A 107,430-nucleotide genomic window follows, 5' to 3' on the forward strand; every position below is an offset into this window, starting at 1 on the left:
TCTATAATCCAGACAAATATTTTACGGATATTAGTTTGGATGCGTTATCAACATTTGAGAATAATAGTCCATGGGCTAAATAATCGGGTCTTTTACATTATCATAAACAAGGTCTAAGGGAGGTAACTAGCCCTAAAAGAAGAAATTAGCCCATGAAATTATATTAACAATGCCATTTCAGAAAATCCATTTGATTGGATTACCAGTTCAATATCCAACACTCTTAATTATTATTACTGTAAAATTTCTCTCTTCATGGGCCATATCATTTTTTAAAAAAGTAATCCTAATTCGTCGTCACAATTCACATTTGTTTATATTAATGCAAGAATTATGAGATTTATTGCGGGAAGGGGCGCAACTCTTACTTGACTTGGCCAAAGATACTGGTTAATCAACCGCACAAAAAATCTAAACGACCGGTTACGCATGGGCATTGGAACTTTTCGTCAATATATGAACAAGGTCTCAGACCCTCCATACGTTGAAGACTAGGAGGCTCTGGGTGACCGAGACCAGGGGTCCAAATTCCAATTTCCAACGAAATCATCATATATAATCTAGTTTGGTGTCAAAATATACGTTTTCGGGGTAACTGAATCCATTTTCCAAACAGATTTATGTGATTAGTGATACCGCTCTTTATATATGGGCTCTCTATATGCTGAGTTAACAGTTGATGTGTTGACATCGTGTACGGGGGTTTCTCTTCTCAGTACGAAGCTTGAACCAGGAGTTTGAAATGACAAACCAAGGGCACATGAAACTTAAGCTTCGCGGGCCTGTGGGCAAGCGGCGTTATACTCGTCAATACGACTTTATTCCGTGTTAAGCTGTTTTTTAAACTCGGCTATTTGGCGTTGACGTTTCAACTGATCGAATTCTAAATCTCACGCTCTTCAGATGCTGTGTAATCGCAGGTTGGATTATTTGTGCTCTCTTTGCTTGAGCCTTCGTAGAGTTGGTGCCTAATACTGTTAATTTTAAACGTACAATCCGTATATGTTGGCAAATTGTCTCCCTCTACCACCTCAATTTCTACTACTTTTCTTGTGAATACAGTTTCGTGAAGGCCGCTACATATTTCACATAAATACACTGATTAAACCAGTCCACTTTACATAAAGGGGGGTGGCCAAATGGTAAGCGCGTGCGCGTTGTATCATAAGGTCTGTCATTGTGTCAGCTGGTGTGGTTTCGATTCCCTAGTTGTACGTGGTGGCCTTCCAACCTCGTGGAATTTCTCCAGATCGTCCGGTTTTTTCCCACTGCTAAAGACCCCTACGCACAAGCGAAATATTGAAATAACATTGAACCATGTGTTAGTCCCGAAATGACCTACTCTCTCTCTGTGTCATTGTTCCATTTATTAAGCAGCCCATGGAATGTATAGAGAGTTGTCTTTATTGTCAGTCTTAGTCTGTTTGTATGGTGTGGAATAGAGAAAATGATACGAAGCGTTGTCGGGTTATATGAAATATCTAACACGTGAAAGGGTTCGTTTCTATAACTTATATATAAAAAATGTACAACTAATTCTATATTACATTGTCACCTACATTATGTTTTATTATAAAATGGAGTGAAAGGGAGATCTTTTCTTGTAATATCTCTCATGCCCTCACAATTTAAAGGGCGCGTGGTTCTATTCATCGGAACCTTAAAATATACGAAATCGGTCTCAAAGCACATATTAACGTAATATGAACATATATCAAAGTGATTTACATTTAGATTTTTTAAAAAAATACATTGCAATTTCTAATTAGTTATGTTCGGTAAAATACATGAACAGTCCAAATTCGCTTTCTTGAGTCTCCACGTTATTATTTTGTCATTTGCGAATCAGTCCTTATTTTGTCGTTTGTGAATCAGTCATTACTAATGACTTTTGCATTGTCTTGTCGGATATGTACTTCTTTGTGCATTACACATGGCGTTCAAACCATAGAATACACGACTCGTGTGTATCAAGTTATTGATGCTGAAGAATCTCAAAGTCTGGACCCAGATCATCATGTAGTAACAACTTGGTAACAAGAGATTAAAAATGTTTTATTAATGTATATATATCAGGGTGAAAAAACAGGAATTGAAATCTAGATATCTTACCCCATTTGAAATAAGAAATACACTCAATGTGCAAATTAAAATTGATTTGAATATCTAAAGAGTATCATTATTTACAATATAAATCAATATAATTAATAAAATTAGGTATAGCAATTTACAATGTATATAAAATTAGGCGTAATTAATATAATTTTACACTTTTTTTAATTAGGTATAATTATTTACAATGTATATAGAATTTGGTGCAATTGATATAAGTATTACAATTAGGTATAATTATTTACCATGTATATAAAATTAGGAGTAATTAATATAATTTTTATTCGTTTTAATTAGGTATAATTATTTACAATGCATATAAAATGCAATTGATATAATTATTACAATTAGGTATAATTATTTACCATATATATAAAATTAGATTTAATTAATATAATTGTTATATATTTTGATTAGGTGTAATTAATATAATTATTACACTTTTTAATTAGGTATAATTATTTACAATGTATTTGAAATTAGCTGTAATTAATATAATTATTATTCGTTTTAATTAGGTGTAATTAATATATTTATTACACGTTTTAATTAGGTATAATTATTTACAATGTATATAAATTAGGTGAAATTAATATATTTATTATTCGTTTTAATTAGGTGTAATTGATATAATTATTATTCGTTTTAATTAGGTGTAATTAATATAATTATTATACGTTTTAATTAGGTATAATTATTTACAATGTATATAAATTAGGTGAAATTAATATATTTATTATTCGTTTTAATTAGGTATAATTGATATAATTATTATTCGTTTTAATTAGGTGTAATTAATATAATTATTATACGTTTTAATTAGGTATAATTATTTACAATGTATATAAATTAGGTGAAATTAATATAATTATTATTCGTTTTGATTAGGTGTAATTAATATAATTATTATACGTTTTAATTAGGTATAATTATTTACAATGTATATAAATTAGGTGAAATTAATATAATTATTATTCGTTTTAATTAGGTGTAATTGATATAATTATTATTCGTTTTAATTAGGTGTAATTAATATAATTATTATACGTTTTAATTAAGTGTAATTAATATAATTATTATACGTTTTAATTAGGTGTAATTGATATAATTATTATACGTTTTAATTAGGTGTAAGTAATATAATTATTATACGTTTTAATTAGGTGTAATTGATATAATTATTATACAAATTAAACAGTTCTATTTAATAATCCATATATACATATATTGTAGGGCGAACATTGACGCCATGGATGTCACATTCAAGTATACAAAATATATTTTTAAAGAAAAATAATAACCTGATATCAGCCATAACAGAATATTTTCTTAATATCGATTTCGAGACAAAGCAACATTTTATGCATCTAGTTATGGGTGGTATAACTGTAAATGATAGATTTCTGTACATTTCTAAGATAAATATACCGATATACGACAAAATTTTGAAGGCAATTACCGGAAGTTTGAAAATAAATAAGCGTTTTTTATTTGTATCCGCTAAGCTCGAGTCTAAAGATTATTTGACCTACTTGTTTGTTCTAATCTTCTAAGAAAAACAGATCAGCTGCTCAATTTTGTTTAATTTAAATAATGGACATTAGATTTCATCGTCTGTCATATTGACTCATTCAACACCTTCATTAAATTTAATTATCTCTAATATCGCCATCATGTACTAGGATCCGTTGTCCGGTGGTAACATTATATCATAAAAACTAGTTTAGTATATAATCAACCTAACGAGCCTCTGTAAGCAATTAATGCACTTATATGTGGAGTTAGTGTTTTGCCTAATTGACTTTGTTTGAATCTAAAGTGGTGTATATGCATGCTGTGTGGTATCTGGTATGGGATCTAATGTATCATACATGTTTCTTGTATTGTCTTCTGTATTAAACGACTGGTTTTCATAGTCTACATTACGTGTATTAGTAGGAATATTCTGATATCCAGTGGTTAATGTATCATCTGTTGTGGAACTAATTGGGTTTAAATAGTCCCCATTACGTGTATTAGTTGGAATATTCTGATATCCAGTGGTTAATGTATCATCTGTTGTAGAACTAATTGGGTATAAATAGTCCCCATTACGTGTATTAGTTGGAATATTCTGATATCCAGTGGTTAATGTATCATCTGATGTAGAACTAGTAGGGTTTAAATCTGTATTACTGTAAACATAATCAGGATCATTTTCTGTCTTCCGTTGACTTGATTGGCGTCTGAAATATATGTTAATGACACATTAGAATGTAATAAAAGGAACCCGGAATTACACAGTTATGGTTATAATTGTTCTTCCTGTACAATAAAAATATTATTTATGGGTCAATATAAATGATTATTAATGTCTTTATCTTACCGTCAAAAGTAGGGCTTCTGATATCCAATATTTAAGACAAAATTACAATTTCAAAATTGGCACACGAATGCTTTCGAGAGTCAGGTGTATGAAGCGACTCGATGAACGAGACAAACATAGCCCATGTAGGAGAATTCTACCGGCATAAACTGAAATAAAAACTAGACGCCAAAGATTGCCATTCAATTTAGACTCTTCGCGTATTTTGCCGAATAATACTCAAAATAGACGAAAATTTGGCTAAAAGCATGTTAATGTAACGTGAGTGTATGTAAAGTTATTTACACCATATTTTAAACATTGTTATTGCAATTTATAATCAATTACGTGAACAGACTTAATTCAACGACAGTCGCACCTGATTAATCCATTCTACATGAATTTCCTTTATCTATTATTTTATCGTCTGTGTTCCAGCCATGTGTAATTACTTCTGCGTTGTCTTATGCATTACAAATTGCGCTCGAAACAATTATATCCGCAGAATACACGATTTTGTCCGCAAGATTAGGTACACCGGTCAGCTAGCTCCCAGACTATTGATGTCCATTTTAATTCCAGTGTTAAGATTAAATTAAGTGTATGTTATGTTGTTTTATTGGTGTTACATCTTAATGCTGGTTAACGTCAAGGTAATATTAGCACCAAGGTCAAATGTCTCGCTTCAGATGTTATATGTTGTATTATACTAGTAAATATTGTAGTTGATGTTATATGTTGTATTATACCAGTAAATATTGTTGATGATGTTATATGTTGTATTGTAGATGATGTTATATGTTGTATTGTAGCTGATGTTATATGTTGTATTATACTAGTAAATATTGTTGATGATGTTATATGTTGTATTTTATACCAGTAGATGATGTTATATGTCGTATTTTACCAGTAAATATTGTAGATGATGTTATATGTTGTATTTGATACGAGTAAGTATAGTAGATGGCGTTATATGTTGTATTATACCAGTAAATATTGTAGATGATGTTATATGTCATATTGTACCAGTGATGTTATATATCATATCTTACCAGTAAATATTTAAACTTCACACAGCGTAGCCACCTCATTATTAACACTGACAAAAACAGTTCTAGCTGATAAAGATTGTTGTTGATTACAGCTTTCTATATTATATATAGACTGGTTTGTTGGTGGTGTATTTCTATAACATGATGTAGATGAATTAAATCCCGACTCATCACACTGATCACCAGAACTTATCTTTATCTCAAACCCACTTAGTCTTTCTTCATCTGTCAAATATAAAATATTCTTTATAACATCTTTTTCCAACTTCCAAACCAAAACCATTGTCAGAGATGTTATGTAGTACGTTGTGTAACAATTTATATAGTTAGACAACATAACGAATTGATCGTATATTTGGGCGTCAATGGAACAAGAAGTTTGAAAATTTTTAGAATCACTTTTATGACGATAGAGGACTGGTTTCAATTATCTTTTGAGTACGGGAGCCATAGAATTGGACACTTATTCTTCCCCGTGTTATTCCAGCATGAACTTTAATATATTATGTAACTGGGAATGGTAAAAACTAGGTAGATTAAATCAAAACTGAGATTTTCACTAATCCATCTTTACTAACGGGGCCTTTATATATAAATTGTATCATAATTTATCCAATAATTCTTTGTCTGCGATATCACCTCGGTGGAAGCGGACGTAAAATACAACTAACAAACAAACAACAACATCCAATAATTCATAATAAAACTGACTGGATACAAGGACAAAGTAATGTGTTACAGAGAAAGGGGCTCGCAAGCCAAATCCCCACTCTCTACCGACACGGGTCGCAACGCACGGCAAACTCTTTGCCCCATTACAGGGTTCATTTTAGTCGCCTTTTAAGACACGTAGGAAATGCGAAGGATATATTCGTATCACCCATTACATCCCAGAGGGGTAATATTGTTCCACGGAAACAAGATCTGAAACATGCCTTTTGTTAAAAGTAAATATTGTATAACAATCATTGGCTGTAGTTAGGTTCTTTAAGAATGTTTCTAAGTGATATTTGACATTAGATATGTAATCTTTGACTTGACTTGATGTATACTTACATCCTTCTCTATTAAATAGTTTGATGCTGTCAATATTATAAATCTGTTGTAGATCAACACACCACCAGCTCGGAGAACCTGTCTTTGTATGGGTACATGACATGGTGCCACCCCATACCTGGCTGACGTTACCATCTACAGCATGAGATGGTAAAGATCTAGGGTCCCCAACATATTCAGTATAGGTTGAACTTTGGTTGGTTGGTTTATTATAAGCCACGTTAGTAACTTGTAAATATATCATATTTATTATAATGAATGTCTACGTGTCTTATTTTAAAGTGACCATCCCGCTTTTAACAGGGTCTCAGAAATAAAAGTCAGTGTACGTATGAAATTTAAACGCCAAAATATGGCGGAATGGTATATTTACTTTGTCGTTCCCTTATAGGTCTATACAGTGATAACAAAAGGTAAATTTCACATACAGTTTATTTTTATAAAATAAAAGTCTGTTTTTTTTTCTAGACGCCGTATAATACAACTTGGAACACCGGTCTCCAAAAGTTGTTTGAAAATGTATCCCGTATATTGAGTTAGATGTTCGGCCCTGAGGTAGAGAATTTTAACACAAAATTAAGCAGTTTTATGATCCAAAAAAGTAATCGAGATTGGCCCTTTAGATAGTAATGTATATTTACCAGTAAAATCAAAACTGCACCCAGTATTTTTCTAACGGTTGTATTAGATCATTTGATCAAACTTTCGGCGTCCAGTCACACTGAGTAAAATGCACAAGTTCTTGGGTATTTATTATCTTTAACTAGTTTAGGCTATTCATAGACCAGCTCGTTATCTAAATCTTACAAAATGTATCTTTAACGAAAAAACAACAACAAATAATACCTGTACAAACATCACATGACCTCATACAATTCTGTCTATTTACGTCATCTATAGGATATTTGGTGGTATCACATGGCTGACAGTCGCTGCTGATATCTTTACAGACATCTAATGCTGTTAACAAAAGTGTGAATAAATTCTGTCATTGTTTAGGTATTACTGTAGATTTATTATCAATGATAAATAAATGCTTGTTATTAACTTGGACTTTGATAAGACTTATATCAAACTATTATAAATGCTTGTTATTAACTTGGGCTTTGATAAGATTTATATCAAACTATTATAAAGTCTATCTTAATGAATAAGTTCAATATGATGCTATTCATATACTTACTTAATATAGTGATGCTATATATATACTTACCTAATATAGTTTTGCTATACATATACTTACCTAATATAGTGTTGCTATACATATACTTACCTAATATAGTGATGCTATACATATACTTACCAAATATAGTGTTGCTATACATATACTTACCTAATATAGTGGTACTATACATATACTTACCTAATATAGTGGTGCTATTCATATACTTACCTAATATAGTGTTTCTAACATATACTTACCTAATATAGTGATGCTATACATATACTTACCTAATATAGTGATGCTATACATATACTTACCTAATATAGTGATGCTATACATATACTTATCTAATATAGTGTTGCTATACATATACTTACCTAATATAGTGATGATATACATATACTTACCTAATATAGTGTTGCTATACATATACTTACCTAATATAGTGATGCTATACATATACTTACCTAATATAGTGTGTATTACAGTTGTTAAAATTATAACTTTGGACAAATGAGGGAAAATCATATTGTATCTTCACCCTGACAAAAATTATAAATGCGTATAATGATAAAAAAAAGCACCAGTGCCCCCCCCCCCCCCCATTTGTAAGCATTTTTAAAATGATTTTCATCATAAGGGGACTGGTGTGGTTGCTACGCTGATTTGAAGAATGCCAACATTTGAAGTAGTGGTTATGGCATCGACAAACATCTGGGTCTCCCTTTCTCCTCGGTCATATTATACATGTTCGGTCTGTAATATTATAAAATTATACAATCGTGTTCGCACACATAACGCCATAGCTAGCTTTATATTTATAAGTTGACTGAATGGAATTTTTTAGTAATTATATTTTTAGTGTAATTACGACTTGGAATAGCCGGACTCTATACAGGACCTATTTTTGTTGCATTTCATTTTATTGTTGAAAACCTTTAAACTGATATTTATTTTCAAATTTGGTATGAAGCTTTGAGATAATGAAAGGACGAAACCAACCGATCTACATAGTTCTGTAACCCTCTGTTATGGAGTTATCCTTTCCTCTTTCTAGAATACGATATATTTTTTGAGAAGCATTTTGAGGTAATAATAGGACGAAATATATCGATATTCAGAATTCCACAACCGTACATCATCTTTTACCAAATGACTACAGTCTATAATGGTTTTTACCAAAAGGCTACAGTCTATAATGGTTTTTACCAAAAGGCTACGGTCTATAATGGTTTTTACCAAAAGGCTACGGTCTATAATGGTTTTAATGGTTTTTACCAAAAGGCTACGGTCTATAATGGTTTTAATGGTTTTACCAAAAGGCTACGGTCTAGAATGGTTTTTACCAAATGGCGATGTTTAGCATTATAAATATTCACTGTTCTGCTACCTTCCATTCCAGAATTACCGTCCTTTTCGGAAACAATATGAACACGATAGAGGTCCAACTTCTAGAAGGCATATCAAATTTGGTCAAAATACCACTCTCCTGTGTGGCTATCGTTATTTGTGGGTGAGATTAAAATGTTAGGATTACGCCTACCATAAGCTTACAATTCAGAAATTTGGTAACGCAAGTGAATTAATTGGAAGAATCCTGACATGTTTAAAATCTAATTGAAGATTAAGCTCAGATTATAACTAACGATCAAAAACTAACAGTAATTGAATTGTTAGTATCCTAACATTAAACTGACTTTCTATTTACGCTAGAAAACAGTCGTTAGATTTACATTAGATAACTAACGTCTTTTTACGTTAGAAAACTAACTGTAAATCTAACGTTAGATTTACGTTTCAAAACTAAACATAAACTAACGGTTACGTTCCATTAACGTTCAGTTTATAACTAATAACATTTATCACATTTTTATGTTTGAATACCAACTATTTATCAATTGTTAGAATGTACACACACTGGTATGGTTATTTAATCCACAAGTATTCAAATCGATAAAAAAGTTACAAAATCGTAAAAAAATAAACGTTATTATCGGACGCTAACCAAAATGACGTAAACTTTACGTAAGAGTAATGATAAATGTTAACTAGGTTATTATACAATAGCCATGTCCTGGGATCATTGTGACCCAGGACGCAACATAGCACGGGATAGGGGGGGGGGGCTTTAGTTTGTAAATCTGACCATCATCTCTTTCCAGGGAAACATGATTTGAAACCAAGTCTGATGTATGCATGGCGGAATAATTATTGTTGAATCTTGAAGCGAGTCCTTATTTCGATTTGGTTGTTATTCTACGCCTAAATAGAAACAACGAATAAAGTCGGTGTATTTACGATGTACTCTCCATTTGCTAATTTCTATATAACCCTTTAGGAAATACTATAATATAATTTTACGACTTACCTGCGGTAATACTAATACAGAGAAACCCGTGGATTTTATACAAATATGATCTTAAAGAAGGAAGTATATTACAATATAATTATATAGGACATTGGATCTTCTTTAACATTATAATGTTTATAATAACGATATGCAGTTGGTTTTACGCTGCAGTGAACACAACACTCATAAAATATAATTATTTCTGTAATAAAATAGTGTAAACGAATTCTGCCTAGCTACAGGACAAAAAAGGTTATTACTCTCACACTTCAACGTAAAATAGACCAGCGTCTTGAAAGCTGGATAAACAGCAAAAAACGGATGTTCTATTTCCTAAGTTCAGTATGGACAACCACCACCATGCACATCTGTCACACAAATATAGGGTTTGTTTAGAAGTGGCTAATATTGAAAATTATAGGTGGATAAACATCGAAACATACGCTCCTACCAATACCTCGTCGTCCCCTCTACCCCCTTGGGGTGTAGGGGGTGATAAGAGTAAATCCTTCGTATGGCCTGTGTGTCGTAAAAGGCGACAGAAGGAATCTCTGTAAGGTAGCAAAGTGTTTGCCGTGAGTTGCGATCTGTGTTGGTGGAGAGTGTAATCCTGGTAATTGGGTGGAGATTTGGCTTGTGTGCCTTTTCTCTTCAACACATTAATTAGGCACATACTTGGCTCTGAATGAAGTAATTTGAATTAAATTTTCAATATTTTCATTTTACATTATCTATTTTTGATGAGCTATTATAACAAGAATGGTCAGCTCTTTATCTAAATCTTACATAATGCATCTTTAATCCTATGTAGGTTATATTTCAACGTATGACACGCCTGTTTCTATATCTTCAATTAAAAACACTTATATGGATATACTACTTCTGAATTTTATTAACAGGCTACGTCTCGATACACATACAGATATCGTTATCAAGCAAATAATGATATTTAACAAACATGTGGTGCAATATTTAGATAACAATCGGAAACCATATAACAGATTAATCATTAATAAGGAATTAACAAGATGAGAGAAGTAATTAACTGACAACTTAAAGGACAATATTAGTGCCAGTCATTATCACATATGTGATAGAACTGGTTAAACACGTTCCAAATATTATTTTATCACAGAGATCACTGCTACGATAGATGAGTAATCAATGTTTCAACAATAGGAAGTGACGAACGCAAAAGGAAAACACGAGTTATCCCTCTATTATAACTGACTGAAGTGATGGGTGATAACAGATACATGGGCGAATTTGTGCTCACTAAAAATTCCTTCGAAGACCAAAAGTTGTTATATGAGACTGTAAGAGTATATCTGACAATTCAAAAAAGTAATTGAATGTCATTAGATAAGAGAACACGAGAAAAATAGAAACAGTCGTACATTCACGGGTGTTTATTCATTCTTTACTTATAAAAACATGGTAATGCACGGACTTTTTCTATTTTTCTTTCATGTTCTCTTATCTAGTGACAGTCAATTTTGTTTATGAATTGTCAGATATCCTTTCACAGTCCCATACAACAACTTTTGGTCTTCGAAGGAATTATTAGTGAGCAGAAATTCGCCCATGTATCTGTTATCACCCGTCAATTCAGTCAGTTATAATATAGGGATAACTCGTGTTTTCCCTTTCCGTTCGTCACTTCCTATTGTTGAAACATTGATTACTCATCTATCGTAGCAGTGATCTCTGTGATAAAATAATATTTGGAACGTGTTTAACCAGTTCTATCACATATGTGATAATGACTGGCACCAATATTGTCCTTTAATGGATAACATTCACTAGGTTTACAACTGCAACGTTTCAATGAGGATACTCTCACTGTTATCAAGCAATGATACAATGTAACAGTTTACAGAAGGTTATATACAAATAGTTAACAATCAACTAATTAACAGACGGAAGACATTCAAAGTTAAACAGCATACCATTAAAATCAATAAGAAACCCTTATATACAATATACAAGTGGATAACAATTACAAAGGATTAACCAGATGTAATGTATTGATAACAATTAGATAACAATGTATTGATATCTTTATTGATACAGTTATACCTTAGAATATACCCATAACATTGTTTTAAACGGAACTTGGATATATTCCTTATCATGGTGAGTGTCTATCAGATATTGTCGCACTCTTTCACTCTTCTTTTCTTGTTCATCCTTTGGCATCGAAGCTACTACACTCACCGATTGTGCATTCTTGATCAAATCATCTACAGATCCCTGAAAATACAAATTCAAAAAACAAGGTTCCGCTATTGGCTTTTGTATATTTACCGTAACACATACCCAAATAAATATTGGGAAATGTAAAATCTGACCATTTTAGCAGAATTGTGTAAAACAAGAGAAAGAAAATGGGGTTTAACGTCCACTCGATACAAACTAGCTGATTTGGTTCAATATTATTTCATTTATTTGCTTGCGCGTAGTCGTCTTTGCTAGTGTGAGGAAACATGAAAACCCGGCGAAAGTCAACGAGGTTGGGCAGACGACCCTACTCCTTGTCACGTACAAGCGGCGAATCGAAACCACGCCACTTGACTCAATGACAGACGTTATAATGCAACACGCATGCGTTAACCATTCCGCCATCCAACCCCCGTAATACAAGAGAACACTAAGCATGACTTGTTCATTGTCCGTATAAGCGATGATAACTAAAAGTTTAATGTATATACACTTACACCAAACTCGACACCAGGCAGTTCTAGAAGTTGTTGAAGTTTGAAACCAGAATAATTATCAATATCTTCCTTCCAGTTCAGTGTATAATGATTAGGCGATGGTGGTTGATCCTGTCTTATTATTTTAATGAAAGTATCCACCCATTCTACAGACGTGTCCTTCACATTCCATAGTAAAACTGGAATAACATACCAAATCACAAAACTTAATACACAAGAAGTAAATCTGTCTATTACAGGTCTATCTTTAGGCCTAAAATGTTATATAAACTATTAATTAGACATGTATTAACAAAACAAGACCATAATCAACTCTTAATGCCATCGCTAGCTTGCAACATTTACTGGATTTGAATACATTTTGTGCTGGATGATTTACGTCAAAATGGATGATAGAGATTTTGTTCTTTATCGTACCGACTTTAGTAATGATGATCGAGGCTTTTCCTAAAATTGAATCGCTTATATCTGGGTTCTGAGTGGAGCAATTTGACTGAAATTTTCAGCATATTCTCCTCACGTGCTCTATTTTTTAACTACTACAGTGAGAACTGTTAGCTCTTTATGTACGTTCCCATAATTCCCCATCTTCAATAGAAGGCTTGATCTCGCCTGAACTACGTACATCTTATCAAGCCCTTCACGTAATACCCCGCATATTTTAGCACTAATTTTGATTGGGTATAAGCCCAGCTTGTGATCCTATCAGATTCCTTCGTTAAAAATATGGTTACGATTATCAAGTATCGCGCTTCTAGCTAAAATGTCTACATGTGACAATCGAGTTGCAAAGTTCAAGGTTCGATCAATGTCAAGGTTGCTGGAAATCATGGTTGATCAACAAAGGCTGTAAACTTGTTTATTTCTTTTTCTATGGAGGCCGCCATTGTTTACAGTGTGTTATGTGCCACGACCCCTGATTGGACAATGCTAATTAGTCACGTATAAACACAACGAGCGCAAAAATTTGGGAATTGTTGAGTATTGAAGCAACGACTAGGTGTTGTAAAACTCGCGGTCGTTGCTTCAGGAACATGATAATTCCCCTTTAACGCAGTGGTTCTTAACTATTTCTGGTTCAAGCGGAAATATTTGAAAAACTGATGAAACCTATCTTTCAAAATTCAATAATAGCCCGAGAGCTGGGCTGGGGTGTGTAAACATCGACAATTGACCTTTGGTCACGTTTTGTTAGCAGTTAGGATCCATGCATTAATTAAAAAGTCAATCTGATTAAAACACAGATCTATATTTCGTTTCGTTTTTTATGCTTTCGATGGCCTCTACTACATGAAGATCTGGCCAATTGTAGTCGGAGGTCGCGTCAAAGGTCACACGAGCGGCTTTAGACCCTATGACGTCAGACCTTGATTAATCAATCAGCGTTGACGTTTCTAGTGGTTTACCCACGGTTCCGTGCATCGGACGCCAAGAACTCACTGCCAAAGACCGTTTCATTGGCTAATCCACCAGAACACGGGTTATATAACAACTCCTCCAGACCCTAGTGTAGTAAAGACAAGTAAAACGAATTTTGAACTATAAAGAACGAAACGAAATAGGATCCGTGTTTTAATCAGATTGTTAAAAAGTTAATATAAAGCACCACAGTCGCAGTCACTTACACAATTTTCCTTCTTGACACATAACTCGTTTAATTTCGTCCATACTTTCAGGTGTAGAAAACCAATGAAAGCATTGAGCACAGATAACTGCCTAAAATGTTAAAACATCATTATTAATATCATATGAGCACCGATAACTGCCCAAAATACTTATAAAAATTGATATTAGTATGTAGAAGTACTATAATAGTAGTTTTCTGTCATCAGCCAAGTGTTTATTTATACACAATAGCTGACAGTCTCTCTTCTAACATCCTAGCCAGCGTGTTGGCATTTGGCGCACGGCACGTGAGTACCATCTGGGCACCTTTATCTAGATGTTAATGAACAAACAAGGCCCCGTTACTAAATGTTATAAAATTTATGTGCTGTACGAAACAGTAAAGCAAACGAGAGTGAAATAAGAAAGGAGAGAGGGAGAGAAATGGGGTTTAACGTCCACTCGACACAAACTAGGTCATTTCGTGACTAACATATGGTTTAATTTTATTTCAATAATTCGCTTGCGCGTAGGGGTCTTTAGCAGTTGGAGGAAACCGGAGGACCCGGAGAAAACCCACGAGGCTGGACAGGCGAAAATAAGAAAGGACGTGAACCGAATACAGAAAAACTGATAAGGCACCCTATCATAAACCTGTCGGATCTGAATACTAAGGTCACCTGCAGATTTCACCATAGTCACGAGATGTAAGCAGGGTTAGGGCACGTGATTGTTGACAAGGATTGTGGGTTTGGGCTAGGGTTATCGGGAGGTGAGGGTTCTTTACAGAATCCCCCCCGCCCCAGAAAGCACGGGCAGTGGGTCTAACGTTTCTCAACCCTTACGAGAATCAAACACATGACGGCACCTATTCGCCCAGAAGTTGCCGGTCTAGAGCTCTACCACTGAGCTATCGCACAAACTTGACGAAATCTGCAGGAGGACTTAATAATTAGATCTATCCATCCTACTTTAAACATATTGAGGATTAGAACTTATTGATGTACTTTAACTGAATTATCTGGTAAAGGAATATCACTGGCTGTACATTGTATCTTTTTAATCGCAGGGCATTGTTGTTGGAGTGTTGCCAGAAATCCTTCCGATGGTTCTGTAGCCAAATAGGATTTATTCTGAAAATAAAATACAACTGGATTTAATTTTACTAATTCACACAGAGTTACTTGTTTGGAAAACCAGAAGTACAGAACTACACTATGGACCAGGTCCCTGTTTCTCGAAATCTTAACTAAAGATACAATCCAAATTTTAGTGAATACTTCAATTTTGATTGGCTAAGCACTTAAATCAACCTAATATTATCCAATCAAATTACAAAAATTTGGATTTTATCTTACTTAAAATTTCGTGAAACAGGCCCCAGGAAGAGAGCATGTCGTCATCTTGGAAGTGTAACTTCAGAGGTACAGGCATGTCAACCTTCATAAGAATCAAGGGGTTTAACGTCCTACTGTTCTACTCCAACTGGGCTAATGCAGACGGGTATACGCAATACAGTATGCTATGAAGGAAACTTTTCCCGGACAACGGCGCTTCGACCTACTCTTATATCGAATTCCAACTGTCAGGGGTATATTTTACGTGTACACGGGACCTCGGTTTTCGTCCCATCCGTACGACTAGAGTATACATTGTCCACTGCCAGGCCCTCGGTCCTGCACCACTGACAAGGAGGAACCACGCAGGAAAATCCCGATGAACTTTCACCGCGAACACACTGATCAAACACGGGACCTCGAGGGTAGCGAGCCAACGTCTTACTCACTGAGCCACCGTGGCTCCTCATGTCGATCACACTAGAATTGGCGGAGCCTTAGGCTTTTTTGGTAGAAGAGCGTCGCCCCCTAATCAGTAGCGCCTGGGGTCTATTTCCTTGTCCGAAAAGTTCCAAGCCAACAGCGAGGCTAATGTTCCCCGCCAAATTAGATGACACACATCTTTTAAGGCGCAAGCAGCAAATGCTCATTATTGAAGCAGAAATATGTTCAAATGAGTGACAGGCGCTTAACCTGAGTCGAAAATGCTCATTATCGAAAGTAGTCCAGGTATTGATGTAATGAATCAATACACCAAGTTTCATCACTCTGACTTAATTAGAAAAAAAGTTATCGTGTCCCAAAGCATCTACCAATCATCGAACCCAGCCAGGACAGTCATCTAATAAACACATGCACCGAGTTTGAACATTCTAGCTCAACTAGAAGCAGAGTTATTGTGTGACGGACGTACAGACAGGCAGGCAGACAGATGAACGACAAAACAGATGAACGAACAGGCACATTTTAATAGTCCCTGCTTTCTTAGAAAGGCGGGGGATAATAAACAGACAATTAAAGGATATCGACTTCGGATATTATATTATATTAATTATTTGTTATATAGTTTCATCTTTAAGTAAAATTCACCTTTAATTTTGGCCAAATCAGTTTTGTAAATTTTCCGGTTCCGGCACCCAGTTCCACCACATCATATTCTAAAAAAAAAACATCAGTTTATAAACAACAGCTGCACAACGCGTTCTCCCATTAGAGAATGGACCCTCCTTGACGGGTAATTACTTTAACTTAAAAGTTGTTTCACATATATACAGCCAAAAAAGTCATAATTAATCGTTAATGTGGCTGCTGCCAGGAATGCATGAGCACTTGGCACAGCGGACATAGCGGGGTACTCGATTGAACGTTCCGGAATTGAATTCTCTCAATCCCAAAAATAGTGACAATCGAGTGAAAAGGGTTATTTCAGGCTACAACGCATGCGTCGACTGAATTAGAAAATATCTTAACCAACCATGCAGCCGAAACATATTTGTTGTGTTTAATTACGTCACGATTCTACCCACGCCACCTCCGTGGCCGGGACTGGCAGAACTGTGACAGGACTGAATTCCGCGTCACTCGATTGCAATTCCGTCAATTCAGAGCGTTCTGTTAGTTTCTAAGAAATACAACCATTTTCGGTCTTGTATCTTATTCTAACAGGGGGTTTGGATGGCTGAATGGTTAGCACGTGCACGCTGTATCATAAAGTCTGTCATTGAGTCAACTGGCGTGGTTTCGATTCCCCGGTTGTACGTGACAAGGAGTAGAGTAGGGTCGCCTGTCCATCCTCGTGGGTTTTCTCCGGGTCCTCCGGTTTCCTCCCACTGCTAAAGACCCCTACGCGCAAGCGAATTATGAAATAAAATTGAACCATGTTAGTCCCGAAATGACCTAGCTTGTGTCGAGTGGACGTTAAACCTCTCTCTCTCTCTCTCTCTCTCTTCTCTCTCTCTCTCTCTCTCTCCTATTCTAACAACATCCAGTCTATCTTGTGTTTTTACCTTATGTACATTAAAGGCGGTAAGTCTCTAACTCAATATCACCCAGTCTTCGACATTGAAAATCAACAATGATGTTGTTATCTTACCGTGAAAAGATGGACTTCTGATTTCATTATTTAAGACAAAATGAAAGTTTTAAAATTGGCACAGAAATCGCGTGCAGGAATGCTTTCGAGCGCCATTTGTAAAGAAGCGACTCGATGAACGAGGTTAAACATACCCCACAGGAGAATACTAACGATGTAGACTGGAATAACCAGACGCCAAAGGCTGCCATTGAATTGAGACTCTTCGCGTATTTAATCGAACATAACTGGATAGAAATTAGAGTAAAAACAGAAACGATTGAATTTAAATCGGTTTAAATACATATGGGTTGTGATTTGTGTCCAATTCTTGGTGCCAAAGAGTAGCGATATAGCTCCTTAGAATGAAATCAAATAGAGTTTATATTATTGTTACCTATGTTACTTTGACTGTGTATATCTTCTATTTGTTGTGCGATAGTGTCTACAACTTTATCGGTATAAGATGGTCTGTTTTCATCATACAGCTTACCCTAGGATACAAAACAACACAAATTAATGGTGATTATATTTGTATATTATTGTTTAACAATCTGATTAAAATACAGATCTATATTTCGGTTTTTTATATTTTCGATAGCTTACACTACATAAAGATCTGACCAGTTGTAATGGAATGTCGCGTCAGGGGTCATACCAGCGGCCTTTGACCCTATGACGTCAGAATTGATTAATAAATCAGCGTTCAGCGTTGACGTTTCTAGGGGTTTATCCACAGTTCCGTGCAGAGCACGCCAAGAACTCGCCGTAACAGACCTTTCATTGGCTAATCCCTCACATCAACTAGAATTCCTGTTATATAACAACTCTTCCAGATCCTAGTGTTGTGAAGACACGTAAAACGAAATTTTGAACTATAAAAAAACCAAACGAAATAGGATCCGTGTTTTACTAGATTGATTGTTGAATTATTTTTAAGTGCTAAATTGCCATTTTAAATAATTGAGAAACGAATAAAGCACCTTAAATCACCTTAGATTAAGATTGTATTTTTACATACACATTTAGTATCGCCTCCAAGATGGCTATGCAAGTAAAGATGGCTATGCAAGGCTATGCCCACCGCCGCTAGCCAAGGGTAACGATTCGCTTCGCTTCACGATCGTAACCTTGGCTAGCTAGCGCAGATGGACCATGCCATAGATAGCACCTTATCCAAAAGGGAAACGTGGATGCTGACCAAATTTGATAAGGTCCTTTATGCCTTTCAGAATCTGACCTATATCACGTTGATAAGCTTTTCTGGATACGTAATATCTTTGGAACAGAAAGTACTAGAATGTTTAAAATCAAAAGAGTTTATCATCACAGCGATTCCAATGCTTCACAACTAATTTAAGAGATCAATGGGATTCATTCTTTGAGTCCTAATGCTTCACACAGAATTTTTAAAAAAATCTGTTACGGGCCGTTTGTATTGAGCGACCATGGCCACGATCACTTGATTGCTTAACTACAGTCGTGGTCGTTATCGCGGTCGCGTTCGCACTCCGTATAAATGGCCTTTTAGAAACTGAAGTCTGTATCCCATTCACAGTGGTTTCGGAAAAGGCGGGGGAGAGGGAGGGGAGAGAGATGGGGTGGATTGGTGTGTGGGTGTGACTCCGGAACGATAGAGTGTTTCTTCTCATTTGCTTCATACCACATGTGATCGTGCTCTGAGGGAGATCAAGCTCTGAGCCTGCACAGGGAAACCATGCTCTGAGCCCGACGGAGACCATGCTGAACAATCTCAAGGAACGTTCTCAGTCAACATCAATATTTATAGCTTAATGTAATCTGCCCCGACTGGGCAACTGGGCTAATACAGACGGGTATACACGATACAGTGTAGTATGCGAGAAATTTTGACCGGACAGCAGCGGAGGAATGATAGACTTCGTGATTTCACGGGTTAGGGTTTGGTTGAGTGCTAGACCTGTTTACATCTCGTGACATTTGACCAAATATGCAGCTGGCCTTAATATTTAGACCTAACCTACCCACCCCCAATAACAAAGGACACGGCTTTAAAATGTAGGACACAAAGAGATTAAATGGACACCTTGACACAGAACTCATCTCGACATTTTACACGCCTTAAGATAACTACTGAATATAGTATATAATCCAATCGTAACATCAGCATTACTTTATAGCTCGATAATTGTCATGACTCATGAGTATATCAACTTACCTGTGTAAATCCGGTTATAGCTGTTTCGTGTAAGGCCATTGTGGTATATGTTGAGATTATTACTTACACAAACCTTGCAGTAACTGTTCACTGTTTATTGACAAATCTACTCGTGACAAATTGAGCACAGTGTACCGTAGCATAAGGCCACAGATCACCAATGGTTTCCATTGACTTTAATGTTAATTCTCTTAGACCGGCTCTTACTTTTTCCCAAATTTTCGTTGGGTAGAACGCTTTCTACCCCCATGGAGCAACACGTGGCAACCTCTTGCTCAAAAGCACGTATTAGGTTTTCTGGAAGTACAGACTAGTAAACATGCAAGTTTCTGCCCTACATTTTAACCTAACCAACCTCTCAACTCTCCATATCCTTCCGCCTCAAAATCATGAATATTCACCAAAACCTGACAGAAAATGTATTTTTTAAACCCTTTTCTTCGATTCTACAGGAAAAGGTCAACAAAAATCGCAATGCAAAAGGAGGAAAAGGGAAAGGGAGAGAAAGACTTTCGCCCTACATTCGTAGGAATATTTGGTGAACTGTGTCTATAAGGTTGGCCCATCCCAATTTGATTCGAATGTGTCATGTTGTCTTCAGGGTATTCCATTTTGTAAATTTCTTCGTTCGTCGTTATGAAGCCTTGACATTTGCCACTGTTAAAATTATATGTATATTTACAGTTATAAGTATGGAAACAATACAGTGTGGGATTTTTCAGATCACGTGGTTTGTTAACATTTAAAACGATGTAAATGGACATGAATATGAGGCTTAAGTAACACTAAATTACACTGTAACCCGGGTATCATTTAATCTTGTGTATTGAGAACCAATTTCTTTCACATGCATTCAATATCAAATCTTTGTTTAACAATTTTTAAAAATCATTTAAAATCACCAAAAATCATCTAATTTGTACTTGTGTCCAGTTTAAAGTTGACTTACTAATTTTGATAATGAGTGTCCAATTTACAAATAAGTATTTAATTTTCTGACCACTGTTAAAAATATTTGACAGACAGTTACTACCATAGCGTCACAGTCGGCGTGTTGATTAGAGAGGAGGGGGAGATGGGGTTTAACGTCCACTCGACACAAACTAGGTCATTTCGGGACTAAAATATGGTTCAGTTTTAGCAGTAGCAGGAAACCGGGCGACCCGGAGAAAACCCACGAGGATGGATAGGCGACCCTACTCCTTGTCAAGTACAGGCGGAGAATCGAAACCATGCCACTTGACTCAATGGCAGACGCGCACGTGTTACCCATTCAGCCACCCAACCCCAGCGTGTTGATTAGACGAAACAGGTGAGATGCTGGGACGTGGCGCACATGAGTAACGTTATATAGTTGTTATTTAAATAGTATAACAAACGGGGTTGGAAATAAGAATGGCGTGGACGTAAAGCCATGTAGAGGAAGTCTGTGAAGGTACTCTTTTTTAAATATATTGCCTGATGCTAGGTTCCCACTATCACGATTCGTGCTACGATTGAAATCGTGGTTTTAATCGTGGAGTAATCGTGGTGATGCTATCAGGTCTTATCATATATTGAGGTCAGTCTTAGCAATCGTATTGATCGTATCGAACCGGATTTTATCCAATTAATATCCACGTAACTTTGTCAAAGTATTACAATGTTAGCAATATCTGCCAGTGTGGCGCTATGATTAATTATGAATTAACTTAAATTCCACGCTGTGTATAAAACGTCAATGATGAATTAACTCTGGAACGCTTTGTCGGTTTAACTATGTTTATATATCTTTATAATATCCATAATACAACGGTTATACACAAGAAACTGAATACAAAGCTATGACATTAAATATGGATTAAGACTAGTGCGAATTATAAATAGAAAATTTTTCCCTTAATTTTTTTATCCCCTCTTCCTGCATTTGGTTGACTTTTTGGTCTAGAATTGGAGAAAAGGGATCAAATTTGCAATTTCATAGCAGTTTTGGGTAATATTGATGATATTAGAGCGGAGGGATTGGGGGTGTAAAGTGTCTTTCTGCAGAGCAATCATTGTGTCGGAAGTGAGATTTTCACCCCAGTCAACTTCAAATCCCCGTAGCAAAAAATCTAAACGGTCAACCCCCTACAAAATTATGATGGGGAGATTGCCAAATGTGGTTTCCATTGTGCCTAGAAAGATTGGAACCAACGGAATGTTGAGCAAAGAGCTACAGCCTGTGATGTTACAGCCATTTAACAATGAAGTCAATGGGCAAATAATTGCTAGTCTGAGTCCATATAAGCTAAATATAAATTCCCTCCCTTAGCTTGTGTTTTGTAGCGTTATGCTCTTCTTTCTAAGTCTACATGGCGATCTCCCACGGCCGCTAAGCCGAGGCAGCTAAAGGTATGTTCTTCTTGGAGCCCTGCATGTTGTCTCTATCACAGCCTCTGAACGAGGAGGCTGTGGGCATGCCTTCTTCTAAGAACCCCTCATGATGTAGGTGTCGAGGCCTTAAGCCGAGTGGGCTGTGAGTATGTCCGCCTGATGTCTGAATAATGTCCTCCCTATAGGACCACTGAAAGATGTCTCCCTAGGAACACTAAATGATGTCCTCCCTATAGGAACACTGAATGATGTCTCCCTAGGAACACTGAATGATATCTGAAAGGCAAATTTAACCCCGCTTTAATGGAGCTTTCGGGAAAGGCAGAAACTTGATGGCCATTTATGCAGAAGATGCTAAAAGGATTACAAAACGTCGCAATGCCGACACTGTAGTTTTTGTTAAAGAAAAATTTCAAAACATCATACATTTCCTCATTGACAATGCCATATTTGAGGTTGGGGATCAGATAATACAGCAAACTATTGGTTTACCAATGTGAACTAACATACCAGATACCACGCTATATAGTGTTTTCTATTCACAGGCATTACGATTTTTGACAATATGTAACAATAAAGAACTATTTCTCTCCCGAATAAAATCTCTTTACTTTAAATGCACTGCCAAAGGCGGTACACAATTACGTATTTTAAAAGAAATTTCAAAACTTCCATCTCTTCAGCATACCAAGTTTGACATTTCTTATAAGTATATAACCGACTACATACTGGATAGTGATCCAATCTAAATTTTAATTTAGATTTTCTGTAGTTACCTAACCCTGTATGAATTACCTCCCTTATTTTTTATTCCTTTATAAATACACTTACATAGTATGATTTCTTTAGCATACCTGTTTTGCATTTTTTGTGTGGGGTATTATATTAATATATTATAAATTGTACAATTACATAACTTAATAATAATAATTCAGATTAGTCGCTAAAACTTATAGTTTTTATAAGCTTTTAACGTTATTTTATCAGGATTATCACCCTTATTATTGTGATTTTTTTTATCACCTTCTAGGATTTGACGTCATTCCCAAAATAACGTCGCCACTCAGTCAGCAGACGGCTGTCTCTCGAGACAGTCTACATTTCCTATTTTCTTCTTTGTATTCAGTTTTGTTTTTGTTTTGTTTTTGTGACGGATGGAACATGTGCCCTATATGTATTGAATACTGAAACGTTTCTTGACTATTTTTAGAGCATTTAGGTTTAGAATACTTTTTTTTATACATTTCACCGATGTGGTTACGTGTATAGTTGAATTTTACTACATATGCTTACATTCGTATTTCGTGTAGCATATAGCAGATCATGACTCATGTTGGCATTGCACAATGGTTTCTTTGGATTGTATTCCTGATTGTTTTCAAATTTGAGTGAAGTCTGTGTCACTACAAACTGTACAGTGCAGTGGACGCTTGCGGCTACCCACCGGATCCATTCACTTTTTTTGAATTGTCTGTCTGTTTGTGTTTTCCTGAGTATGATGTCTTGTCCGTGTATTTGTTTTTGTGTAAATTTTGTGTGGTGCAGTACCCCTGCACTTACTATTATATATAAACTATAGATACGTCATCCAATGTACGGGCAATGTATTTCCATTTTTCGGGCACAAACTACAGATATTAGAAAACATGAAGTTGTCTTCTGTTTTGTAAATTTCTATTGTTGTGTAATTGTGTAATTATTTAAAAATAAACAACCATCAAAGTTTTGTGAAAAATTCATTTTGGTTAAAAGATACATTATGGGAGAATAAATAAAGAACTGGCAGTTCTCATTATAATAGTTAAAAACTACATAATGTAAAAGGGAATTTACTGAAAATTTCAGTCAAATTGATCCACTCTGAACCGAGAATTTAGCGATTGAATTTTAGGCCTAGTCTCAATCATCATTAATAAAGTCGGTGCGATAACAAAACATAGACTAGATTACCCACTTTATGATTTCATCATCAATGAGCGTTGAGCAGCAGATCGGATTCTAATCCAGAAAATATCTCTGGCTAACTATGACATGGTGAGTTGATTATGGTCTGGATAAGTTAATTAATGTCTTATTAATAATTTATATAACAGAAATGAAATGAAATGGAGTTTAACGTCCTACTGTTCTGCTCCGACTGGGCTAATGAAGCCAGAATTTAGATACTATTTCAGGGCTAAAGAAAGACCTGTAATTAGCAGATTTAGCTCTTTCATAATGTATGTTTATTTGGGTTTAGTTGTTAAGACAGTGTTTTATTTTTTACGGTTTATTCCATCGTTTTCTTGTAACAAACCACGTGAAAGTAATTAGGAAAATTAACATAAGAACTGGTCGGGTGATATTTTTCTATTAAGTGTCCAATTTCCGAGAGAACTCTCGAATTCTCATCTGTTTCCATGGACTTTATAAAGCTGTATGTTGAAAACATATCCACCAAATATTTTACGGTTCCCTGTAATCGAAAGTAAACAATGGGTTAGTTTGCTAAATTACGGAAACTCAATGGCGTGTTTCTTTTACCAAGCTTAAAAAAACTCATGACGAGATTTCACAAGAAAGGGCTATACTCCGTGGGATGCCGGAATTGAATTGTCATCTTTCTTTTATCAAATTTAACTTAATTAAAGTTCCAAATGATGGTATGTTGAATTACAATTACACATATACGAACATTGGAATTCGATATAAGAGTAGGCCATAGTGCCGTTGTCTGCCGTCTGGGCAAACATTCCCTTATAGCACACTGTATGGCGTATGCCCGTCTTCATTAGTCCAGTTCGGAGCAGAACAGTGGGACGTTAAACTCCATTTCATTTCATTTCATTTAGTCGAAATGGGATTTAACGTCCTACTGTTCTGCTACGACTAGGCTAATGATGACAGGCACACGCCACTCAGTGTGCTATGGGGGAAATTCTTATGGCCTACTCTAATATCGAATTCCAACTGCCAGGGATTCTTTTCAAAGCACGCCAACGTGTAAACGGGACCTCGGTTTTTTTGTCCCATACGAACCATTAGATAGCTGTCCTTGTCAGTCCCTCCGTCCAGCACCATCGACAAGGGGAAAGGGAAATCACGCCGGGAAATACCGATAAACTTTCTCGGCCAACACCGGGAGCGAACCCACGACCTCTAGACTAGCCAGACAGCGTCTTACTAATTTTGCGAGAGAGAGAGAGAGAGAGAGAGATAGAGAGAGAGAGAGAGAAATGGGGTTTAACGTCCACTCGACACAAACTAGGTCATTTCGGGACTAACATATGGTTTAATTTTATTTCAATAATTCGCTTGCGCGTAGGGGTCGAAACTGGAGGACCCGGAGAAAACCCACGAGGTTGGACAGGCGACCCTACTCCTTGCCACGTACAACCGGGGATTCCACTTTGCGAAAGTGCCCCTCTGAAAGTAAATAGTTCCTTTGTGCTGAATGAGAGCGGAGATCAAACTTTATAGCGTCTTCGATAAAATGATATCTTACCCCAACTGAGTCATCGTCTAACTTTTTGTCTTCAATCAGTTTGAAATTATTAAATTCTTTGAAAACATCACTCCACGTACCATTAAACAGGTTAGCTGGTTGATTCCCTTTCATATTATTTGTAAGTAGCGTGAGTAGTTCTCTGACCCATGGCACATTTCCATCAGGCAGACTCCATACCAGAACTTAAAATATATATACAAGTTTGTTTGGGTTCCTTTTTCTTTAGTGTTTTTGCGTGTATGTTGTATGTGGTGGGTGTGGATGTTGATGGGTCTGGGGGGCGAATATAACTATTGATATATAGACCAAATACGAGCTAAAGATTTGCTGGGCTAATGTAATTAAAGAACAAAATACTCCTTACACGTTCGTCAATAACGCATAATGGCTATGATCTATTTGGGATTTCTTGTGTAGCATTGTCATATGTGTACCTACATCAGCATCAACCATTCCGAGAGTATCGCAAAATCTATGCATTTCTCTTATCAGTCACAATAAAGTCTTTAAAACGATGTACTATCGACAAGTATAGAAGTATGAAATCAAAATAATTTGAAATTGTTTTCTTTGTCCGCAATTACTTTTAAAGTAGGTTAAAGGTGTATTGTTTGGTTTGGGGCTTCGACAATTCTTTTTTTTTTGTATTTTGCATTCAGAAAACAAAACAGATAAACATCGGCGTTTGTAAGAGAGCTAGGTTCAGGTTGTATAGAAAATCGCGTACAAAATTTCTACTATGCTAGATGAGTAAACAGCGGCGCCCGATACTCTGAACCTTGATTCTTAAGTTGCGAATCCCCTTCCCATGGGAGTAGGGGTCCGACAAAACGTCGAAATTTAATTCGACTTTTGCGTACAACAATCAACTTTCGTGCATAAGTCGACCAACTTCAGATGTCGCTAAAACACTGCTTAAGAAGACCCCCGACTCTTCCTTCCTCCCTTAAAAGCACCCCCTTTACACATACTGTTTTCCATCAAGGAAGGATTTCTCGCAACAGCAATCCATTTTATTGGATTTTATTTTTCCATACCTAATAATTTATTGAACCTTAAAGCGTCCTATAATATCCTTTAGATAGTTTTAAAAAATAATATTTACCTAAAAGACCGTTTGGCGCCAGAACTCTATTAATTTCTGTTAAACTCTTTTTATTAGCAAACCAGTGGAAACATTGAGCACATATAAAAGCCTGAAAAATATGATTTTGTTTAAAATGGTTGTGTTCAACTGGCTTTATTCAATCTTCTATCCTGCCAGATTCCTGCATTGGCCCAGGAGGTACATGGGGATTTTCCGTCGCGGTTTCTCCTTGTCGGTGGTGCAGAGCAGACAACGTGTAGTCGTTCGTATGGGATGGAAAACCGAGGTTCCGTGTACACATTGGTGTGCACGCAAAATATTTCTTGGCAGTCTTCATTAGCCCAGTCGGAGCAGAACAGTAGGAAGTTAACTCCTATACATGGCGTATGTCCGTGTTCATTAACCCAGTATGGACAGAACAGTAGGAAGTTCTACTGTTCTGCTCCGACTGGGCTAATGAACGCGATCTGTGGTCTGAGCACACGCATGTACAGGATGGCGATGTACATACAAACAATTGTATAAATAGATATGAATAATGGTTTGAGTGCTTTAAAACAAGAAAATCATTCAATGAAGTACAAACTTTCACAGAATTATCTGGCAATGCGATATCATTTGCAGCACACTGCAGTGATTCCACACCAGGACTTTGTTCCTTCAACGTCTCCAGAAATTCCACTAATGGCTCAGTTACCAGGAACTTCTCTTGCTTCTAAAGAAAAATCATCATCTTTGTTTTAGACAAACCAGAAATAAACAAATCTTGATTAAATAATTAGAGATTTCAAACGTTTTAAACATTGGGGCCAACACAATTAAGGTTACCCATTGGCACGGGTGTCTGATTCTTTTTATCGATTGGGCATTTTACCGATGGACTTTTTTAACGGATATACTTTTTGCCGGATGGGCGGTTTACTAAGTGTATAGTAGTTGTGACCCATATTTAACATAACCCAGTATTTCGCCTTTCAATATTTTTCTTGGATTGTCGATATTGAAATATCATACGTATGTACTTAATAGTTTACATAACAATAACAATATTTACTATTTGATTTAATAAACAATAACAATACTTGTTATTTTAATTAATACACAATAAGAATACTTACTATTTTATTTAAAGCGAGAATTTCAAATTTTCTAAGAAAGTCAAAACGTAATTATTTCTATGTCTTTTGCTCAATAGGTTGTCAACTCACAATTATACGATCATAGGTGTCATTCTCACACTTAAAACTCATTTACACAGGAAATAATAACACAATTACCTCCCTTGTTTTCTATTCTCCACCATGGAGTAGCTTTTTTCAAACGATTGAAAATGAAGTTGAAAATGATATTTTTGCCAATTTCTCAACTGGCAATAGTGAATTATAGGATTAATAGGATTATTCTTTAACAATGTAGGGCTGTTTATGGATACCATCTATTTTCAGGCTTTATTTTAATAAATTTTAAAAATATAACTTAAAAATTTGAAATTTCCGCTTTAATAAATAATAACAATAATTATTATTTTACTTAATAAACAAAAACAATACTTACTATTTTACTTAACAGTTTTCTACTAAATTTACCAGTACCCGCTCCAAGTTCAACTATATCATACTTGATGGTATTTTCTGAAGTACAAAGAATAATAATTATATCACCTTTAACGAAGATAGTATAACCCTTAAGGGGCCACTGTCGTAAAAATAGTATAGTAATTTCCCATGCTTATTATTATAGCATATAATGCATGGAAATAATAATGTAAATCAAAATTTGAATTTTTACTAAAACTACAACTTGGTTCCGTTTGTGGTCGACCATATGTCTAAGTGAACAAATCTATAGCCAGAATTAAAATCTACGTCAAACGTTTGATCAATGAATAACGTGATAATACTAAAAACAGGTCAGGTGCATCTCTGTCAATTCGCTCGAGATGAGCCTTTGAATACAAGCATGGTAAATACGGTGTGTCCTCACTGTGCCCACTTTTGATTAATCCAATTAAGGTCTAATTAGGATTAGTGGATTAAGCGGATTAGGATTAGGTGTTATAGGTAATTAGATGGGGAAAAAAACCAAATATTTTATGTAAATACAAGTCAGGCGCACCTGTGTCTATTCGCTCGAGATGAGCCTTTGAAGTTGCTACAAAACCCCTGGTAAATACAAGTCAGTCGCATCTCTGTCCATTCGCTCGAGATGAACCATTGAAGTTACTACAAAACCCCTGGTAAATATTTCCATTTGTTTCTTGGGTGTTTTATCCAGTTAATGCTTTAACGTTATCACTCGTGTTGAGAAGCTAGATTTGAGTGTTCAACTGTTTATTGTAGTTGTATTGTCCAATACATTGTTATATGATATCGTGGACAGGTTGATTTAATTAAAGCAAGGTTTCTACTGTCGTGCGATGCGTTACGATAGAATTGTTCCTATTGATTCCACGATCTGGTACGTACAGATATGTTTGGATACGTTTTGATACGATCAAGAGGATTGCTACGACTAACATCGATAAGATCTGATAGGACCATCACCAGGCCCGTAACGGGGGGGGGGGGGCAGGGGGGGAGCCCCCTTGCAAAAAGTTTCGCCCCCCTCCCCCCGTGAAAAAATTGTCGACCATTAAAAAAATAGATATACAGGGTCAGTCAATTTTACAGCACCCCCGAGAACACTTCCCGCCCCCTTAGAGCTAGTTACGGCCCTGACCATCACGTTTACTCCATGATTTCAATCGTAGCACGAATTGTGATATAGGGAACTTATAGCATAATTTATTTAGATATGACGGCGTAATATCAAAAATAGAAAATGGGTTTAAACGGAGAAAAATACCCCCCAAAAACAATCTGTTGTATATCAAAACATCACTTAAAAAGGCTGTGTGAACGTGAAGGTAGGTGATCGTCTCCCTTTGTCATATTAAAAACAATTTAAAACAGGAGATCCAGCTGATTGATGTTTGATGTCATCAGTGCGGATAGAACAAAAACCGTGGTTACTTGTATTATAAGATTTCATTTGGTTTGTATGCTTTGTGGTCTAGCAAATCAGCTACAACCCTATATCTATACCAGTGATTCTCAACACAGGTGTGCCGCGACACACAGGTGTGCCGCGAGATCTTCTTAAGTGTGCTGCGGAATTTTGAACGGCACACTAAGAAAATGCGAAAAACCACATGATCCCAATTAAGCACTCACCGGTATCTACTGATAAGTTCATAGCTGTGCTTTTTATTTAGTTTGAGTCATTCTATGTGTCTATGACTAGTCTCTGTCTACGGTTGTATGCCATTTATGACTTGCCATTTTTTTATTTTGCAAAATTCAAATATTTTTCATATATATATTTAGCCAGGTGTGCGCTATTTTTTTCATATATATTTAGCCAGGTGTGCCGCTATTTTTCCATGTGCTCCAAGGTGTGCCGTCGGCATAAAATGGTTGAGAAACACTGATGTAGTAGCTGTTTCTAGTCTATCGGGCTATAATTTCTATGCACTAACCTTGCTGAGATGGTATTTCCACTTTTCTCACCATATCTAATACAAAGTCTACAGTCTCATCAGAATAGCCAGGCCTATAAGCCTCATATGCTGCTCCCTATAAACCACATCATTAGCTAGTAATTACGACATAATTAATTCGTAATTTCGAGATAATTTCAAGGTCACCATACAATAACATAATGCTAGGCCAACACCGTAATGTATTTTATGTTACAGAACAAAAATGAATATTGAAATTAATGCGACTGGTGATAGGTCGTAATCGATGCATTTATTTCTTGCCCTCGTTCATTATATGTTCTCATTAATTTCATTCATTGATAATATGTTCTCATTAATTTCATTAATTAATTATATGTTCTCATTAATTTCATTAATTAATTATATATTCTCATTAATTTCATTCATTAATAATATGTTCCCATTAATTTCATTCATTAATAATATGTTCCCATTAAATCCATGCTCTGGTTAAAATGTTCTTATTAAGACAAAACGACCTTAAAATTATCTCGTATTTACGAGGGATTATTATGTCGCAATCAGCATATTATTTTTTATTTATTGGCCCTACTGGTCTTGATTGACCCTACTGGTCTTGACTGACCCTACTGGTCTTGATTGACCCTTATTAATATCATTCACTCATGTCTTGGTCTCATTAATACCATGCTCTCATTATTTTCATGCTCTAATTACGACAGATAGCGATCAGATTAAAATTATCTCCTACCTCGTCTAATTATGTCGTAACTGCGAGATGATCATATCGTAATTGCGACATGTTTTTCAACAATTTATCTTGTTCATAACGAATTACAGAACCTGAGCTTGCCCAGTCAATATGCATCAATTTATGTGAATGAACACAGTAATTTAGATTATCACCACACCAATAAGTCGGGGTGTATTATTGTTTACAATATCACATGATGACTCACAATCTCTCCTACCTGTTGGTGGTAGCCCTTTCTTACAGTTTCAAGAATATCCATATTTTTGAAATAAAATGGGGATTAACTAACGTCTCAGTTTTCTTCACCATCGGAGCTAAGAAAGACGGAGAGACGCGTTCCTTATTCTGAAAAGTACATTTTGCTGGCCAGTCGCTAGAGGTTATCAGGAGTAAAGGTGACCAAACACGGTCACACCTGAATAGTAAGGCCATCCCCAGATTTCAACAAGGTCACGATATGTAAACAGGGCTAGGCCACGTGACTGTTGCCCATGATTGTGGAGTATGGATAGGGATTTAGAGTTAGGGTCAAGGTTAGCGCCAGTCCGATTTACATCTCGTGACCAGGGACGAAATCCGGAGGTGGCCGTAGTATGCTTGATAATGACTAGAGAAGCCTAGTGGAAACGTCGCTGAGTAATAAGCAGTAATTGTATTCCATAGAATTGTGATCTGTTTATATAACTGGCTGAAGTGAAGAGTGATAACAGATACACAGGCGAATGTCTGCTCACTAATAATTCCTTCGAAGGCCAAAAGTTGTTGTGTGAGACTATGGGAGGATATTTGATAATTCAAAAAAATAAATAAAATAATTGACTGTCAGGATATAAGGGAAAACGAGAAAAATAGACAAAGTCCGAACATTACCATGCTTTTATTAAGCAAAGCAAATGTTTGGATTTTAATTGGTCTTCGCTTTGTAAAACTTAATATTTAAAAAAAATTGTACTGGTGGATCCTTAGAGGAATGCAGGTGATTCAAGATCCACAATTGAGCGGAAACAGATCATAAGCTCCTGCTAGTTTTGTCACCTCGATCGCTAGCAATAACTTCAGGAGGATGAGAGGTCACGGACATGTCTTACTATTGGACAAATGTATAGGGCATTTACACTGATGTCAACAGGGCCCTTTTCTTAGCTACGGAGGCTCCTTTCTTGGTCTCAGGGCCTCGCACTGAAGTCACAGGGATCCTTGCACTTATTACGGGGCCCTTTTCTTGGAATGAGGCCCCTCCATTGGACTCGAGGCCTGTGCTCTTGGGGGTCAATATCAAATTTTCTAACAGAATTTAGTGTTTTCTTTCAGTTTTATTTTTGGATATTTTTTATTTCAATTTCGAGATGGAGACGCCGCCTCTGGTGTCTCCTCTGCTGACTCTTTGAGGGTGCTGGATTATCAGTCCGGAACGTCCCAAATTGACAGAATTGTAATCAAGTGAATAAGTGATACGGAATTCAGCCCTGTCATAGTTCTGCCAGTCCCGACATTTGTTATGCAGTCGGCACATACGTTGTACTCCGAAATTCTCCTTTTCACTCGATTGATACTATTTTCGGAATTGAGAGAATTTAATTCCTGAACGTTCAATCGAGTATCTCCTTTATATAATCTACACAAATACGCACTAATTTAAAAGATCAACATTTTAAATTAAAATTAAATAGAAAGCGAAAGTAAAGTAGACGACTAGAGACACTGAGGTCGAGATCGCGCACATTATGATCTCGCTTCACAATATTTATCGTAACTTTTGGACAAAAGAGTAAAACCAAGGTTTCGGAGAAAGCTAGATCGGAGACGGTCCTGCGCCTTTGAGGTCATATTATATGGAATAAGGGTTGGGATCTGCAGATTTCGTCAAAGTCTCGAGATGCAAACAGTGCTATCGCACAGGGCAAAGCCTAATCCACATATGACGTCATTTTGCAGGAAGGTCTCCGATCTAGCGTTTTCATAAGTATTGCATACGATCGCACGATATGAATACTCTAGATTTACCTGTTCGCTTTGGTGATAGAAGTTTCTATGTCGCCGACCCTGGCTTTGGAATCAACCACCATCCAGAATGAGAGAATCACTTTCACTGTTTTCAAATCATGACACAGCTAAAGACTTATTTATTCAAGCTATCTTATCCAGAGTAGTAACTTTTATTTTTATGAGACTTATTTGTGTTGAGCGTTGCGCATACATTTTATGGATGGAGTATAGCGCATTATACATATTATTATTACATGTCAAATTTAACTGTTCTATAAGCTTCAAGTTGAAAGAGGGACCCGGAGATGAGTCGTTCCATTGATCTTTATCACTAGTTGTACTAAACAATAAATATCTGGGCGAGAAATTTAAAACAATTAATATTTGTGCACATTTTAAAATAGTTGGACACCGATTTATTGGTGCGAACATTGTACAAATCCGTAATTTGCGTTGAAACTCCCTGGAACGAACATGGCGGCAGTCGCTCCATTCCGGCACAAACCCTTCCTCCAAAAAGTCTCGCTATCCGGGTGGACTGCAAGGGAAGACAACTCTGTTTGTGAGATTGGCACAGCCCATTAACGGTAAATTAACACCTAATTAATGGAGCTAAATCGCTAATATTTGGGACCTAGAAATTGACACAAATAGGTTTCAAAGCATATAGTAATGTAATATGAATGTATATAAACTGATTTACATTCAGTCGTTTCCGTTTTTACTGTAATATCAAATCAGTTGTTCAGAAATTAACAATACTACCTTTATAGTTGCAATCAGCTCAGTGCTGGATTAACCGTAACTAAAAGGAGCACCTGCTTGGGACATCATGGCAATTGGTGGTGGGGGTGAACAGACAGAATGTCTGATTTGTTAGATGCCAAATATAATTTAGAAATAAAGAACTTTCAATCAGTTTTTTACTGTTTTTGTCTTTTCACCGTTTTGTTTTGTATAAAATGCAAGAAAAAAATGGACAGCGACACTACGACCTACTCTTATATGGAAGACCAACTGCCAAGGGTTCTTTCACATGCACAGGTCCATTGTTTTTTGCCCAATGTGTATGACTATGCATTGTCCTTTGCCAGAACCCCAGTCCTGCACCACCGAAAAGGGGAAACTGCAACGAAACATCCCGATGAATATGGGAGCTTGAGGTTCGCGAGCCAACGTCCTCCTCACTGGGCCAACAAGGCTTCCCCTTTAAATAAAGAAGACAAAGAACATATTTTAATCAATTTATTATATCACCAAATAATAGAGCTGATATCTAGATGATATAGAACGTAATTTAATCTAATTGTCTCTCAATGTCAACTTATGAAAACAAAGCTGTGTCCACACTTTGAAGATAAATATTTCTGTAATATAAAACTTTCATCCTAACCATGATCTTCACTATTTTATATGTTTAAATAAATCATGTGCTACCTGTAAAACAAAAACAAATACAAGATTTAAAGGCATATAATTCACATTACGTGGTCAATATAGACATACCATCCACAAATATTATTCCATACTACATGGCAAATACAGACTTTCCATCCACACATTCTTTTCCAATATCCAGACTAATGATAGGTTGCCAGGAAATGAAACTTATGCCAAAAGCAACCAAATCATCTGAGCAGTTGACAACGGTTGTTGCATATTTATTTTTTGCAGGTAATGGGAGAATTTACAAGACACCGATTTCAATTTAATAGAAACTGGATGATTCAAAAGGTTCTACTAAGTGAAACAAGGGGCATAACTCTAGTAGTAAATAACGGAAACGAATGGTATAAAAAAGGTTTCGTCGTCCCACGAATGACCAATGTAAAACAACATAAATAATTTCAAAACCAAAGGATGGTAAATGTAGTCTTTAGAGTGTTCATAAAAATTCTGGACGACGGACCGACAGAAGGCAACAACAATATACAAATAAAAAGCAAACATTGACTTTAATACTATATACAAGGTGTTCTTATCATTAAGCATATTGGTCCACAATTTACTTAAATCTATCGTTATTAATGGATGATATGAGCATCAAAAGATCAAATTACTTTCTTTTGATTTGATAATAAAAAGCAAATATTGATTCCACACACATTAAAAAGATGTTTGATCCAAAAAATATTTAAAAAGATTAATCTAAACTTGAGCAAAAAGGGTTGTTTAAATTTGATTTGATATAACATGCAAATTTAAGGCTATGTTCCAGTTGAATAAAAGAGACTTATCTCCCTTACACACATGTACATTGTAGTTACATTACAAAGAAATGAAATGAAATGAAATGAAATGGAGTTTAACGTCCTACTGTTCTGCTCCTAACCTGGGCTAATGAAGACGGGCATACGCCATACAGTGTGCTATGAGGGAAATTTTGCCCGGACAGCGGCACTACGGCCTACTCTTATATCGAATTCCAACTGCCAAGGGATCTTTTACGTGCATTCCAATGTATACACGGGACCTCGGTTTTTCGTCTCATCCGAAGGACTAGACAGCTATCCTTGTCAGGCCCTCCGTCCTGCATCACTGACAAGGGGGAACCACGCCGGAAAATCTGGATGAACTTTCTCGGCCAATGCAGGGATCGAACACCCGACCTCCAGGCTAGCGAGCTAGCGTCTTACCCACTTAGCCACGTGATCCCCTACAAAGAAATGAAATGGTGTTTAACGTCCTACTGTTCTGCTCCATCTGGGCTAATGAAGACGGACATACGCCATGTACTATCAAGGACTCTTTTATGTGCAGGCCAATGTGCACACAGGATCTCATTTTTTCCTACCATCCGAACGACTATACATTAGGCCCATGCCAGGCCCTTGAACGACTATACATTAGGCCCATGCCAGGCCCTCCATCCTACACCACTGACCAGGGGGAACCACACCGGAAAATCCTAAGGAATTTTATTGGCCGACACCTGGCCCTAAATTCACAAAGCATTCTCAGACTTAAGTTAAGAATTTACTCAAAATTGTTCACCTTATTTTAACTATAACATAGCCCTTTATAAAACTTTTGTTGTTTTAATGTACCAAATACATCAATAAGAAACTATGTGCAAAAATTTATGTTTCTAGATTAAAGAAATTTCTCATAAACAATGATTGAAAGTTGAGTAAATTCTTAACTTAAAGGGACAATAACACTCTTGCTGGCTTGAAAGCTCCAGAAAATAAATAATATCTCTATCTAAGTACTAGATGTTTAAGTGTCCTACCTGTTGTGTAAATTATCCATTACATCCTATTTTACTTGTCCAGAGGGTTCGAAAATATTTTTAAATCGAAGTTTCATTTGAAAAGGTTTACGTTAGACCTTTCAAACCATTATGTTGAATTTTTCAAAATTTTTAAATAAGGTGTGTTAAGATGAAATTTGTATCATCAATTAATTGAAATATTCTAAAATAGTACAATTTGTTGACCAGAATAAAGATTGGGACATATTATTCAGTTACAACAAGAGTGGTATTGAGCCTTTAAGTCTGAGAATCCTTTATGAACTCCGGGCCTGGACTTTTGACTTACTCATCCACTACAGTACCCTAAGTTTCCTACGTCGATGTAAATTTTATTACTTACACAATGATCGACACAATGTATAAAATCCATTATTTCCTGAGTACAGTTTTCTGATGTTTCTGGATTACTATTAACTCTTTCTGTACATTCATCTAGTTTCATTTTATATGGTTGACATTCCGCCTTCGCTGAACATTTTTCTTTTAATGTGTCTTGGGGATCCTTAAAATAAAAAATAATTAGTAAAATATGGTGTTGAATGTCCTATTTTTATAAACCAACTGGACTAGTGAACAGGCAAGTCGGGCATATATGCTGTACAGAGGGCTATGAGAGGAATTTTGCCTGGACAGAGAGAGAGATGGGGTTTAACGTCCACTCGACACAGACTAGGTCATTTCAAGACCAACATATGGTTTAATTTTATTTCAATAATTCGCTTGCGGAAGCCTTGCGCGTAGGGGTCTTTAGCAGTGGGAGGAAACCAGAAGACCCAGTGAAAACCCACGAGGTTGGAAACCACAATGAAAAGATCTTTGAAAACGAGACCTTCTGGTTAGCGAGTCAGAATCTTACTCACCCAGCCAGCCACTGCAGCTCCCCAGACAATAATAAACACAAAGTCAGCCATTCTCTGGTCCCTGTGATTCTGCATGGCATAGATTTTTGTCCACCTTTTTGGATGATTTTGATAAATTCCAAGCGTACTTTAAAATGTCTAATAGGATTGACATGAAATTGTCAGATATCACTAAACCCGATTATTTCCAGACCGAAAGAAAATCAATTGTTTTTACATTATCCACACATCAGTGGTATAATACACTTAAAAAAAAATAAAATAAAATGGGGTTTAACGTCCTACTCCTATACTGGGCTAATGAAGACAGGCATATGCAATACAGTGTGCTATGAGGGAAATTTTGCCCAGGCAGCGGCACTATCGCCAAGGGATCTTTTACGTGCATTACAATGTGTACATGGGACCTCGGTTTTTCGTTCATCCGAAGGACTAGACAGCTGTCCTTGTCAGGCCCTCTGTCCTGCATCACTGACAAGGGGGAACTACGCCGGAAAATCTGGATGAACTTTCTCGGCCAATGCAGGGATCGAACACCCGACCTCCAGGCTATCGAGCCAGTGTCTTACCCACTTAGCAAAGATTTAAAAGTAAAACTGAGTTTAAAAGGTTAATGATTAATAGAACTGTAAACATACATTGTATTTAAATCACTGATTAAAAGCCATATTAAAATAGTGTGTTTTGAGATTTTTCTTAAAACTTGAATGTCATAGCAATATAATACTCCAGCAGTCATTTACATGTAGGCCTATACTCTTAGAAATTACAATTTTAGTTATCCCTGACAAAGTGAAAGTACATGTACATGTACTTGAGTGTCACATCAACATTTGAGATCAACATAGGCACGTAACCGAGCAGCAAATTTTACAAAATACCACATTTGGTCTCATGCATGAGGTAGTATGCTCACTTATCTTCACATTAGGGTTCATTCTACCACTTTATTTTAGATCAAAAAAGACAAGAGAATCATTGTAATTGTTTTCCATAGAACTCTTGTGTTTAATTTAGATCAAAAAGCTCTGAAATTTAGAATTGTCTGTGTTGTTCTTAGTTTCTGTTAGGAGGATCACGGTGGCTAAGTGAGTAAGACGCTGGATCGCTAGTCTGGAGGTCTGGTGTTCGATCCCTGCATTGGCTGAGAAACTTCATCCAGATTTTCCTGCACTGTTCTCCCTTGTCAGTGATGCAGGACGGAGGGCATGACAAGGACAGATGTCTAGTCGTTCGGATGGGACGAAAAACAGAGGTCCCATGTAAACATTGCCATGCACATAAAAGATCCCTTGACAGTTGGAAATCGATATAAGAGTAGGCCATAGTGCTGCTGCCCGGACAAAATTTCCCTCATAGCGAACTGTATGGCGTATGCCCATCTTCATTAACCCAGTTTGGAGGAGAACAGTAGGTTAAACCCCATTTCATTTCATTTCAGTTTCTGTTAGGCAGTACAACAATTTCTATTTTTCAGTGTTCTCTAGTGGGCTATCAAAAATTAATATTGTATCTCAATACAGATCCTCCATGAGGTGTAATGTGATGCATTTGCCAAATCGGTCAATATGACCATTGACCACCAATGATTGTGTCTAAAAATACTAACCACTAATTCTTCTTCTTCCTCTTCTGGCTCCTGAAAAACATGAGAAAAATTATATGAATTTATGACATGTACAATCACTACAATGCATCTATGAGAACTTGTTAAATTAATATTGTACCTTCATGAAATCTAAACTTGCTTGGACTGGAGCTTTGGAAGTCACATTTTGTAGGGCATTTTGACACAAAACCCATACAATTTTAAATTAAATATGACAATTTCGCATAATGAATGGTATATTATGAAATATCAATATAATTATTGTGAGACATTGAAATAAAGGTGGATTTGGGTAAATCGTGAGCAATTTAGGCCTCATCGGCCTTGCTGATGCTCTTGTGCACAATTTACCCAAATTCACCATTATTTCAACTTAAAAGACAATAATTTGTATCAATATTGATAATATACTTGTTTTTTTTATGCCAAATTGTCAATTTTAATTTACAATGGTATGGTTTTTGTGTCAAAATGTCCCTCAAAATGCGATTTGGGTGGATTTAGTTTTATTTTGGGGTAAATCAAGCTACCGGTGCTGAACAAGAATTTGAAAAGCTAGGCATTTTCATATTAATGACCATATTCGTTACCAAGAACACGAAAGGGGAAATATGTGTGCTGTTAATTTTAATGATTATGATTTTAATTGATTTATATTAATTAAGATTGTTCAGATCGTGTACTGGATCAGTGGATCAAATCAGCCGGCGATGAACCGGTCGATGTCGTTTGGAGGTCATTTGTTGAGGGGTATTATAAAATCGAAGGCTGACCAAGGTCCCCAGGCGTTAAACAATTTCAGGAGCCAGTAATTTCAAAAGTCACTTGAAAATGTCAGTACAGTAACAAAAATAGACAAACGTTGAGATAAATTACCCCATTATTTCCAGTCACAGCCTTGTTTTCCGTAACCATCTTTTTGGTCGTGAAGTACCCGGATATTGAAAGGGTCGATCGGGGAATACACGGATTGACTACGATATTTATATCATCAATTGTGCAAATACGATCGCGTATTCAATATACCCAAATTCATGTAAAGATCATTTTTATTTCATAAATTATATAAATATGCGTTTTAATTGGAAATATTTTCGTTATAATCTAACAGAGGATTTTATGAAGTATCTCATTTAAGTTGAAGTTGAAACATATTCCATGGACATGGTCTAGTCCGTAATAATAATATTTAGGGACCGATTATTGCCCAACGAAAACTTGAGTAAGGTCCTTAGCTTTGGCAACGCAGTACCCTTTAATAATTCAGAAATTTACCAATTCCGATTTTACACCTTTTTTTTTCTTTTCCAGACATTTTAAATACACCCTTTTCAAGCGATATAAACTGCCTTGTACATCAAACATTTTGAAATAAATTCTACACTGTACAGTGATCGGTCCCTAGGATTAGTAGGAAAATAAAGTAGAATATGAAACTGAAAGAAGAGGTTTGTTTTGTTCTTTTTACAGCCACGAAGTCAGTCTTTTCTTAAAACATTAGCCTATTGCATGTTTCCGTGAAAAAGAACAACAGGGTATTTAAATCTTTACTAACGTTTCCTCTCTGCTTTCAACATTTTTGTTTAGTTCCCATTTCATCAGCCTGACAAGGACTGTCAGCTGTCTACTGTGTGAACTGTAGTCAGTCAAATGATATCCAATTGTTAGATGGTTCCAGTCAAATGGTATTCAGTCCGATAATATTGTCGTCAGACGGTACTTTAGATTGTATGCAATGAGAGGGTATCTACTTGTCAGGCGGTATTCTATTAGACCGAACATTTCTTGTTTCGAACCTGTCTTGTCTAGGTCTAAAATAGGGAATAAGATTATGGGCGTAGTTTTGCCCAGTGAGGAGATGTTGGTTATTTGATAAAACATTTTAAAAGATATGTAAAGGTTGATAGCGTCTGGTGTCCGAATCATCAATGGGTTTATTGATGTCACCGTCGTTGGCTGTGAAGGAAGAATCGTTAGTGTTAGCAATGTCAGAGTTGTTGGCTGTGTCGAAAGAGACTCGATGTAGTAGAAAGAATTAGCGCCTGGTGTCCAAATCATCGGTGGTTGTGGGTTTAACGATCTCATCGTCGTTGACTGTACACGAAGAATCATCATCGGTGGGTTTGTCGATGTCACCGTTGTTGGCTGTGAAGGAAGAATCATTGGTGGTAGCAGAAGTTAACAACAACTGTAAGAGTTGTTAATAGTTGTTGGCAGTGGTTGAAAGATTATCGTGAGTGTTTAATCTGGGAAGAGTACCAAGTATAGTCTGCAACGCTTTCCTGGGGAATTCCATTTTAGATATGGCGGAGAAATGAAGGGGACCTAGCAAGACAGAGATAATTAAACGTTGAATCTCAAACAAGAATAGTTTATGCGGTCTATTATAGAATATGAATAGTTCATTTTGAATTGAATGCAGATAGTTTTTATTGTTGATTATTAGAAGATGTGTGTGTGATCACTGAGATTTACTAAGTTTAGCAGTGGTTACAAAGCTAATTGGTGGTTCCTGGGGTCGAATGTGGAGATGTCAAGGGGGTATCAGCTCTCCAGGTGGACCACCCATGCAGAATTACGGTGAAATCATTTATATTATTCCTGCTCAGTAGAGTTATAGTGAGGTTGGTGTCTTCTAAGAATTATTCATGTTTCTGATTGGTTGGATTGTCCTGTTTATAATGTGTGTATTTTTAGTCTGGGCAGAACTTTGATTCAGCCCACTGTACAAGGGGGGGGGGGGCGTAATAAAACTGGGAGGTGTGTAGTGATTTCGTAACTTGACAGGTTTTCAACGTTCAGAGTAGGTTTGGCTCTCCCAAACTCAACCACATTGATGGGTTGCCTAAACTCGACTACCTATATGGATCTTGGGGTGCACGTGCTGTTGGCCTATATAAGAGGGTTGATTAGCTGAAGTGGGGTGTGTTTTACTGCAGATTAGAAATGGTCGCCTGTCTGGCAGACCAGTGGATTTTATGGATATCACGGTCGCTTATTTAGCAGACCGGGTGATTTTATATACTAGTATTTTATAGTGTTCTGATGGAGTTGTCGAATGGTAGATCTAAATAGCCCTTATATAACCGTCCTTGATTTGGCAAATCACTTCAGAACCATCGTAAATTTTAAACAGATTTCTTCGATTATGAACAAACTACTTAACTTTGGTTATTATAAACTTACCTGTTTGTTTAATGAACTCCCGTTCGATAAAATCCATTGCACAACTAATTATCACAACGATGAAAACAAGTTCTCTCTTGAAAAATTTGAAAATTTACTTGTAATTTCGACAGAGTCGATGTCAACAATGTCTTCGTGACGTATTGGTTGAATCCAATATACCTGTTGCGGGGGTTGGTTAACATTGAAAGATAGTTTGACAGCGCGATCATTTTGATCGGGTTTGGGCGACAAAAAATATCAATTGAAGGCAATTACATAGGAGATTTATATGGAAACCATTAATCGCCAGTCTATCAAATTTTCTTCACAATTAAATTATCACTGATTGCACGGATACTCGTAAAAATAAAGTCATATATAAACTATAAATATCCTATCTTCTTTCTGTTATAAATAATTTAACAAGGATCATGAAGCTTACCTCCGAATTCTCTGAGTGTATATTTAATTTTATACGCATTCTTTCGATCGAATAATAACCGCTTCAGTAACATCTTTAAGCGTGTTGCGACAGCCCTTAACGTGCCTATTGGGTGCCCGGGTGGGTATATAATGCTACTAAGCCCGTATGACCACGTAAGAAGCGGAACATTAATTCTCGATTCGACAGTATTGACCGAAGTATGATAAAGCCATGCGTGTTCAAAAGTAAAATATCCCATCCGAATCGCTAATCAAATAATTAGAACAAAATATTTCAAAAAGTAAAGCTATAAAATTTGCAGAGATTTTACTAGAATGTAAAAGACGGTAACTAAAATACAGGAATGCGGGTAGTTATGTGTGCGAACGCTCAAACTCAATGCCAATTGTCGTAGGTATCCAGACCACTCGGACCAAAGACTACTCCGACTAAGACCAGTCGGACCAAAACAAGACCAGTCGGACCAATTAAATTATATTATAAGGCTAGACAATATACTATTTATTTATTATTAAATCACAATACAAAGAAGCAAATAATTCTTATACGGAATTCTTATATTTAGAGTTGTTTAGTTCACTTTTGTGTACGGAAAATAAATCAACGATTAGTTTTAAAATTAATTAATAATGGTGACAAAAAAAAATATCAATCTAATTTTTCTTATTTACTCTTGCAATGAGACTCGGTATGTCCAGACTTTTGACAGTTTCTACATATACGGGTATACTGTTCTTATCTGATGGCCTAATTTTACTTTTTCCACATTCGTGGTATCCCCAGTGGTTTCATTCCGTTCTACCCCACTAACCACTGGGTTAATATATGGTGGGGGGGGGGGAGACACGTTTTCAAGTTATCCGCCCTTGATGCGTTAATATAAACAGCCCATAATAATACGAAGACCGGACGTTTATAATATGCCCCTTTTTAAACGTGACTACAAGTGTGGTTCTCGATATTTTGCGATTTGGGATACAATTATCAATTTATTCAAACAACACGTTATTATTGGTTCGAGTAGTCATAAAAAATAAACACAATTATCAATTTTTATTTATTAAAATAACACTTTATTATTGGTTCGAGTAATCATATTAAAACAAACGCAATTATCAATTTATTAAAACAAACGCAATTATCAATTTATTAAAACAACACTATATTATTGGTCCGAGTCGTCTTTCTGTTGGGTCCGAATAGTCTTTTTGTATGGTCCGAGTAGTCTATTTGTTTGGGCTGAGTGGTCTATCAGTTGGTCCGACTGGTCTTGAACCGGGTGGTCTTTGGTCCGAGTGGTCATGGATTCTTGTCGTAATTGTACTTGAATTTCCTATGCTGTCACCCCTAATACGAAATGCTATCCTCCGCAGAGTGACGTAACCATCTTCCATATTGGTATTTTTCTCTGGGAAAAGTTTGTGATATTTCAATTTTTCAAGAGAGAACTTGTTTTCATCGTTGTGATAATTAGTTGTGCAATGGATTTTATCGAACGGGAGTTGATTACAAACACACATGTAAGTTTATAATAACCAAAGTTAAGTAGTTTGTTCATAATCGAAGAAATCTGTTTAAAATTTACCAAGACTCAGACAGTAGTCGTTCGGATAGGGAGCAGGTCGTTTCATCCCATGACCGGTTCACCCCGGGCTGTTTCATCCCAAATTGACCCCGGGCTGTTTCATCCCACATATCGGGTCGTTTCATCCCACAAATCAATAAACAGGTTTTACGTATTTTGAATATTTTATTCATACATTTATAACAATAACAACATGTCATAGCACTTTTAGTAATACTATTTGTATCATTTCATACATAAATCATTTCATACATAAATCATTTCATACATAAATCAATTACTTAATTTCTTAAATTTCATTAAATCATTTCATACATAAATCATACATAAATCAATTACTTTGATTTCATTAAATTATCTATTTACGGCTGATATTATTTAGAGAATAGATGGAGGACTCGAACCAGGTTTGTCGGATATACGAAACGAGTTCCCATAAAGGGTCCGTGTTTGCCATCAGGCACAACTTGTCGAAGGCGGCTAGCATGTGGTCGGCGGGTAGAAAAGGTAGTGCCATCAAATTACGGACGTAATTATAGATGGTCTTCCTTTCGTAGTAGGTACCGTGTACACATTGGCGTGCACGTAAAAGATCCCTTGACAGTTGAAATTCGTTATAAGAGTAGGCCGTAGTGCCGCGGTCCGTTGTTGGTTTTTCCAGGGTACCTGACCCCCACACCTCCAAAGACTAGCATTGCCTACGTTTTTTCAGATACAACCAATGACTCACAAATGACAATAATGCTGTAATTGTTAACTATCTAGAATGAATAATCTGAAAAAATTTTGAAAAAATATTGAAAATTAAAAAAGTTATAGTGTTTTAAAGAAGGCAAACCAGAGGCACTAAAAAACAGCTTTTTTAAAAAAACGCAAAAAACTGACCGAAGCCAATATCTCAGTAACTATACAAGATAGGTCTATGAAAATTGCACTAAGTAAAGATCTAGATGTACTTGATAAAGCCAAATTGTTGCTATAATATTCTAGTACATGTATATACTTTTTATGTTACAGAGGTTCAAAGTTGGGATCCATGCCCATTTCGCACAAATTACAGCAAAAAAATGGACAAATTTGTGTGTACTTAAATTGTAGCACTTTGACATTAATACAGAGGCTTATTTTTGAATGAATAAGCATACATAAAAGTGTTTTCAGTCTGTTCTATTATTTATTTTTTGCATGACAACACCTTAAATCACAATTTTTGACCGTTTGAAGTTTACGTATGTAATTGGGCACCTACTGGTCCCGAGGCCATTGACCACTGGCCAGTCACAGTCATGAAACAATTATAAACCGGTTATACTAACTTATACTGTGGATATTTTTAAAAATTATTGAAAGTGTGTGGCAAAATGAGAAATAAACCTGTAAGCTTTTGGCAGATTTGCCGCCTTTGCCACACCAACTGCTTTAGTTGTTTATAAGCTGCCATGTACAATGTACATCAATTTGAGATTGTTGGTTTCAGGAATGAAAATTAACAATTAAACTATGATTTATATAACAGCTATATTTTTAAAAACAGTAACATAGACATAATTAATAGAGTCCAAATAATCCTAAACAATGAGTATCATGATCACTTCAATAGTCTGATAAATATGCAAAATGATAAAAACATAATGTACTGTGCTAAATAACAAATTAAAAGGTAAGCTTATAAAAAGTAAGATATGATCTACATGAAAGAGTATTAAAAAAATTAATTTGTGATACATGTGCATTACAAGTCGAGCTTTCTAGTTGAGACATTATCCCATGAAAATAAAAACAATATAAAAATTCACATTATGATACATTATTTATATGTTACTTTTCAATATGAAATTAAAAATTGTTCACCCACCGGTTTAAAATAAAAATGATAAAAAAAAGAAACCATTATCACATTTATCAACAAATATAAGATTTCTAATACATGTATCTTCTTACAAAAACAAACAATAATAACAATATAAAATAATCACATTATTCATATGCGTTATTTTTCAAAATAAACAAAAACATTTGACGCACCAGGCCACCTTTTTATAGTCCTAATGCAAATTGTTTGAGTAGGCCTATATATAGCATCATCATTTGTATATTTTATGTTGTACCAAATAATATCAGGGATCGCCTTTGGCTATGTTTGGATCTGGATGAGTATATATTATAAGCAGTAGCTTACTTCTTCAGCTGCAGTTCCTGAAAAAAAATCCAAAGTGGTCAACAACATTCACAATTTTTATCCTTTGTTGTTAGTGAAATGGCTGGCTAAAGTTTGGTAGCTACATGTAGCTTTAGTAACATTCAATATAATACAAAAAAACCTGTCCAAATCTAACATCATTTTTTTTACACTGAAGTCTGTGGGATTTTCAATTATGGTCTGACCCCTGATCAACCACGAGTTACCTCCCTTTAATTCCACATGGTTCCATTTCAGCCATTTTACGAATTCCTACGGGGGATACGGACTTAACAAACGGTCAAACTAAGTAGTTAATGAATTGGGCTTTCCAGATACATGTATACCAAAATCTTGAGCGTCGAGGGCCTTTTTCGATACTTTCTCTCAACTTCAAATTTTCAATTCATGAAAAATATCTGAAAATCTTACCTCATCTTCACAAAATCCTACTCGACAGCAAGTTCATCTATTTTTCCCGATGGTAAACATCACGTGGTCAATGTTTGACACTCTGAATATTCATGAGAAGGCGTAACACGGTGTATACTTTTCTCGGCCAACTTTTTGTGATGTCTGTAAATAGTACAGCCAGCGCTCCTAGTAGCGGCGTTTAGCATCGCTACAAAGACCCTATGACAGCGAAAGATTGAAGAGAGAGAGAGAATTGGGGTTTAACGTCCACTCGACACAAACTAGGTCATTTCAGGACTAACATATGGTTCGGTTTTATTTCAATAATTCGCTTGTGCGTAGGGGTTTTTAGCAGTGGGAGGAAACCAGAGGACCCAGAGAAAGCCCACAAGGCTGGACAGGCGGCCCTACACCTTGTCACGTACAACCGGGGAATCGACACCCGGCCAGTTGACTCAATGACAGACCTTATGATTAAACCAATTAGTCCCAAAATAACATAGTTTGTGTTGAGTGGTAATTAATCTCTCTGTCTCTGTCTCTCTCTCTCTCTCTCTCTCTCTCTCTGGGGTATTAATATATACAAGGTACTGATAGTACTGTCCTGTCACATCTGTCTTTGAAATAAACTACATTGTATGTGATAGACACGTTTTTTTAACATGTCTGTAGTAATTGAAATATTTGTATGAAAGTCATAAACAGATGTATAACCTGTTTTCTTATATTCAGATCTCGGTGACCGAAGAACTCTGGTGAACACATATTTTATCAAACAGTAAAAATGGCTAAAGAGTTTCAGCTTGTCATTTTAGCAGTCACCTTATGTTTGGCTGTTACTATGGTTACATCTTATGATGGTGAATTAGATCCGTTCGATATGATCAACTTTGATCCTAGCACCATGAAGATGAATAAGGTTTGATTATTAAAGTCTCTTGGCTTTATTTGTTTTTTGTTTTTTTTGATTCATGACAGTCTTTCTCCCGATGTTTTTTCTCCTGGAGCGGTATAGGTTTTGGAAAAATATAAGTAATGTGTCATCCACCATGTTGTTCGAACTCCCAAAATGAATTTTTTAACTCCTGCATTAACATCACTGTTAAATAGAACAAATGACTGCCTTAACCCGAGTACATACACTGTAGTTTGATTCTTTATAGAATTTCACTTCTGGTCAATTCACAAAAAAAAAAGAAATCCTTCCCACTGTGCCCCGCTCACCTATCACACTGTGGATCCCTGTATGTATTCAATGCCTGAAATGTGGTCTAATTCTACTTCAAGGTTATTGCAGACATTCTGGAAATTACCCAAATTTATATTGAAATACTCATGATTAAAGATACATTATGTAAGATTTAGATAAAGAGCTGATCATTCTTGCGATAATAGCTCAATAATAGATAATGCAAAATGAAAATATTAAAAATTTCATTCAAGTTACTTCATTCTGAGCCAAGTTATCACTGTTTGTAGTTTTGACAAGACGGGTGCATTGTGGTAACCAGGGCACTTGTATATTCGAGACTTAGCTTTCCCATTTTTTAAATTAAATTTTTAAATGGCAAACTGCTATAATCTAGTTAAAATCATGAGTATCCGATACCATCGCGAGTTGATTATGGTCTTGTTTTGTTAATAAATGTCTAATTGATAGTTTATATAACATTTAAGGCCCAAAGAAAGACCTGCAATAGACAGATTTAGCTCTTATATAATGTATGTTGAACCATAAGTCTTGAAGTACATGTAGCTACATGTAAGTCTCTGATATCCAATATTTAAGACAAAATAAACATTTTACCATTGGTACACGAATCGTGTACCATAATGCATGTCAGTACCATTTGTAACAAGGGACTCGAAGAACAAGTCTAGACATATCCCACAAGGCATGTCAAACGGTGACGCAATATTCTTATCTGGAGAGCACACGCAATAAATACTATCGGTGTAGACTGGAATAACCAGACCCTGTGTTCACAAAGCAATCTCAGACTTAAGTTGAGAATTTACTCAAACTTGTTCGCCTTATTTTAACTAAAATATAGAACTTTATAATAATTTTGTTGTTTTAATGTATCAGATATATCAGTAAGAAACTATTTGCAAAGTTTTGTGTTTCTGGATCAAAGATATTTCTCATAAACCGTGATTGAATGTTGAGCAAATTCTCAACTTAATTCTGAGAATGCTTTGTGAACTCGGGGCCAGGTGCTAGAGATTGCCTTTTCATTGAGACCTGTGGCGTATTTAGCTGAACATAACTGATTTGAAATTAGAGTAAAAACAGAAACCATTGAATGTAAATCAGTTTATATACAATCAGATTACATTATTATATGCGTTACGACCCATTTGTGTCAATTTCTAGGTCCCAAATATTAGCAATTTAACTCCTTTAATTACATGAAACAAAATTATCTTCCTTCAAATATTACTTTTAAAATTATATTTTTTTTATAGAAGTCAAAGAAAGTCACTGTAGATACAGATCCAAATAATCCAGAGAAGCCGGACAATCCACCTCCAGGAAAGAATATAAACAGTCCAGTGGAAACACTTAATAAAGATAGCATGTCCAACAATCCACCCCAGGAAAAGATGATAAGAATTCCGGTTGAAACTCTAAATAAAGATGCCACCCCCCGACAAAAGATGGACATCACTAAATGTCCTATCCGAGTATCTACAGCCTCTCTTTTATTTCGTCAATATGTTAATACTTTGTTATATCATCTAAAAGGAAAGGTAAGGCTATACAAAATAAATAGGGGGATCACGGTGGCTAAGTGGGTAAGACGCTGGAGGTCAAGTGTTCGATCCCTGCATTGGCCGAGAAATTTCATCCAGATTTTCCGGCGTGGTTCCCTCTTGTCATTGATGTAGGACGGAGACCTGACAAGATGGGACAAAAAAAAAAACGAGGTCCTGTGTACACATTGGCGTGCATGTAAAAGATCCCTTGACAGTTGGAATTCGATATACATGTAAGAGTAATCCGTATCCGTAGCGCCTCTGCCCAGGCAAAATTTCCCTGTCGTATGCCCATCTTCATTAGCCCAGTAGGACTTAAAACCCCATTTCATTTCATTTATATATCTTGTCTCAATGTATATGATATATTTCCTTGTTTATTTCTTTTCATCCAGGTGTATGAAGGGGGCGCTGTTGAATTTGATCTGCGTCTGATCTTAGATAATGCCGACTTGAATAAATTACAGCGTTACAGTGACAGTCAAACGGAGATGGACCTGAACACGGCACATGAAATTCTTACTCGGATGATACAAACAATTAAAGAAGTTCCTATTGGTGGAAAAACCAGTCGACATTTATGGATTGAGGATAGACTGGGAATTTCCATTGAAAAGCTTTTACATGTAGGTAGCTAGCCAGGTAAAATTTTCCTCATAGCACACTGCATGGTGTTTGATCGTTGTCTTCAGTCCAGTTCGTGTGGAGAAGTGACTGTATGATCGTCGTCTTCAGTCCAGTTCGTGTGGAGAAGTGACTGTATTATTGGCAGCATTTCAACTTATCCATTCTATCATTCTTTGTGCTATGAGAGAAATTTTGCCTGGAGAATGGTGTCTACGCCTATACTTCCTCAAGTTCCTATTAAGGATTCTTTTACATGAACGCCGTGGGGGGGAATGGATCCAGAAGAGTCACAGATCGAGTTTGTATTTCATGGGATTCCATTAATTCTGTTGTTTTTATCGAATTATAGCCTTTTAAGGCCAAAAAGAGGGCTCTGTTTCCTGTAGCGGATGGAAAGGGTCGGTAGGTAGGTTTTTTTTTTAATGTTACATTGTTAGATCTAGTAGATCTACCATAGCCTAATATTCTGTGCGAAAAATTTCAATTTTATGTTAGGTTGTGTCGACGCCTGGGAGCACAAAGCTTGAATAGATTGGTGGATGGAATTCTTGGATAATTGTTTAACAATGTATCAGACGCTAGATTATGATTTAAATATTCTCTTAAGGGGCAAATGGATATTTTAATCGTTCTATGCTAAAAAAAATAGTGTAGGGAGACCATTTTGTTCAAGGGAAAGAACTCCCGATGAAAGCTTAAAAAAATCATATCGTGCCGTCGCACGTAATAGGTCCGTAATAAATTTATTTGTTTTGTTTTAAATACCAATCGAACAGATCCTATCCACCGGTTTGAAATATATGTTCACTTATTAGAACAAAGGTTGTGAGGATTATAGCTTTTCAGAATGTGCAGTGGTAAATCTATACGAAACCTCTAGTCTCGGTTTTCTTGTCAGTTAGAAATCGCGAGTCAATGGTATGTCAGTTCTTAATAATCGTTCACTATACAGTACCTGCCGACTCTGATCGGTAAATGTAGATTCAAAGAACGAAGACATTTATATTCATTTATAGCAACAAATAATATAGGCATTTTCACAAATCCGGTAGGCTTAGAGTATTCTAAACGGTCGCATACAAAAAGTTTTTTATTTCTCTTGAGTCGGCAGGTTTTTGTAATGGGTCGATCTGGTTACCGAAATAGAACATTTTTTTTTTTTTTGGCCTAATGAAGATTCTATTTTCCATCAATACTCTAACAATGGTTGTTTTCTGTATGTTTCAGGTATTGTTGATTATAGGTCTGATTGTAGTCATAGCAACGATAATGGTTCATCTGAAATTTAACAAATATCAACTCATGTATTATTTGTTTATATTGGTGTTTATTGTCAGTGTCTGTCTCACATGGTACAGCTTATACAAGGTTAGTTAGGCCATTTAAACAACTATTCTGGCTCGTAGATAACCATCACTTCAAAAGGGCTACATTACCTATTTTTATACGCCCACATTTGCCGTTCCCCCTGTCTGTCCGTTCACATTTTGTTTATATCCCAAAGATCTCGATTCCTTTTGATATTGGCAGGTATCGGACCGTAATTTAATGAATTATCACCCCTGGTTGTATGAAAATCAAGTTTTTAGCTTGTGGACACCCTAGAGGTCACAGGTTTGCCCGATTTATAACCCAAATATCTAAGTTTCTCTAGATATCGGCGCATATCGGACCGGAACTTCCTGGATTATGAATGTTGATTGTATGAAAAATCACGTTTTTAGCGTGTGGACCCACTAGAGGTCACAATTTAAATATACCACTGTTAAACCATTAACTTTTTGAAAATCGGATTGATACTGCTAGACAAAATGGCTATTCCCTGTACACAAATGGTGTATGGGTACGTAATACCAAAGCTATGGATCCTCTAGAGGTCTCGATTTTTAATTGGAATGCCCAATTGTTAGCGTGTGAGCGTTGTATCATTATGTCTGTCATTGAGTCAACTGGCGTTGTTTCGATTCCCCGGTCGTACATGACAAGGAGTAGGGTCACCTGTCCAACCTCGTAGGTTTCCTCCGAGTCCTCCGGTTTCCTCCCACTGCTAAAGACCCCTACGCGCAAGCAAATTATGTAAATGTAATTAAACCATATGTTAGTCCTGAAATGACCTAGTTTGTGTCGAGTGGACGTTAAACCCCATTTCTCTCCCTCTCTCCTTTAGGTTTCCTCCGAGTCCTCCGGTTTCCTCCCACTGCTAAAGACCCCTACGCGCAAGCAAATTATGTAAATGTAATTAAACCATATGTTAGTCCTGAAATGACCTAGTTTGTGTCGAGTGGACGTTAAACCCCATTTCTCTCCCTCTCTCCTTTAGATACTTGCTGTGGATTATCTGAGAACCAGAATACTTTTTTCTTGTATATTTGTGATAAGTCCCAAAAGTCTCAACATGATGTGATGTTGATGATTCTCAATATCTAAAATACAGATGTGACGTCATCCTTTGATGTTGGCGTACCATTATTTCAAATAATCGTACGGGCAATGTGCCAAATGTAACTAGTTAAAATATTGAACCTGAGTGACGTATTTCATTGCAAAGCATGTGCAAGTGTCTGTATTTAAAGTTGTTTAATGGTCTCGAGCTTAAGACATTGCGTAATATATTGTAAAAACACTCAGGCCTCATGGCGCTCTTGTTGTTACAATATATTACTTAATGTCTCGCTATCAACCATTAAACAATACATATACGCAAAATTATTCGGTGGTAGTTTCTATTTTGCTTTTCAAGTTATGCCAGAGTTATGGCCGTTGATCACTTTGAAAAATCTTGTGGACGCTCTAGAGGCTAAAGTTATTATCCGATTCAATTACATTTATACACAGTGTTTAAGGTCATGAGACGAAGAAGTCTTTTCATTTTCAGTGATTTTAGATAATTACTGCCAGAGTTATGGCCCTTGATCACTTCAGAAAATCTTGTGGATGCTCTACAGGCTAAAGTTAATATTCGATTGACTTCAGATTGATACACAGAGTATATACACAGTGTTTGAGATCATGAGACGAAGAATCCTATTAATTTCTGATAATTAATGCCAAAGTTATGGTCCTTGATCACTTTGAAAAATCTTGTGACTTCAGATTGATACACAGAGTTTAAGATCTTTAGACGAACAAGTATATTGATTTTCAATGAATTTTTATGACTTGAACAGCTAAATCCATGATATTAAAAGTTTTGTATACTAAACGTTAGCATGGGGCAGAACTTTATAAAAACTGAACAAATTCTAATGGTTTTCTGATAATTACTTCATGAGTTACTCTTAATCAGATTTTAGTTTATTATAAATGTTTCATTACCGAAAAAAGTAAAAATATGCGACAACACTTGTTGACTTGCCCGGACGATTTGTAGCTGCTGTGGGCGTATGTTTCGTTGCCTGGCAACCTATCTTCAATATCTATACAGTAACACCAATGACTGGCTTTAGATGATTAAAAGCTGGTAAATATATACGATGTATTTAAATGTGATGAATCCGTTCCTTGATGAAATAACATTTAACTGGTAATGTCTAGCTAGGTGACCGATATTTCAATCCATTGGTAACCTTGTGAATCATATTAGTAGTTTAATCTTGGTGAACTTTGTGAATCATACACTGTACGCCTATGTAGTCTTGGTGAAGTATGTTTAAGTCTTGGTGAATTTTAATACAGCTAGTGAGTCTAGGTGAATCCGGGAAATTATGTGGATCTGTGACATGTGAGGGTTTTGTGAATCTTCAAGGGTTGAAATAGTTTTTAAAAAACTACGCTATTTGGATGGTGGATTTCGGACAGAGAATTAATCTGAATACTTTCCAGGTGGATTGATCAAATTAAAGCGACGGTGTGTTAGATGACGAAATGAACTGTAACTTGAAAGCATTGTATTTTTGTAAAACCCTATAAAATTGTATATGTATATTGAATATAACACTATACATAGTGAAAATAAATTAATTAGTTGTGTTGTTTGTTGGGAAAATTGGGAAAAGGGGCAATTAAGTTAAAGAACCTGAGGTCACTTTGTGACAACGATCCCTTGGCAGTTGGAATTCGATATAATATTAGGATATGGTGCTGTGGCCCAGGCAAAATTTCCCTCAAAGCACACTCTAAGGCGTATTCCTATCTTCATTAGCCCAGTCGAAGCAGCAAAGTAGTATGTTAAACCCAAGCCTGAAAATAAGGCACCTGTCACTGACAATATCAGGCACAGATGCAGGCTTTGTCAGGCACTAAACCTCTGGGGCCTGTCATTTTGTCTTTTTTATTGATATAATTAATACATGTCTGGCACTAAGTTGAAAATGTCAGGTAATATTTCATTTTGTCAGGTACATCTAAAACCGTTATTTTCAGGCCTGGTTTAACCCCATTTCATTTCATTTCATTTTTATTTAGCACGCCTCCAGTGATATCTGGAATTTCCCCTTTAAAACATTTCAGTAATAGATTGATGGATTGGTTTCAAATGTTGCAGAAACATGGCTACTTACAATGTCATTTGATCTGGTTTATTTTATTTTTTTTAGAGAGAAGTATCAAAACAACATTATGCAGTGAGTAAAGAAATGCCAGAACACTGTAAAAGTCGTGAAGATAAGGAGTCAGGTTTTTTATCAGTGACCTGGTCATGGATGGTGTCACAAGTCACGTTTCAGAAAGATGAATGTATAGATTACTACGAACAGCTTCTGATTGATCCCATCGTAAAAGTTTCCCCAATCGAGGTCAGTATGATAAACAAAATGAAAACCTTATATCAAGAGGAAAACTAATCTTACATGTGGTCCTCAAAAAAGGAGGGTGAGTTGGAGGGCCAAATGGTTAGTCTGTGCATGTTGTATCACAAGGCCAGTCATTGAGTCAACTGGCACGGTTTCAATTCCCCGGTTGTACTTGACAAGCACTAGGGTAGTTGTGTAGACGTTTAACCCAATTTTTCTCGCTCTCTCAAAAAAGGAGTGACTTGGTGAGTAAGGCGCTGGCGGAGTAACTAGGAGGTCCCAGGCTCGATCTCTGTGTGTCTGAAATGAAATGGGGTTTAACGTCCTACTAACCTGCTCCTACTGGACTAATGAAGATGGATATGCACCATGCAGTGTGCTATGAGGAAAATTTTGCCTGGACAGCAGCGCTATGGCCTACTTTTATTTCGTCTCATCCGAAACCAGACTCGCCATCCTACACCACTGACATGAGGAAACCACGGCAGAAAATCCTAATGGAACTTTCTCTGCCAATGCAGGGATTGAAGACGAGACCTCCTGGTTAACGAGCCAACAACGTACCGACTGAGTCACCATGGCTCCTTGGCTAATGACTACAGGTATATTCCATACCGTGTGCTATGACTATGGTGGGGGGGAATGGACGAGTGGTTAGCATGTGCGTGCTGTATCATAAGGCCTGTCATTGAGTCAACTGGCGTGGTTTTGGATTCCCGGTTGTACGTGACAAGGAGTGGGGTCGCCTGTCCAGGTGTTTTCTCCGGGTCCTCTGGTTTCATCCCACTGCTAAAGACCCCTACGCGCAAGCGAATTATTGAAATAAAATTAAACCATATGTTAGTCCCAAAATGACCTAGTTTGCATCGAGTGGACGTTAAACCCCATTTCTCTCTCTATATATACATAATGCGCTGTTTCCATGACTAAGCATGCTCAAAGCGCAGTCCAAAAAGTGAGTCACTTTGAGTCTATAACTAAATACTTCTAAAGAAATTGAGTTCTTAAAGGGACATTCTAAGTATTAGATGTTTATGTGTCCTACCTGTTGTGTAAATTATCCATTACATCCTATTTTACTTGTCCAGAGGGTTAGAAAATATTTTTAAATCCAAGTCACATTTGAAAAGGTTTACGTTAGGCTTTTCAAATCATTTAGTTGAATTTTTCCAATTTTTTAAATTAGGTGTGTTAAGATGAAATTTGTATCATCAATTAATTGGAATATTGTAAAATAGTACAATTTGTTGACTAGAATAAAGATTGGGACATATTATTCAGTTACAACAAGAGTGGTATTGAGCCTTTAACATCCATTGGTAATTCATTCCATTCTGTTGGATCAACATGTGAGAAACACTTCAGACCGAATCAAACCGTTTCGATTTTTATTCTTTTCAGGCTTTAGCTGTAACAGCAGTACGGTTCTTTGTAACACCTTTACGTCATATCGCTGAGGGCTTGAGTGATTTTACTAGAACATTATTGAAAGATCTACCTATACAACTATGGCCGATAGTCTTGGTCATCATGACTATCTTCGGTTTCTTGGTTTTGTTTATGGGTTTTGGATATCGAGTTGGTATGCCGTTTGGTATGTTAACCATTGAACCAGGACGAAGAGACCGTAATATAGAGGTAACAAAACAATTTTATGATGTGGCGATATGGGTGCTTCCAGTATCGGCAAAAGAGCAGAGTATGCCACTTTTTGACCAATTATCGATGGTCAAACCGAGAACTCATAATCCGAACATTTCTCTCTCGATATTCGCACGTTTCAGTATGTCACAGGTTGCTCAGCCACCACATTCTACTGTTGATTTTATTTTCATAATTTAATGTTGAACATTTTCCGAAACTTTCCAATAACTCATGGGGAATTGGATGGCCGAATGGTTAGCATGTGCGCGCTGTATCATAAGGTCGGTCAACTGGCGTGCTTTCGATTCCTCGGTTGTACGTGACAAGGAGTAGGGTCCCCTGTTCAACATCGTGGATTTTCTCCAGGTCCTGCGGTTTCCTCCCACTGCTAAAGACCCCTACGCAAGCGAATTATTGAAATAAAATTGCACTATATGTTAGTCCTGAAATGACCTAGTTTGTGTCGAGTGAACTTAAACTCTCTCTCTCTCTCTCTCTCTCTCTATCTCTCTCTCCAATAACTCATCCCAAGTCTTTAATATCGTTATTTTTATTTTAGATTCAGGCTCTAGATGACAGATATAGAATCAAGATGGAAGAGCAGATGAAGCAGGTCCAAAAAATGTTACAAAATGTTCTAGACCATCAATCTAATCCTGCTATACAATATTCTGGCGGTGGGGGAGATGCACCAAGTTCAAAATCTCCCCAAAAGGATGTACGAGCTAAGAAACACCCGAAACAAGACCAGCAAAAAGAATTCAAAGTAAAATCATCTCCAGTTCAAAATGGGGTTGAAAATGGTGCCAGTGAAGACAGCGAAGGTGATAATTGTGAAATAGAAGTTGAAAAACCGAAATCAAAACTCAACAAAAATAAAAACAAACGTCTAAACGAATCTGCAAATGTATCTGAAAAAATTTGTGTTGAGTGTTCGGAGGATGTTCTGGAAACTGGTGCCGTGGGGACAAATGACCCCAAACGGTCTGCAATACCTGTGAAAAAAAGTGGTACCGACACGCCCATTTCAGACATAGGACAACTAGAAAAGTAAAAATGACAGCAATGATGAATGCCAGTCATTATGATTGATTACCAAACTGTAAAATTAATATTGACCAAAAGCTATAATTACCTTTCACCAAAAATTCACCTAATGTTTGACATTGATTATCAATTTTTTTATAAAAAGTATCGTTCATCGTTTTTATGGAAAAAATCGTGGTTCACTGGTGAATCGTTTCGGCCTTATATAGTAATGCTGTATATCTTACCCGCTTATTCCACAGTAATCGCCAGTTTTAAAGATTATTATGTTTTCATACTTTGCATAATCATAAGTTTATAAATTGAAAATAGCTTTCATTACCACAACTCCATCTCATTTCATTTCTGTACCACTGGTAAAATTGTGTTTCTTCCTGGGGAGACTCATAGGTCATCCATGCACATTTAAAAAATGATGGTATAGCCTTATGAAAGGTTAATGTTTTTTTTTTTTGAACAATACTTTTATTCAGGATATCTGAATGAGATTTGAGAACATTCTTAGTGGATGTAAAACGCCTCTCCCTGAAATGTTAATGAGGCTCTTATATTGTATTTTCATCATTCATCAGGCCAGACATGGATCTGAAATTCTATGCAGAATATTTTTCTGAAAATGGTAACAATGCTGAATGGGAACAATGTTTGGCACCTAGGCAGCTGATAAAAATAATGTGGTTGTGCTATTTTTCCAGGTGCTTTTTGTATTATTTATCACATTTTGTTTTGAAATTTACATCATTTAATCGATCATTCATAATACATCACTCATTTACTATAGATTGATTTATTGTCAATTGTTTGTATAAAGTGTCTTGATGTCCGAGTGGGCATATTCCCGATAGGACGTTTGCCCACTTGTGTAGGACATGTCCGGTATATTTGGCAAAATATAACCCATATCATGTTCAGGGGGGATGTTAGGTGTCTTAAGAAAGAGGGTCTATAACCCCGTTTACATTACAAATTTTAGGCGGGCCAGGTGGGCACGGCACGGTTGATGTTTTTGTAGTGTAAATGGGTCAACATAAGCGTGCCGTACTGAATACCACTATAATTGTTTTCATCCTGGTAATTTGCAAAGGGACTGAAATTCATTTTTCTGTGAAGAGTTCCACATTTTGTGCACATGTACCTGACACGGTTCTGAGACAGGTTATTTTAGAGTTATGTAAACGGGTCAATTACTTGAAATTTATCGTGGCCTGGTGCCGTTCTCCGGCACGCTTATCACGGCCAAGTGTAAACGGGGCTTATGTTTGTGTGTAGTATATTTGTATCTCTATAATACTTGTAATTGTGATATAAATCTCAACAAATTTAGTGCTTCTGCTAAAAATAAATATATAAAAATAAAATCAATATTGATTTCTTCCCTAGAAGCGGCCTACGTGTGCAGTTCAAGGCCGCCGCTAACATCTGTGGAAATAAATTCAGCAAACGCTATACAGAATGCTATGAGGTCAATTTTGCCCAGACACTAAGGCCTACTCTTATATCGAATTCCAACTTTTACATGCACGCCAATATGTGTAAGGCTACACGAAACCTCGGTTTCTTGTCCCATCCGAACGACTAGACAGCTGTCCTTGTCAGGCCCTCCGTCCTGCATCACTGACAAGGGGGAAACACACCGGAAAATCTGGACGGACTTTCTCGGTCCAATGCAGGGATCGAACTCCAGGCTAGCGAGTCAGCGTCTTCCCCCCCCCCCCCCCAGAATTCGTCGTCATTTGGATGTGACGAAAAACCGAGGTCCCGTGTACACATTGGCGTGCACGTAAAAGATTCCTTGACAGTTAGAATTCAATATAAGAGTAGGCCCTAGTGTCGCTGTCCGGGCAAAATTTCCCTCATAGCACACTGTATGGCGTATGCCGTCTTCATTAGCCCAGTTTGGAGCAGAACAGTAGGACGTTAAACCCCATTTCATTTTATTAATACACAAATTAAAGAAATTAGGCCTACTAGTACTAATAGTAAGTGCAGGGGGACTGCACCACACAAAATTTAGACCAAAACAAATACACGGACAAGAATTCATACTCAGAAAAACACAAACAGACAAACAACCCAAAAAAAAGTGAATGGATCTGGGGGCTAGCCGTAAGCATCCACTGTGCTGTACAGTCCTGGGTCTGTAGTGACACAGACTTCCCTCAAATTTGGAAACAATAAGGAATGCAACCCAAAGAAACCATTGTCTAATGCCAGCATGATTCATGATCTGCTATATGCCACAAGAAATACGAATGCAAGCATATGTAGTAAACTTCAACTATACAAGTAACCACATCGGTGAAATGTACAAAGTAGTCTAAATATAAATCAGTCAAGAAACGTTTAGGTAGGCCTATTCAATGGAATCTAGGTATATTGAATACATGATATAGGTACATGTTCCATCCGTCACAAAAACAAAACTGAAAACAAAGAAGCGAATAGGAAATGGAGACTGTCCCGAAAGACAGCCGTCTGCTGACTAAGTGACGTTATTCTAGGAACGATGTCATAACTTAGAAGGCGATAAAAAAATCACAATAAAAAGGGCGATAATCCAGATAAAATAACATTAAAAGCTTAATAAACCATAAGTTTTAGCGACCAATCGGAATTATTTAGTTAGGCCTATGTAATTCCGTAAAATTTATGATATATTAAATTAATATCCCACACAAGAAGTGCAAAACAGGTATGCTGAAGAAATCGTACTATGTAAGTGTATTTATAAAGGCATAACAATAAGGGGGATAACTCAGACAGGGTTAGGTAACTACAGAAAATCAAGATAAAATTTTACTTGGATCATTATCCAATATGTATAGTCGGTTATATACTTATAAGAAATGTAAAACTTGGTATGTTGAAGAAATGGAAGTTTTGAAATTTCTTTTAAAATGTGTAATTGTGTGCCGCCTTTGGCAGTGCATTTAAAGTAAAGAGATTTTATTCGAGAAAGAAATAGTTCTTTATTGTTACATATTGTCAAAAATCGTAATGCCTGTGAATAGAAAACACTATATAGCGTGGTATCTGGTGTGTTACTATAGATTTTACTACTTCAAAACCAAATTTGTCCGTTTTGTCGAAAATACCGGCATTAAATTTATTATTAATTATATTGATGTCCAGGTCAAGAACAGTTGCATTTACAGTGCTGGAATTTTCGTTATTTAATATTAGTTCAGAAGGATATATTTCACTTTTATATTTGTTGAAATTTCCGTTATCATTGATAGGTGCTATGTCATCATGTATCGGAAGGTATTGTTTAGACTTTTAGCTACTTTGTAATCTGTTTTCTTTAATGGTCTTGAAAATCGAATTCATAATGTGCATTTGCCATAATTTGGGCGGGATCAGTTCCCATCGGTAAATCAATGTTTGCTGTATTATCTGATCCCCAACCACTATGCTGTCATATTTAGAAAAATCCTTGAAGTGGTTTGGAAGAAAAAATGTCTATATGTTTGATTTATAAACTTATAAATGTGACGGAAGCATTAATTCACGGTCGACTTATTTTTTTTTGTTTAATCCTTTTCGTCCGTATACAATCCATTCTAGTTAAGAGAACGCTAGATCGAAGACGGTCCTGCACACATGACGTCATATGCGGATTGTGCGTTAGGGTTAGGGTAAGGGGTTGGGCTTGGTCCATGGTTAGGGTTAGCACTAGCCCTGTTTACATCTCGAGACTTTGACGAAATTTGCAGGTCCCAACCCCTTACCCTAACGCACAATCCACATATGACGTCAAATGTGCAGGACCGTCTCCGATCTAGCGTTCTCCAAAATCCATTCGGCAAGCCTCGCCTGTATGACTAAGTCTGTCATTGGAACTACTTTCAAGTTCACGGATTACCGACGGCGTTGCCCATGACGACGCCTTTAAAGAATGTTTTATCATACAAATATATATTTCAAAGTCTGAAGCTATTTTTCTTTCAAGTTTATCCGATTTTCTTCAAACAAAGACAAATTTGCACTGAAAAATCGCTTCGAACAACGCAATTATGATAACTTCTTTTTAAAAACGCAATTGTATAGGCGTAGGTACATATCACTTACCATCATACAGTCGAGGTTAGATGTAGAGTAACGGAATCTGCCGAGGTTTGCCGAGTGCTCCAAAATCGTCACTGTCAGAATTATTGTATGACGTCATGCTACCTATCACGTCATTATATTATCAAGTTTCCTTGGAGTCATTTGGACCAAGTTAAAGTACAAGACGATGAGGGCGTAGATTACAATAATGATGAGGCAACCCAAAAACTACTGAGTTGAAGATTGTGTTAAAAACTAGAACACGACTGTGTAAAAGACGTTTGTGTTAAAAGTACGACACGTTTGTGTGTGTAGAAAACATTCATGTTACACACTGGAACACGACTGTGACAAGAAACATAACAAACAAAATTGGTGGTGAACTTGGAGGAATATGGTTGTTGAACTAAACGAAGATTACTGCTGTGTTTAATTAACAGTGATAGAAAAAAAAATATCTCAGAGTTTCAGTAAAGGTCGGCCTCTCTGCTCGACGGTAAAAGACGATTCTGATCGATAGTACAAAAACATAAAAACGATTGTGCGGCTCGAGAGTAAAAAGAAGATTTGGGTTTTGATAAACGGGGATAGTTTCGTGATTACGATTATCAGCTTGACCTCTCTCATTTTCTAAAAAGATAAAATAAAATAATAATTGTAGTTTTGATTAAACTGATGTACGAATATTTTACGCTGCGTTGTCAAAAACCTTTAAACCTGTTTTAGCTGAAATATTCAAAGCTATAGATAATTGAGCCAGTACAATCATAACAATGTTTATGGTTGTCATCCAAGCGGTGATTCTTTTTTTATCGACAAATCCTTTACTATTTCTTTTTGATAATTCCCATTTCGGTAACAGTTCACCAAGATTACTGACATTCCGGTCTAGTCGCCATGACAACAATTCTACCGTATCAGAACTCCTGTTTAATAATCTACCTTCGGGTCTGCAAGAGGGTTTGGAGATAGTAGCTTTTTGGCTGCAATTCAACGCAGACATAATCCAGTATTTTGATTCGGTCAACATGTGTGAGGAAGATGTTATTAAGAATCCATTTTTGGATATTGGAGAATCTGTAAATCAAGGAGAGCACTCTGGTCTAGAGGAACTGCGAGTTCGTAATGAGGAATCAGAGGTCACCAATATGGTGGAACAGAGTAAAAAGGTCTATGCTAGAGTTCGAGAGTCCAAACTGTTGGATATGTTTGTGAGATCTGTGGTGATATCACTAGGTAAGTCAGTGTCATTTTCTAAGGCAGAGTTGTTCAAACCTCTTAGACCAACATCTCGACTGCTGGACAAAGACATGCTGCATTGAAGAATGGGTAAGGGTTTTTTTTATAATCATCGAGTAGCATTTAGAAAAGGGGCACAGTATAACTTTTTGTTCTGTAAATGCAGGCGCAGATGCAGACAGGGGAAAGGCCAGGATCCGCCCCCACCCCCTCTCTTGCTCATACGGAATGTTGACGACCCGAGGCCCGAAATAATCGGAAATGACATGCTCAGTTTTCCATTATTCCAAATTGACTTTGAAACACTTCAATATGGAGATCTAGAATTTCTGGACCCATATATGCTGGAAATTCTGTATACGCCCCCAAAATAACAATAATTAGTTTCGCAGTCTTCGTGCCTTTAAAGTAAGTGCAGAGGGACTGCTCAACACACAATTACACAAAACAAATCTACGGGCAAGACACAATACATGTATTTAGAAATCACAAACAAACGTACATATCAGATTACCTGAATGGATCTGGCGGTACCATTTAGGTACCATTATTTCAATTTCGCAATTACAATTTTTATTCACCAAATGTATGCCAAACTGTAAAGCTATTTATATTTTTTAACAGTGGTTTATAAGACAATAGAACATGTTAGTTTGAAAGAATCGGTGATTAATAATATAGAATCAGGATCTCAAGAAGAACATAAACCAAGGGGTGAGTATATAATGTGGTATACAGAATATTCTCTATTGTTATCATTGTTTCCCCATGTCACTGGTGTAGGTAGACCTGGTGTAGGTAGACCTGGTGTAGAAAGTATGAGGATCTGGTGTAGGAAGAGCGAGGACCTGGCGAGAAATAGTGTCTAGTCCTTCGGATGGTATGAGATCCAAGAGATGAGTATATAATTTGGTATTCAGACTTCCCCGCATTATAGAGGGGTTGTATGGCCGAATGGTTAGTGCGTGCGCGCTGTATCATAAGGTCTGTCATTGAGTCAACCGGCGTGGTTTCGATTCCCGGGTTGTACTTGACACGGAGTATGGTCCTCCGGTTTGCTCCCACTGCTAAAGACCCCTAGTTTGTGTTGAATGGACGTTAAACCCCACCTCTCGTAAGTGAACCCTTGACAATTGGAATTCGAAAAACTCCATTTCCTGGGTAAAATTTCACTAATAGCACCACTTCATTTCTGACACTAGTACACATCACTCCAGAATATCATAACCCATTAGCAATGTTTGAGGACTATAATATTATATAATAAAAGGAATTGTCGTATAACTATAACGATGTGATCATTGTGGAATGGGGTTTGATGTCCTACTTTTATGCACCGACAGGGCTAATGAATGCTGTCGTACGCCATACAGTGTGCTATGCGGGGAATCTTACCCACACAGTGGCACTACGGCCTGCTCTATTTCGAATTGCAACTGACAAGAGTTCATTTTCGTGCACGTCAATGTGTACAAGGGACCACAGATTTTCGTGCCATCCGTACGACTGTGGGCACTGTTCCTCGTCGAGCGCTCCGCCATGAACCACAGACATGGGTTGTGACCATTATGGTTGATACCAAAATAATGTATCATAATACAGTATATGGAAATAATTTACCTAGGAGGAAGTCAAGTTTGTTTCAGCCAGAATTTATAATTTGTCCTATTTTTGAAATTATACTATTATTCTGTTTTGTCTTTGTTTTGTTTAGTGCCTAGAATAAAACTTGGAAATAATTTACCTAGGAGGAAGTCAAGTATGTTTTCAACCAGAATTTATAATTTATTTGTCCTATTTTTGAAATACTATTATTCTGTTTTGTCTTTGTTTTGTTTAGTGCCTAGAATAAAACTGGGAAATAATTTACCTAGGAGGAAGTCAAGTATGTTGTCAGCCAGAATTTATAATTCATTTGTCCTATTTTTGAAATACTATTATTCTGTTTTGTCTTTGTTTTGTTTAGTACCTAGAATAAAACTACAGCACGGAAGGGACAGGTGTACAATAGAATCTAGGTTAAAATGGGTCTGTTGGTGATATCCACAAATATGTATAAAAGAACAATACTACTATATAAGAAGTAAAAAAATATGGAAACACAACAACACCACGAAAGAAATATTCCTTGAATTCGTGAGCTTTTGTGAGAACCATTGTCTTTATTATCGCTACAAATCATGATTCTTGAAAGCGATCCAATATGATTAAAACACAGATCCTATTTCGTTTCGTTTTTATAGTTCAAAATTTCGTGCTCTGAATGATGTGAGCTATTAGCCAATGAAACGGTCTGTTACTGCGAGCTTTAGGCGTTTTTTGCATGGAACTGTGGGTAATACACTAGTAACATCAATGCTGATTGGTTAATCAAATGTCTGACGTCATAGGGTCAAAAGCTGCTCGTATGACTTCTGACGCGACCTATCGCTACAACCGGTCAGATCTTCATGTAGTGTAGGCCATCGAAAGTATAAAAAACGAAACGAAATATAGATCTGTATTTTAATCAGTTTGAAAGCGATCAGCATTATATATAAAAGCTTTCCAAAATGTCGAATTCCAAACTCCGATGCATTTTTATTCGAGAAAAATGATGGTTCGGGTTAAAATGATGGTTGGGCAAAAGTTTGCCGCCATTCATGTTTGAATATGTAAGATTAATAATATTGTTTTTAAAACAACGATTTACCGTAAAATAATTAACAAAGAAAGAAATGGATATAATTTACTTTGTATAATTAGTTAAATCCATTACGATTCATTTTTTAAAATAAAATATTTGCAGCAGACGTGATTTATAGCACAATGTAGTTATTTACCATTCCAGCAAAATCTGATTTAGTTGACCTGTCGTGGTTGAATGACTCCTGTATAAATCTCAGAACCAAGGAGGGCATCAACAAAACTATAAGTCAAGTTCTGTGACGTCGCCTGTATATGTGCCAAGCCACCAAGACCTAGAGGGTTCGCCCAATGAAACTTGAGGGAGTCTTCAGGAACACTTGTCTTATGAGCCATACTTGTATCGACAATGTTAGCAGATCCAGTAACAATGAAATTCATGGTGGTTTTAGCCGAGGACGTGGTCTGTAGATGCTGTAATAAATAATATTAGAAATGAAATGAGAGAGAGAGAGAGAGAGAGAGATGGGTTTAACGTCCACTCGACACAAACGAGGTTATTTCGGGACTAACAGAAAGTTCAATTTTATTTCAATAATTCGCTTACGCGTAGGGGTCATTAGCAGTGTGGGAGTTGGGGGCGGAGGACCCAGGGAAAGCCCACATTTCTCAGTGACGACCCCCCCCCCCCCATCGAATTAGGTTTTGGTGCTTCCCCATGGGTTTTTATTTATCATGCAAAATAAGCGATCACCACGTCCTTGGGCTAACCGGCTGTACAAGTACTTGACTTTAAAGTAGCTAAGTCTCTAACTCAATATCATCCAAAATCTTCGATATTGAAAACACGATTTATTTGTCGGTTTAAATCAACATTGATGTTGTGATCTTACCGCGAAAAGATGGCCTTCTGATATCCAATATTTATTACAAAATAAACATATTACAATTGGTACACGAATCGTGTACCATAATGCGTTTCAGCGCTATTTGTATTAAGGGACTCGAAAAACGAGGCTAGGCATATTCTACAAGTCATGTCAAGCGGTGACGCTATATTCTTATCTGCAGAGCATGCCCAATAAATACTATCGGCGTAGACTGGAATAACCAGACGAGAGAGATTGAAATTTGATTGAGAATACTGGCGTATTTCGCCGAACCTAACTTATTATAAATTACAGTAAAAACAGAAACGATTGAATGTAAATCAATTTATATACATTCATATTACATTATGGTATGCGTTGCCAACCATTTGTGTCAATTTCTAGCTCCAAATATTAGCGACTTAGGTTCTTTAATTAAAGTAGAGCAGATCTTTATCTTTAATCAGTGTAAGTTCTGCTAGTTTAACGATCTTATGATGAAATATTCAACATGTAAGGTCATTAAACGATGTTATATTGAAATATTCAACACACCCGAGTTAATTAATATTGTGGCTATAAAGCTTGACGAAAAACGTTTCATTATCAAAATAATTTTATATAAGGTTGCTAAAAAAATTAAAAATTATTTACATATTAAATTAAATATTTTTTTGTAGTTATTAGATAAATTAGCCAAGACACGACTGTAAGGGAATAATAATGGAAATTTCTAAACTTAAAGGGGAATTATGGAAGATTAGATAAAGAGCTGGCAGTTCTCACTATAATAGTTAAAACCTAGATGATGTAAAGATACATTATGGGAGATTAGATAAAGAGCTGGCAGTTCTCACTATAATAGTTAAAACCTAGATGATGTAAAGATACATTATGGGAGATTAGATAAAGAGCTGGCAGTTCTCACTATAATAGTTAAAACCTAGATAATGTAATGAGAATATGCCGAAAATTTCATCAAAATAATCCACTCTGAACCGAGATATTAGCGTTTGAATTTTAGGTCTAGCCTCGACCATCATTACTAAAGTCAGTACGATAAAAACCTAATCTCGATTATCCATTTTTGAATTAAATCATCAATGAGCGTTGAACAGAAAATCGGATTCAAATCCAGTGAAAAACCAGCACATAAGATGTCATCGAGGTTGATTATAGCCATGATAAGTTAATTAATGTCCAATTAATACTTTAGATAACATTTCAGGCCTAAAGAAAGACCTGAAATAGACAGATTTAGTTCTTGCATAATCTATGTTTAATAACCCTTTTGTTGCTACCTTTCGTTTCTTTGGTTAGCTGATATTGTCTAATGCCTGTAGGTCGGTTTTTTTTTCAAGCGAGACACTCATTTTAAAGGTTTATAAAATTTTCAAATGAGAGAGAAGGAGATAGGGTGTAACGTCCACTCGACACAAACTACGCCAAAGCGGGACTAACAAGTCATTTCAATAATTCACTTGTGCGTAGTGTCTTAGCAATGGAAGGAATCGGAGGACCGGGTGAAAATCCACGAGAATGGACAGGTGCGACCCTATTCCTATTCGGGTACAAGCCGTGAATCGAAACAACGCCACCTGAATAAATGGCATACCTTATCATTTAAAAGTAAAACCACTCGGCCACCTCAACCCCACCCCCTTAATTTTCAAATAATTACCTGTAAATTATGATCATGTCCACACAGGTAAGCCGTGACATTAAATTTATACAACATAGGTAGTAATCTGTCCACTAAACAATCAGTTGGTCCATGCTCTGCTACAGAATACACGGGAAAATGGCCGGCTACTAATAAATATGTGGCTCTGAAATATACCCATGTATAACATTATATTCAGTTTTATGCATTCCACAGTATAATTCCATTTAAAATACAGATGTGATGTCATCCTTTGATGTTGGCGTACAATTATTTCCAATACTGTACGGGCAACTGCCAATCGTACATTATCTATACTAGATGAAATATTGGACTCGCGTGAAGTATTTCATTGAAAAGCACGTGCGGGATAGTGTATGTATTTTAAATTGTTTAATGGTCTCGAGCTAAAGACATTGCGTAATACATGTATATTGAAACAACACTCGGCTGACGCCTCGTGAAGTATCAATATATATCTCGCTCTCGACCATAATATACCATACATATAGCACGACGTTTCGACAAGTGTTCTCTTAACATTTTCAAGTACTATGATGAGAGGGGGTTGGATGGCTGAATGGTTAGCGTGCGCGCGCTGTTTCATAAAGTCTGTCATTGAGTCGACTGGCGTGGTTTCGAATCCCCGGTTGTACGTGGCAAGGAGTAGGGTCGCCTGTCCAACCTCGTGGGTTTTCTCCGGGTCCTCCGGTTTCCTCCCACTGCTCAAGACCCCTACGCGCAAGCGAATTATGTAAATAAAATTAAACCATATGTTAGTCCCGAAATGACCTAGTTTGTGTCGAGTGGACGTTAAACCCCATTTCTCTCTCTCTCTCTCTCTCTCTCTCTCTCTCACAATGATGAGAGAATACTTGTCGAAACGTCGTGCTATATCTGTATAAACCAGTATATTTCCAGACAAATTCCAATCCCGGATCCCACTTATCTTTCGGAGACGCGGTGGCTCATTGAGTATTACGCTCGGCTTGCTCACTAAACAGGAGAGGCCGAAATGGGGTTAACGTCCACTCGACACAAACTAGGCTATTTTGGCACTAACATACTGTTCAATTTTATTTCAATAATTCGCTTGCGCGTAGGGTTCTTTAGCTGTGGGAGGAAACAGGAGGACCCGGAGAAAACCCACGAGGTTGTCACGTACATCTGGGGAATCGAAACCGCGCCAGGCGGCCATCCACAGGAGGTCTCAGGTTTGCTTCTGGTGTTGGCCGAGAAAATTGCTCTGGATTGTACAGCGCGATGCCCCTTTTCAGTGGTGCAAGGCGGGGGGGGGGCTGACAAGAACAGTGTCTAGTCGTTTGGATTGTACGAAAAACCGAGGTATAGTAAAAGAACCCTTGACAGTTGGAATTCAAAAACAGATTAGACGGGAATACCCCATTCAGAGTCCTATGAGGCCCTACGGCCTACATTTATTTCGAATTCCAACTGTTACGGTTAATTTATACGCGCATCACTGACTAAGGAAACCCAAAGTACCGGGACATCTTGAGTGTAAAGTCCACTAAAGACAGAAGTATATAAAGTTAAACATGCATTACATCATATAAGACCCCATCTTCCATAGAAGGCTTAATCTCGCCTTAACTACGTACATCTTATCAAGCCCTTCACGTAATACCCCGCATATTTTGGCACTATTTTTGATTGGGTATAAGCCCAGCTTGTGATCCTATCAGAATCCTTCGTTGAAAATATCGTTACGATTATCAAGTCTCGCGCTTATAGCTAAAATGTCTACATGTGACAATCAAGTTGCAAAGTTCAAGGTTCGATCAATGTCAAGGTTGCTGGAAATCATACCTGATCAACAAAGAGTTTCTATGGAGGACGCCATATTTGTTTACAGTGTGTTATGTGCGAGGACCACTGATTGGATAATGCTAATTGATCACGTGTAAACACAACGAGCGCAAAATTTCAGGTATTTCCCAGTTCTGCAGCAACGGTTAGATGTTGTAAAACTCGCGATCGTTGCTTCAGGAACATGATAAGACCCAAATCTGCCCATTACAGGTCTTTTTTAAGGTTTTAAATGTTTTATAAATTATTAATTAGACATTAATAAACTGATCAAGACCATAATCAACTCTCGATGACATCGGATGGCTGCGATATTTATTGAATTTGAATACGTTTTGTGATAGATAATTTAACGTAGAAATGGATAATCGAGACTTTGTTCATTATCGTACCAACAGTAGTCATGACGATCTAGGCTAGCCTAAAATTGGTTCATTGTGAGTCACTTTGACTGAAATTTTCTGCATATTCTGTTTTCGTTATTTATTTTTAAACTATTATACCGAGAGGTGTAATTTATCTAAACCTGACATCATGCATCTTTAACCAAATGCTCCACAAATCGACCAGTTAAATCATTGTACGTGCTATCTTTTATTTGATGTTTATTATAGATATAGATTTTATTTCAAATAGAATCTATAAAACAGTACACATGGTTCATCGTGCTAGTTAAATAATCTAGATCACCCCGCCCTTTCATCATGTCACGTAACACTCTTAGACCTGAGCGCCGTCTTCGACACTTGTTCAAGCCTTGTTAGAAACTGTTACTGGGGTAGGTAGTGCTCCATTTCAGTGGATCAAATCGTACCTTCATATTATAGCAGATCACAGACAATTCAGTTTCCAAAATCATTAACTATTGCCACGATTCTATGGCATTTTCCCGTAAGGAAGCTGCACAATCTTCTTGTGGACATTCGTGAAGCTAAACGATGATAAATCTGAATTTCTGGCCATATCATCTAAAGCGGAAAAACGTAATTTAATAAAAGCCGATGCAATCCGGATTGGAAACTGTGAAATTCTCTCAAAATCTAAAGTCAAAACACTTGGATACCTGCTGTACCGCATATAAACAACATTGTAAGCCGTGTGCATTTCCAATTGAGGTCTGTCTCTAAACTTAGGCACCACCCGAACCTGAGTGCTCGCAAAACGGTTATCAATGCCTTGGTCATTTCGCACTTAGACTATGTCAATTAACTTTTATCTGGAGCACCAGAAGCAGTCCTTGATAGACTTCAAATCCCTTACAACAACGCCGGATTTCGATGCCACGGGCATCATTCATGAAAACTTATATTAAAATATTTTAAGAATGCAGCGATTTCATTGACTGAGGGTTAGTGAAAAGACTAAATTCTTAACATATTTCCAATTGTGGTCTGTCTCTAAACTTAGGAACTACCCGAACCCGAGTGCTCGCAAAACGATTATTAACGCCTTGGTCAATTCGAACTTAGACTATGTCAATTCACTTCTGGATCACCAGAAGCAGTCTTTGATAGACTTCAAATCGCTCTCAACAACGCCCAAGTTCGATGTCACGGGCATTATTCATGAAAACTTGTATTAACATATTTAAGAATACAGCGATTTCATTCACTGAGGGTTAATCTTGGCCAATGAAAAGACTAAATTCTTAAAATAGTTTAGTTTAATATTTTTTGAATAAGACCCCTGGCCACAAAGCCCCAATTCTCCAAAATGAAAAAAAAATCATTAAAATATATGCAGCCCTACTTGCTCTTGTTGAGGCTATCTTCTATCCACTGCCACTGGGCTTCGGCTTTTAGGATATCATCGGGTCCCTGTGGTTGTAGATGGGGTTTCTCATAAATTGTATTACCACATAGTGTAACTGTATCAATCATGATAATATCTACTGTATTACTTGTAGCAGGTATGGTGAACGATTGGGTGTAGTATAATTCCGGAAAATTCCTAAAAATAAACAATTGTTATTAACCTTTTATTTAAGAGCTCCTAAAATTCATTCCATCTGTGAATTCGAGAAAATTCCAAAAAAATAAACAATTGTTATGAACATTTTATTTACAGAGAGTTCCTAAAATACATTCCATCCTTGAACCTTTACGATTAGGTGAATTTTATAATTCGGGAAAATTCCTAAAATAAACAATTGTTATGAACGTCTTTTTACAGAGAGTTACAAACATATATCTCATCTTTGAACCTTTACGATTAGGTGAATTATAATTCGAGACAATTCCTCAAGAAAATAACAAATTTCTAACACCTTTATACAGAGAGTCCCAAAAACATATCTTATCTTTGAACCTTTATGGCTAACTTCTTTTTGTAAATAATTACTTCAAATAAACCTTATATGCCGTGCACGTAACGGAAACATTGACCCCTCATCGAAACGTTACCAGAAATAATCACCATAGTAACCGGTGTTCCATATAATCGTGCCATGTGATAGAATAACTATTATTTTCTGTCTGAAATAATATGTATATGGTAATTCAAGAGTCAGAATCGAATTCTTCTGTCCAGGGTTCACCACCAGAATCATTAAGTAGTGCAAACATCGTTCGGCCGTTCCTTCGTATGGTTGGTTTTACCTCCGTTTCCACCTTGGGTGGTATACAAGACATGTCAAATTCGTTCTCTAGATAAAGACTTACAGTGAGCTTGGTTAGACAGTTATTGTTGGGAACGGTCCGATATACAGTTTGTACGCTCCAGATTGCAGGGGTACTTCACCACTGAAGATGCATGGAGTGGTCATCTATGATTCGTTTGTATATGTTGATGGTTTTCAGATACATTTTATACGTAAGTTGTGTGTTAATGTACATAAGCTATTGGGGTTGAGCAATTATTAGATTTCTGGCGGGGGCACCCCATCACTGACAATGTCTTTGGGGGTTGGACAATTAATACGCCCGGCGGGGGTACCAAGGCACGGCAGAAGGCTGGCGGTGGTCATTCTTGATACTTGTGAATCTGCTGAACATTATACAAGTTTCGAGTAGTTAGTAAATGAGCTAGTCTACTTTAGCATTTGGGGGTGGGGCAGTTAGGGACGTCTGGCGGGGCTACCTCCCCAAAGAAAATGTCTGGTGATAGTAATTCTTGATATCCTCAAAATTATGCAACAACTTTCATGCGGTTAGTAAATGAGCTAATCCAGCTTAGCTTCTGAGGGAGAGACAATTAGGGGCGTCTTAACAATTATAAATTCCAAACATGGGAATTTACTCAAATCTGACGATAATGATTTTGTTGGTGGTTTAATAGCGGAAAAGCATTTGGAATGCACAAATATATTCTCGGCATGCCGAAAACTGTGAAGACACGTGAGAAAAAATGGATTTTTAGAAGTCGGGTGGGTACCAAACCAAGAAAGCCTGTAACTATGTTTGCCCAACGCCGATTTTGGTGGATTTCTTCCCCTGAAGTAGTACTCCAATAGACCTTTCCTAAAAAGGCAGTATCATTTGTTTCGGAATATTTTCCACAGCCCACGTGAATCTGAGGTTCTCATAGAGATAAATAAATATTTGGGAACAAGATGTGTCTGTATTAATCAAAACAACATGTACAAAAATCAATGGCGATTATTATTTTAAAAGAAAAATTGAATGAACGATTTCATAGAAGACACGTCTTTAAATGATATCTAAAATAGACATTATCCTATTATCATCGGGAAGTATGTTTTCGTTTGTATGTCAAATGTCTGGCAGTTCTATACATAGAACAAGCTAAAACAAATAGTAGGGAAATAATTCAGTTGGAACATAGTGACCCCCACCAGGACACTTACCACCAACATACATGTTCGGGCAGGTTTTGGTGAATATTCATGCGTTTGCGGCGGAAGGATAAGAGAATAGTTAAGAGAATGGTTAGGTTAAATAAAGGGCGGAATGATGCATTTTTCATTTTCTGTCTCTACTTCCAGTTCGTGTATCTCAAGTATCCCATGATGCACGAGAATTGACATTTAAGGGACTATCCTTATTTTAACAGAGTCTCAAAAATAAAAGTCTGAGTGTGTATGAAATTTAAACGCCAAAATATAGAGGAATGATGTATTGGCCGTATCTCAAAATTTCAGCTCAAAATATTGAGTCGTTTGGACGTGACCGTCAAAACTGCTTATCCGGACACATAACCCTTTTAAGATTTCGAGTCAGTTTTTTCGTTGGGAGACCTGATAATCGATTCCCGTTCATTGAGAGGTCTATACAGTGAATGACCCAAATGCTGCACTTGATAATGAAAGGTAAATTTCACCTACACATTATTTTTATACAAAAAATGTCTGGTTTTATCTAGACACCGCATAATACAGCTTGGGACACCGGTCTCCATTTCCAGAGGAAGACTGACGGGTTTCAGTTATTTGAAAACTTATCACAAATATTGAGTTAGTTGCTCGGTGTTTGGTAGAGGATTTTAAGGGATTTTAAAACAAAATTAAACAGTTTTATTCTCCAAAAAATTATCGGCATTAGCCCTTTAAAGTTAATTGGGAAATTATTAGTGAGCTGTGACCATTCAGACAAATATAGGTCATTGACGTATCCGGTCGTTTACAATTATCGCGTTCGATTACTTGCTCCTGGCTTACTCGACCAGGATCCTTGAGTACACTTCGACATGCGCAGTGGGAAAGGGTAATCGAACGGTGCGGCGCTTTCTTTAGGTATCAAAATGGAAGATAAACGCCGCCAAACAATTATGCTCGGTGTCCAGACGAGCAGACAATAATCCACCAACAAACTTTAATTAAAACTGACTTTTTCATTGACATCTTATTGGAACTATTAAATCCGGAGAACCGAAATAAAGCCCCAAGGACAGAATATTATGCAGACCATACAGTCCGGCTCTACAATCCTTAGAAGACTTTAAATTACACTTTCGTTTAACCAATGTAACGTTTGATAAATTTGTTAACGAGCTCCATGGCTTACCAGAATTGCAGTTAGGAAGGCAAGGTTATGGCCGCACGCCAGTTACAATCTCGAAGCAAGCAGTGGCGTTTCTGTTGCTACCCGAGATCCATTTCGCTCTCTATCCGATAGATTTGGAATATATAAACCAACAACGCACGACTGTACACGCCGCAGAGTTTCTAATGAAAACGACTATTCAATGGCTATTACCCCACAAACGTCAAGAAATCTATAATAACTGTTTTGCTCAATATTGTAAATTTCCCGGAACAATTGGAGCTATCGGTGATCATCGAATTCGATTTACTCATGTTCACACCGGCTGGTCTGGGTGTATACACATGACGCTTATAGGGTTTTACAAAGATATTAGAAGACTTTCGTAATTTTCTGTGAAACAAATTGGTAGCCAATATGTTGTATCTTGGTGTTATAATTGTTAGATAACATATCTATTTTCTGCAAATGAAACGTTTCCTACAACTAAAAAAAAGAATATATCTTTCATAATATTTTCGGAAACTTACCATCTTTTTGAACGATTTGTATAAGCTATCTCAGCAGATACGTTACCATAGTGATCATGATTTCCGGCCAGAAGATACCAGGGTACTTGTAATGCCGGATTTTTGTAGATATTTTCAAATGTTTCCTTAGTAAAAAATATAAATATTGAAAAAAAAAATACTACATTAACACTTGACACAAACTATGCCATTTTATTTCAATAATTTGATTACGCGTAGGGATCTTTAGCAGTGGGGGGAAACCGAAGGACAGACGAACCTGCTCCTTGTCACGTACAAACTTGGATTCGATTGAACAACTTCACTTGACTCTATGTCTCGAACCACCCCCATCCCCTAATCCCCATCCTCTAGTCGATGCATAATAATAACAATGACCATTTACTGACTTTCGCCCACGCTTATATTTACACGGACAATAAACCGACCACTAACAATACCAAAGCGGAAAAAACAACAACCGACAGATTAGGCAGTGGTGTCTCAGTTTCAATTAGAAACCGATTTCACTTGGTTCCATGTGTCGCACCAGTAACACATCAATAATATTTGGTTACTGGTTTTCTTATGGACACAGCCTAGAATTGATTTAATATGTTGCCCCATCCCTTTTATTCAAATGTCTTAACAACCTAGCTGTTTATTATTAGTATAAATCTTTGATTGTATAGTCGTTCGGACGGGACGATAAACAGGGTTCCTGTGTACACATTGGCGTGCACGTAAAGTAACCCTTGCAATTGGAATTCGTTATAAAAGTAGGCCGTAGTGTTTTTGTCAAGATAAAATTCCCCTCAAAGCACACTGTATGGCGTATGCCTCTCTTCGTTAGCCCAGTTGGCGCAGAATAATAGGACGTTAAACCCCATTTCATTTCATTTTGATTGCATTGAAATGAAATAAAATGGTGTTTATCGTTCTTCTCTTCTTCACGACTGGGCAAATAAATAGGAGGCAGACCACCATTAATTTTCCATATCTCGCTACCCACAAATTGTAGTGCCGGCTATTTTTAGATATATTTTTCTCCCTCCTTTCCTGCCATTTTGCATACTTATCTGTATTGACTTTTTGGTGTAGAATTGATGAAGAGGCATTGAATTTCTATTTTCTGCCTGGTTTGGTGTCAGATTGATATTTTTTAAGGCGGAAGACTACTAGGAGTTAAGAGGCTTTGTTTTGTTTTTGCACTAACACGGACATGATATTCTGACCCCAGTCTGCTATGAATTTCAGTGAATTGAAATTTTGGTGGTCAACCTCATACAAATTTAGTACTCTGATGATCCCATGATGTCATACTTGCTGTGATGTAAAGCGAAGTTCTCAACGAAATTTAGGAAATGGGCTACAGCATGTAGAACACCACTGATTTAACACTGGAGTCAATGGAGAAATTAATAGTGGTCTGCCTCCAACACGGGCTTATTAGGAAAATTTCCCGGACAGAAGCGCTATGGTCTACCATTATAACGAATTCCAATTGCTAAGGGTTCTTTTATGTGCAAGCAACGGCTAGACACTGATCCTTGCCAGGTCCTCAGTCCTGCACCACCGACAAGGGGAAACCACATCTCAAAAACCGGAAGTCAAACCGGGACCGCCTCGTTAGTGAACTATAGTCTTGCGCACTGAGCTACCGCGTTTATTTAGTTTTAAAAATAAGGTACTGAACCAAACAGAGTACCAAGTGGAACCGCCACACGGTATCGTAACGTAATGGAAATCGTGAACAAGATAATGGTGGATGTCCATTAGCGACATCTCAAACGATAACTCGAACAATGGACGATAAATAGTCCTTTGGGTGCGGGACTTATACGGTATATTATACTAGACGGATCTTATGAATGGAGAATAAAACATACCACGTGGAAATGAAATGGGGTTTAACTTCCTACTGTTCTTCTCCGAACTGGGCTAATGAAGACGGGCATATAGTGTGCTATGAGGGAAATTTTGCCCGGACAGCGGCACTACAACCTACTCTTATATCGAATTCCAACGGCCAATGGATCTTTAACGTGCACGCCAAGGTGTACACGGGACCTCGTTTTTTTGTACCATCCGAACAACTAGACAGCTGTCCTTTTCGGGCCCTTCGTCTTGCATCACTGACAAGGGAGAACCACGCCGGAAAGTCTGGATGAACTTTCTCGGCCAATGCAGGGACCGAACACCCGACCTCCAGGCTAGCGAGCCAGCGTCTTACCCACTTAGGCACTATGATCCCCATACCACGTGGAGGAGAAGGAGATAATTAATATGATGGTGAAGGGTCTTCTACTTGAGAATAAGACTCTAATTTACTTATTAAATTTCACTCTCTTGTTTATTTATGAAACCATCTGAACATTTCTGGATTAAATGAAATGAAATGGGGTTTAACGTCCTACTGTTCTGCTCCTACTGGGCTAATGAATACGGTCATATGCAATACAGTGCTATGAGAGAAATTTTGCCCGGACAGTGGCAAGAGATCGTTTACATCCACGCCAATGTGTACACGATACATTATGGGAGATTAGATAAAGAGCTGGCAGTTATCACTATAATATTTAAAAACTAGACAATGTAAATGGAATTTGCGGAAAATTTCAATCAAATTGATCCACTCTGAACCGAGAATTTAGCAATTTCGAGTCCCTTATTACAATTAGCGCTGAAATGCATTATGGTACACGATTCGTGTACCAATTGTAAAATGTTTGTTTTGTCTTAAATATTGGATATCAGAAATCCATCTTTTCCCGGTAAGATCACAACATCAATGTTGATTTAAACCGACAAATAAATCGTGTTTTCAATGTCGAAGATTTTGGATGATATTGAGTTAGAGACTTAGCTACTTTAAATTAAAATGCGTCGTACGCTTACATATACAGGGTCAATTATAAAAGTTTTGTACTAGCACTGCACCGACCTTTTAACATTTAATAAAATGTGTATAATTATTTATGAAATTTGTATATGATTAAAAGTAAAACAATAATGAAGCAATCGATCTTTTCAAATATAAAAATCGCACCTATTAAAAGCAATATAGTACTATTAAAACCTTAGTACATACGTCCAGTAAATAAGTAGGCTTTTAACAAACATAAATACTTAATACATTCCTGGGGAAAGTGTTTTAGTTCAAATCGATTCCAAGTCTCGATCACTTCCATTATTGTCTTTGGTTCGAATTTGTACCAGTACAGAATGACGTCAATAATTGCGTATAAGGCAACTGTCTGGTTGTTCGCGTATTCGGTAAATGCGACACTTTGATGGATAAAAGAAAGTTAGTTGTTGTTTATGGGCTGGTGCGATCGAACCTAATTGATTCCGTTCATTTTGTTGAGAGTTTTTTCCGGAGAGGTTTCCCCTTGTCAGCGGTGCAGAATGTAGGGCCTGACAAGAACAACTGTCTGGTCGTTCGAATGGGACGAAAAACCGAGTGCCAATGTATACATTGGCGTGCACGTGAAAGATCTCTTGGCAGTTGGAATTCGATATAGGAGTAGGCCATAGTGCCGACGCTCGGGAAAAATTTCCCTCATAGCACACTGTATGGCGCATGCCCCTCTCCATGAGCCCAGTAGAACGTTAAACCCCCAATTCATTTTATTTCATTTGTTGAGAGTTCGGATACTTCAACGTACAATCACCCCAGTACGCTGATGAACACGTTTGACGTTAATCTGACAAAATCATCTAGGATACGTCCTACAGTTATGGACCAGAATGTCCAGTTTCGAATCGGGAATAAGTCAAAGAATAAAAGAATAAATGCTTTATATGAAATTAATGGGACTTGGAGATATATCGACAAGATGTATTGTAGGCCTCTCTTTTCAAAAATGATTTTTATAATTTTAAAATATGGATTTCTATAAAGATTGATATTGCCTATTCGATTATGAAAATAAACCATTTGCTACAGCAACGACTTGCAATATCACCCGAGATTCGCCTGATATCCGTAATACAAATGGTGGTCATCAACGGCATAATTTTGACTAGATCTGGACGGTAAATTTCACCGCCGCTTAAAAAAAATACAGTCATTGCCGCATCCTGATAAGGTGGGAACTTAAAAACGGAATGAACTTAAAACGATCTGCCTATATATTGGCTTCTGCTTTTAATTGCGTTTTCAAACATGTCTCGAAACGGATTTAAAACCCAGTGTAGCTTATGATTTTAATGAAATAACAATCCTGTTAACTCGTTGGCGTTTTGTTCTAGTTAATATGAGCTACGAGTGGTTGATTCGACCTATAGCTATGAACCGGAAGTGATAGTCCATGGCCACCATGTCTTTATTACTACCCGGTCTGACTTGCCCCTATGCACCAAATTTCAGCCTCGGGGCAGCCCTAGTGTAGCCGCAAACTCTGAACAAACAGACGGACAGGTAGACAATCACACGACAGACACAGATATTAGTATAGATTCTCTGTGAACAGTTAAAAAAACGTTGACAGTTTGAATTCGATGACAAAAACACAATGTCCTCCAGAGCACACGCTTCATGGCGTATGTTTTCACTAGCCCGGTTGGTGCAGAAAAGTAGGACTTTGAACCCCATTTCATTTGCTTGGAATCTCCTATATTGTCGTCACGAAACCTAACAGAATAAAAAAACCAAAAATAGATATTATGTGAGGTGAACACGTCTATACCTTTAATCTAGGATCATCAACATTTTTTACTCCCATTGTGTAGAAATTATCCCCTAGGGCTAGAATAAACTCTGGTTCCAGCTGATTAGCGAGAATACCCATCTCCCGCGCCGTAGCCACCTGTATAGGGGTAGTGTAAGGGAATTTAGGCGCACCACCCATATCTCCAATAGCAAAGAAATTCAACAACCCAGCAGCTAAAGTTGGCACTGAAAATATAATTTATGTCTTTTAGCAAGAAAATAAGAAAATATCACAGAGTTTATGTCTATGATTTCGTAGCCCGATAACAATTTAAAAAAGTTTTATATACACAACCCCAATTTATAATGAAGTTTATAAATAATGGAGTTTACTAGGAGACGCTGTGGGTCAGCAAGTAAGACGCTGACTTGTTACCAGGAGGGGATCGATTCCGGTATTGGCCAAGAATGTTCCTGGGGATTCCCCCACCGTTTCAGGGATGCAGGGTGGATGCCTTGACAGGAAATAACGTCTAGTTCAAGATGAGGTAGGGTAAACCGCATCATCGGTATCCCCTGGCTTCATCCACGAGAGGTACACGTATTCAAAGTATCTGCCCTTGACGATTTCTATTTTTTTTTGACCAACCGAAACAATTCGTGAAATATAAAGGAGGTTGGCGAAGGAAAGTAACTCTCATCTTGTTGCAACAAAGAAGCCGCCATATTGTTGTGAACGTAAGCAATGGGTCTAAGGCTGGTTTGTAAACTATTTTTTGATTTGTTCGTAAACTCAAGCTACGGTCAAGGACAGATAATTTGAATAGATGAATACCCTATGGTTGAACCAAGGGTATTACAGAGTAGAACGGAATGAGACCACTGAGGGAAGCCGAGGATGGGTAAACCGAGGTCCAATGTACATGTTGGCGTAATATAATAAAAGCCCTGAATAAGAGTAGGTCGTAGCACACTGTGTGGTCTGTGTCTGTCTACATTAGCTAACTCCAAGCTTGTACAATCTCATGAAGTACATAAGTAAGTGTTTTATAAAACTATTTAAATAACCCTCAAGTATATAAGACGGAGAATGTTATAAAAAATAATTAGTAGGACGGCGAACTCCATCATTTCAGTTCAGTTGATTGAAGTATATAAATAAATGTTTTTATATATGGAAATTATAGCCTAAAAGGATAAAGGATAAAAAGAGTACCTGTTAGACAGCATAATGCCAGGAGAGCTCGGATATAGGCCATATTGAATTCTTGTTGAGCCACTATGTCATAACACGAGGTATATTAAAGTAAAGATATATACCACCGTGTGATTATATACTATTACACCTGGTATATAGATATGATAAATATATATATCTAGGACAGGTTATCTATTGATATCACTATAGATCAGGTGGGGTCTATAGTTTTAAGGTCATGTCCATGTGTGATATGTTATATTATCCGTAAGTGACTCAATCTGATTAAAACACAAATCCTATTTCGTTTCGTCTTTTTTTATAGTTCTAAATTTCGTTTTACTTGTCTTTACTACAATAAAATCTGGAGGAGTTGTTATATTACCGGGGTTTAGGTTGAAGTGAGGGATTAGCCAATGAAACGGTCTGTTACGGCGAGTTCTTGGTGTGCGAGGCACAGAACTGTGGGTAAACCACTAGAAACGTCAACGCTGATTGATTAATCAATGTCTGACGTCATAGGGTCAAGAGCCGCTCGTACAACCTTCCAGTACAACCGGTTAGATCTCCATGTAGTGTAGGGCATCGAAAGTGTAAAAAACGAAACGAAATATAGATCTGTATTTTAATCAGATTGTAACTGACTCGAATTACATGGTTTCGATTTCAAATTTATACGTGACAAGGAGTAGGGTCGTCGGTCCAACCTCGTAGGGTTTCTCCGCGTCCTCCAATTTCCCCCTTCTGCTAAAGATCCCAAGGTTCAAGATAATTATTGAAATAAAATTGAACCATATATCAGTTGCTAAGTGATCTAGTTTGTATCGAGTGGATGTTAAAACCCATGTCCGTCCTACTGTCCGTCAAGTACATACATAATAAGATCACCACTGTGTATATGCAAAATGAAATGAAATGAAATGGAGTTTAACGTCCTACTGTTCTGCTCCTAAACTGGGCTAATGAAGACGAAATTTTGCCCGGGCAGCGGCGCTACGGCCTACTCTTATATCGAATTCCAAATGCCAAGGGATCTTTTACGTGCACGCCAATATATACACGGGTCCTCGGTTTTTCGTCCCATCCGAACGACTAGACAGCTGTCCTTGTCAGGCCCTCCGTCCTGCATCACTGACAAGGGAGAACCACGCCGGAAAATCTGGATGAACTTTCTCGGCCAATACAGGGATCGAACACCCGACCTCCAGGCTGTGTATATGCGACCGAAACTTGAACGTTTGTATTTACAGATGTGCACCAGGAAAAAAATAATACAAACCAGGGGACAACGTATACTCATTGAGACGGGATGAAACACCGAGGTCAATCGTACACATTGGCGTGCACCTGAAAGAACCCTTGGCAGTTTGAATTCAATATAAGCGTAGGTCGTAGTGGCTCTGTTCGGGCAAACTTTTCCTCATAGCACACTATATGTCCGTCTTCATTATCCCAGTCAGAGCAGAACAGTAGGACGTTAAACCAGATTTCATTTCATTTCATACTCTACTCTTCCGAATCATCCAGCCACTTGGGTTTTCTCCGGGCTCTCCGGTTTCGTCCTACTGCTAAAGACCCCTACGTGGAAGCGAATTATTGAAATAAAATTAACCATATGTTGGCCCCAAAATGTCCTAGTTTGTGTCGACTGGACGTTAACCATGTCCAACCTCATGGGCTCCCTCTCTCTCTCTCTCTCTCTCTCTCTCTCTCTTTCTCTCGTCTTATTCTCTTCTAACAATATAAATAAGCTACATATAGTAGTTCATATATTTACTTCTATCGCATTAACCCAATTGTATAAACCTTTTCAATGTTTTCCCACTTCTGAAAAAAATGTTTTCCAACCATTGAAAAGATGTTTTTCCAACTATTGAAAATATGATTTCCCCACCATTCAAGCGGTGTTTAAATAATTAAATCAGTATGCTTTTGGCGATGTGTGGCTATTTGAATTCAAAGTGAAATACACTGAAAAGCTATTAACATTTTCATAGTTAATATGGCCACCTCCCAGTGTTTGTTGTTAAGAGCTTTCACTTCGAGGGATATTAAAAACGTGATTCATTGATGAATTGGGTATATTGTTTTGTTTGAGTTTTCACCCCGAGGGATGATATTAAAAACGTGATTCACGAATGAATTGAGTATATTGTTTTTTTATTGAGTGTGAAAGTATATTCTTATCAGTAGCGTCGACACAAAAATGAAGTCCAGGTCTACAATTACGTGATTGTTTGTTTTTTATAAGATCGAAATGTTTATGAACATACATGTAACGTTATGAGAGATAGAGAGAGAGGGGGGGGGGGGTTAACGTCCACTCGATACATACTAGGTCATTTCGGGACTAACGTATGGTTTAAATTTTATTTCAATAAATCGCTTGCGCGTAGGGGTCTTTAGCAGTGGGAGGAAACCGGAGGACCCGGAGAAAACTCATGAGGGTGGACAGGCGACCCTACTCCTTGTCACATACAACCAGCGAATTGAAACCACGCCAGTTCACTCAAAGACAAATCTTATGATACAGCGCGCACGTACTAACCATTCGGCCATCCAACCCCCGAACTATGAATGTTTATAAACTGATTTACATTCAATCGTTTCCGTTTTTACTTTAATAATTTTAATTCAGCATGTTCGGCGAAATACGCCAAAAGTGTTAATCAAATGGCGATCTCTAGCGCCTGGTTATTCAGTCTACACCGATAGTGTTTATTGCATAGGCTCTCCAGATAAGAATATGTCGTCATCGTTTGACATGGCTTCTGGAATATGTCTAGCCTCGTTCTTCTAGTCCATTGTTACAAATGGCGCTGAAACACATTATGGTACACGATTTGTGTACCAATGGTAAAATGTTTATTTTGTTTTAAATATTGGATATAACAAGCCCATCTTTTTCCGGTAAGATTACACAATCAATGTTGATTTAAATTGACAATCAATTCGTGATTTCATTGTCGAAGACTTTGGATGATATTGATATAGAAACTTAGCTACTTTAAGTCTAACGTTTCTGTACCAGGCGAGATAGTTCAGCTCTAAACGCAAGTCTCATTACACTTGCCCTGTACGTTCAGGGACGGGCCTATTGACTCCTAGAACCTTTTTACAACCAAACGGTCCTGTGTCATTCCCGTGAACGTCCGTTCCTGAAAGCAGAGGGCGAGTGTATCGTGACTTGCGTTCAGAGCTGAACTACAGGCGAGATATTGAAGACGTTCAGCGGCGTCTCCACTCGAGCTTCTAGAGACTTTGCGTTGGCCCGGCCGGGTACTGCCAAGGGAGACCACCCTAAAACACCTTTAGCCAATACCGGAATTGAATCCGGGAACTTCATTGTTAGTGATCCACCCCCTTTCTCACAATCTTATGTGTACAGCCACCTAATCGTCTTCGTGTTTTTTTATATCAATCGGTTATATCAGTATAGACGTTACCACAATTAACATTGATGGTTAGATTTACGTTAAGTTTACGCCATATTAATTGTGTTCTATTTATGGGGTCGAGAAAGTTCGTCGGTGTTTTCTGGTGTGGTTGCGCCTTTACAGTGAAGGAACAAAACACCGAGGTTCCGTGTACACATTGTCACAAAATTGGACCTTTGGTTCTTTTTGGAGCGGATTGACATCGTGTACTTATAGTTCACATTAACAAAAACACAGTATAATTTAAATATCTTTATATAACTACGATTCAATATTAGTACAATTATAACATAACTACATGTAATTATTCTCTAATGAGTTCATTATTATCACTTGAATGAAACAGCACGACGAATCACGCTTCTACGTTGAAGAGATGACGATGAGTTGGTGGTAAACGCGCACACAGTAGTCACTAAAGAGAGAGAGAGAGAGAGAGAGAGAGAGAGAGAGAGAGGTCATTTCGGGACTATCATATGGTATAATTTTATTTCAATAATTCGTTTGCGCGTAGAGGTCTTTAGCAGTGGGAGGAAACCGGAGGACCCGGAGAAAACCCACGAGGTTGGAAGCAGTCACTAAACTAAATATTTGACTGGAACAGTAACGACCAGAGTAACAATATAGATAACACTATCCGTAGCACATTAAAATTATCAGGAACAGAAAAAGATCACCTATAAAACATATCTCAATGTTTAACAAATAATCAAAATATTTCTACATTTCCACGATTATCAACATTACAAAAATCAAACAATACTTACAAGTAAATGTACTAATTCTTACTCTTTAAGGTCAAGGTAAAGTGACAAACATTGTCACAACACCTGAAATGGGGGGGGGGGGGCTGTCCTCAATAAATCATTCACAACACCTTTAGTGCCTTTGTTTTGTTGTCTAGACGTGCTTGAGATGATACTGAACAATAAAAAATGAATGAAAACAAAAAATAATAACTTTGGAATTTGTAACTTTGGAATATATGATGCAAATATACCATTCAGCACTGCGCAGCTACAGTGTAAACAACTCAACATGGGAAATCACAAAGTATCACAGAGATACCTGAATATATACACTACAACCATCAAGACTTCAAATTTTGAAAACTATCTTTGTTTTAGCAAACCACGTCCATATAATTAAAACAAAAAATTCAAATATCCTCCATTTTTTTCAAGGGACTACTTTCCCATTTTTTTTATATGGAGTACCATTATAAACATCATTTGGAAAATGTTTTGGGTCTGTATGGAAAATTGTAAATACTGCATCACAATTTACTTGAATGTGCTTATGGTTTTCAGCAATTTTTTTTATAATGAATACACATTGTTATCATTTGTATTATTTCTTAATTCGCACCTTGCAACTTTGTGCCATGAAGCATAAAGATACACTGACAATTAAACATTGAACATTTTTTACTAAGTTTTACAGTAAAATAATTTGTTATAAATTTTATTCAATATTTTTTCACACTCAACACATTGTTTAATCTTAGATTGAACACTATAGTCCACTATTGAATGTGGACAGGCCCAGCTGAATGATTGATTGGAAAATATGATATAACACACCTGATTTTAACAGGTATCGGTCACGTTTCAATGATTCTAAAAACAGGTAATTATAAACATGTCCTGGTTGACCAACTTGACTTCAAAGCTTAATTGTGTGAAATTGTATCTTCATTGTTTCAATCCATTGATCAAGAAGTATCAATAGTTTCAGTGTCAATCAAAATAATTGTCTACGTTAATGAAGAAAATTCAATTGTTGATATAAAACTAGTTGATACATGCATTATGATATTTACAGGTTTTACCAAATCTGTTTTCAAGCGCAGTTCCTACTCGTCAAGAGTCGTGTCAAAGAACTGGCTATGTTAAGTGAAATGAAATGAAATTGGATCTAACGTCCTACTGGGCTAATGAAAGGACAGGTATACTGCCTACTCTTAGATCGAATTCTAACTGTCACGGGTTCTTTTACGTGGACCCCAATGTTTACAAGAGACATGGGGTTTCGTAACATCAAATCGATTAGACAGCTGTCCTTTTAGGCCCCCCATCTTAGGCCCCCCATCTTAGGCCCCCATCTTGCACCAAAGTCCTACGCTCTGAGTCACCACGGTTTCTCTATGTTAAATTGTTTGGCAAGTCATTCGAATGGCTCGAAAACCGAGGTTTACCTGCGTCAAATATGTGTACATGTTTAAAGAATCTTTGCCAGTATTCACTACAAAAATGAAATGAAATGGGGTTTAACGTCCTACTGTTATGCTCGGAACTGGGATAATGTAGACGGACATACGCCATACAGTGTGCTATGAGAGGAAATTTTGCCCGGGCATGCGGCGCTACGGCCTACTCTTATATCGAATTACAACTGTCAAGGGATATTTTACGTGCACGCCAATGTGTACACGGGACCTCGGTTTTTCGTCCCATCCGAACGATTAGACAGCTATGCTTGCCTGGCCTTCCGCCCTGCATCACTGACAAGTGGAAACCACGCCGGAAAATCTAGATAAATTTTCTCTGCCTGTGCAGGGATTGAACACCCGACCTCCAGGAGCGAGCCAGCGTCTTACCCACTTAGCCACCGTGACCTCCCAGTACAATAGAACTAACGAATTGAAATTAATGTCAATACAATGCAATCTGGTTATAAAAATAACAATACCCTTCATTAAATGGATCCATATCTCTCTTATGATATATTTAACAGAATAGGCTTTGATCATGATGAAGATCATGAATAATTACAACATGGTAAGAAAATCAATATTCTTGAAGCGAAAAATGATATCTATTGTGCACCCTATCTCTAACATATACCTGTCACTATTATTTGGAGCACATTTCAGACTACACGTTGATTATATAAGTCCTACCTGGATCAATGGTCTTCAAAAGAGTTCTTGAAGTACACAAATAACACAGAAATTGTTTGATATCTTTCTGATCACAGATATATTTCTTTTGGCCCCAAATATCATTATAACTTTCCCCGGTTGGACGTGACCTCTTGGGTTTCCTCCGGGTCCTCCGGTTTCCTCCCACTTCTAAAGACCCCTAAGCGCAAGCGAATTATTGAATTAAAATTGAACCATATGTTAGTCCTAAAATGACCTAGTTTGTGTCGAGTGGACGTTACCCCCTCTCTCTCTCTCTCTCTCTCTCTCTCTCTCTCTCCTTATATAAATTATTCATAATACATTTATTTACATGATAAGCCCATAATCAACCATCTAGATCCATGATTCTCAACCAGATCTTCCAAAGTGTGCCACGGAATTTTGAAAGGCACACTAAGAAAATGCGAAAAAACACATGATCCCAATTGAGTATTCGCTGATAAGTTCATAGATGTGTTTTTCTTTATTCAATTTGGGTTATTCTATGTTTCTATGACTAGTCTCTGTCTACGGCTGTATGCCGTCTGGCTTGCCTTGTTTTTATTTTGCAAAATTCAAATATTTTTCATTTATATTTAGCCAGGTTTGTCGCTATGTTTTCATGTGTTCCAAGGTTGGCCGGTGTCAAAAAAGGTTGAGAACCACTGATCTAGATCATCGAAGGGTTGTGATTTTGAACGGATTAAAAATGTTCGCCATTTAATAATTTAATTTAAGAAATAAATAATCGAGACTTTGTTTATTATAGTAACAACGGTAGCAAGGGAAATCGAGACTACGCTATTCTTGGGACAGTGAGAATGACGTAATTTGTCATGTCTTTATCCAAATCTTACTTCATGCTTCTTTAATGGCTAAATCAACATTTCTCTTTTCAGATCGTTTCATTTTTCAATCGATTATTAAATATACAATTACCCACCTCATTATAATTGGTTAATGTATTTTGAATCAAATTGAGTATAAAAAGTAATAATCCTCAAAGATAGCCAGGGTGCCACCCTTGTTAAGGCGCTGGCTCGCTAGCCTGGAGATCGGGTGTTCGATCCCTGTATTGGCCGAGAAAGTTCATCTGGATTTTCCGACGTGGTTTCCCCTTGTCAGTGGTGCAGAACGGAGGGCCTGACAAGGACAGCTGTCTAGTGCTTCGGATGAGACGAAAAACCGAGGTCCCGTGTATACATTGGAATGCATGTAGAAGATCCCTTGGCAGTTGGAATTCGATATAAGAGTAGGCGATAGTGCCGCTGCCCGGGCAAAATTTCTCTCATAGCACACTGTATGGCGTATGGCGTATGACGTTAAACCCCATTTCATTTCATTTCATTTCAAAGATAAGATATTTTCATTACTGGATTCACTGATTATTGTAGTAAATAATGGGTTCGAGTAGATCACTACTGTAGAATCTTGAATATTAGATAGGTCAAGACAAAGTAATTCATGTTCGTAATACTGCAGCCCCCATCTCTCTCTCTCTCTCTCTCTCTCTCTCCGAAAGAACTATTGAAACCAGGAAACGATACCGAATCAAACTGCAACGGGACACGTTTAAATCCGATCAGCTATTCAACGCTCATTGATGATTAAACGTAAAAATGGAAAATTGAGACGTTTTTTTTATCGTGCCGACTTTAGTAATGATGATCTGGGCCTAAAATTCAGTCGCTAATATCTCGGTTGAGAATTTTGCAATTTGACTTAAATGTTCCGCATATGCCATTTACACTATCTAGTTTTTAACTATTATAGTGAGAACTGCCAGCTCTTTATCTAATCTTCCATAATGTATCTTTACATTTTCTAATTTTTTTAACTATTATAGTGAGAACTGCCAGCTCTTTAATCTTCCACAATGTCCCTTTAAGTAAAACGACCATATTGCTACCTTAATTAAATATTATCTTATTGTGACGTTACTGGTCTTCGTCATCCTGGAGAGCATGCTCAATAGACTGGAATAACCAGACGCTAGAAATTGCTATTCGGTTCATACTAATGCCGTATTTCGCTGGACATAGCTGATTTGAAATTAGAGTCAAAACGGAAACAATTGAATGTAAATCAGTTTAAATACAATCAGATTACAATATATATGCGCTGCGACCCATTTGGGTGGGTCAATTTCTAGGTCCCAAATATAAGCGATTTAGCTTCTTTAAGGCAATTGTATCGAAAGAAGAGACACCGAATCTTACCAGAAAAATATTGGATTCCCTGAAAAACATATCAAAAATAAGTGAAATCCTTTTAAAATGATTTTAATGGGCTCCTCCAATGGAAGGATGTAATGTGAATAATATAAAAAGATGCATTAGCATGTCTACATAAAAAGGGGTGGGCATTAAGTGCTTCATGGCGATGTCGCTTTATTCATTTTTGATATATTATGAACTGTTTTTCTCCCATATAACAAGACCTTTTTTATTATAAAATATGGATGAAACTTTGAATCAAGTAATTCACGGCGATATGTCACTTTATCCATTTTTTGATATATTACAAATTGTTTTTTCCCCAAACAATTAAGACCTTATATTAAAATATTTTACACTACGGACGAAATTTCCAATTAAGTAAATTACGGCGATATCGCTCTATTCATTTTTGATGTTATCAATTGTTTTTCCTTACATAATAAGACCTTATTATAAAATATTATATAATATGGATGAAACTTTCAATTGAAATCGATAATTTACTTCAAATACATTTGAATTGTTATTGAAATAATTAATAGATTTTATTCAGTTATTTAGATCATTTTCTTTTTTAAATCAAGGGTTTTGTCTCGTTGCTAATTACTGCTGCATAACGTTTTCTTTTGGTGCTTGAGTTATCCAAATGCCGTTTTTATCACGACGTTTTATCGTGTAACCAATCAATAAAGCCGTATTGAGATCCCATTATGTAGTTTATATCGCTGGTAAACTTTTTACTTTTCCAATTAATGTGATTTTTGTATACCAACTGAACCTCTTTTGTGAATTGGAAAGAAAAGACGGGAATACGGATATTGTTTTTTTTAAAAGGTTTTGTGCTTCAGGTAAACATGGTAGCTGTGCCGTTTTATTTATCGGTGTACCTATCGGCCAAGTAAAAATAAGCTGTGGCTCCACGCAACATTCGGACACTATCTATTATAAAAAGAGTAAAACACTTTTCACCGCGGTAGAACTGTTAATATGTACATTGAGCTGTTTTTACAACTGACCTATAGATAATTCCTATAACATTCGAACTCTTTGAGGTGTTTATTAATCAATTTGAACGAACCGACAAACGAGTTTTTCGACACAAGAGTATCCTAACTGAACAACTTCCAGAGAAAATGGCCCTACTCAACATTATGGTGATATTATTTAATACCCTGCCATATGTCACTGGTTCTGTGATTTTAAGACATTTTAATACTACAAGTGTTTGTGGAGATTCACAAGTGAAGAACGATTATCAGTTTGATAGACACACGACTAGAAGTTTACTCACATGTGCGTCAACTTGCAGCAGCTTAGAGAAGTGTTACTCGTTTGCCTATGAAGATCATGACTGTTATCTTTATTCAATGATCGTTCTATCTGATTGTTCGACATCTACACCAAAAACAAAGAAACATTTTTATGAAAAGGTAGTAGTTTTTCTATTTTAATTGTTTTTTTTTCTTTATTATATATTTATATTATTAATTGCAAACTGTCGGGAAATGTGACGAACTGAGAGAGAGAGAAAGAGAGAGAGAGAGAGAGAGAGAGAGATTTAACGTCCACTCGACACAAACTAACATATGGTTCAATTTTATTTCAATAATTTGCTTGCGCGTATGGGCCTTTAGCAGTGGGGGGGAAACCGGAGGATCCGGAAAAGACCCACGAGGTTGAACAGGCGACAACACTCTTTGTCACGTACAGCCTGGGAATCGAAACCACGTCAACTGACTCAATGACAGACCTTATGATACAGCGCGCACGTGCTAATCATTCGCCCCCCCCCCCACGAACTGATACAACGGGGTCAAGGGGCCAATTATATTGAAATATCTCCAGCTGAAAAGCTTTTGGAAAATATCCGGCAGCAAATTATCTACAGAAACATTCCTCAATTATTTAATACAAATTTGCTAACTATAAATGATCCGTTTCCTTGGAGGGGTTGGTTATGCTCCCAGTGTTGGCAGAGGACGATCTTCGGGATTTTCCAATGTCTAGTCGTCCGGATGGGACGAAAAACCGAGGTCCCGTGAACAGATTAGCGTGCATGTAAAAGAACCCTTGACATTTGGAATTCGAAATTCGTAGCACCACTGTCCAGGTGTATACACGTCTTCATTATTCCAGTTGGTGCAGAAAAGTAGGCCGCCAAACCCCATTTTATTTCTATATATTCCAACTGATTCTCTTTCCCTTGTTTACCAAGAAAACATCAAAGTTAACTATAAGCTTATATCTAAAAGAGAAATGCCGCAGTTAAATATTTAAATGTGCACGTTTGTGATTTTATTTATAGTTTCATTATATAATCATTTTTTTCTGAACTGAGTAGGTTGGATGGTCTAGTGGTTTAAAGCGCGCGCTTGAACTTGATACAGAGTAGAGTCGCCTGTCCGACCTCGTGAGTTTCTGCGGGTTCTCCGCCCCCCCCCCCACTGCTAAAGACCCCTATGTGCACGGTAATTATTGAAATAAAATCAACCATATGTTAGTTCCGAAAGGACATAGTTTGTGTCGATTGGACATTAAACCCCATTTCACCCCCTGTATTTTGTTGATAACCGTCAGTGGTTTCGTTGCCAAGAGAGAGAGAGAGAGTATGGGGTTTAACGTCCACTCGACACAAACTAGGTCATTTCGGGACTAACATATGGTTTAATTTTATTCAATAAGTCGCTTGCGCGTAGGGGTCTTTAGCAGTGGGAGGAAACCGGAGGACCCGGAGAAAACCCACGAGGTTGGACAGGCGACCCTAGGTTTCGTTGCCAAAGATGACGTCAACAGTCAAGGCGGTTCTGTGTGTGGTATTAATTTGTTTACTTCATAATATTAAAGTCAACCTTTAGACGTGCAAGTGGAATTTGTCGCTAAAATATCAGAAACAAAAAATCAAAATACCAACGCCAGATAATCGCCCGTCCTGGAATCCATCAGATTTGAAATAGGCTTATCATTGAATGTTCGTGGAAAATCAAATGGCGGTGGATTTTTTGCATAAATTAATGAATTTCGATACCACTTGTAAATACTGAATGGAATTTAACTATTTTTTGACTGATTTAACTTTGATCATATGGTAATTATTCCTATTGCTTCAAATGGCGCATCGGGACTTTAAAGTAGCTAAGTCTCTAACTCAATATCATCCAAAGTCTTTGACATTGAAAACACAAATTATTTGTCAATTTAAATCAACATTGATGTTATGATCTTACTGGGAAAAGATGGGCTTCTGACATCCAATATTCAGCGCCATTTGTAACAAGTGGCTTGAAGAAGGGGCTAGATATATTCCACGAGTCATGTCAAAAGGGGATGCCATATTCTTAACTGGAGAGCATGCGCAATATATATTATCAATGTAGATTGGAATAACCAGACGCTAGAGATTAACATTCGATTGTAACTTCTGGCGTATTTCCCCGAACATAACTGATTTGAAATTAGAGTACAAACGGAAACGATTGAATGTAAATCATTTTATATATACATTCATGTTACAAATATTAGCGATTTAGCTCCTTCAACTTAAGTAATAAGATATTTGACGCATTATGTTTTTACAAGATGTTAATCCCATGCTATTTAAATTCAGCTCATCAAATAAAATATTCTTGAAAAGACCTCGTAGATATTGATTTTTTATCGGCATGGCTGTTATAAACGAGTTCTTTCAAGTAACTATGTAATATGATACAGCTTTTCTTGAAAAGATGACGTACTGCATTCATTTCTTTAAACATACATTATACAAGAGCTAACTCTTTCTATAAGGGGATTTGCTTTAGGCCTTAAATGTTATATAAACTATTAATTAGACATTTATTAACATGACAAGACCATAATCAACTCTCGATGCGATCTGTTGGGTAAGATTTTAAACAAATTTGAATCCGATGTGCGATGCAAGAGCGGCACATGATTATCCGTAAAATGGATATTCGAGACTTTGTTTATTATCGCTACAACGGTAACAATGACGATCGAGGCTATAGTGTTTTTAAAATTCAGTTTTCTCTGATTATGTCTGATCAGGTACATATTAATCCACTAATTAGACGAAATAAGTCAACAATAAGTTAAAAATAAAAGAAAAACTGCCTAACCCCAAATAATAATAACACCGTTAGGTGTGACTTTTTTAAAGATAAAATTTTGAATACATGTAGTTATCTTTACCCATACAAATTGTAGTTGCGCATGTTCTTTTTACATTGTATATTTTTTGTAAAAACAAATAAAATCTACGTACCGGTAGCCTACTGAATAAAATAAATCTAGATTCATTTTTCGTTAAAAGATATATTGAGACTCAATAGTGTGCTCTTTTAGAAAAAAAATCGAGAGAACTACAGTCTTCGTCATTGCAAACACGACTTTTTGATGTTGTTATCTTACCGTCAAAAGCGAGAATGCTTTCGAGCGCCATTTGTAATCAAGTGACTCGATGAACGAGGCTAAATATATCCCACAATGGATGACTACCGGAGTAGACTGGAATAACCAGACACCAAAGATTGTCATTCAATTTGCACTCTTCGCGTATTTCGCCGAACATAACTGATTAGAAATTACAGTAAAAACAAAAACGATTGAATGTATATAAATCAATTTATATACATTCATATTGCATTATTATATGCATCGCGACCCAATTGTGTCCCTTTACAGGTGCCAAAGAATATCGATTTAGCACCTTTAACTTCAGTTGGTATGACAGATAATATCCCTCATTCTGAAGGTATTGTGAAAGGATGGGGAAAGTTTGTTGAATTAAAAACAAAACCCATACAAACCTGGTAGGGTGGCCCATGTACTCACAGAAATACAGTCCACCGCTGATAGTTCGAGACTACCACTGAAGAGTGCACATTCGCCGTGCCGAGACCAACTTTCTGACAATATGATACTATAAATAGCCATGGCACGTGCAATTCTCTACAAATCTATCAACTATTACAGCCGTAAAAAACTTATTGTTGACGATTTTGAATAGCAGTAAAATTAAGCTTCTTGGTTATTACAGCAGATTTAGAAATTACGTTCGTTTTATTTTTTAAATCGCTTTATCATTAACTGTACCGTTAAGAGCGGCATCTTTTGGTTTAGTACAAATAATATCTCTGAAACACTCAGGTTAGGCAAGAACATGATACTAGCAGTAGTTTCATTTTACTTTTACAAGCTTCTTAAAACGATTGTTGAGCTACCTAACGTGCTTATTTCTAAATTCAATTTCTTGTTCTAGCTTTCTGTTATGTTTCGTAAAAAAGTAGTCTTGATTATCCCGACCTGTCAATCAGACGTAGAATGGTCGATAGACTGGTTAAGCGAGACTAATTTCAAAACAAGGGCACGTAACCTATCTTTTACTCAAAAGTGTCTGGATGTTATGGACGACTCTTGGAACCAGTTTTCAGTCTATTATTTATACGTGATTAATGGCCATAGCTTATTAAGTACAACATGATCGTTTATTTAGTGACTATAATTGTGTGGAACTGATTTGAGGTTTGGCATATATATAAGTATTGTGGCGTAATTGTCGAGATATATGGAGATATTTATTTATGGTGGGTCACCCTACCAGCCTGGAACTGATCATGGAAACAGACATTTCACCGCGCATCCGTCTATTTGATTGTAAGGCAAAGAAAGCAATCATATTATAAACCATATCCCAAGTGTTACTGTTTTATAATATATCTATATTAGTATATATTAAAATATATTCTAAATAATCAGTAAACAAATATCCAGAAAAATAAAAAAATAAAATAACTCTGAGCACAATTCAGACCTAATGTCATGGATACCTAGAGCACACTTCATATTTATAATAAAGATCTTCTTGTGCAATGGTTTGAAATGGACAATTTAATCGTATTAGAAGGCCCATAAAGGACGCCAATACAATACATGATACCCACAATACATGATACCCAGGGCAATATGCAACATATTCATTTCCGACTAGCTTTTTTTTCTGGATATTTTTAAAAAGAAAACTCAAATTTAATATATTTCTTGAAAAATGTTATAGGCCTATTTGAAATTGAATTTTAATATATTTAATTATTATTTTTTATTCTTGAAAAAACTGAACGCCTATTTTAAACATACATTATGCAAAAGTTAAATCTGCCTATTACAGGTCTTTCTTTAGGTCCGAAATGTTATATAAATTATTAATTAGACATTAATTAACTTATCCATACCAGAATCAACCCTCGATGGCATCGCTAGCCTGTGATATTTATTGTATTAGGTTCCGATTTGCTGTTCGACTCCCATTCATAACCAAATCATGAAATGGATAATCGAGACTATGATTTTTATCCTACCGACTTTAGTAGTGATGCTCGAGGCTAGGCCGAAAATTCAATCGCTAAAATCTCTGTTCATAGTTGATCAATTGGACTGAAAGTTTCAGCAAATTGCCTTTACAGTATCTAGTTTTTAACTATTATAGTAAGAACTACCAGCTCTTTATCTAATTTCCCATAATGCATCTTTAATTAACAGAACATAAATCATTAAAGAGAGAGAGAGAGAGCGAGAGAGAGAGAGAGAAATGGGGTTTAACGTCCACTCGACACAAACTAGGTCATTTCAGGACTAGCATATGGTTTTTAGCAGGGGGAGGGGGGCGGAGGACCCGGAGAAAACCCACGAGGTTGGACAGGCGACCCTACTCCTTGTCACGTACAACCGGGGATTCGAAACCACGCCAGTTGACTCAATGATACAGCACGCACGTGCTAACCATTCGGCAATCCAACCCCCTTAAATCATTAAAGCACACGGTGAGACAACGGTGGAGCCAAAGGAATTTTATTATTGAAAAACAACCAACGGCTCAGATCTCTTTTTTGGAATTAAATTATTATTTTATAGTTTACTAAAAGCTTGCTTTATTAACATCTATGAATCGGATCAACGATTATTTATTGGATTAGTTTCAAAGTTAATAAAAACTTTTAAAAATCGACAATAAATTACAGCCTATATTCGTAAAACGCCACAACTGCCGTCTCCGTTTATGTTTGTTTTAAAAATTATAAACCATATTTGATAAATTCCCCCACACACATAAATATCATATGATTGTAAGTAATAATTCTCAATAGTTTTTGTTACAGAAAATACCATAAAACTACGAAATTCAAGAGATTTAGTTCATCGATACACATTATTTCCATTGTCCCGGCTTGTTTACATCGATTTTAGAGGACCGTATCATATGATTCCAAAACTCCTAAATGGTCTATTACAATCTGTTTCACAGAGGATTACGATATCTCTGTAAAAGACGTGACGTCACATCACGCGGCGTCAATCATTGGCTCAATGGCGAGTGCATTGTTTACATAAGACGTTACTGATTCGGGCAGAATGGTGCCTTTTACTCATTTTAATACCCATTTACACTAAATAGGAAATAATTTTTACTTACAAATACTTCAAACGTCTTTTTTATTTTTTCTAATATATAACAAATTGTTTGAGAATTTTATTTGTCGGATGAAAAAAGTTAATATTTGTGGCTCATTAAGTCGCATCGATGTCATCCTTATCAGTGAATGTAGCGGCCTAGCAAATATTCACTGTTGATCAATGTGGGCTTATTACTGATACATTACAGGTCAGATAAGACCAGAATTTGTTTTACTAGTATATTACAGGTCAGATAGGAATGTAAGTTACTAGTATATTACAGGTCAGGTAAGAATGTGAGTTACTAGTAGTATATTACAGGTCAGATATACGAATGTGAGTTACTAGTGTTCAATGTATTTATTTCAGAGTGGTTGTTTAAATGGTGGTAAAGCAGACGTCAATGGCATCTGTTATTGTCAGAATGGTTTTATGGATGAAAGATGTTATAGACTTATGAAAGGTAGGTTATGGTTTTGTAAAGCAAACTATCATATGGTTTTGTTTGTTTAACGGGAGCCGTCGCCTGTCCAACCTCGTGGGTTTTCTCCGGGTCCTCCGGTTTCCTCCCACTGCTAAAGACCCCTACGCGCAAGCGAATTATTGAAATAAAATTAAACCATATGTTAGTCCCGAAATGACCTAGTTTGTGTCGAGTGGACGTTAAACCCCATTTCTCTCTCTCTCTCTCTTTAACGGGAGCCACGGTGACCCAGTGATTAGGATGTTGGCTCGCTAACCTGGACGCTCCGTGTTCGATCCCTGTTGTTGGGATTTTCCGACGGGATTTCCTCTTGTCAGTGGTGTATGATGGAGGGGCTGGTTTGAGGCAACGTATAGTTGTTGGGATGGGACGAAAAACCGAGGTCCCATTGGTGTGCACGTAAAAGAACCCTTGACAATTAGAATTCGAAATAAGATAGGTCATAGCGGCGCTGTCATGACAAATTGCCCCTCATAGCACACTGCATGGCGTATGCTCGTCATCATTAGCCCAGTCGGAACATGCGTATTTCTATGACGCCACTCCAAGATGGTAGCGATGACGTCATGACCCCTTCACGTCCATATGACCCTAGTGTTTGTCTGGCCCAGGGAATAATATTTTATTATTATTAGCGGTTGTGCCCGTAACTCCGAAACCGGAAGTGGTAGCCCATCGCCACAGGCCTATGTTACTCCCCGGTCCGAGCTACTCGATTACACCATGTTGCAGCCTTGGGACAGCCCCAGCGCAGCGCGGCAACCCTGACAAGAAAAGCAAACAACAATCACAAATATTTACATGTAGTATAGATAAGATCCATAGCAGTACCGATTTACAATTTGTTCCATTATTATTCCTGATGTAAATAAAGTAAATATTTACAGGTCGTTTGTTCAAGTCTAATTGTGTTACATTACATAAATCGATGTATAGTTTGTTCAAGTCTACTTGTGTTACATAAATCGATATATTGTTTGTTAATCGTGACAATATATTAGTAGTCCAGGAAAGTGCTTAAATCGACGTAAAATATATCAACTACAAATATTCGATGACCTTTCACCGATTGTATACAAATTCGATCGTAATAAAACAAGTATCGATCCTTAATGCACACTTTCATTCGTGGGGTCTTTAAAGAGACGTTATTGTTTTTCACAAAGGAAGTAATGAATGTTATATAATGTCTTGATCATAGAGCCCTCGACTCACCTAATTACAACCTTTGGCCCATCTAATTACAACCTTTAAGTCACCTAATTACAACCATTGACTCACCTTTGGCTCACTTAATTACAACCTTTATGTCACCTAATTACAATCTTTAAGTCATCTAATTACAACATCTGACTCACCTAATTACAACCTTTGGCTCATCTAATTACAACCTTTGGTCCATCTTATTACAATCATGAAGTCTGTCATTGAGTCAACTGGCGTGGTTTCGAATCCCCGGTTGTACGTGGCAAAGAGTAGGGTCGCCTGTCCAACTTCGTGGGTTTTCTCCGGGTCCTCCGGTTTCCTCCCACTGCTAAAGACCCCTACGCGCAAGCGATTTATGGAAATAAAATTTAACCATGTGTTAGTCCCGAAATGATCTAGTTTGTGTCGAGTGGACGTTAAACCCCATTTCTCTCTCTCTCTCTCTCCACCTTATTACAATCTTTGGCTCACTTAATTACAACTTTTATGTCACCTAATTACAATCTTTATGTCACTTAATAACAAACTTTACGTCACATAATTACAACCTTTATGTCACATAATTACAACCTTTATGTCACATAATTACAACCTTTATGTCACAAAATGATAACAATTGTCAGTTGATCACACAGCACATTTCATTATTCTCAAAATGTGGGAGATATGTTTTGTGGACTAGAGAAAACTCCAATTCATTCCAATCTGATTCCATTTCTAATAGATTTATATATATATATCTATTTATTTTATAGATTGTACTGATGGAATGCTGGAACCGAGTTATGCAGGAAAAGGTCTATCATTGTATGTTCAGCCTAATCCAGATGTCGAACCATTCAAAGTCTACTGCATCATGAACTATGGAGGGCGAACACACGTTTTGTATCATCTATCGGAATCGACAAATCTAACTCGAAATTGGGAAGCTTACAGGAATGGTTTTGGTGTTCTAACAGGAGACCATTGGCTTGGCTTAGAATATGTTTATCATCTCGTTAACAGTCGAAATTTTAAATTAGAATTTGAAACCAGAAATTCACAAGATGATCAATTCAAACAAACTTACTCGAATTTTAAAATCGCCAACGAGACCGACGGTTATCGCATTACAAGCGTGGGTACTTTCAATGGTCCATTAGGGGACTGTATGACGGATCTTTTAGGAGCTCCATTTTCTACCTATGACCACGGGGACGCAAATGGATTGAGATGTGCCGCAGCGTACGCAGGGGGTTGGTGGTTCCGCGATTATTGTGCTAGATGTAATATGGTCGGCCAACTTGTAACAACACCAGACGGAAATCGTTTAAATATATCATCGGAGAAATATTGGCCGGATGTCCTGTGGAATCCTCGACGTTTAAAAGTTTGGCTTCAATGATTGAGATACAGAATGACACAGAGAACTCTAGCGATTGCCTTACAAAATGAAAACATCGAGATATTTAGAGTAGCTAAGTCTCTAACTCAACATCATCCAAATTCTTACACGTTGAAAATACGAATTATTTGTCAATTCAAATCAACACTGATGTTGTGATCCTACCAGGAAAAGTTAGGTTTCTGATATCCACTAATTAAGACAAAAAACCATAGTGCGTTTCAGCGTCATTTGTAACAAGTGATCAGAAAGAACGAGGCTAGACATATTCAACAACTCATTCAAACGGCGACGTCATATCTTATCTGGAGAGCATGCGCAATAGACTGAAATGATCAGACACTAGAAATTTCTAGTATTCGGTTGAGACTCATGGCGTATGTCGCTGGACATAACTGATTTGAAATTAGTCAAAACGGAAACATTTGAATGTGAATCAGTTTATATACAACCAGATTACATTATTATATGCGTTGCCCCCCATTTGTTTCAATTTCTAGGTTCCAAATATTAGCGATTTAGCTCCTTTAAATATGACGTTGAAAGAACGTATGTTTAGATATGTTTTTGTTCCAAAATCGAACTTACATCCAATCTGATTTTAAAATACAGATCTATATTTCGTTTCTTTTTCTTTATACTTTCGATTTCCTCTACTACATGGATCTGTATTTTAATCAGATTGTTGAACGTGCGTATTGCCACTGGTTCACGGAATCTAGAGTTGTGAACTTTGATCTTAATTATTTAATTCCAACCCGTTTCTCACATTGGTATTAGTATATCTACTGAAAGAGAATCGGTTTCAGACGAGTTATTAGAAATTAGAATCAGACTAGTTTTTTGATAATCTCGCTTACGAACATGGGCGTAACAGACTTTAGACATTTAGTCATAGTTTGATGTTATTTTTTAAATATTTTCCACGTTACAGCGAAAAAGTCGGTCTAATGCAAATGTGTCCATATAACCAGCGAAAAAAACCGCGCGACAACGATATAATTGATCAATACATGGACTGATGTTATTATGTTACATGGATTAAGGGTATATCGGTAAATAGTACCGTTTAATAAATAATGCAATATAGGTTATTATTACTTATACGGTCGATAAAGTTGATAACATGTTGAACGTATTATCAAATCAATGGCCAGACTAATTTGAGTGTCTATGAAGAATCAGTCGATATGAAAAATAGACGGATGTCTTGCCCAATACTTGACAACAAAACAATATACTGACTACTAGTAAACGTAAACCGATATATCGCCCAATGCCTAACAATTTTTCGGGGGGTTGGATGGCTGAATGGTTAGCGTGTGCGCGCTGTATCATAAAGTCTGTCATTGAATCAACTGACGTGGTTTCGATTCCCTGGTTGTACGTGACAAGGAGTAGGGTCGCCTGTCCAACCTCGTGGGTTTTCTCCGGGTCCTCCCACTGCTAAAGACCCATACGCGCAAGCGAATCATTGAAATAAAATTAAAACTATATGTTAGTCCCGAAATGACCTAGTTTGTGTCGAGTGGACGTTGAATCCCATTTCTCTCTCTCTCTCTCCATAACAATTTTGTGAGAAATTAATTACTATCAAATCTTTATATAGGTAGTATGTTGATAATATATTTGACGTGAAGATTTTTTTATCCACTTACATGCGTCCTTTGTTGCACTTACTCCACAAATATAGGCCTACTTACATGTCTTTTGTTACATGTAAGTAGGCCTATATTTGGGTTACAGGGGATCACGGTGGCGAAGTGGGTAAGGCGCTGGCTCGCTAGCCTGGAGGTCGGGTGTTCAATCCCTGCATTGGCCGAGAAAGTTCATCCAGATTTTCCGGCGTGGTTCTCCCTTGTCAGTGATGCAGGACGGAGGGGCTGACAAGGACAGCTGTCTAGTCGTTCGGATGGGACGAAAAACCGAGGTCCCGTGTACACATTGGCGTGCACGTAAAAGATCCCTTGACAGTTGGAATTCGATATAAGAGTAGGCCGTAGTGCCGCTGTCCGGGCAAAATTTCCCTCATAGCACACTGTATGGCGTATGCCCGTCTTCATTAGCCCACTTCGGAGCAAAACAGTAGGACGTTAAACCCCATTTCATTTCATTTCATTTTTTCTTTTGTTACAACTTCAGGGGAGTCTCAGGAAGATCTAAAAATCGTTGAAAACCACGGAAGATCGCAAATCATGATTAATGTAAAGTACATGTAAATTAAACATAATTTTTATTAAGTTATACCCACCGTGGTAAAAAAAATATGTTAATAGTGATGTGATATGCCATACCATACGAGACATAACCACACCTTGAAATCTAATCTAGTTTGACTTCTTTATCTCTACGGGTAGCCGTATATTAATTACACAATGTTAAACGCTCTGTTGTTAACAAATGTAAAGCCCTCGTCACACCAAATCACGATCTAGAGCGCGAATCAAATATTTTGAGTCTGGTTGTAAAGTTGGATGAGGTTTTCATGGATCAGAAAGATAGCTGTCAGGTCGTGGTGATCGGGATCAGGTCTTGTTAAAAAGGCATCAACTCGACCTCTAAAGCCCCCAATACACCACAGCACGACCTAACGCGACTCAAATATTTTGTATCGCCTTGTAAAGCTGGAGAATGTTTTCTTGGATCGTGAAGGTCGACGTCAGGTCTTTTTGAATTGGGACCAAGTCTTGTTAAATGTTTAAAAAGACACCAACTCCACCTCTACAGAAAAGTATAAAATGATCAGAAATAGGATTGTAGTCTTTATATTGTGTCTGGATATTCAAGAGTACCCCCCCCCCCCTTGTCTTGTTGCATCGCATCGGGATCGCGTTCGGTCGTGTTAAGGTCTTCTTGGATCGCGCTGGTAGTGTTGAGATTGTGTTGGGTGTCTTGTTTCATCATATCAGCATTGTGTAGTAACCGGAGACTGGTTGAAATATTTCCATCAAATTTGTACCGCCATTATACGCGACCGGCTACAAAGTATGAGTCTCCTTGGATTGCCAAACTTTTTAGACCTAAACCACATCGAGTTTTGGTCTGACGGGGGCTTTAATAGTATACGCACATGTGTTTATATATTTATTCTGAAGGCAGTTCATAATCTGAAATCACTCCTCAAGTGACTGCCATAACCGAGTTGTGAATCATAATGTCCATGGAAACGGGGATTTAGAATGTGTACCCTTCTTCTAAAATCTTCTGGATGTAAATAAAGTATATATTTACACTGCCGGTTGTCTGTTGTCAACTGGGGGTGGGGGTGGGGGTGGATGGTGTATCATAAGGCCTGTCATTGAGTCAACTGGCGTGGTTTCGAATCCCCGGTTGTGCTTGACAAGGAGTAGGATGGCCTGACCATATACTAATATGGTCATGTTTTTTTTCACCAATTACCTTGGCAATACTGCTGGCCGGACTGTGGCGTTGAGGCCTCCTCTTCTTTTTTTACGTACAGATCAATGTGAACACGGTTGTATCTAGTTTCAGGGTGGTAGTCTACTACTCAATGAACTAGAAAGTATTGGCAAAACCTGGAATGAGGTAAAAAGAACAGCCAAAAATAGAGGGAGATGGAGGAAGACTGTAGCAGCCCTATGTTCCACAAGGAATGAAGAGGACTAACTAACTAACTAACTAACTATCTCAAGGACTAGCTACAAACCCAATCCACATCAGGGTTCAAACCCGAAACGTTGTAGTCGGACGCCCCGGAACCCTCGTGGGCGAAGCAAATCCCAAACCTACTCATGGAGAAAATGTAAAAACCTGTAAGATCTAAAGCCGACGTGAATAATATAATATTTAACATATACAACCATTAGATTTCGTATTTTTTTAATTTATAATCGATAACAAAAAATCAATTAATCGTTAAATATAATCAATCAATTTATTCAATCCACGCCTTTACCTTCCACGGACTAAAGTTTACATCCGGCCAAAACTTTTCGTGAGAAACATTCAGTCGAAATCCATCAGCGGGCCGGACCAACTGTCCAAATGGGTTGCATTTAGCACAGTATTCTCTAAACCAAAACCCTGCAGTAAATAAATTGGCACAGTTTCTGCCGTTGACATCGCCATGATCGAAAGTGGCAAAGGGAAACCCAATTAAATCGCTCAAACAGTTGCCCAACGGTCCCCCAAAAGAGCCAACATTCTTTATCATATAATTCTCTGATTCATTTCCAATCCGAAAATTAAAATACGCTTGGTGATGATATATATTGTCCATGTTATAGACGGCGAAATGAAAATCCATTGTTCTGCTGTTCAGTAAGAGATACAACTTTTCTAGACCTATAAACATTTCTCCTCCACCAAAACCGTTCTTGTATTCCGTCCAGCTTCTGGTAAAGTTTGATGACGGTAGTAAGTGCTGCAGTACGTCTGTACGACCTCCGTACTGCATTACACACCGCACCAAGATGGGTTGTGCAGCCATTACCGGTTTGACATAAACATCCAGGTTACGGTTGGCATAGTAAGGAACGTTTACACCTTCAGAACAATCTGCAAAAATAACCAAAACATATTTTCATAAAGAGTTATAGGCGTGTTCATGGTCGAATGCACAAGCTAATTTCAAAAGATAAAAGCATAATTATCTACAAGGGAATGGAGACGCATGGAGTTCAAGACAATACTTTGCTGATTTTGAGATTAAACAAATTTCTATATAGTTATTAACTGCTGTTCAATACTTGTGAGGGTTGGTGGGATGTATATGTTTGCTGGCCTATTGAAACGAACCACACCTTCCTTTTCAGTCAATAGTCTTGTATCTACCCTGGACAAAGGCATTCAAGCTGGGTTTTAAATGCTCTAACAACTATTTTGTTGGTACGAAAAACCAATTTATCCACATTGGCGTGCATATACAATGACCCCTAATTGTCAGTTGAAATTCGATACAAGAATATGGCGTAGCGCCGCTGTTCTGGCAAAATAACTCTTATATCATTATGTTTGGCGTATGTTCAGTAGAGACCTTTCGCACCGGTACGAAAACGAATCCTAAAACGAAAACGTCATCAATTCGTGTGTACTTGTGACGTCAATCCGTAATGAGTGTTCGGCCAGTGAAAAACGTTACGCGTATGGAGCTGGATTTACGTAGGTATGTAAACGAGTATGTTTCTTGTCTCATATATTGAATTTTTCACCATTTTTCGAGCCTTTGTGTATATTGTTGATTGTGTAGCGTTCGTAGAATGTGCTCACAAGGAATATTCTGATTGATTTGTTGTACATCTGCCGAAAAATCGATTGAAAACTTTGCCTTGACCGAGAAGTGGAAATTAACGCCATCCAATTATTATCGTAATCGGATTGCGAAACCGCGTGTTAGAGGATACGAAAACGAAAACGTAAACGAACATATGTTCGTTTTGGTGTTCGTTTTCGTACCGATGCGAAAGGTCCCTATCATCTCAGTCGGAGCAGAACAATAGTACGTTAAACCCCATTTCATCAGCAAATTAACACCCCACCCCGACCATGTACCCTGCAACGAAATAACCCCTACCTGCCATTAATCTGTGGCATCTGTCACCAATAAAACCATCTTGACAATAACAAGTACCGTCAGGTTGTTCAGTTCCACCATTGAAACACGAAGCCTGCAAAACAAAAGGTTATTAGAGAAGTTGCGCAAACGACGAATACGAGAACGAAACAGAATACTAAACTATAACACATACTTTTGGAAAAACAGCTCCTTATTTATTCGAAACGTCGCCCAAATAAATAAGTAGCTGTTTTTTTGTTCTAGTTTATTGTTCTATCCAGTTACTTAATGCATTCAAAAATTGTGAAAAAGAATACGTCATCAGTTTATGTGCTAACTTCACTCGTTTTCGTCTCGCAAAACGAATACGGGTTTCGTCTATTTTCTCACACTTTCTTCCCTCAAATCACTTCCAAAATGCGTCTTTTTGAATTTAGAATGTTTCTTCTATTTTGTGGCCTTACTTTGTTTCAAGTGGCGTGGTTTCGATTCCCCGCTCACACGTGGGTTTTCTCCTATTTCCGCCGATTGCTAAAGACCCCTAAGCGCAAGCGAATTAATAGCATAAAATTGAAGCATATGTTTGTTCCGAACTGATCTAGTTTGTGTTGAGTGGGCGTTACCCCCCCCCTCTCTCTCTCTCTCTACACGTTGGAGATCGCCCTACGATATATCGAGCAGGTGAAATAAAGCTCCGTCCAATGATCGAACATTTGTCTAAAATATCCAAAATGTCGTACGTTTCTCCAAAACATTATACATTTGTCCAAAACGGCACAAATTGGTTCAAAACATAATACGTTTGTCAAAAACATCATACATTTATCCAAAACATCGTACATTTGTATTATGATATCATCCCGATTTGTTGGGTAGGAAAAACGAAAAAGAAAAGAAAATAATCATTATTTAAAAAGAAATACGTACCTTTTCAAAATAAAATGGTTCTGTTCTGTTTGTTGCTGAGGAGCAATCCGATGTTATGATTCCAGCATGATACGTACAATCTGTTCCGTAAGTAAACGAATAGCAATTATTTTCTCTTTGACACCCAACGGCACATTGAATTAAACTCACTCCCGATAATCTACTTGTTTGGTATTTTGAATCAACTTGACCGTGATCGCATATTTCTGGAGTAAAGAAATCTTGGTCAACTGCCATATTACAATATGCATTCGAAATAAATATAATTGTCGCAAGAACTGAAAAAGAGCTTATAAGTCTCCCGCTCATTTTGAAGACTGTTACAAGGCGAAAACGCTTCGTCGATAAGTACTGTTATTATGGAGCATGTATCGATGACACACACTATAAATAGGACGGGAGCGAGACCATCTTGAGGGATCGACATTACTCAATGATTTCCTATAGACTAGTATATAAATCGACACTGCTACCCGGGTAGTTCACGATTAGTTCTATTGTTAGGTCCCACAGGGGAAAATGGTCGGCGATTTGGAAATAAAAGAAATAGCCCTCTATGGCTGCCAATGTTTTAGGCAAACAACACGGAGTAATCCCATGAGAAAAGGTACTTATTTGACATCGGAGATGGTCCGGTGAACCACTGAGAGACCGATATGTTCTCGAAGTTTTGTCGGAAACAAAGGCCAGGAAGGCATCCCCTAAGATTTAAAGATCCACAAGGCAGTCCTGGGATGTTTGTTTGGAGCTTCCACGAACTCCCCCGCGAAGCATCCCCGATTCTCAAATAACCTCGGCACGAACAATTCGAGAATGGAAATTGATGAGCCTT

The 107,430-nt window shown here is 37.1% G+C and overlaps 2 protein-coding genes and 3 long non-coding RNA genes across 7 annotated transcripts; 2 read left to right on the plus strand and 3 right to left on the minus strand.

Annotated features, from left to right (window-relative positions):
* Positions 1 to 11,422: 11,422 nt before the first annotated feature.
* On the minus strand, positions 11,423 to 20,132 carry LOC126817524 (uncharacterized). The gene is made up of 7 exons (XR_007679040.2): positions 20,007 to 20,132; positions 18,207 to 18,303; positions 16,828 to 16,895; positions 15,409 to 15,534; positions 14,422 to 14,512; positions 12,797 to 12,975; positions 11,423 to 12,332 (listed from the first exon to the last, which is right to left on the minus strand). It is a non-coding gene; the product is annotated as an uncharacterized LOC126817524 (long non-coding RNA).
* Positions 20,133 to 24,655: 4,523 nt separating this feature from the next.
* On the minus strand, positions 24,656 to 31,564 carry LOC126818123 (uncharacterized). Its single transcript, XR_008787986.1, has 7 exons — positions 31,409 to 31,564; positions 30,453 to 30,549; positions 28,490 to 28,566; positions 27,522 to 27,650; positions 26,954 to 27,044; positions 25,846 to 26,030; positions 24,656 to 24,816 (listed from the first exon to the last, which is right to left on the minus strand). It is a non-coding gene; the product is annotated as an uncharacterized LOC126818123 (long non-coding RNA).
* Positions 31,565 to 40,287: 8,723 nt separating this feature from the next.
* LOC126817593 (chloride channel CLIC-like protein 1) lies at positions 40,288 to 58,863 on the plus strand. 3 transcript variants are annotated; one of them, XM_050544663.2, is made up of 8 exons: positions 40,288 to 40,350; positions 47,426 to 47,612; positions 49,163 to 49,447; positions 49,849 to 50,079; positions 51,308 to 51,448; positions 54,616 to 54,813; positions 56,212 to 56,448; positions 57,014 to 58,863. In XM_050544663.2, exons 2-8 carry the CDS (start codon positions 47,478 to 47,480, stop codon positions 57,506 to 57,508), a joined length of 1,722 nt encoding a protein of 573 aa, XP_050400620.2. In that variant the 5' UTR covers positions 40,288 to 40,350; positions 47,426 to 47,477; the 3' UTR covers positions 57,509 to 58,863. The 3 variants fall into 3 exon arrangements, with proteins under 3 accessions (XP_050400620.2, XP_050400621.2, XP_050400619.2); XM_050544664.2 differs by having other exon boundaries at positions 40,316 to 40,437; XM_050544662.2 differs by lacking the exon at positions 40,288 to 40,350 and adding an exon at positions 41,508 to 41,526.
* A 3,834-nt stretch (positions 58,864 to 62,697) lies between these two features.
* Positions 62,698 to 64,998, plus strand: LOC126818555 (uncharacterized). Its single transcript, XR_007679279.2, has 3 exons — positions 62,698 to 62,787; positions 63,415 to 63,504; positions 64,757 to 64,998. It is a non-coding gene; the product is annotated as an uncharacterized LOC126818555 (long non-coding RNA).
* A 582-nt stretch (positions 64,999 to 65,580) lies between these two features.
* Positions 65,581 to 81,189, minus strand: LOC126818540 (tartrate-resistant acid phosphatase type 5). Its single transcript, XM_050546005.2, has 6 exons — positions 81,094 to 81,189; positions 79,915 to 80,123; positions 75,245 to 75,369; positions 71,524 to 71,724; positions 67,966 to 68,113; positions 65,581 to 65,889 (listed from the first exon to the last, which is right to left on the minus strand). Exons 1-6 carry the CDS (start codon positions 81,134 to 81,136, stop codon positions 65,632 to 65,634), a joined length of 984 nt encoding a protein of 327 aa, XP_050401962.2. The 5' UTR covers positions 81,137 to 81,189; the 3' UTR covers positions 65,581 to 65,631.
* Between the last annotated feature and the right edge of the window lie 26,241 nt (positions 81,190 to 107,430).

Source organism: Patella vulgata, chromosome 4, assembly GCF_932274485.2.
Source record: "Patella vulgata chromosome 4, xgPatVulg1.2, whole genome shotgun sequence".
In the NCBI taxonomy this organism is placed as follows: domain Eukaryota; kingdom Metazoa; phylum Mollusca; class Gastropoda; family Patellidae; genus Patella; species Patella vulgata.

Coding starts and splice junctions, on each gene's coding strand:
- LOC126818540 (XM_050546005.2), bottom strand. CDS start 81,136: ATGGCCTATATCCGAGCTCTCCTGGCATTATGCTGTCTAACAG. Junction 75,370..79,914: donor TTGATGATCCTAGATTAAAG/GTATAGACGTGT, acceptor TTTTTTACTAAG/GAAACATTTGAAAATATCTA. Junction 68,114..71,523: donor GATAGCCTCAACAAGAGCAA/GTAGGGCTGCAT, acceptor GGTATATTTCAG/AGCCACATATTTATTAGTAG.
- LOC126817593 (XM_050544663.2), top strand. CDS start 47,478: ATGGCTAAAGAGTTTCAGCTTGTCATTTTAGCAGTCACCTTATGTTTG. Junction 50,080..51,307: donor CCATTGAAAAGCTTTTACAT/GTAGGTAGCTAG, acceptor TGTATGTTTCAG/GTATTGTTGATTATAGGTCT. Junction 56,449..57,013: donor GAAGAGACCGTAATATAGAG/GTAACAAAACAA, acceptor TTTTTATTTTAG/ATTCAGGCTCTAGATGACAG.